This window comes from Saccopteryx leptura, chromosome 3, assembly GCF_036850995.1.
Source record: "Saccopteryx leptura isolate mSacLep1 chromosome 3, mSacLep1_pri_phased_curated, whole genome shotgun sequence".
NCBI lineage: Eukaryota > Metazoa > Chordata > Mammalia > Chiroptera > Emballonuridae > Saccopteryx > Saccopteryx leptura.
The window spans coordinates 188,070,579-188,214,757 of NC_089505.1; the positions used below are offsets into that span (position 1 = coordinate 188,070,579).

Consider the following 144,179-nt stretch of genomic DNA (forward strand, 5'->3'; position numbering starts at 1 on the left):
TTTTTAAATTACTGAAAATTGGTATAATTCATTTTTAAAGTTTTATTTATTGATTTTAGAGAGAGAGGAGGGAGAGAGGAATATTGATCTATTTCTGTGCCCTGACTGGGGATCGAACTGGCAACCTCTGCACTTCAGTATAATCCTCTAACCAGTGGAGCTATTAGGTCAGAGGTGTATAATTAATTTTATAACCTAGTAGTATTTTGCATGTGATTTTCTTTGTTCAAGACTCTTTGAGATTTTTTGTTTCTTGCATGTAATATGACAATATTAGCTTCTATTTCAACATATTTTCATGATATTTGTAATTGTGTTTCCTGAAACTATAATTTTAACTGCAGGCTATATCTAAATAGGACTTCCAATAGACATCATTTCTGTAGTACCTGCCAAATTAATAATGACTCTTTTTCTATGAAAAATGCCCATTTCACAAGCCCTTATCCAAAATGTAGTTGAACAAGCATGATTCATGGAAGTAATCATGGAACAATTTATTTTTGTCTTCTACTGTTAACTTTACATTTATTTTTGTATGCTTATTTCTTCTCTTGCCCCTGATAAAATTTGGGGCAGGTCACAAAACTGAGCATTTCAAAATTATATTTAATGATTCTGTCACAAGAAGAAAAACAGTCTTCAGGAAGCCAAATTTACAGCAGATAATCTGTTCTACAGCCAAAATTTGTTACCAAAACAAGCTGGGATTCACGTTGTCTGTCACCCTTTTCTGCCAATTTCATGAGAGACAGTGACCAAGTAGGTATAAGAGTGTCTTTAATTCAAATTGCAGCAACTTGAGAAGGCAGGGGTCTCTTGTCCAGAAGAACTGCCTTAACAATCTCAGCTTATTGGCCAGTTTATATATCTTTTGGGAGGTTGGTAACTCATTATAAAGCATGAAGTTAGTCACATAGCAGTGTGTGGAAGGTAGGAGTCCGGTTTGCAGGGATGCCTACCCAGAATGTTCTTCTGACATTGGCCTAGGTCTGTCTGGTGTCCTTGATGTTGCTCTGGAATGGAAAGGGTCTGGTGCCTGTGGGAAGATTCTTCAAGAGAACTCCCTGTATTTCTTGGACAACAAAGTAAATATTAGTAAACTAAGCTTCTAGTTAATTGATAGGCCTTAACTTTTCATTGTATATCTTGTTACTAGGTTTTTACAAATAACTATTGTGATTTAAACTCCCTTAATTGTCAAGTCTCTCCCCAATGTAAGCTCCCTACTTCAACTCCACCATTCTTGCAAAGACAAACTTTTCACTGTATTTCAAAGTAAAGACCAGGGAGCCATTAAGTGAAAATAGCAAGCAGATGAACTATTTCCTAACATTTCATATCTCCTATTCATTACAACTAAAAAGCTACTACTACCGAAGCCAAATTTCTCATTTTGGGGCTCCCTTATTAAATTGATTGTTAAAGTTCTGGCAAGCTGAACTAAATGGGCCAAGTGTGCTCTCACCCAGGAATTTTAAATTCGCTCAGTGGTAGAGCCTGGCATGTCAATGTACTGGGTTCAATTCCCAGTCAAGGCATGCAGGAGAAGTGCCTATCTGTTTCTCTACCCATCCCTTTCTCACATCTCTTTCTCTCTCTCTTTCTCTTCCCCTCTTGCAGCCATGGCTTGATTGAAGCCAGTTGACCCTGGGCTCTGAGGATGGCTCCATGGCCCCTGCCACAGGTGCTAAGAAGACCTTGATTGCTGAACAATGGAGAAATGCCCCAAATGGGCAGATCATCACCCCTTAGTGGGTTTGCCAGGTGGATCCCAGTTGGTCGAGGCTCATGAAGGAGTCTGTCTCTGCCTCCCCTCTACTTAATGAATAAAAGAAAAAAAGAGAGTTAAGTGTGCCTTTTTATGTGACCTGAAATTGTAGCCTAGTTTATAAACTGAAGATCAAAGAAAGTCAATCTTCAGAAAGAAAAAAGCCAGAGGGAAATGAAAAGGGGAGAGGCAGATATGGACCAAGAGAGCTTCTTGTATTCTGTCAGCTGTTTGCTGCTGGTTTCACTTCCTTCCGGGAATACCCATTGGATTCCTGCCTTTGAATTCTGTGAAACCTCTCAGTCATTGTAATGCCCAACTCCTAACTTATTTCTTTGTCAAGTCAAATTTCTGTTAAATGAGCCCAGATAATACAAAAATAAATATGGTTTGTGGAGTGTTTCTCACATAAGCTACCAACCCTATCATAATTAGTGTATTCTTTGGCTTCACTTGAAAAGAGGCCCTTCTTTGGTTTTCTTACTCAATCTAACAGTCCATGTTAGCTGTTAAAGCACAGAACTCTTTGCTCAATCACTAAAGTGTTGGAGGTAGAGTTGCCTGGATCATCTCTGCTCTTTTGAGGTTTTGATGTCAAACTTTTCTGTATATTTTTCTGACTAGAGAGAGTACATTGTCAGAAAATGCATAGGATTTAATATTTTATGACTTCTTTAAATTAGTTTTTAATTCTAACTCCTTTATGTTGTATCTAAAAAAGAAATCAAGTTTTATTTGCCTTATTTTCAATGTAGTCAATAATTTTAATATTGTGAAAATGAAGTACCTGAGGTGTTTGTTTGTTTCTGAATGTCAATAACTTCTGTTTTCAGAAAGTTGCCTTGGGTTAAGCATAAATTTGTATGACATAGTCTTATAAGGCAAAAAAAAAAAATAACATACATTCACATTACTGAAAAAAAAAAACTGTTCAGTATTAGCATTATAACTTGTATTTCTGTAGCTCTAAAGATGTCTGGAAAACAAAAGGTAGAGATTTATCACAACCTTAAACTATCCTCAAAATTGATTTTCCACACATTATTGAGAAAATAAACTTTACAATTCAGATTGCAGACTCTGTTTACCTAAGATAAATATCTTTAGCTTAGAAAACCAACCTGTATAATATATGAGATTTTGGAAATGTAGTTTCTCTACACTTTCATAAGAAACACTCTTAAACTATTGTGAAACTTAATAAATTAAGTGAATCGAGGAAAAATTATTTAATAAATATTAGGTGATATAGGGAAAAATGAGTTGCAGCATCTTTCCTCTTTTTCCTTATAAAATAGTTGGGAATGGATATGAAGCAATTGTAATAAAATAGGACAGTGTAGAGTAATGTGTATGCTGATTTTTAAAAGTTCTGAGATTGATGAGAAAGTAATGGAATAAAGATAAACACAGAAGCTAAGAACAAAGGACACAGAGACAGAGTACATCCTGCATTCCTGACAACTTTTCTCTCCTGCCTTTCTTGGGACTCCACTGAAAAGAAGTGAAGCTGAAATGGTGAGAGAACATTTTTTAGAGAGATGGGATATAATTTACGGCTTTTCAGAAGGGATGGGATTTGAAAGGATAAATAGCAGATGACGTCAGAGTAATGGCAGTGTGAGAGATACTCCTGATTTCTCCCCTTGAAATTTCAACAAACTTAACAACCATAACACAGCAAAGTCATCCCAGCTGGGCTCACAGGTGTGCCTGAAAGATCCACGCACCAAATGGACTAAAGTTAAGACGGGGGTTACCAGGAGGGTGGAAGGTAAAATAAAATTGCAATGGGCTTTGGAGAGGAGAAGAGACAAACCTAAAGTTACTGGATTTATTTTCTCTGCTGGACTAGGGAGGTGAGGGAAGCTCAGGCTTTCTGAATTTTGTCTGAGGGGTATGGAGAGTGAAACCTGGAGTGACTGGATCTCCTTCTGCCGGAAGGAGCAGTAAAACAGAGGGGCAGAGGAGGAGGAGATAAATTGAAGCAGCCAGAGCGCAAGGTCACAGCCAGTGTTCTCACAGTCTGTCTGTAGCATTCACTGAGGCAATGACGGAGAAAGCAGAAGTGTGGCCCCCAGCCTCCCAGGTCCTGCCTTCCTCACCCTGTGGTATAGAGAGTGGCAGCAACTAACCCCACAGCTAGCTCTCTAGAGCTGCTCTTTCCCCCAAAGAGCAGAGGTGCTCCACATCCAGTCCATAGGTCTGTTGAGGTGTGGAAAGGAGGGCCCAGAAGCCTGATATCACCATTGTTAGAGCTGTAAAGCAGAAAAACTGAAGCAGTAAAGCCAAAGCCATAAGAAGCCAGAAAGCCCTCACAACATGCCCCACTCACTAAGGTGACTGCAGCCCTGCCTACATCATTGCAACAGCAACTTCTCAGCAGACAACCCAGGAACTTCACAGAGCTAAAAGTTGTAATACAACAACACTTTCTAGAAGAAAACTCAAACCCAAAGTTGATTTTTCTTTTTTCTCCTTTTTTCCTTTTTTTTCAATTTTGAATTTTATTTTTTTAATTTTTATATTTTTATTCTTATTATTTGTGGGTGTTTTTTAATTTTTATTTGCTTTTGATATTTTTTCCTGTGGTTTTTCTTCTTTACTTGTCCTAATTTTTTTAATTTTTATATTTTTATTGTATTTTCTAATTTTTCAATGTTTTTGTTGTTGTTAGAGTTCTTAACAATACCACTCTCAAATGCCATTAAGGAAGAAGAAATTGAATACTATGGCTACACAAGACAGACATATTTCAGAAAGAAAATTAAAAATCTAGAGAAAAAAATCTTAATCACATGGAAGTCTTGGAGTTAAATAATAGAGAATTCAAATATGAAGGAGAAATAAAATCTTCAACAGACATACAGAAGATGAGGAAATTTATCATCAGAAAACCCCCACTGCAGGAAATACTAAATGGGGTTATCTGACAAAATACAAAGAACAAAACAAATCAAAACTACAAGTAAAAACTCCAACAAGGTCACAATAAAAACAGGGAAATCTGTGATAACAATAACAAAAAAGGGAAAGGATAAAGATCTGCAGTAACAAAGGAGGATAGAGTGCAGTAGTATTCATATGACAGAGGACTTTCGTACATATAAACATTTTTTTCTCAACCTAATGGTAACCACCCATGAAAAAGCTACTACTGAAACAGATTTAAACAAGAAGAAACAGAGGGAAAAAAGTATGGAATACCACCAAACAAAAATATCTGACAGAAACAAAAAAGAGAAGAACCAAACAAGACACAGAGCTACCAGAAAACAAAACATAAAATGGCTATAGGAAATCCTCAAGTATCAATAATTACCTTAAATGTAAAAGGACTGAACTGACCGGTAAAAAGAGACACAGAGTAGCAGATTGAATCAAAAAGCAAAACCCAACCATATGCTCTCTTCAAGCGACACATTTAAGCTGTAAGAACAAAAGTAGATGCAAAGTGAAAGGTTAGAAAATGATTCTCCAATATCCAAAAAAAGCAGGTGTACCCATACTCATATCTGACAATGCTGACTTCAAGACAACAAAGGTAACCAGAGACAAAGATAAACATCTCATAATCTTAAAGGGGACATTATATCAAAAAGACATAACACTTCTTAATATATGTACACTGAACTAGGGACTACCAAAATATTTAAGACAACTACTAACTCATCTAAAAGTGGACGCAGACAAAAAAAGTGATCATACGTGGAGATTTCAACAAACCATTGACGACTTTAGATAGATCATCCAAACAGAAAATCAATTTTAAAAAATATAGGCCTTAAATGACACTCTGGACCAAAAGGACATAATAGGCATTTATAGGACATTTCATCCCAAAATATCAGATTATACATTCTACTCCAGCATGCATGGAACATTCTCAAGTGTAGAACACATGTTGGGCTACAAAACTAACATCAACAAATTCAGAAAGATTGAAATTATACCAAGCATATTTTCTGAGCACAAGTCTTTGAAATTAGAATTCAGCTGTAAAAAGGTAGTAAAGAAACCCACAAAAAGATGGAAATTAAACAACATACTTCTAAAAAATAACTGGGTCAAAGAAGAAATGAAAGCAGAGATCAAAAGATATATACAAACAAATGAAAATGACAACACGACATATCAAAATTTCTAGGATACAGGAAAAGCAGTAATAAGAGGAAAGTTTATATCATTACAGACTTATATCAAGAAAGAAGAAAGATCTCAAGTAAACAATCAAACATCACACATTAAGGAACTAGAAAAAGAAGAACAAAAGCAACCCAAATTCAGAAGAAAGGGAATAGTAAAAATGAGAGCAGAACTAAGTGAAATAGAGAACAAAAAAATATTTAAAAAAATTAATATAACAAAGACCTTTTAAAAAAAAATCAACAAACCAACCAGCTAGACCCACTAAGGAAAAAGAGGAAGGACTCATGTAAACAAAATCCAAAATGAGAGAGGAGAAATAACCACAGACTTAATAAATATATAAAAGATCTTAGTAGGATATTATGAAAAATTATATGCCACCAAATTCAACAACGTAGAGAAAATGGATAAATTCCTAGAATTATACAATCTTCCTAGACTGAGCCATGAAGAAGTGGAAATCCTAAATAGACCTATGATCAGGGAGGAAATAGAAACAACTAGCAAAAACCTTCCCAAAAACAAAAGTCCAGGACCAGATGGTTACACTAGTGAATTCTAACAAACATTCAAAGAAGATTTGGTGCCTATCCTTCTCATAATCTTCCAAAAATTAGAAGAAGCAATACTCTCCAACACATTTTATGAGGCCAACATAACCCTCATACCAAAACCTGGCAATGACAACATGAAAAAAGAAAACTACATACCAATACCTATAATAAATACAAATACAAAAATCCTAAATAAAATACTAGCAAATTCATCATGATCAAATGGGATTTTTTCCAGGAGCACAAAGATGGTTCAACATACAGAAATTAATCAACATAATACACGACATCAACAAAACAAAGAACAGCCTGACCAGGCAGTGACACAGTGGTAGAACATCGGACTGGAATGCAGAGGACCTAGGTTTGAAACCCCAAGGTCACTAACTTGACATGGGCTCATCTGGTTTGAGCACAGCTCACCAGCTTGAACCCAAGGTAGCTGGCTTGAACAAGGGATCAGTTGATCTGCTGTACCCTCCCCCCCCAGTCAAGGCACATACAAAAAGCAATCAATGAACAACTAAGGTACTGCTAAGATGCTTCTCATATCTCTCCCTTCCTGTCTGTCTATCCTTATCTGTCCTTCTCTCTGTCTCTGTCACAAAAAAAGAACAAAAACCATATGAGTCTATCAATAGATGCAGAAAAAGCATTTGATAAGATACAATATCCCTTTATGTTTAAAACACTCAACAAAATAGGAATAGAAGGAAAGTACTTCAACATAATAAAGGCCATATATGACAAACCATCAGCAAACATCATACTAAATGGTGAAAAAAATGAAAGCTTTTCCTCTAAAATCAGGAATGAGAAAGGCTGCCCAATCTCTCCACTCTTATTCAACATAGTTCTGGAAGTTAGCCCAAACAATCAGGCAAGAGAAAGAAATAAAAGATGTTCACATTAAGAAATAAATAAAGGTATTACTTTTTGCAGATGACATGATCCTGTATATAGAAAACCCCAAATACTCCACCAAAATACTACTAGAAACAATAAACCAATAAAGTTGCAGGATACAAAATCAATATACCAAAATCTACTGCTTTTCTATATGCCAACAATGAAACTTTGGATAGTGAACTAAAAAAAAAAACCTTTTATAATTTAAACAACAAAAAAATAAAGTACCTAGGAGTACTTAACAAAGCATGTGAAGGACCTATATACTAAAACAGGGGTTGGCAACCTTTTTGGCTGAGAGAGCCATGAATGTCACATATTTTAAAATGTAATTCCATGAGAGCCATACAACAACCCGTGTACATTATGCATTATCCAATTAAAATTTGGTGTTGTCCTGAAGGACAGCTGTGATTGGCTCCAGCCACCAGCAACCATGCACATGAGTGGTAGGAAATGAATGGATTGTAATACATGAGAATGTTTTATATTTTTAATGTTATTATTTTTTTTATTAAAGATTTGTCTACAAGCCAGATGCAGCCATCAAAAGAGCCACATCTGGCTCACAAACCATAGGTTCCCAACCCCTGTACTAAAAGCTACAGAACCTTATTGAAAGAAATTGAAAAAGACACAATGAAATGGAAAAATATTCCATGTTCATGGATTGGAAGAATCACCATAGTTAAAATGGCCATATTACCAAAGCAATATACAAATTTAATGCAATCTCTATCAAAATCCCAATGTCATTCTTTAAAGAAATAGAACAAAAAGTTACTAAGTTTGTATGGAAACACAAAAAACCCTGAATAGTCAAAGCAAACCTGAGGAAAAAGAATGAAGCCAGAGGTATCACACAACCTGACTTCAAATTATACTATAGAGCCATGATAACCAAAACGGCATGGTATTGGTAAAAAAACAGACATACAGACCAATTGAACAGAATTGAGAGCCTAGAAATAAAACCACATATTTATGGACAAATCATCTTAAACAAAGGTGTCAAAAACACACAATAGAGAAAATAAAGTCTCTTCAATAAATGATGCTAGGAAAATTGGGAAGCCACATAAAAAAGAATGAAACTTGACTACAGTTTGTCCTTCTGCACAAAAATTAATTCAAAATGAATTAAAAACCTAAATATAAGACCTAAAACTATAAATTACATAGAAGAAAACAAAGGTTAGGTACTAAACTCATGGACCTTGGCCATAGAGAACAATTTATAAATTTGATCCCAAAGGCAAGGGAAGTAAAGGCAAAGATAAATGAATGGGATTATATCAAATGAAAAGCTTCTGCACAGCAAAGAAACTGACAACAAAACAAATAGGCAGCCAACTAAATAGGAGATGATATTCGTAAACAACAGCCAATAAGGGGTTAATATCCAAAATATATAAAGAACTTATAAAGCCCAGCAACAAACAAGCAAACAATCCAATTAAAAAGTGGGGAGAGGACATGAACAGACACTTGTCCCAAGAGGACATACAAATGGCCAACAGGTATATGAAAAGATGCTCATCTTCACTGGCTATTCAAGAAATGCCAATCAAAAGTACAATGAGAAACCACCTCACACCAGTTAGATTGACTATTATCAAGAAGACAAATAATAACAAGTGTTGGAGAAACTGTGGAGAAAAAAAAAACCCTCATTAACTGCTGGTGGGAAAGTAAATGAGTACAATCACTATGGAAGAAAGTACAGTGGTTCCTCAAACTCTAAGAACAGAACTACCATATGACCCAGCCATCCTTCTACTCGGTATCCAGCCCTAAAACTAGAAAATATTGGCCTGTAAAGACACAAGCACCCCCATGTTAACCACAGCATTATTTACATTGGCCAAGACATGAAAACAACCAAAGTGGCTCTCGATAGAGGGTTGGATAAAGAAGATGTGGTACCTATATATGATGGAATACTATTCAGCCAGAAGAAGTGATGACATAGTGTCATTTACAGCAACATGGATGGACTTTGAGAATATTATACTGAGTGAAATAAGTAAATCATAAAAAGCTAAGAATTGTATGACTTCACACATAGGTGGGATATAAAACTGAGACTTATGGACATAGATAAAAGTGAAGTGGTTACCAAAGGGAGAGAAATGTAAGGGAGGTGCAGGGGGAAAAGGGTTGGTCAGAGGGAGAGAGGTTGGGGGAAGGGTGTAAAGAAGGACAAATATAAGGTGATAGAAAATGATTTGACTTTGGGTGATGGGTATACAACATAATCAACAATTCAAATGCTATGGAGATGTTCATCTGAAACCTATGTACTCTAATTGATTAATGTCACCCTGTTAAAGTTAATTATCTAAACAAAATTTAAAAAAAAAAGAAAAAGAAAGGATAAATAGCTAAGTGAACAACATAAGCCAAAGTATGGGGATGAAAATACACTCACTTTTGCAGAGAAACAATTAGCCAATTAGAGCAGAAGTGCACATTGGAAGCCATGGAACCAATGCTGCGTGGGTATGACACGTGAAAAGAAATCAGAAGATTTTAAACATGGAAAACATAGGGAATCACTGAGCAATAGAATAACAGAATGAAAATTGGCTTTAGGGAGATTAGTTGGGCAAGGTTATGAAAGAGATGCTGGAAGGGTAGAGACTGCAGCCTGGCAAGCTTTCTAGGGCATTGCTGTAGCAATCCTTTCATGAGGCAATGAGGACTTGGACTGGGGAACTGTCATTATAAATAAGGAGGGTGGAGAGGGGCTTTTCAAGGAAGAAAAATATCTGATCTTGAACAAGCTGAGTTAGAGATAATGATAGAACTTCTTGTCTAAAATGAGTTGGGAGGTATGAGACTGGAGCTTAGGGAAGAGGACAGCATGAATAAGTAGATTGATATGAATGTGGTATTCAGTGGCATAGAAGTTACAACTGAATCCAAGAGAATGAGAGAGGTTTCTATAAAGGAGAATGTAAAGGTAAGAATGGAGGAATGTGAGTTTGGAAGCACCCACATTTAGGGCACAACACAACTCAGAGGAACTGATGCAAGAGGGAACAGGTGGCCTGTAATGTAAGTGAACCTCAGACAGTGTTGCCAGAGAATTAAGAGAGCAGAGTGGGTAAGGAGAAGGATGTCTTTATGAGTAATAGAAGAAGTTAAATGATCAAGAAGATGAGGACCTTTGGACAAAGAGTTTCAGTAGTGATCCAGGGCTGGAAACAAAATTACATAGATAAGGGAGGGCAGGAGCAGTGAGACAATGGGGTGGTGGACATGAGAAAAATAATTAAGTGGTTAGGACAACCTCTGATGAACCTTATACCTGAATCTTGGCTTCACCCAGACTGGGCAACTTAATATGCAGAAGTATACCTCAGTTTCCATGCACTGGGTTGAATTGTGCCCCACTAAATTCATATCCTTCCCAGAACCTCAGAATGTGACTGATTTTGGAAATAAGGTAATTGCAAATGTAACTCATAAAGATTATATTGCAATCGGTGGGATCTTAAACCATTGTGACTGATGTTCTTATGAGAAGAGGAGAGGACACAGAGAGACACACATAAGGAAAATGACCATGTTAATTTGGAATTGAAGACTGGATTTATGCAGCTGCAAGCCAAGAAAAGCCCAGGATTACTGGCAACACCAGAAGTCAACAAAAAAGTACAGTACATAGTCTCCCCTAGAACGCTGAAAGAATATGACACTTCTGACATTTGATTTTGGAGTTCTGTCCACTGTGAGAAAATACATTTCTGTTATGTGAAGCCACCCAGTGGTACTTTGCTATGGCAGTTCTAGCAAACTGATATACTTAGTTACTTCATCCTTAAAGTGAGGATACCAACACTTTCTTCATAGGGAGCATTAGCAATATGACATGAAAAATACTTAGCATAGAGCAGGGGTCCCCAAACTTTTTACACAGGGGGCCAGTTCACTGTCCCTCAGACCATTGGAGGGCCAGACTACAAAAAAAACTATGAACAAATCCCTAAGCACACTGCACATATCTTATTTTAAAGTAAAAAAACAAAACGGGAACAAATACAATATTTAAAATAAAGAACAAGTAAATTTAAATCAACAAACTGACCAGTATTTCAATAGGAACTATGGGCCTGCTTTTGGCTAATGAGATGGTCAATGTCCGGTTCCATATTTGTCACTGCTAACCATAATAAGTGATATGACACGCTTCCGGAGCCGTGACGTGTGCGTCCCGCGTCATCGGAAGTAGTACTGTATGTGAGCAATGCTGCGCTTTTCACTGACCACCAATGAAAGAGATGCCCCTTCTGGAAGTGCAGTGGGGGCTGGATAAATGGCCTCAGGGGGCCACATGCGGCCCGCGGGCTGTAGTTTGGGGACCCCTGGCATAGAGTCTGCTCCATAGGAAAAGCTGAGCTACATGTTGCCATTTATTGTTATTCTTTGAACAGTTTGTGGTGGAAGAAAAGAAAAAGTGACCCCTGATAAAACATGTATATAATGAAGTAAGTGTTGTTATTCTTTTTGCTTCTTTCTAAACAGGAGTTATGTGTGCATGTTTAAACACAGAAAATAAATAAAATCTTCAGAAAGAGTGATATATACAATTTGGAGTTAATATGTGTCTGCATCAAAGACCAAATCCAGTACAAATGAAAGATTTCAAGAGATGTGACTATAAAGTAATAGACTACATACTTTAATGATTTTCTATCATTTATAATTCCAAATCAATATTACTCCATAGGGAACATACTCTAGAGGTTAGATTATTATTCTAATGGCAATGCTATTACTTCAAATTCTTTTTAATTTTCTTCTAAAGCTGGTAATTTCAAACTATGCAGGCAAGGTTTCACCACCTATAACACACCTCATTTTTTATTACAAAAAAATATTTTTGGCCCTGGCCAGTGGCTCAGTGAATAGAGCACTGGCTGGGCATGCAGTTGTCCCAGGTTCAATCCCTGGTCAGAGCACACAAGATAAGTGACCATCTGCTTCTCTTCCCCTCCCTCTTCTCCTTTTCTCTTCTCTCAGCCAGTGGCTCAATTGGTTTAAGCATTGGCCTTGGGCACTGAAGATAGCTCAGCTGATTTAAGGATTAGCCTCAGAAAAGGGTTGCTGGGTGGATCGCAGTCAGGGTACATGCAAAAGTCTGTCTCACTATCTTCCCTCTTCTTTCTTAAAATTTTTTTTTCCTAACCTGGTCACTCAATTGACATGACACCAAGAAACTTATTTCCAAACACTAAATCCACTCTTGAATTACAAACATTAGCACCATTGAGGGCATATTTTTAAAATTTATTTTTACCTGGGCTTGCCCGGTCAAGGCACATATGGGAGTTGATGCTTCCTGCTCCTCCCCCTTCTCTCTCTCTCTCTCTCTTCTCTTCTCTCTCTCTCCCCTCTCTCTCCTTTCTAAAATGAATAAATAAAATAAAATTTAAAAAATTTATCTTTACTTTTGTAGTGAGAGGAGGGGAAGTAGAAAGACAGACTCCCATATGTACCCTGACCAGGATCAACCTGTCAAGCCCACTAGGAGGTGAGCTCTGGGGCTGTTGCTCCATTGCAACTAGAGCCATTTTTTTAGCTCCTGAGTGGAGGCCATGGAGCTATACTCAGTGCCCAAGGCCAACTCTCTTGAGCCAATCAAGCCATCAAGCCATGGCTGTGGAAAGGGAAGAGAGAAAGGGGAATGAAAGGGAGAGAGAAAGAAAGGGGAGGGGCGGAGAAGCAGATGGTCACCTCTCCTGTGTGCCCTGACTGGGAATTGAACCTGGGACTTCCAAATGCTGTGGTAATGCTCTACCACTGAATCAACCAGACAGGGCCCATTGAGGGCATTTTAAAAGTGTACCAAATAGGCGTTGAATAGTTAGCTTAGTTGGCTAGGGAGCCATCTAATGTGTCAAGGTTGCAGGTTCAATTTCTAGTCAGGGCACATACAAAAGTCAACCAATGAATGCATAAATTAGTGGAACCACAAATCAATGTCTCTCTCTCTCTCTCTTCCACTTTCTCTAAAGTCAAGAAAAATAAAAGATATTTTTAAAGTGTATCAGATAGTTATTAAAGTCAGTCTTAAATACCCAAATGTGAAAGAAAACATTCTAAATTCAAGTAGAGTATAAATCTTGTTGACAGAAATGATGGATGACCTCAAACCAGGCAAGTTTTTTAAAATACATTTTTAAAGTACATATTATAAATTGATCTTTTCTAAGATACCTAAAAATTAACCCTAACTGGCTACTCACTGAAGTAATAATGAAATTTTCAGTGGTGTATTTCTAATTGACACTCACTCAGCAATTTCAAAATAAGTAAATTTAAATATACAGATTTATATTTTTCTTCTCATATCTTAGACCTTAATATACATGAAGAGAAAATAGCCTTATTTTTCAAAGATTTACAAAGAATAAAAAGGAATAAACAATTATTTCAAAAGGCTTAACAATCTACATTATGTTTACAATTTTAGGAAGGAAGGAGGACAAAAGCAAAAGTGTTTCATTTTAATATTTTAATTTGTTCCTACTTTAAATAACTTTTCCAGAGATTCCAGACAGATAAAAAAAGGATCATTAACAAAAAGTCACTTTGATTAAAGTGAAATCTTTTAAAATGGGCCTCTTAGTATACATGAACCAAAATTTTTTCACTCCCCAATTTTCACCTAGGAATACTTAAATTTTTTATTCATCCTTCTACTGCATCATATTTCACAGTAAAATACTAAACTGTACTTTATTTGAGCTTGGAAATCCAGGACAAATATAAGGAGGTTGAAGTAAAAGAGGAGCCTCCCTTGAAAACCAGATTCTGAGAAGCAGAGAGGAAGTTGCATTTTGTTGTGCAACTTGTTTACACAGAACTCTTGGCCTAATTCTAAGAGATGACAGCAATTTAACCATTACCCAATTCAGTGCCTTACTCAATCACCCTCTGCTGATTTAATTTTAAATGCTGTCTTCCACTCCTTTGGACATTAGGAAAGATGAAGAAGCTGAGAGAGGGAGCTGAGTGCCTACTTGATGTAACCATTTCTTTAACTTGGAATTGGGTCACATGACCTTGGCTATGAGAAAAGCTCTGATATATCCTATTGTATTTTTATAATTCTCTTAGCATTAATGGAATATCTATAACTGAGAACACACATGTTATATACACATATTTACCAAGTACACACATATATTATGCAATTTATATAAAATATATGATATAGTGTTATACATATCATAATACACACTATAACATTTATTATATATACATATACATTATATAAATTATGTATATATCATATATATATGTACATATAATATATGTTAGTATGTACTCAGTCACAGATTATCTGTTTCCTTTTTTTTTTTAATGTTTGTTTTATTCTCCCTTAAACCCATGCAAAGGTCAGTCTTCTATTTCTTAATACATATAATGAATGTACCAAAAGACAAATAATGAAAATTATAAACGGCTTCAATTTCATACTTTTACAACAGGCCAGATGTTCTTTTTATGTACTCTATGCACTTTAAAAACTTATATTATCTAAGATGGCATCAAAAATGGCCATTGGAAAACTTATGTTCACAATTTTATTTTTTTTAATGCAACAAAATATTTCCAGTTGAATTTCATCTATGACAGATTGGTTATGTAACTTAATTGAAGAGAACTTTAAGACGGATTAGAGTTGTGGAGTAACATTCATCCTGTATGCAACATAAAATATTAGGATGTTAGAAAGAAATGGTCTAGATGAAGTCTCCAGAAAAATGGCCTTTGCTAGTTGCAAGATTTTTGCTTGGGTAGCAAAATTTTATAACTAAACAAGGTCTACTCAGACTGGGCTTAATAGAAAATTTGAATCACCTAGATTTGATTACTAAATTGAATTTGCCAATAGACTTCTAGGAAATAGGATCACTGGAAACATCAAATACAAAATAATGTATTCCTATAGAACAATATTGAAATATTAATAAGGTTAGCCAAACTGCTGAAACCAAAGTTTCAAAATATAATAGCTCAACACTGAGATAGTTCAAAGTGGGTCCAGCCCTTCAGGGTTTGCTTTGTGCTCAGGTTTACACACCTTTTCAGGAACCTGGGCTCATAGCAACTTTAACATCTTTGACATAGGGCTTTCAAGGATACTTGAGTATCACCAATAAATTTCATCAGTAAAATGAAAGAGTATGAAGGAACAGCTGTGAGAGGTTTTTATACATCAGGCTTGGAAGTGGCACACATCACATCTGGGCACAATCCATGACCATAACTACAGTGGAGCATGGGAAGCATGTCTGGTTGGGTGCCCAGGAGAAAGGGAAGAAGAGATGTTGGTGAACAGTTAGTCTCTGTCACAAGAATCATTTAATAAGTAAGTCTTCTTCTATAACCTTTGTAAATTTTGAGCCTCAAAAAGCCATGCTAAAATAAGAGGGCTGTTTGGAGGAGCAGCAATTAGGTTTTGGAGATCAGGAATTAGATGGCATTAGGGTAGGTGACCGTTGCAAGGTTTGTCCCATCCTTTCAAGACCACAGCTCTTTCAACCAGAGAAGAAATTAAGAGTTTTAGCCTTCTGCGGCTCCCTTTGGACTGCCACTGTAGCTGCCTCCCCTCCAGCACATTAGGGACTGGGACTGAGCATGTGCGTGCATGAGCACACACACACACATGCACACGCGCACACACACACTCAGAGTACTGATTTCTCCCCACCCTCTCTGTGTTGGGAGACCTTTTTCCTTCTCTTCAAGCCAAAGCAGGAAGACTTCTCCTGGAGCTCTCTCTGTTGGCACCTATGTCTGTAAGTGGTTCTATGCTGTCGGGAACCCAGATGGCACTTCAAGTTCACATTCTGTTCCCCAATAGGCCTGCTCTTTTTTACTTTCCAAAGTCCTCTCTGCACGCTAAGTTCAGTAGCTATACTTCATAGGAGACACTGGATGAAGAATGTTTACTCTATCTTACCCTGAACTGGGTCTTGATTTGTTGATTTTATACTTGCTTACATTTTTATTCAAGTATAAAACAAGAACAAAACACTTTAAGGAATATACTATAGCTTCTATAAGTATTCTTAATGTTAAGATGAAATAATAGTGTGTAACTGACAGCAGTTGGAAGGGAAAGGGGGAAGAGGAGTGTTGGGTGGATAAAATGTATTATGCTCACTTTGTTAAAGATAACACAAAGAGGCCATTGCCCAGGTGATATTAATGTGTGTTGAGAATCCTTATAGCCTGGGGCTTGGTTTTGGGATTAAGGCTTTCCCACCCACTTTTGATGTGGGGTGGTACAATCCAATCATGCCTCAGAAAGTGACTTTGTATTAGAGACTTCCCTATTTTGTATATTGGATTAAGGGTTTGGATTTCTACACTATAAAATGGGGACAGAGCGGGAGTTTGCTCTCTTGGTTCCTGAGATTATCATGAGAGAGCAGAGAGAGTAGAGCCAGCAGCAGAAGGAGGCCATGTGGTGTAGGCCAGGAAAAGCAGCCAAGATGGCGGAGTGCTGAGTGAGATGCCAGTTTGTGTAGAGTTTGTATCTGGGATAAGGAAGGAGATGGGAACTGAGGAGAATAAGGCTGGTGAGCTAGAAACCTTTGATTCTAGGAAACTCGGATAAGTCAGTGGCTTTGTGAGCACTGAATGTGATTGGGTTTTGGAGCCCAGTGTGTGTTTTTACTTGCCCGCCGGGTGCAAGCTAGGATTAAAGACTATGGCCCACCAGTTTGTGGCTCCGTTGTTTCTTTACCGACTGTCTGAATCCAATGCGAACCTGCATGGGCCGGGCAGCTGTGATAGTGGCCCTGGCCTTGGCTTCTGGCTTTACAAGGAGGATGTTTAAATATGCTGATTTTCTCATTTTTCATAGTTTGAGTTAAAAAGATACTTGAAGTGGCTAAAATTCAGAAAGAATACACAGAAAAGCTAATGTTGGTTGCCGGAGGAGCACTAAGTGGCTGGGGAACAGGATGGAAGGGTCAGTTTTTACTGAGCACACTTCAGTCACGTGAATATATTATGTTAGTACAAAACAGGGAGAAAATGTAGATCTTGCCTATCAAGATAATCCTTCACAAGTCCTTGTTGTTTGTACTTTAGGAGAAATATTCTTTTGAAGTTGGCATTCATATATAGTTTTTAAAATTTATTACTTAAATGAAACAATAATAAAAGCTAGCATTTATTATTTATAACTCCAGACTCTATTCTAAATATACAATATGTAACTGAACACTATATGTGAAATATATATATTTCCCAATTTACAGATAAAGAAACTGAAGGTCAGTGAGGTTATATAACCTGTGTAATGTTCATATCTGGTAAAGCAGCCTGACTAGGACTAGACCCATCTAGTTGAGCAGTAGAGATAAAGGGTAGAAAAATATGTAATCTACTATAATATCATATGATTGGGAAAAGGAGGAAGAACAGTTGGAGAGACAGAGAAGTATATAGATTTGAATTGCTTAGAATGACTCACTAGCTATACTCTGTTTAGAGGAGACTGAAGTGATAGAGATTACCATAAAAAAAAAGCAGAAGCAACCCTTTCAAATTATAATGAACACAAAAACAAAGCAAAGGCAACACAAAGCACACCAAAAATACTGTTTTAAAAAACAGAAAGAATAACACGACTATTATATTAACAAATAAAAATATGTAGTTTAAATTCTTAAATAAAAATAAGAATTTTACATTGTATTCTAAAGTGAAATTCAACAAAAGAATCCCTAAAACATAGTGATTCAGAAAGGCTGACAAAGAATAAACAAAGATATACTTCCAAATGCAAACAAAAAGAAAGTTAAAATTTCTTCTAAAGTCATGACCTTAATGTCAGGCAATATTAAATTAAAATTTAAAAGCACTCACTGTAAAATACAAATTGACAATTTTAATTTAAAAAGTAAAGTCATAATTAAAACCTAACATTTTAATATTTGCCTATCAAAAACTGTAGAATAAAAATTAATAAAGCCCAAATTATAAAAAAAGAGAAAGAAGCAGAAATATGTTGTTTGTAGTAGACTAATCTCACTCAGCTTTTGTGAGACTGCATTGTTTGTTCAAAGTATTTGTTGCTTCCATCCACCCACCTTTGCTATCCTTCCTTTTAGGCAAAATATACTTCTTTATGTTATTCAGTTTGGGCTTGACCATTTCTGCTTGACCAAAGAAATGTGATTGTTTATATATAACATGGACCATATTTGAGCATAAACTTAAAATGTACCTGTATGGTTTGGCCTTGCTCCTTTTATTCCTGCCAGAACTGAGATCAAGGTGAACTGGTAAGACAGTGCCGTGCAAGTACAGGGTCAGATTCTGCTTTTATTTTAAAATTTTGATGCTTTGTTTCTCATAGATTTTGTGTTAATTTTGATTGTTAAAGATACTGCATTAGAATATTACTTATCTCGATCACTGAGGTTTTGGAATCATCTTAAATTTTGCATTCAAGGCAGTTACCCCACTTGTGGCCCTTGTTCTTGACCTATATTATGAGAACAGCATGACCCTAGAGAGTGGCTCCAACTCTGTCAACCCTGCAGCTGAAATAAGAAAATTTATGGAGCTCCACGAAGCTCATTAAGCAAATTCCAGGTGAACAGCAACTGGCCTGCTATTGTTCTCAGGCAACACAAACAGGAAGATTTATTTTTTGAATCAACAAGATTTTTATTGCATTTTTTATGCAGCATGAGCTAGTGAAACCTAATGTACACCCTATGGCAGATCTAGTGGACAAAATAAGTAAGATTATAGAAGATCTTTAGTAACATAATAAATATGGTAAACCTTATAGATATATATTTGACACTATTCTCTAAAAACAGAGAATACACCTTTTTCTATACTCACCAAAATTAAACATATAGCTGATAGATACATGAATTTACCAGGAATTCCAAACTGCTCTCTTGATGTTCTACTTGTCTGTCAAACCTCACCCTTACTTACTGGACTATCGCCCCTAAGGCAGAGGAATTCCAAGAAGCTGGCTAGCCACCCCAAGGAGGAGCATTCCAGACATACCAGGACTTTTGATTCAACACCCACTTGCTCGAGATTCTCCTTTATCCTATAAAATTCATCCCCCTTGCCTGTACTGGTGTCCTTCTTTTGGAGAAGTGCCCCAGTAAGGTCTTTGTCCTCTAATAAAGCCTGCACACCTGGTGTTTGAGTGCTGTCTTACTCTTACATCTGGTGCCAAAACCCAGGATGGGGTACCAGCTGCCTGGACGATACCCTTGCCAGCCGAACTTACAACCAGGGAAGCAGTGGACAGCGGCTGCTCGTCCGGGCTAACTCCCTGATTCTGTTCAGCTGTGTGAGCACGGTTGAGTGACCGGCAGTCCTCCCTGGTCCCAAACCCCTGCTGGATCAGGAGGTAAGGAGTTTCTCCCTCCCCTTCCCCAGTTGGCCTCCAAATTTCTCTCTAAAAACACCCCTTCCTGGTTGGACGGTTTTGACTTTGGACCCCATATCTACAAGTGGTCTGCCTCTACTTCTTTACTGGATTTCTAAGAAATTCTAGGCACGCCGAGCCAGGCTCCTCTCCTACGTCTGGGGATCTCAGCCTTGGGGTGACAACCTCCTGTCTGAGACTCTCTTTCTATGAAAATTTTCTCCTCAGAACTGTGACTGAAGGTGGGATGCCCCCTTCTCTCACCACTCTCCTCTACTGTGGGCTCCTTTCAGTCCAAACCGTCTAGCCAGACTCCCCTCGGAACATAGGCTTCTCCCAATCTCAGACCTCAAAAACTACTCTTCTACTCCTTCATGATTACTCCTTCGAGAGTGCTCTACTCTTTCAGGACTACTCCTTTGGGACTCCTTTACTCCTTTGGGACTACTCCTTCAAGATACTCACTCTACTCTCTGGGATTCACAGTTTGGGAGGTTTCTACTCTGAGAGGCCTGCTTCTATGGACTTCCTCAAAAGTCTAGGCACCTAGTAGGTTGCTTTCTACTACCATTACAATATCATAAGAGATCTTGACAATTTCTGCCACTAGATGGGGAGGGCATCAGAAATTCCTTACGTGCAGGCTTTCTTCTCCCTTCACTCCTGTCCTTAACCTCTGTGACACTTATTCTACACACAGGCCGTTTTTTGGCCAAAGAAACCTCACCTAAAGCCTCCACTTCTAATCTTTCCTTCTCCGTGGACTCTCTCCCCCTCCTGCCTGACCCCCAGGGGAACCCCTCTCTCGGGACCCCTCTCTGGTCCCTCTGCAAATCTCTTTCACTTGTTTATCTTCCCTGCAGAAAGCACCCTCCCTTCACAAAATCCTGTTTTCATTCACTTGCAAATACCAGTCTTTCTTGCTCCTCCCCTGCTGGCCAGGGGCCCCTTCCTTCTCCACTGTGTTCTTAAACCCCTCATCTCTCCTTGCAGATGGGTGGCTCTGTCTCTTTTTCTTCTTTGACCCATCCCATCCTCCTCAGAGACTGACTATACCTTCCACTACCCCTTGTCCTTTCCCTTCTCCTCAGAGCTCTAAATCTTTTGACTCCTCTGACCACGTGGCGCCACCACCAGCACTTTTAATCTCCTCCCCCTCCTCCTGCAAATTCTGACCCTCCTTCTTTCCATCCAGCTGTTCATGCTGTCCATCCATCACCTTTCATCTTTATCCCCTCTATACTGACAACTCCCTGCCATCTCTAAAAGCTTAAAAAAACCCAAACAACAAAGTTGTCTATTAAGCTGTGTGAATAAGTAATCTGTTTTGTCTCTTTGTCTGTGTTTGTTTCTAAGGCCTTAAACCAATAATTATCCACCTCTTAAATCAAGGCTTACTCATCTCCACAAATTCTCCCTGCAATACCCCCATCCTTCCTGTTCGAAAACCTTCAGGGGTTTATCGCCTTGTATAAGCCTCATACACCTAATCAATGAGGCAGTAATTCCCCTCTATCCAGTAGTCCCTAATCTCTACAAGTTACTGTCACACATTCCCTCAAACACCACTCACTTCATGGTCCTAGACCTCAAGAATGCCTTCTTTACTATTCCTCTATACCCTGATTCTTACTTTCTATTTGCATTCACCTGGACTGACCCAGACACTAATGCAGCCCAGCAGCTTATGTGGACTGTCTTACCCCAGGGGTTCAGGAAGAGCCCACACCTGTTTGCACAGCCACTAGCTCAGGATTTAGCAGCATGCTATCTCAAAATTAGTGCTCTCTTACAATATGTAAATACCTACTCCTCTGCAGCCCCTCCCTGCCTGCCTCAAGGAGACACACTGTCACCCTTCTTAACTTCCTCACCAGGAAGGGATATCATGTCTTCTCTGCTAAGGCTCAACTTCACTTCTAGTCCGTAGTTTATCTGGGCATCGCCTCAACCCCCACCACCTGAGGTCTCACCCTAGATCGAACTCAGACCCTTCGCTGTCTCCAAGCGAAGTGGTGTCACCTACCACCACAAATCAAATCCTTTCTTTCTTTGGTCTAATAGGCTTCTTTAGACACTGGATTTCCAATTTTTCTCTCTTAGTCAAGCCCCTCAGTGATATCTTCTGAGCATGGCTTGTAAGGTCTATAACGGCCAAGGAAGTAACAGAAAAGGCAAATAAGGCCCAAAAGAAGTCAGAAAATACCAGCTTTTGGCATATGCTCTTAAAGGATCCAGTGCCCTAAAGGGCTTCATAGGATTTCATCAGGGCCCTGCTCCAGAATGGAAAGAAAAGTCATTGAACTGAAGCCTTCCAGGCTTCCTGGCCCCACTGGTTGACACGACTGTGCTGTGGAGAAGAGACACGAGAAGGTAAGCTGCCCCATTCCTCCATGGAGGGAGGGTTCAGTCTCTTCTAGCCCTGCTCCAGCTACCTGTGACCTGTCCTTGCCCAGCATGCTGGGAATTGCCACTGAAGGCCCAAGGTCATTGTTCATGAGCCTATGGTATTTCTTCCAAGTAGCAGATAAACTGATCTCATTTCTTGGAAACACAAGGGCCATCTACTATGCCTTGCCTAAATATTTGAGTTTTATTTATCCCTCGAAGATCTCTACTGTGGGTAATGACAGTCTGATTTTGTTGCTTTATTTAATGTATAGCATCTCCTTTATTCCTCTTGTCTCAAATCTCCATGCCTATTGTAGGATGGGACCTGCTGCTAATTCCAGCTAGAAGCAGTGGTCACTAGGACTTGAACTCTAGCTACAAAGTATAGAAATGTAATCACCCTTTCCTTAAGTACTTACAGGATTTACAGGTTACTCAGCAAACTGTTCAGAGACTGTCCAAAGGTGCTTCCAGCATTACATCACCCAAGGACTGACTTTTACATGAACAGGTCCACACACTGTGATCCTGACAACTCCCACTGCTGCTAAAGTAGAAAAACAGAATAACACCTATATGTGTCTCCCTACTAATTAGACAGAAACCTGTACCCTCATCTATCTCACCCCAAATATCAACCTAATTCCACCCTATGAGCCTCTTTCAATTCCTAGTACACTACCCGTCAATCTAAGGACCAAATGAGCTGTACAGGTAATCTCTCTTCTTGTTGCTTTAGGAATCTCTACAGAAGTAGGTCTAGGGGCAGGGGGACTGGACACTTCCCTGTCTTATTCCTACTCTCTCTCTCTCTCTGAAGCCCAGTGAATTTGTAAACATGGAGTCAGTGGTTTCACACAAACTGGGTGTCTTGACTATTGCCTTTCATTGGTCCACTCACTCTCCTATTTATTTTTCTAACTTTTGGACCCTGCCTCTTACGTTTGTTCACTAGTTTCTCACAGAACTGCATGCAGACCTTCGCCAATCAGAAAACTGGAAAAATCTACCTAACTCTACACACCAATCCTGAAACTTTCCCTTGCAAAACAGAAAAATCTAGAACCCTATAAACACCCCTACTCTGAACAATAGTGGAAAAAACCCTTGTTCTTGATGCTAGCACCAATTATAGGACCAATCCTAATTTTGTGCCTAATTTTAATGCTTGCCTTTTTATCAAGTTCCTGCAGGCTCAAATGAGAGAAATTTCCAGGATTACCTACAATCAAATGCTTTTACAACCACTACTCCAACTACCCCGGGGGGGGGGGGCGGTTCACAAAGGAGGCCCCCAATAGGGATAACAGCAGGAAGTAGTTCCAGATGATGGCCGGTCCAAGACAAACCTCTTTCCTGAACCCCATACCCTTTCCTTCCCCCCACCTCTTTTCCTTTTTATCATACCACAGAGTTGAGAAATGATAGATACATGAATTTACCAGGAATTCCAAACTGCCCTCTTGATGTTCCACTTATCTGTCAGACCTCACCCTTACTTACTGGACTATCGCCCTGATGCAGAGAAATTCCAAGAAGCTGGCAAGCTGCCCCAAGGAGGAGCATTCTGGACATACCAGGACTTTTGATTCAATATCCACTTGCTCGAGATTCTCCTTTACCCTATAAAATTTGTCCCCCTAGCTTGTACTGGTGCCCTTCTTTGGGAGAAGTGCCCCAGCAGGTCATTCTCCTCTAGTAAAGCCTGAACACCTGGTGTTCAAGTGCTGTCTCATTCTTTCAATAACAAGCCACAAAGAAAACATCAATAAATTTTAAAAAGTAGAAATAATATAGACAGTATATTAAATTATGGACTGCTAACAAATATAGAACCTCCTCCCCCAAAAGTGAAAATTAAGAAAGAGTCTATCTTTCAAATAACTTCAAAGTAGAAATAATAACTAAAATGGCAACATTTCTAGATAATAGCAATAGAAAATGTTAATAGAATACTATATATTAAAAGCTACAGTGTACAACTAAAACAGTGCTCACTGCAAATTCAAACTTAAATAGTTAAGCAGATGGCCCCCAACTTATGATGGTTTGACTTATGATATTTCTACTTTATCATGGTGTGAAAGCATTCAGTAGAAGCCATATTTTAAATTTTAAATTCTGATCTTTTCTTGGGTTAATGAAATGCTTGAGATGCAATACTCTCTTGTGATGCTGGCAGCAGTAGCCAGCTGCATGCAGCGCCTAGTAAGCCATGTGACCATGAGGATCAAGTACTGATACCCTCCCTATACAGCGTATTCTGCATGTTAGATGATTTTGTCCAGCTGTAAGCTAATGCAAGTGCTCTGAGCACATTTAGAGTAAGCTACACTAAGCTGTGATGTTCAGTAGGTTAGGTGTGCTAAATACATTTTCAACTTATGATATTTTCAACTAATGATAGCTTTATTAGAAGGTTACCCCATTGTAAGTTGAGGAGCACTGCATTAAGGAACAGGAAAAAATAAAAATAAATGAATTAAGCAACTAACATAAAATTTACAGAAAGTAAATTTTTATTTATTATAATGCTTGAGATGCTATACTTTCTTGTGATGCTAGGCAGCAGTAGACAGCTGCATGCAGTGCCTAAAATAATAATAAAATTATTTTATTACTATAAAATAATCCAAAGGAAATAGAAGAAACTGATAATAATTGAAGGAACAAAGAGTGAATTAATATACAGAAACATGGAGAAGTGATTAATATATCTATGACCTAGTTAACTGGGAAAATATAAAATGATTAGCAAACATAAGCTAAAATTATAAAAAGTATAAATTGACAAAATAAGTAATGTGTTGGAGAAGTTAACATAATTACAAGATGTATTTATTAGTACTATAAATTATTTTTAAACTGTATTAGATATATAAAAATAGGCTAAAATAAAAAATTATAAAAAAGGAACCAAGGAGAGAAAAAATATATCTAAATGGATCAATTGCTGTAGGAACAAAATACTAACTAGAAAACATTGAGAAAAAGCTTTATTTGTTGTTCCCCAAAATGTCAATAAAAGTTTACATTTTACAAAACATTTAAGGAAAAGATAAATTCAAATAAGGAGAGCTTCTATTCTATATAAAGCAAGCACAACATTAATTAGAAAAAAAATGCCTAAATTAAACAATGACTCTAAAGAGAAAACTACTGATCAGTTTCACAACTATGATGGCACAATTCTAATAAATGATTAAGATGTGTATTAAGTAGCATATTAAAAAATGGGAGATCATTACCAAGTGGATTTAATTCCAGAAATTCAAAGAAAACAAATCAGGAAATATATTAATATAATTTCCATGTATGTAGAACTAAAGGAATAATGACATAGCCATATTCATAGTTTCTAAAAAGGCTTATCTTCAACATTTCAAAATCAAAATTTTTAATAAAATAAGATTTTTTCCATTTTGATATATATATTTATAAATTTAACATGATTCTAATAAAAATACTTCAGTAATATTTTTAAAATTAAAAAGCTGATTTTAGAGTTCCTCTAGAATAATACACATTGAAGATTAGTGAGAAAAGAAATGAAAATGAAAAATATAAAACGGAGAACTATTTTAGTAGATACTGAAGCATATTTTATAGCTAAAGAAAAAAAAATAGTATAGTGCTGACACATAAATAGACAAATAGATTGAATAAACATAAAAGACCAGAAATAAATTTAAGGATATAAAGGAAGTTCGTATGTAATAAAGATGGAATTTTAGGTCAGTGGGAAAATGATGGATTGTTTAATAAATATTCTTGGACAACTTGAATAGTCTTCTGGAAAAAAATTGAATGCGTCGAAACTCCTTATATTGAGAAAATTTCAAGTGGACCAAAGTTACAAACCAAAACCCATGTAATTTTTAGGAAAGGTATGAGACTTAAAAATCACAACTGAGGAGATAGGGTGAGTTAAGAACCGTATGATTTCACTCATATGTGGGATATAAAACTGAAAGCAACAAATGACTAAACAAGAAAAACAAACAAAAATTCATAGACAACAGTATGGTTGTTACCAGAAGGAAGAGGGGTTGGGGAAAATAGAGGGCAAAGGGGTCAAATATATGATGATGGAAGATCATTTGCTTTTGGGTGGTGGACACACAATGCAATATGCAGATCATATATCATAGAATGTATACTTGAAACCTACACATTTTTATTAACCAATGTCACCCTAATAAATTTATTTTAAAAATAAATTAATTAAAAAAATCAAATCTGAGAATGAGGAAGACTTTTAAGCATGGTAGAAGACAGATACCATAAAAGGAAAGACTGACAACATAAATATCAGACATTTCTACATGACAAAGAATTTTTTCATTAAAGTTAAAAAAACAATTGACAAACTGAAAAATATTAGGGGATATTTTATTGCTTCATATTTATTTTGAAATATCCCTAATTTTTGTGAGCAGTATATATATGCAACACATATCACCAGCAGCTAATTTATTAAATATATGAAAGCCCCTACATACGGTTTTTTAAAATATAAACTACCCAGAAGAAAAAAAAAGTACAATAATCTCTAGAAAAGGTAATGCAAATGTTCATGTACACATAAAAAAAATGTGTAACCTGAGTTAAAGTCAGGAAAATGCTAATTAAAATATGAAATACTGTTTTCACCATTTGGTTCTTGGCATGCTATGTTTTCTTATGTTTTGTTCAACAATGAAATAATTAAAAAATTGAATCTAGTGTGGATAGTGTATCGTATTGTAAATTTACAGGAGGAATTTAATCATTATACTGTTCTGTGCTTTATATTTGGCCTTCTATCCATAATATCACTGGATTAGATATAAGGTAAATTTTAAACACTGGTTTTTAGGAGCAAAACTGAATCTCATATATTGCCAAATGCAGAATTATGTATGTGGGTGTGATTTTAGTAGTCTTTTTCTTTTTATGCCAACATTCAGGTTTCAAGGCATATTAGAGTTCAAATGTCATTGTGTATTCTCTTTTTAAGACTTGGGATAACAAACGACCTAATTGTAGGGGGCAGTAGCAGGAAGAATCTGAAAGATAGGTAGCCTTAATGCATTGGTGGAGGGAGCACGCAAGAATGAAGTGGAAAATGCAGCTAGAGGCACTAGTGGTTATCTGCCTATTCTTCCTTCTCAAACATGCCTCTGATTCTCAATAACTGTGGGTGGAGGTCATATCCCCCTGCCATTGCAAAACAGCTCTCCTCTCCTCGGCAGCCCCATAAAAGTAGTCTGGTACCTTAGGTATACCATATGTTACCAGAGAGACAAAGCAGGAAATATCTTTGTATTTCCTAGTTCCAGAAATTTCAGCTTTTAAATTGTCACGGTGGGCAATTCAGAATGCTTCTAACTTTCTTAGGTAAACTAACTACATTTAGAATGTGAGTTTCCAATGTCATTTTGCAACATCATTTTTGGAATTAGAGCGTTCACAGAAGGAAAATCCTCTTTATCTTGTTTCTCTGATATACTGTGATGGAAATGTCTCTTGGCACTAATAGATGTTCTGAGAAACATTTCAACATGTAAATTTCAGTGCAGTACATATTTTGGAATGATATGCATGGCTCTTTCTTCCTCTTCTGTCATTTCTCCCAACTGAATTTTATTTTCTTCTTAAGAAAACAATCAACAGTGCCATCATTTCTTCTCTCTCTCTCTCTCTCTCTCTGTGTGTGTGTGTGTACAGAGCAGAATTCAGGCAGAAGTGTGGTTGCATAAATAACATTAAAAAAATAGTTGAAAAGTGTTGTAAAATTCCAACCTAGCCTTGTGAAAATTAAATGAGCTAATATATAGTACTTGATACAAAGCCTAGTGCGAAGAAGAATTTCTGTGCTGAATATAACTATCTGGAGAGATATGATTATTTTTCCAATTTTAGAGCTAGAAAGTGTTGGAGCCAGTAAACCATATTGTCAATATAATAAATCTACTGAATGTACCCCACCACCGAGGGTTTAGGACTGCTAAAATGTGCAACAGGATGAAATTAAGTTGTGCCATGTGATTCTATTATATTGCACTATACAGCAAGAAAGGAAGATAATAGAAAGTGTCCTTGATAATATTTTTCTCAAAGGATCAATATCATTGCATAATTTAACTGATTTTAAAAGGTTTATCCTGGGACCTATCTGGACATTTAATTGTATGGCTAAGACTTATGGGTGTTCTCTCACTTGTGTGTAAGAAATAAATCAGGAACTGTTGGTGAATTGTTTTATTTTATACTCAAGGACAGGCATAGGATTGAAAGAGACCTCTAGGATTCTTTTGGGGTATTCACTGATTTCCATCAGGAACGTGACTAAACTATTCCTTGATTAGTGTATTAACTCAGTATCTAAAATTGCAAGGAAAGAGATAGCACAACATTCATTTGCATTAACTCACTTTTGTGTTTCACAGCTCTGGCTGTTGGAAAATGTTCAGTTCCCTTGAGAGTATAGGCTTCCAATAGAGCGGATATCGTTAGCCTTATCAAGGCAAATAAATGTTAAATGCAATCAATTAGCCTAGCCCTAGAGAGTAGAGAACTTATTAATTTTCAAATCCTATAATGTCTAGCATAGAACATAACAAATAGTAGATGCCAAATAAATATTAAATTGAATGGAACTGAAAAGCAGGGGAAAGGCTGTTGGGTCATCAAAGAGCATTATGGACTAGAGCAGCGATTTTCAACTGGTGTGCTTCAAGAATTTTTTTTTTTTTTTTTTTTTTTTTTTTACAGAGACAGAGAGAGAGTCAGAGAGAGATAGACAGGGACAGACAGACAGGACGGAGAGATGAGAAGCATCAATCATTAGTTTTTCGTTGCGCATTGCAACACCTCAATTGTTCATTGATTGCCTTCTCATACGTGCCTTGACCGTGGGCCTTCAGCAGACCGAGTAACCCCTTGCTTGAGCCAGCGACCTTGGGCTCAAGCTGGTGAGCTTTTGCTCAAACCAGATGAGTCCTCGCTCAAGCTGGCGACCTCGGGGTCTCAAACTGGGATAGAGCATCCCAGTCCGACGCTCTATCCACTGCGCCACTGCCCGGTCAGGCCGCTTCAAGAACTTTTAAAACAGGCAATGACTTGCTTAGAGCACTGTCCTGAAGCACAGAGGTTGTGAGTTTGATCAGGGCACATGGAGAAACAGCTCGATGTCACTCTCTCTCTCCTTTCTTCTCTCTCTAAAATAAATAAAAATTAAAAAAAACAAAAACAAAGAAAATGCAATACCCGACAATTTAGTCAGGGGCACTGACCTCTTTTCCTTTCGATTGTTGAATAAAAAAATGATAATAATCAACACAATAATGGCCATCTGGTGTGAATGAATCAAAATTATACCTATTTTTTTGTCAGATTGGCAAAAAATATATTTTTTGGTGTGTCACAGAATTTTAGTAATTAGTTTGTGTGCCGCAAGATGAAAAAGGAATAGAGGTTTCATTGCTGTGTCTTACTTTCTCATTTCCTAAAGTTAACATTTAGATTAAAAAAAAAATTATGTGAAATAAGACAAATTCTGACTTTCTATTAAGTTCATTCAATTATTCATTCAGCAAATATTTAATTGAACACCACGTGCTAGGCACTGTCCTAGGTTCTGAATATTTTAAATGAATGCTATATTTTAAATAGTGTGTAATACTAAGACCCCCAATTGATTCCAAACTAACTAAAAGTTCCTGATGTGAAAGTTTAATGAGCTGTTGCTCAGAGTTTGTTATGAACAGTTCACTGAATGTAGTTCCTGTTTTTGTTTTTGTTTTTTAATACCAATAATCATGTAATGTCAACTCTCTTAACACCACTATTAAACAACCTGCACTTCTGCATCCAGAACCTTAAGGTTATGGAGTAATAGTGAGTTAAGAAACACAATGTGGTCGCTGGAAAAAATTAACAGACTAGGGATTTAGAAACTAGCCTCTGAAATGGTATCACCTCAAGTCACTGAATTCTGCAGAATCAGTTTTCCTATCCATAAATAAAATAAATTAGAAAAATGCTTAAGCATTTTTAAGTGTTATATTTTATAATCTTTAGTTAATTAAGATCTAATTAATTGTAGGAGGAAGATAAACTATCAGTTTGGGCTCAATTCCTACTAGTGATGCAAAAATTTCCTTTCCTGTGTTATGAAATTGCCTACATACATATATATCAATAGATATCTACATACAATTATTTTAAAAGTGGACACCAAAGATACTATCTTACAGGTGATTCACACCTTCTTGTTTTGCTAAGTATACTTGATTTAGCTATACCGTGAACTTCACTTCCCTTGTACATTGTCTTTACAGATGGCAGAGCCATGGAAAAGGGATGGAGTCAGGGGTGGTAGTGCCTCGTGCATATTCACGCTATGCCCAAAATTTAATTTTTACGTTTCAAGTTAAAAGGTTCCAAACTTCAAGAAGGAGTTTCCTGCTAACATGGGACATGAAAAAAGGCAGAAAACTATGGGAAGAAAGTTTACGTCCTAGAGGAGAAAGTAACGCAGACTTTTTTTTTTTAAAAAAAAACAATTCAAATAAAAAGAATAGTGCAATGACAAAAAAGCCAGATCAGGGAATGGCTCTGAATAGGACACCGGTGAGCCCTATTTCAATAAGTATTTCGGAACCTGGAACCACAGGAGGCACAAGTTCTTGTTGCGGGAAGGGCTGACAATGAGAAAGGGGGTCTGTTTCTGTTTTATAGCTTTAAATATATGTTCTGCAGGTAGTGACCTATCTAAGTCACCTGACTCAGAAAAAAAAACACTCAAATTAATAAATCCAAACTGTTCAGATATTTACGCCTTTCATAAAAAGATGCAAACATCTGTCTCAAAAGTATTTCATTCGAAGCCAAAGATCTGAACTACCACAGAATCCATCTCATGATGGACTCAATACCCCTTACTCTCCCCACGGTAGGTCAGGTTTGCCTCTAAGGCTTCCGCTTCAACACCATCGCGTACCTAGCGCGGCCCGGGTCAAAGGATCCAACTCTCCCAGGCCGCGCGCCCGGGTCGGGGGCGGGGAGGCAGTGGGGTTCCCTGGAGTACCCAATCATCAGCGAGGCCTGGCGGTGGCGCTAGTGACGTAGGCTGCGCTTCCCTCCGCCCCACTGCGGCCCGACTCTGTGCACTGGCGGCTTCGCGAGTTCTGCGCGCGGGGAGGGGAGAAGGACTTCGGGGCCTGCTGGGTGTCGGAGGGCGGCGGGTCGCGGGAAGGGGGAAAGTGAGCATGCGCAGCGGCTCTGGTGAGGGAGGGAAGGGGGGACCTGTGCGCGCGCGCACGAGCGTCACGTTGGCGGCCGCCGGTGGAGGGGGCGGTTCCTCGAGTGGCGGCGGCCGCAGGGTGGGCAGGCTGGCGGCAGGTGCCGCCGAGGCCACCCTCTCAGCCTTCTCCGAGACCCGAGTCTCCTAGTTCTCCCGCGTGATGAGCTGGACTCCGTCGGAGGCTGCACCTGTCGGCTGCCCATCACTCCGAGCTTCCCTCGTGACATCGGCCTTCTAGCGTGCCTGTTCCCCGCGCCGCGGTGCTGCCCCTGAGAGGGAGCGACCGCGGCCTCCTCCGCCTCAGTCCTCGCCTGGGGGCCGCGCGGGGAGAGCGCCTGGCCCCCTCCCCTCCCCCATCCGCTGTCCTCAATGTCTCCCCGGCGGGGAGGGGGCTGCCTGGTAGACGCGCTGAGCGGCCCCTCCCGGAGGCCCGGAGGCCGCAGCAGCAGCGCCCAGCTCGGCGCCCCGCAGCCTTGTCCGGCGGCGGCGGCGGCGGCCTGGAGGAGCCGCACAGCCGCCGCCGCCCGCCCCGGAGCCTCGCTGCCGCCACCGTCGCCGCCACCCGGCGCCAGAGGAGAGGGCAGCGGGCGCCCTCCGGGGAAGATGAAGGCGGAGGGGGGTGACCACTCCATGATCAACCTGTCGGTGCAGCAGGTCCTGAGCCTCTGGGCCCACGGGACGGTGTTGAGGAACCTCACCGGTAATTGATGCGCCCGGGGCGGGGACCGGGATGCAGTGCCACCCCTAGCTTCCTTTCTCCGTTAGGAGCCGAGGGAGCGCTCCTGGCCGCCCCACCCCCGTGTGCGCCCCTTTGGGAGTTCGCAGTCCCAGATCCTGGCAAGGACAGTGTTAATTGGATCCACTCCGCGCGGGTTCTAGAGGCGCCGACCCCCGCCAGCCGTTCCCCCAGCACTCAGAAGCTTCCGAATCGAGCGGGGTTTGGGGGACAACCCACGACCTACGCCTCTCGGGGGAGGAGCCCACGACCCTGCCTTCTGTAGTACGCATGGATAGCATTGGTTCTGAGACTTGGACACAGTTAGCTTTTTTTATCCTCCTCTCTCCCACGCGCACACAGTCTTACACGCACACCCTGCTTTTTGCTGTTTAGATTTTTTTTCTGTTTAGCTCTTTTTCTTTCGGGGCAAATCTCAAACTGAATGCAGGACTTAAATTTCATGCTCAAGATCAATTTGTTTCAACTGTTATTATTATTTTTTTTAATAATAGAAGACAATTTAAGTATATTATAGTGGGTTAGGGACTGGGCCGAGATCTAGGAAGGTCTGAGCATTTTAGTTTTAACCATATATCTCCTCCCTCTCCTATTTCCTTTTGTCTGTCTGTCCTCTCTCCCTTTGGCCTCAGGCAGCTGCTTTTGTGATATTTGATAATTTAGCGTTATTTCCCTTCGTTCCTCAAGGCGATGAGTGAATTGGTCTTAACTACATTATAATAGTTAACATCAATTTCTAGTTTTTGTAAAAGCGAGCAAAAATACTCATGTTTCTTTTATCAGAGTTTTAGGTTTGCTTTGTGAGAAACTTCTGGTTTTGTTCATGTGGAAGAACTTACATTATTATACTATGAGTTCTGAATTTTAAAAATATCCTCAGATTAGTGTTTGCAAGAAAGATAATTGTTTGCAATTTGGTGACTTCTCAGTGCCTGATCTTCAGAGAAAAAAAAAAAAAAAAAAGAAAGGAAACACGCCCAGGATTTGATTCTTTAAAATGTTGATAGAACATTGTGTTTCAAAATGCGTCATGTCAAACTGGTTACGAGTAGGAAGAGTATATTACAAATATAACCTGTCTTGACAGGAAACTATGTGTATATATAATGTATTTTAAAATCTGGTATGATTTGGAATTTAGATATGTATAGAAACATTTTTTGGGGAATTACATATCACAAGGATGAATTAGAGACACTGGTTTCCGTGAATATGGGAACTAAAATTAACGTAGATTTTGGATTTATATATGGTGTCCTCACTTTTAATACATGGCTATTTAACTTGGAGCAAACCTACCTAGTGATGGTTTAAGGTCAGCAATGTATTTTTAGTTTTGAACAACTACATTGACATAAAAACCATTTCATTATTCAATTTAATTTAGGGATAGACTGCTTTATCTTACTTATGGCTTTGTTTGTATTTGTTCATTGTTAATATTTCAAATGTATAAATTGTGTTTATTTGAAATGAAAATAAGTACTAAATATATATTTATATATGCTAATGACTGGTTTAGCTCATCAGTGAGTATTTAGAAAAATTATTTTTCAGAGACAGAACATGTAAATGTAACTTATCTCTTGGCTAGATTTCACAGTATTTTTAAATATTTACTTTAAGATGCTAATCATTATGCACTGACTTCCCATTCCGCAAGTCAACCAATAGGTTAGTAATAGTAGTTTCAGCCCAAGGTTAGCTGTAATTATCTCCTAATACAATCTCATTAACCATCAGTTGCTCATTTGACTTTGCCATTTTATAGAGGATATGCAGAACATCCCAAATTAGGACTGAAGTATGACTGAGGAACCAATGGAATCTCTTCTAGGAAATAGAGTGTGAGGATGCAAAATTCTGTTTGTCAGGGTAAAAATGGAGAGGGAAATAGGTGAGTTTGCCAGCAGGTGAATGTACTACGTGTTAGGAACTACATGGCTTCTAAAAAATGGACTCTGAAAGTGGTAACTTTCTGATGTGGTTCATTGTAGCCTTCTCCATACTGGTGACATACCGGGTATGTAGTTTAATCATTAGTCAAGAGGTGCTACCTACCTAGCTTGCCATTTAGAACTTGGTCTAAAAACAAACACGTCCTACATATAATTTCTGCTATATATCAGGTACTTCACATATATTTCTAATCTTCAGAATAACTCTCTAAAGTAGATTTACAAAGCTCAGAGAGGTAAATTAAGTTGCCTCAAATCATACCTCTAGTACAATAAATGGCTGAGCTAGGTGTTAAAAACCCAGTCTGCCTGCAGAACTGCCCTTTCCCCTTTTCTAGGATGCTTTAGCTCAGCGGTTCTGAACCTGTGGGTCGCCTAAAGCCATCAGAAAATACATAATGCATATCAGGTATTTACATTCCAAATCATAACTGTAGCAAAATTACAGTTATGAAGTAGCCACCAAAATTATTTTTTGGTTTGGGGTCACCGCAACATGAGGAACTGTATTGCGGGGTCACGACATTAGAAAGGTTGAGACATTAGAAAGATTGAGAACCACTGCTTTAGCTACTTCCTCTTTACCCTCTTCAGACAATGAATTACTTGCTACATCCTGCTACTTCAGTTCCTTTTATATGTTTTTTAATTATATTTCAATTACATTATAACTTTTGTCTCTTTTAGGCTGAGCTTTTTGGGATGGAGTCAGTCTTAAGCACTGAATTCTGGAACCCCTAGCATTATGGTACCTGGCACACAGTACAATGTTCAACACATATTTATGGAATTTTAAAAATAATACTTAACAGTTGCATGATTTAAACATTCGAGTTAGTTTCCTGCTACATTTTTTGAAGTGAATATGCTGTTAACTAGGAAATGCTGTTAACAAGGAAAGGAGGTGTTTCAGTAACTTTTGTAGACAATTGTCCTACCTTTAAAACACACAAATGCGGCCCTGGCCGGTTGGCTCTGTGGTAGAGCGTCGGCCTGGCGTGCAAGGAGTCCCGGGTTCGATTCCCGGCCAGGGCACACAGGAGAGGCGCCCATCTGCCTCTCCACGCCTCCCCCTCTCCTTCCTCTCTGTCTCTCTCTTCCCTTCCCGCAGCGAGGCTCCATTGGAGCAAAGATGGCCCGGGCGCTGGGGATGGCTCCTTGGCCTCTGCCCCAGGCGCTAGAGTGGCTCTGGTCGCAACAGAGCGACGCACCACAGAGGCAGAACATCGCCCCCTGGTGGGCAGAGCGTCGCCCCCTGGTGGGCGTCCCGGGTGGATCCGGGTTGGGCGCATGCGGGAGTCTGACTGTCTCTCCCCGTTTCCAGCTTCGGAACCCCCCCCCCCAAAAAAAAAACCAACCAAACAAACAACACACACAAATGCTTATTGCATTTTGTGGTAGTTAACTATGTTTCCATGTACTTTAATCTTTTCAATCTTGAGAGAGATTGTTTATCCTTATTTTACACATTTGGATATTGAAGAGAAGAATAACTTGCTTACATCTGATAGCTAATGTTAAAAGCTATTGTCTTTTTCAAATTATGATAACATATTAAGTCAAAAGGCATTTTTGTCATAATAAACTTGGAAGAGAAACGGGTAGTAGAATGGAGCAGACTAATTTGGATTTAAGAATGACTGTGTGAAGGATTTATGGAAATCTGGTTAATTGGAATTTTGGTTAATTAAAAGCCAGTTAAAGTGGGAACATAATCTCATCTCTGTTTTTTTTCTTTATACAAACTAATGGCTATACCAGGGGTCCCCAAACTATGGCCTGCGGGTCACATGCGGCCCCCTGAGGCCATTTATCCGGCCCTCGCAGCACTTCCGGAAGGGGCACCTCTTTCATTGGTGGTCAGTGAGAGGAGCATAGTTCCCATTGAAATACTGGTCAGTTTGTTGATTTAAATTTACTTGTTCTTTATTTTAAATATTGTATTTGTTCCCGTTTTGGTTTTTTACTTTAAAATAAGGTATGTGCAGTGTGCATGGGGATTTGTTCATAGTTTTTTTTTATAGTCTGGCCCTCCAACGGTCTGAGGGACAGTGAACTGGCCCCCTGTGTAAAAAGTTTGGGGACCGCTGGGCTATACAGTAGTTTTTTTCTTTTCTTTGCATCTTATCCCGTAGGTGAAATGGGAAAATTTTTATATTAACTTTTTAATCTTAGAGGCCGACCTTTAGAAAGCAATTTTTTAGCATGTATTACTTTGATAAAAATAAATGTTTAGAAGGTGATAGTGAGAACTAGCTTAACATTTTAGAGCTAGAAGTTATGCGGTTTAGCTACTTCGTTTTAGAACTATTGTATGTCACATTATCGAAGTGAAGTAATATGACATGGATCAAACAGTTACTTAATGATAGAGGCAGGATTGGAACCTACCTTCCTTGACCCTTAGGTCTATGCCTTTTCCTTTTATTCCACCTAGCTTTATTTCAGGCAGGTCTTTTGGATGACTATTCTTAATGTACTTAAGAATAGCCTGATAAGTATTTGTCTCAGTGAGCCCAAGAATGTGTGGCTGGAGCTAATTTCTGTCCAGCTAGTAAAAGATATTAGAAAATGCAAGAATTATTGAATAATAATGCTTTCTAAAATTATTGAATAATAATACTTTCTAAGTTGCTTTTTCCTGTGTAAAAGTTAATGATCCATATTTATTATATATCTAGTTATAGAAATCCTACAAAGTTTGGGCTGGTATGTACTTTTTTCCCCTCATGGAACACACTAGAATGGGGACTCCATATAGAGGAAATTAATATCTGGAGACACCCATCTCTGTCATTTAATAACTGTTGTTAAAATTCTCTTCTGTATCCATCATGTCCCAAAGTGTATAATTCATAAGGTTCCTAAATTTTTAACTGTGTATCTGTTAGATGTGTCTTTAACTTAAGTAGAGAGATGAGTGGCTTTCCCTTTCAAATAGTTTTTTACTTTTTCTGAGTTGTACTAAATACCCTGATCCCCAAGATAAAATTAGAGCCAATATGTATAGTATACTCTTTTAGTTTTATAGATCACTTGTCCTTTTTAAAAATGATTTACAGTAAACTGTATTCTTTTGCTTTACCTTTATTTTCCTTTGCTGTTATTTTCCCAATTTGTGTTCTGACCCAAATTTGGTTTAGAGAAGAATTCTTTTACTTAGAAATAGGCAGGATCCCTAAACCCCTGGATAAACACAAATCCAGGCTGCTATTGAGAAAGGGATAATTGGTCCCTGGGAAAAAAGGCAAAGGCTGGTGTTAGGCTCCTCTCCTCTTTCAGTGACAGCAGCAAATGCCGAGGCAGGTGCTCTCTTTCTATTGGTAATAAGCAGTGGGAGGCTGAGAATTCACACTGGAAGGAAGGTCAGCAGTCTCTCTGTGTGTGCAAATGCCTGTGTGTGTGTGTGTGTATTAAATGTATATGTTTTTATTTTTCCAGTATGCATACAGACACTACTGTTAAACCCTTTTATACTTCACAACTACTAAGCCACTTTAGTGTTAGTATTGTCAGCAAAAAAAAAAGAGAAAGGGGAGAAATAGTTGGTATCTACAATATGTATTTGGAATTTTTTCCACCTTATGCTAGTAAAGCTGGCCTCTTCCTTTGTAGTGCTTCCTAGCAGATTTGCTTCTTTCAGAGTGACTTTGTATTTTAGTTTACAGTTAAGTTAAATTCTTTTTCCTAAATTTTCTATTATTAGAGTTGAATTTATCCAGGTACAGTTATTTCAAATGTCACTTATAAGTATGTATGGTTTGTAAATGCAGCCTTAAAAACAAATACTACTTTTCAGTATTGTACTGGACCTCAAAACTTACTCTTTCTGGAAAATTAGAAAATTAGAATTTTTGTCTTGATCCTGGCCAGTGGCTCAGTGGATAGAGCATTGGTCTGGTGGATGGATGTCCAGGGTTTGATTCCCAGTTAGAGCATAAAAGAGAAGCAACCATCTCTTCTTCCCTCTTTCTCCTCCTCCTTCTCTTCCTCTTTTCCTCCTGCAGCTAGTGGCTTGATTGGGTCAAGTGTGGCCCTGGTCCCTGAGGATAGCTCAGTTGGTCCCAGTGTCAGCTTCAGGTGCTAAAAATAGCTCAGTATTTGAACATCACCCCTGATGGGGTGGGCAGGTAGAGCCTGATTGAGGTGCATGTGGGAGTCTGTCTCACTATTCTTCCCTCCTCTCACCTTAAAAAAAAATTATCTTCAGGTTTTTAAAATTCCCATTTCATTATCTTTGAATCTTACATCCCTATCCTCTGGCAATACCAAATCTAAGGGCCAGACATGTTTTAATTCTAAAGCAATTTCTGGGTAAATCTTGGGACTGCATAAGCTATGATTCTGACCTTTTAATAGTTAACTATCAGAATGTAAATTTATCTTTGCTTTGTTCAGGTGTAATAGGTGAATTATATATTTTTAATGACTATACATATTAATAAAAATTAATCATAGAGTGAGCAGTGGGAGTAGCAACACATTTGAGAGTTCTTATTAGACTATCAAATTCCATTGACCTTAGCTAAGTAGATGAAACTTGGAAATAGAAAAAGATTTTTCACCAAACTTCATGCAAGTAGGAAAACCTAGACTTTTACCTGGATCCAATTGTTTGTGTTTTTATAATATAAATCTTGGAATACAGTCTAGGACCGTGATGGCAAACCTTTTTATAAAAACTGCCCACTTTTGTAGTGCTGGTCAACCTGGTCCCTCCCGCCCACTAGTGAGCATTCTAGCTTTCATGGTGGGCCAATTGCAGTACGCCGTTTGGTTGCTTCGCCACACCCACCATGAAAGCTGGACCGTCCATTAGTGGGCAGGAGGGACCAGGTTGACCAACACTGCAAAAGTGAGCGGTTTTTATAAAAAGGTTTGCCATCATGGGTCTAGGAGCCTGTTATGTGCTTATTGTCATAAGACTGGGAAAAATGAAAATAGTTTTGAGAAATAGAGATTGCTAGGTCAATTAACATTATCTTTTCATTTGATATGCTATTTTAATGTTTGAAGGTAAATCAGTTTTCTAAATGTATTTCATAATTCTGACATGGCTTGTAAATAATCCTTACATTAAAAATTTTTTATTTTCAGGATTTAAATGCTAAGGAGAGAGAATGATAACATTTACTTTTTTTAGAAATTTTACTTTTAGTAGTTAACAACATTTAACACCTTTTAGTGTGGTGGGCATTGTTCTGAGACTGTTACACATATTATTTTCTTTGATTCTCATAATCCCAAGAGGTAAGGGACAATTATTGACTTTACCTTTAAAAGTAAAGAAACTGGTCTGACCAGGTGGTGGCACAGTGGATAGAGCAGTGGGCTGGGATGCGGAGGACCCAGGTCCGAGACCCTGAGGTCGCCAGCTTGAACGCAGGCTCATCTGCCTTGAGCAAAAAGCTTACCAGCTTGGACCCAAGGTTGCTGGCTCGAGCAAGGGGTTACTCAGTCTGCTGAAGGCCCACGGTCAAGGCACGTATGAAAAAGCAATCAATGAACAACTAAGGTGTCACAACGAAAAATTGATGATTTATGCTTTTCATCTCTCTCCGTACCTGACTGTCTGTCCCTGTCTATCCCTCTCTCTGACTCTCTCTCTGTCCCTGAAAAAAAAAAGTAAAGAAACTGTCAGACAATATCTTGCCCCTGCAATATAGAGCATGTAATCCAGGACTTGAAAATTATCAGTCAATCCAATTCAGCAAACATTAACTGCAGTGGACATAGTGCTGTCCGAAATATGATAAATAACCAATTATGGCTGTTTTCAAGAAGCTTATGTTCTAATGAGTATGAAGTTACAAATTTTTGTATTATTTTCTGCTAAGTAACAAATTACCCCAGAATTTAGCAGTTTAATACAAGACACATTCATTTTCTCACACAGTTTTTGATGCTCTGGAATCTGGGAATAGTTTTTACTGGTTCTTGCTCAGCATCTTACAGGGTTAACCATCAAGCCGTGAGCCAGACTGCAGTCTGCAGATTTGACTGGTGCTGGAAGGTCAGCTGGCTTCCAGGCATATGTATGTGACTGTTAGTCGGAGGGTTGAGTCCTCCACACGTGGTCCTCTCCATGGGGCTGCTCACAACATGGCTCTTGCCATAGCGAGTTGTCAGAGAGAGAGGAACCTAAACAGAAGTCATGTGGTCTCTCATAATCTAATCTAGGAAGTGATATACCATCACTTCTGCTGTACTCTATTCATCACACAGGCAACTCTGGTATGTTGTCCAGGGGACTGTACCAGGGTGTAAATAACAGGATTACTGGGAGCCTCCTAGAGCCTGGCTACCACAGTCTTAAAGGCAGGTATGGGGAGAAGGGAATGAGGCCCTGAAAGGGAGACTAGGGGTAACAGTGAGTGAAGGGATGAAGCATCTGTAAGAGAAACAGGTGCCTAGAAAAAACAAAAACTACCTTGATGCATTGAAGAATTATTCTAAAAAGCAGTGTCTATTATTTTCAAGTGTTAATCTTGTTGGGTATTTCTTCCTGGGTTTTTTTTTTTTTTTTTTTTTTTTTTTGTATTTTTCTGAAGCTGGAAACGGGGAGAGACAGACAGACTCCCGCATGCACCCGACCGGGATCCACCCGGCACGCCCACCAGGGGCGACGCTCTGCCCACCAGGGGGCGATGCTCTGCCCCTCCGGGGCGTCGCTCTGTTGCGACCAGAGGCACTCCAGCACCTGGGGCAGAGGCCAAGGAGCCATCCCCAGTGCCCGGGCCATCTTTGCTCCAATGGAGCCTTGGCTGCGGGAGGGGAAGAGAGAGACAGAGAGGAAGGAGGGGGGCGTGGAGAAGCAAATGGGCGCTTCTCCTATGTGCCCTGGCCGGGAATTGAACCCGGGTCCCCCGCACGCCAGGCCGACGCTCTACCGCTGAGCCAACCGGCCAGGGCCTTGTTGGGTATTTCTTGATCATGAGTCATATGTCAGTGTCTGGTAAATACTGATAAACAGAGATGAAAATATCAGTCATTGTCCATAAGGAGCTCATGGTCTAGAGCAGTGTTTTTCAACCAGTGTGCCATGAGACATGGTCAGGTGTGCCGTGGGGAAATTAAACATGGGTCCCCAAACTATGGCCAGCAGGCCATATGGCCCGTGGAGGCTATTTATCTGGCCTGCCACCAGCCACCTCCATCCGAACATAAACATTCCCCCGACAGGAAGAGTGGAGGCACAGGGAACGCTCACTGACCAATCACCTTCTAGGATTCATCCCGACCAGTAGCGATGGACCAATAGTAGACCGCCTCTCATCCACACCCAGGAAGGTCCCCACTCGGGCTGCCGTGCACTTGTCATTGTGTGGCCGAGGCGAGTCATGGTCCCGATTTCTAATCCTGGTCAGGACTGGAGGTAAATGTTGCCACCACTAGATGAAGCCTCAGCCTCAGCTGGTTATGTCTATCCTGATGGTGTATATAGATATTTGACCTTTTTCTTTTTAAAAGACGCCCCCACAGAGGGTGATATACAATGCATCACAATGTTGTCTATATTGTATATGGCCTCCTGAAGGGTCATATTCTTAAAGAGCTCAAATCTCTATATACACCATCAAAACAGAACCAAGGCCCCTGTACCCAGCTGACCATGGGATTTGAACCCACAACCTCAGGGAGAACTCTAGTACTTATCAGAATCCTTACCTAGAAAGCAAACTTCTCAATCTGATAGTAGAGATGCTCTGAGGACTTATGATGTTACACAAGTACCCAACATTTTCTAAAATTGAGTTTGTCCAGTCTCTATATAGAGAGTATTTGCCAAATTGATTTGAACCCACAACCTTGATGAAAGCTCCAGTATCTATTAGCGGGACTGTATATATGAGGGGTTACATGGGACTGTATATATGAGGTTACATGGGACTGTATATGAGGGGATGTTACGTGGGACTGTATTTATAAGGGGATGTTACGTGGGACTGTATATATGAGGGATGTTACGTGGGACTGTATATTGTTGAATCCACCAGGTACGAGAACAAACGTCGGAGACTTTCAGGAGTTTAGATGTTACTTTATTGGCCAGTTTAACCTGCGCAGGGGCGAACTCCCAAGATGTCCGGAGACATCGTGCTCACAAGAAGCTGCAAACGGAAGCCGTGCCTGGCGCTTACAGCCAGGTCCTTATATATCCTAAGTGAGCAAGCATTATACAGAAGCAGATGTGGCAGTTTAGCTATTGGCTAGGGAGGTCGCACGCAGCATAGCAACAGGGGCCGGTTTTAGCTTAGTGGCAAATTTCAAACATAAACTTCTGATAAGAGTCTCTGACCTTCTTTGTTCTCAGCCTCACAGGGGCCCTATCAGCACTCCCTGTTCCTTCAATAGTTACACTCTTGGCAGCCCCAGCATATCAGCACTCCCTGAATCTAACATATATATGAGGGATGTTACATGGGACTGTATATGAGGGGGTTATCCTTTTTTATTTAACTTTCTTTTTAATAAATGTAATTTATTTAAACTTTAAATAAATTCTAACAGAGTGTCATTTTGTGTCATTTTGGTAGGTGGTGTGCCTCAGGATTTTGTAAATGTAAAAAATGTGTCGCGGCTCAAAAAAGGTTGAAAATCACTGGTCTAGAGACACTGAGGAAACCATCAGGTTAAGTAATACTTTTGTGGCTTGGTGAGTTCAGGGAGAACCAGTAGTGGGATTTTGAAGGCAACGGAAGAGGTAGAGAGTGGAGGAAGAACCTATTTATGGGATGATGGAGAGAATGGACTTGATTAAGTTTAAAAGTATTACTTGATCGTTTCTCCCACTAAAAGGTTTTCATCAGTAATGTGAAACTGGATTTTTATTATAAAATTTCCCCCTCTCCCATTCCCTACCATGAATCACTTTAATCTGACATGATTTCTAAATCTTGCTACATATTGTGATCATGTGGGGCTAAGGGTATACAGATCCAGGGCCTCAGCCCATATCTGTGGAGTTAGGAACTCTGAGAACAGAAGCTAGGAAACTACTTTTTAAACGCTCTTTAGGTGATTTTGTTATTGAGGTTCAAGGATTGGAAACATCTGAGGTTAATATCCAATCTTTAGTATGGCTAAAAACTCATTGAAATTTTTTTTTTTTTTTACAGAGAGAGAGACAGACAGAGAGAGAGACAGAGAGAGGGATAGATAGGGACAGACAGACAGGAACGGAGAGAGATGAGAAGCATCAATTACCAGTTTTTCGTTGCAACACCTTAGTTGTTCATTGATTGCTTTCTCATATGTGCCTTGACTGTGGGCCTTCAGCAGACCGAGTAACCCCTTGCTCGAGCCAGCGACCTTGGGTCCAAACCAGTGATCTTTGCTCAAACCAGATGAGTCTGCACTCAAGCTGGCTACCTTAAGGTCTTGAACCTGGGTCCTCCGCATCCCAGTCCGATGCTCCATCCACTGCGCCACCACCTGGTCAGGCTCATTAAAATTTCAATATAAATGATTCATTTATTTCTAAGAGGATGCTATAACCAACCAGTTTTTTTAAGTGACTGTCTTTTAACATTAAGATCATATCTTTTTTTTTTTTTTGCATTTTTCTGAAGCTGGAAACAGGGAGAGACAGTCAGACAGACTCCCGCATGCTCCTGACCGGGATCCACCCGGCACGCCCACCAGGGGCGATGCTCTGCCCACCAGGGGGCGATGCTCTGCCCATCCTGGGTGTCGCCATGTTGCGACCAGAGCCACTCTAGCGCCTGAGGCAGAGGCCACAGAGCCATCCCCAGCGCCCGGGCCATCTTTGCTCTAATGGAGCCTTGGCTGCGGGAGGGGAAGAGAGAGACAGAGAGGAAGGCGCGCGGAGGGGTGGAGAAGCAAATGGGCGCTTCTCCTGTGTGCCCTGGCCGGGAATCGAACCCGGGTCCTCCGCACGCTAGGCCGACGCTCTACCGCTGAGCCAACCGGCCAGGGCTAAGATCATATCTTTTAAAAAGAATATTTTATTTATATGAACTATTAGCTATAGAGAATAATTCTTATTAAATAGTATTTGTAAAATTCGAGACAATTTCTGTTAAATCTGAAGTATATGGGAGATTTAAACATTTATACTATTTATAAAAATACATAATCAGTTATTGGAATTTTCTGCTCAGTATAATTTTGATTCTGCTAGATTTCTATAGGCAAACAAAGAGTCTAAATAAGCACTGGGATCCTTGAGTTTAAAAGTCAAGAACCTGAGTTTTATCCTTGAATGCTGCTAATTAGCTTTTGTGCTTCAGACAAGCCACCTGTTTCCAAAGTCTGAGTTTTCTCATCTGTAATACAATCTAATGTCAATAATTTTTCATAGTGAAAGCTGATTTAGACATTTTAATGAGTTGAGAAAAAGTTTAGAGACTTTAGTATAAGTAAGAAAAACATGTATATGCATATAAACTTGTTTCTTTAATCTTTAAAATTAAAAAAAATTTTAAATGGGGACTTCTTCAGATGTTTAATATGTTAAGTCATAGGTTGAGGTTTAGTACCTAGAAAATCGTTTTTCTCTGAGTACTATTAAGTAGCTCTTAGAACGAGGCCTTCTTAAATCTACTTTAGGAAACTGGAGTCAATATCTGAAGATCCCTTCCAGTTCTGAAATATATATGTGTGTGTGTGTGTGTGTGTGTGTGTGTGTGTGTGTTTAAATCCCAATGTGGTATAAACTCCCTCAGGATTGCAGTCAGTAATACCTAAGGTGTGACTGTCTTAATGGTGCTTGTGTATTGCTTGTTTAGTTTTTATGGCTTTGCTTTTATTTTCTGACCTGCCATTCATTGGTTTCTTATGTAGATTTAATTTTAGGATTTTGTTATATTGGGAGTTTCATGATAAGTTCTGTTCATTGATATAAAAAGTTCATTTTTCAGTATTCAGCATAAAATCTTTTAGAAATATTGTATCATGAGATTGTAAAAGATGATCATTCACAGATTTTTTAGGTCAGTGCCTGAATCAAACAAATGTGTTGTTACTGGTATAATTTAAGATGCTTGAGGTCATACAAGTAATAACAGTTGAAATTATTGTATAATGTCTCTTATAGTTTTATAATAATTTAGATTTTGATTTATAAACCCTATACTTTTATAACTGAGTAATCAATTATAAGGAAGAACAAACTGAGTAGTACCTTTTAGAACGATAGTGCTATGGCTTAAATATAGAACAATCTTTGAACTACTTTATATATATTTTTTTATTTTATTTATTCATTTTTAGAGAGGAGAGAGAGAGAGACAGACAGACAGAGAGGGGGAGAGAGACAGAGAGAGAGAAGGGGGGAGGAGCTGGAAGCATCAACTCCCATATGTGCCTTGACCAGGCAAGCCCAGGGTTTTGAACTGGCAACCTCAGCATTTCCAGGTTGATGCTTTATCCACTGCACCACCACAGGTCAGGCCCTTTGAACTACTCTAAATAGCTCAACCTGATTTCTTTAAAGCAATTGATTATTTTAAATTAAAAACCTGGTTTTCTAAGAATTTTACTATTTGGTGATGAGTACTGTAACTTACAGTTTGAAATTACATAAGTAGCAAGTAAAAGGGTTTATGGGTAATAAACAGTATTAAAAGTTTTAAGAGAGTACATTAAAGAAGCTTTTGAATGTGTCACGGTTAAATTTAAAATATAGTGTTTCTGCTGTTTTTTAAGAAGCGGAAGCAGACTACTATTAAATATCTAAAACAGTTTTAACTTCTGTGTTAATGAGGTTTCAAGTACAAAGACAGCAACTTACTTTAAATCTGATTAAAATGTTATAGTGATTAAAAATAAAACATGTCTTTTATGTTTACCTTCATTTTTACCTTATTTGTTACTCATTCTTTGTGTAGAGTTAGGATTCCATGTAGTATTATCCTTCTGTCTGAAGAACTTCCTTAAATATGTGTTGTAGCATAGGCCTGTTGGCAGTTAATGCTTCCATCTTTTTTCTTTCTGAAAAAAAAAAGTCTTCATTTTACCTTCGTTGTTTTTCTTGAATATGGATTTCTGGCTTTATAGTTTTTTTTTTTTTTTCTTTCAGTCTTTTTTTCAAAATGTTATTCTATTGTCTTATGGGTTGATATTTTCTGACAAGAAGTTTGCTGTACTTTTTATCTTTGCTCCTCTGTGTGTTTAATACGTCTTTTCTCCTCTAGCTACCTTCAATACTTGATCTTTGGTTTTCAGTCATTTCACTATGATAGGCCTAGGTGTGTGTGTGATTTATTGTTTTTGGTTCTTTTGGAAGGTCTTAATCTTGGTTGGGATGTTTGGAAGTTTTTGATTTGTGATTCAATTTTTTTTTTCATAGCTACCATTCACTGTTTTTGTTAAATCATTTTTTTTATTTTTCAAGTATAGGTAACATACAATATTCTATTAGTTTCAGGTATATAGCCCAGTGGTTAAACATTATATAACTTACTATCATCCTGATAAGTCTCATAACTGTCTGACATCATGCATCATTATTAGAGAATTACTATTTTCCCTCTGTGTACTTTACATCCCCACAAATGTTCTATAACAACCACATTGTACTTAATTCCTTCACCTCTCATCTGGCAACCATCAATATAGTCTCTGTATCTACGAATTTGTTTCTATTTTGCTTGTATGTTTGTTTTTTAGATTCAACTGTTGTTAGATACGTATTTATTCCCATTTTATTGTTCATATTTTTTTTTTCTTTATTTTTCTTCTTCTTAAGGAAGACCCTTTAACATTTCATATTATACTGATTTGGTGGTGATGCACTCTTTTAGCTTTTTTGTGTATGGGAATCTCTTTTATATATGTCCTCAATTCTAAATGACAGCTTTACTGAGTAGAGTGATCTTGGTTGTAGGTCCTTGCTTTTCATCACTTTGAATATGTCTTTCCACCCCCTTCTGGCCTGCAAAGTTTTTGTTGAGAAATCAGCCGACTGTCTCTTATGGGAGCTCCCTTTTAGGTAACTGCTTTTCTTTTGCTGCTTTTAAGATTCTCTCTTTGTGTTTAACCTTTGATATTTTAATTATGCTGTGTCTTGGTGTGGGCCTTTTTAGGTTCTTCTTGTTTGGGACTCTCCATGCTTCCTGGACTTGTATGTCTGTTTCCTTCACTGGGTAGGGAAGTTTCCTGTCATTATTTTCAAATAGGTTTTCCATTTCTTGCTCTGTCTCTTCTCCTTGGTATGCCTGAAGTTGTCCCAGTAGCTCCTTACACTAACTTCATTTATTTTGACTCATTTTTCTTCTTGTGCCGGGGTCCAGCCCCGGGGGGGATCCAGGGGTCCCACAGGAGGAGACGGCGTCGGCGAAAATGGAGTGAGAGAGCCGAATTCTTTTCTTTCTCTTTATTCTCCGGTTAGCATTTACTGCCAGGCATCTCTACCAAATGCTAGTATAGCTCCCTTTTTATACACGCACACCGAGTTACAATCACATGGTGTTAATTATTACTTTTGTTTCACTATGTTTTCATGTTTCCGGATAACAGTTAATTTACATCTATGAGTCACAAGTCAGGTAGCAAATCATTCAAAATACAAAATAACTTGAATAGCGATAACAACATCAGTAAAAGCTTTTAGAGTATTAGTTCTAAAAGGCTTGCCTCTAAAGAAATTAACATAACATCAATAGCTTTCACCCAAAGATATGCAGAGTGCACTTGCAAGATAGCCCAGCAGCAACACAAGACATTCCATGGATTTCCCTACATTTTTAAATCTCATGAGAACATCTCATTGAGAAAGCCTAGCAATTGCCTTTAGTCAAAAGACAATTCTCTTAGTAAAACATTCTTTTCTTGCTGACTACGCTCTCATCCTAGGCCACACAATGGGCCATCCTACTATACCTTATCTAAGATACTATTGTCTAATCAAATATTACTTATTTATTATATTTAAACACTAGTTAAGTTCTGACTCTATTCTTCTCAGAATATACCACTATTTGCAGATCAAAGAAGAAAGGAATGTTTCTCTACTTATCACATGAAAAGGCTAGGGAAGAAAAATGTTAAGTGAAGGCCTAAGGGTGCTCTGTGCACAGCCACTGCTTCCTACCCATTCACAAGTCACAATCTATTCTTTTTAACATGATTAAGAAGGAATTCTCCTACAAACTTTAACCCCTTACGAGGGATATCATAGCCAGCCTCTTATGTCTATGAGCCCAGTTCAAGGGGCTTACAGGTTTTTCTGTGGAACTCACACCCTCTGTCTCATTTCCAAAGAAATCACTACGAATCTACAGGGAAAGCACGGTACTATTATCCCTGTGCCACAAATAATAGCACACACCCAGAAAAAGGTGGGATATAAGGCCAGATTAATTCAAAAAGTCAAAGGGGGGAGTATCGTTGTGCCTATCCTTTGTGGTGACTTTGTCACCCCGCAGCCATTGGTCTTCACTGCAGTGACTTTGTCACCCCGCAGCCATTGGTCTTCTCTGCTGTGACTTTGTCACCCCGCAGCCATTGGTCTTCTCTGCTGTGACTTTGTCAATCAGCAGTTTTTGGTCTTCTTCTGCTGTGACCTTGTCAGCCAGCAGTTGTGGGTCTTCTTCTGCTGTGACCTTGTCAGCCAGCAGTTGTGGATCGGCTCCCGACATTCTTGCTATTCTGATTGAATATTTTTTGCTTCCATATATTCTAAATTGCTGATTTGATTCTGGGAGGAATTGACTTGTAGGCTGATCAGCTTTTAGGACTGGCTGGGACTATAGTGGAGGAGCTGCTGTGAAGGAGTCAACACTTCAGAGAGGACTTCAGTGGGGCTTTGGTGCCCACAGGGTCTGCCCCTTAAATGTGTCACTCATCGAGCTGGTAGGCCTCGATCCAGTAGGTTCAAAGCTGTCTTCTGTGTGCACTGGCTCTGGGACTTCCCAGTAGGTTCAAGGTCAGCCACTGCCTGTGTCCTGCATGGGGCTACCTGGCATGAGCTACAGAGCGAAGTGCAGATGGCTGCAATGTTCCTGAGCTTAGAGGTGCCCAGGAAAGGCCAAGATGTGAACCAAGGCCAGCTGCCACTAGTGCCAGGCCGGGGGCCATTTAGCAAGAGGTATGGGGTATGCAGAGGCCTGATGCTGCTTTAAGAGGTTTTAGAAAAGTCCAAAGCATGAGCCAAGACATGCCTTTAAAGGGAAAAGCCACTGGAAGTGGCTTGAGTGGGTCTGAAAGTTAGGTGGGGTGGGGTCTCAGAATGACCCGGGCCTGGTAAACAGTGTGAGCCAGATTAGAAACGCATGTTTGGCATCTACCTGCCAGCTCTGTGTTGGGGACAGAGGGTGTCTCAGAAAAGGACAAATGGCTTCTGCCAGCACTTTTGTCTGGCAGAAAACTGCCCTTCTAGCTCTAGTTCTGATGCTCAACAACCCAGTTCTTCTCTGTATGTCTCTGGTTCCTTTAAGCTGCTGCCTCAGCACTGGACCTCAGAGGGAATGAGTCTGAATAAGTCATGTGTGGCCCCTTTAAGAGGAACTGCCTCGGACTCCTGCAGCTCTCCAACTCACTCAGCCACAATCCTGGTTGGTTTTTACAGCCAGAAGTTATGGGGACTTCTCTTCCTTGCTCTGGAATCCTGGGCTGGGATGTCTGGTGTGGGTGTGAGACCCCTTGCTCCTCAGGGACTACCTCTGCAGTTGAGACATCCCTCTCAGTTTTAAAATGCCACATGTGGATGTTGGACCAGCCCTTTCAGTCTCTCTGCCCCTCTTACCCATCTCGATGTGGCTTCTTTAAATCCCTAGTTGTAGGACTTGCACTCAGCTAGATTTCAGGTGATTCTGAATGATGGTTGTAATTATGATGGTTTAGTTATAATTTTAATGTGGTTCTGGGAGGATTCAAGTACTGCATTTACCTATGCCATCATCTTGACCTGAAGTCTCTTTATATATTTTAGACACTTTTCGGCCAGTCTCTTTAAATATTTTTCTTCTCCAGTCTCTCTTCTTCTGGAACTCCAGTTACAGGTATATGTTAAATCATTTGAAATTATTCTGTAGCTCTTGGATGGTTTCTCTTTTTTCTTCTGTTATATTTTAGTTTGAATAATTTCTGTTGGTTCATCTTTAAGTTCACTAATTCTTTGCTTAGCTGTGTCAAGTCTACTGGTGAGCCCATTAAAGGAATTTTTTTCTTTGATATCATATTTTGGTTGTGTGTGTGTGTGTGTGTGTGTGTGTGTATGTGTGTTTTAATTTCTAGTATTTATTTCCATTTTACTTTTTCTCAGTTTCCATGTCTATGCTGAAATTTCTCATCTGTTCATGAAAGTTGTTCACCTTTTTCATGAGACCCTTTAGCATGTTAATTATAGTTTTTTTAAAGTCCTGTCTGGTTGTTCTAAAACTGGGTCATTTCTGGGTCTGATTTTGTTGAACACTTTATTTCTTTACAGTGGATGTCATTTTTTTTAGTGTGTTTCATAATTGTTTTTTATTAAATGCATGACTTTATTGTATAACAGTAGAGACTGAGGTACATAGTATTTATGCCAGCAAATGGGCTGCTGCTTCTGTTAGACCAATAGTGTGTAGGATTGATTTAATCTACTCAGGAGTAAGCTGAGTTTGTGTTTTGCTATTATTATGGTTACCTTCAGGCTCCAGGTTGTCCAGAAATTGCTGTTGCTGCCTTCTCCTTAGGGTAGGGGCTGGGTGTTGCAGGGTTATTCTCAGTGTCAGAGCTTTTTGTCAGATTTGAGCCATTTCTTCATGCCTACACCACAAAAGGGCTGTCTGTGCACACATTCCCTGCCCTCAGTGGCAGACTGCTATTGCTTGTTACTTAGCATTAGGCTCATTGAAGGAGCAGAAGGATTTCTCTGCTGTCTGCTCCAGTTTTAGTCTTTGGCAAATTCTGTGTATTAGGGTCTCAAGAATTGGACTGTCAGTATTTTTCATTTCAGAACCATGGTAGCCACACTGTTTCTTGTTATCTGATCACTTTGCCTGCTTCTTGGCACCTTCTCTTATTCAAAGCAAAATACTTCAGCCACTGAGGGAGGGCAATCTCAGGATGACCAGAGTTTTGCTCTTTCACATTTACCATTGCATATAATTCCAAGATTTGATCATTATGTCTTAGAGCAGTTGTTTCTCATTCTTGGCTGTGCTTGAGAGTCACTGGGGAACTTTAAAAATGTCTGATGCCCAATTAAATCAATTCCTAGGGGTGGTATTTCTTTTAGCTTCTCCCGAGTCACTCCAACATACAGCCAAGCTGAGAACCAGTGACTTAAGAGTGCCCCAGTCCCAGTTCCTCACCCTCATTCCATCTCCAATGTTTACTACTTGGTTAATTCTGTTTATTTTTTAAAATTCAAGTGTAGCAGTGTGTTTTCTTCCTTGACATTCCTCCCTCTCACTCAGGACTATGTATATCATAGTATTGTACTATCTGTATACTGTGCTCTGAAGAACTGGAGGTATTAGAATATATGTCATTGAGGTATCATTAGTTCAACACCTGAAGTGTCAGCTCTTAATAGTATATGAAAGTACTGTGACAGTAATTTTCAATGAGGGTGTGACAACCCAGCTCCCTGGGACATATGTCAAAATCATCTAGACTAGGAATCAGCAACTTTTTCTGTAAAGGGCTAGTTCTCAACATACAGTAACTGCAATAAATATTTTTGGCTTTGCTGGCCATATGATCTCTGTCACAACTACTCAACTCTGCCATTGTAGCACATTGACAACATGAGTGAGCATGTCTATATTCTAATAAAACTTTGAAAATTAAATTTGAATTTTGTGTAGTTTTTATGCACCTTGAAATACTATTTTTTAAAATTTTGCAACCATTTCATAATGTAAATACCATTTTTTAGTTCACAGAGTGTACAGAAACAGGTGGTGGTTTAGATATGGCTCAAGGGCCATATCTGAGGCTGACCCCTGAGCTGGTGACTTTTTCAAATAGTATAAATGTATCATCTTTGCTGAGGATCTAATGATTCTCCTCTGTGGGATATATCTTCAAAATTGAGAAGACACTGCTCTTTGAAATGAAGGAAAGCAAGTGCTACCTACAAACCTGAGATTTGCTAGAATGAAAATGTTTGAGATACTGAGATAACTTAATTTAAACACAGATTATTTAAACATATAATGTGCATCATTTCTATAAAGAAGGTAGAAAATAATGAACAGCCCTCAAATACAGTCTTACTGGTTGGTATATTTTCAGCATGAGGCTTAGAGTATGTTGAATACATAGTAAGTTTTTATTGTCTACTTGCTAATGATATTAAAGGGTTAGATACTCTGTAGAGGATTAAAAATATACTTACTGTTTGTTTAATGAGATAGGTTTCCTTGTTTTTTATGACTCTTGGTTTTTTTGTTTGTTTTTTAAATTTTTCCATTGATCTGAAAGAGAAAGAGGAAGGGAGAGAGAGAGAGAAGCATCAACTCTTTTTTCCACTTAGTTGTTCCATTTAGTTGTGCACTCATTGGTGGCTTCTTGTGTGCGCCCTGACCCAGGATCGAACCCGCAATCTCACCGCAACAGGACAATGCTCTCTACTGAGCCACCTAATCAGGGCTGCCTCTTGGATTTTTTAATAAATCCCTGAATGAACCTTTAGCCTAGAGTAGTGATTTCTATCTCTATTGCATATTATGATTATTTGGTAGCGTTGATAAAAATATAGCAGTATATCCTACCTCCAGAAAGTTTTAATTGCTCTATGGGTATTTCTCATGAGCTGCCTGGGTTGAGAACCTTTGACTTTGATGAATTATAGAATGGAAAACTATTTTTTAAAGATAGTATATTTGCAGTAAAATATTTTTTTAAGTATTTCAGGCAGGTTGTTAAAAGATAAGCAAATAGCCCTGGCCGGTTGGCTCAGCGGTAGAGCGTCGGCCTAGCGTGCGGAGGACCCGGGTTCGATTCCCGGCCAGGGCACACAGGAGAAGCGCCCATTTGCTTCTCCACCCCTCCGCCGCGCTTTCCCTCTCTGTCTCTCTCTTCCCCTCCCACAGCCAAGGCTCCATTGGAGCAAAGATGGCCCGGGCGCTGGGGATGGCTCTGTGGCCTCTGCCCCAGGCGCTAGAGTGGCTCTGGTCGCAACATGGCGACGCCCAGGATGGGCAGAGCATCGCCCCCTGGAGGGCAGAGCGTCGCCCCTGGTGGGCGTGCCGGGTGGATCCCGGTCGGGCGCATGCGGGAGTCTGTCTGACTGTCTCTCCCTGTTTCCAGCTTCAGAAAAATGAAAAAGAAAAAAAAAAAAAAAAGATAAGCAAATAGTAAAGAATATACACAATATCACTCATCTCCTTTATTTATTTATTTTTTTTTCTTTTTCATTTTCATTTTTCTGAAGCTGGAAACAGGGAGAGACAGTCAGACAGACTCCCGCATGCGCCCGACCGGGATCCACCCGGCACGCCCACCAGGGGCGACGCTCTGCCCTCCAGGGGGCGATGCTCTGCCCATCCTGGGCGTCGCCATGTTGCGACCAGAGCCACTCTAGCGCCTGGGGCAGAGGCCACAGAGCCATCCCCAGCGCCCGGGCCATCTTTGCTCCAATGGAGCCTTGGCTGCGGGAGGGGAAGAGAGAGACAGAGAGGGAAAGCGCGGCGGAGGGGTGGAGAAGCAAATGGGCGCTTCTCCTGTGTGCCCTGGCCGGGAATCGAACCCGGGTCCTCCGCACGCTAGGCCGACACTCTACCGCTGAGCCAACCGGCCAGGGCTTCATCTCCTTTAAAAAATAGCCATTGCCGCCTGACCTATGGTGGCACAGTGGATAAAGCGTCGACCTGGAAATGCTGAGGTCGCCGGTTCAAAACCCTGGTCTTGCCTGGTCAAGGCACATATGGGAGTTGATGCTTCCAGCTCCTCTCTCCCTTCTGTCTCTCCTCTCTCTCTCTGTCTCTCCCTCTCCTCTCTAAAATGAATAAATAAATAATTAAAAAAAGATAGCCATTGTCAAGTCTTTTGTTTGTTTATACATTTTATTTACATTTATAAACATAATTTTTTAAATAGGATCAAACAATATATACCATTCTTTGACTTGTTTTTACTTAGTTAATGTATTCTAGACATTTAGAGAAGTTCATTTCTCATAAATAATTTTTCTAAGGATTAAAGTCAGAAGCATAGAATGTAAATTTCTGAGTGACTTGGCAACCAGGGCTGATGACACATGAAGATTGTGAGCAGGGCTGTTTCTAGTATTGTTTGGAGGCTAGAACAAAGCACAGCTCTCCTGCTGCTTATGCCACTAAAAAGTAAACACACTATAGAAATCCCAGCACAGCTAGTTTAAGGTGAAGATTATGGACAGTCTTGAGTAGGGAAAAGTAACAAGAGAGAATTATAGGATGTGCCTAGGAAGAAGGGAGATTTCCATTGAATTAAAGTGATTGTACGAATGCTTCAAAGTTTCTGTTTTGTGCATTGTGTTTTCAAAGTTTTGTACTTGTTTAGCACCAGCAAAGGCTCCCTCTGGCTTCCTCCTTTTATTGTTGCTGAATAGCTAGAAGCTTGGGTTAGGTGAGTTATAGATGCAAAGAAAAAACTATGGTCCTCTAAGTGTTCATGTTAGCTGTAGAACCTAGAAAATTAAGAAAAGATTGTGATATTCTGCTTTTGTTCTCTTTGTACTTGTTCTCCCTCTAGGGCTTTTGGGCATCTGTTCTTGCTCTATTCTTAGGATCCCACAGTTTTCTTCATCTGAACAAACCCATAGGTTTGCCAGGTTTGCTAATAGTGAGTAGAACCTTAGAAAGACTTGTTTATCCTGAGTAGATCAAGATTTTCAGAGGCCTTGTTCATTGACAGGGTTGTGTTAATCTATCATGTAATTCAAAATAATAATAATAACATGAACTTAAATTAGTTGTAGATATATTCAGTGGAATTTAATTTTTTCCATGATAAATAGCATTATTTTTTTAAAAAAAGAGAAAGAAACATAAAAGTAAATTTGAGTTTAGGTGCTTTGTATTTGGTCTGCTTAAAAGGTAATCCTGGACTGGTCATTAGAGGACCATTTGAAATTCCATGTTAGTTGTATAATTCTTTGATATCTTGGTGTTTTAAAAAGATTAATTTTAAATTTTACTTTTCCTAATTATTAGGTATATTTATCATTGAGATCAATAATATCTATATAGTTGGTAGGCAAACAATATTACTTATAGTGTCAAATAATCCTGCATTCATAAATGTTGAATATAGTCAAGAAATTTTTTATTCAACTTGTATTACAAGGACAATAAAGAAAAGTGCTTTCGGGCTGAGGAGATCTGATGCACTCAGAAGTGGTCTGAGGAGACAAGGCTAAGTGTTGACCTACTAGGCTTATGTTTTCTGTTGCAGAGCCTTTCCTTGTCTTAGAGCAACCTCCCCACTGCCTGTTATGACTCCCTTACATTCTTACTTTAGGCTCACTTTGGAAAATTATATCTTTTTAAATATAAATTTTATCCTCTGAGCAAGTTAAGCCTTTTTATCTTTCATGCATTTATTATAAGTTGAAGCCATTTGTTTGGGAATGATGGAAGGAAAGCACTATTTCCCTGAAAACTGGAAGAGAAAAAACCTTTAAAAAGGCAAAGTTTGTCTATTTTTCTATTATCACCAGCATCTATTTCTTAGGCCATTGAGTAGTGTGCATGGTATTTTAACATACACTAGAAAATATGCCAGATGTCTCCCATGAAACAATTTTGAACTATTGAAGTCCATTTTAAGGATCCATTAAGAATTTGGTATCTTCCTTTTTAAAAAAAAAAAAAACTTTTTATTTTGAAATAATTGTAGATTTACATGCAGTTGTGAAAATAGTACAGAGAGAGCCTATGTACTCTTTACTGGACCCAATAGGAACACCTTGGAAAAGCACAGTATAATTTCAAAAGCAGGATGTTAACATTTATGCAATCCACCAGCTGTTTTCAGATTTCACCAATATTGTATACTTGTACTCATTTGTATGTGTGTTTAGTTGTATACAATTTTGTCACCTGTATGTGTATCTGTCAACAGTCAAAATACAGAACAGTTTTATTGCCAAAAAAACCCCTAGGGTTACCCTTTTATTTTTATTTTTTAATTTTTTTTTTTTTTGTATTCTTCTGAAATGAGAAGCAGAGAGGCAGAGAGACAGACTCCTGCATGCACCCGACTAGGATCCACCCAGCAAGCCTGCTAGAGGGTGATGCTCTGCCCATCTGGGGTGTTGCTCTGTTGCAGCCAGAGCCATTCTAATGCCTGAGGCGGAGGCCACTGAGCCATTCTCAGTGCCCAGGCCAACTTTGCTCCAGTGGAGCCTTGACTGCAGGAGGGGAAGAGAGAGATAGAGAGAAAGGAGAGGGGGAAGGGTGGAGAAGCAGACGGACGTTTCTTCTGTGTGCCCTGGACGGGAATTGAACCCGGGACTTCCACACGCTGGGTGGATGCTCTACCACTGAGCAAACCAGCCAGGGCCTACGGTTACCCTTTTATAACCGCACCTTCTTCCTTTCTTTTGGATTTTTTTTTTTTTTTTTTGTATTTTTCTGAAGTTGGAAACGGGGAGGCAGTCAGACAGACTCCTGCATGCGCCTGACCAGGATCCACCGGCAAGCCCATCAAGGGGCGATGCTCTGCCCATCTGGGGCATTGCTCTGTTGCAACCAGAGCCATTCTAGCGCCTGATGCAGAGGCCATAGAGCCATCCCCAGCGCCGGGGCCAACTTTTGCTCCAATGGAGCCTTGGCTGCGGGAGGGGAAGAGAGAGACGGAGAGGAAGGAGAGGAGGAGGGGTGGAGAAGCAGATGGATGCTTCTCCTGTGTGCCTGGCCGGGAATCGACCCCGGGACTCCTGCATGCCAGGCTGACGCTCTACCACTGAGCCAACCGGCCAGGGCCTCTTTTGGATTTTTTTAAAAATAACTAATCATTTATGGTCTTGACTTAAAACAATTATTTTTACAATTTCTATCCGTGCATTAACTTCTTTTTACCTATTTAATTTTTAAGTGTGATTAAAAAATATATAACAAAATATATCATATCCTTTTTTAAGAGTGCAGTTCAGTAGTGTTAAGTACATTCATACTGTTGTACAATCATCTTGCAAAACTGAAGCTCTGTACCCATTAAATTACAACTCCCCTTTTTCCTCTTTCCCAACCCCCTGGCAACCACCATTCTATTTTCGGTTTCTGTGAATTTGACTACTTTAGATATTTCATGTAAGTGGAATCAAACAGTATTTGTCCTTGTGACTGGCTTATTTTATTTAGCATAAAGTCCTCAAGGTTCATCCATGTTGTAGCATGTGACAGGATTACTTCCTTTTTAAAGCTTAATAGTACCCATTGTATGTGTATGCCACATTTTGTTTATTGATTTATCTGTTTGTGGGCATTTGGGTTACTTGTACCTCTTGGCAATTGGGAATAATGCTGCTGTGAGCATGGATGTACAGATTATCTCTTCACAATCCTGCTATCAATTCTATGGCATATATACCTGGAAGTGGAATTGCTGGATCATATGGTAGTTCTATACTTATTTTTTTGAGGAAACACGGTTTTCCATAGTGGCTGTATCATTTTACATTCTCATCAACAGTATATAACTGTACTCTAATATGTTTGAATGTTTTAATTCATCCATTTTTGTTTTCTTTCCTGACTTTTATTGACTTTCCTATTACACTCCATAGAGTGAATACTAGCACAAAAAACAGATGAGATATTTTGCATTATAGAATATTTATATACGAAGTATGAGTCTCAAGGTGACATCTAGACATTTTAGAGTCAGCTACTTTAATTATAGTTAACAGAAACCTTATCTAAACTAGTTTAAATAAAAAGAGAGATTTTATTACAAGGAAACTGGGATTGGATCTGAAGATGGTAATGTGGCCTTAGGTAATAATGGCAGGGCCTTTATAAGGGCAAGTCCCTAATAATGGGACTTGGTTGTCTCTTGTCTTTGATGGATCTATTTTTCTTTCATTGTGTCCTGTGATTTTCATCACATGATGGTGAAATGACTGTTTATAAATCCTGAACCCTTTGGCTTCAGCTACCCAGAAACTCAGGTGCTCAGTTGGTTCCAATACAGAATTCCCACGGGAGGGGATGACTGATGTGGCTGGGATCAAATGACTGCCCTGGTTTACCTGATTGCAAGCATGGTCAGGAGAACGGTGCTAGTGCAAGGACCCAGCGGTATCTATGGGCACTACATGGAGTGACTAGGGGGCTGCCTGTGTCGGAAAGAAAGGGAAGGAATGCTAGAGCAATGGAATGAAAGGTGTGCTCAATAATTCTTTATTCACTAATTTCAGTGAATAGTAAGGAGGATATATTGAAGAATAATTGAGCTTGAAGTTTTGTGTAAGGATTATTAAAATGAACTTAGATAAAGAATTCTTAATAGCGTTTTAAAAATCTGTTGTGTATAAAGTTGAAAGTCAAGAGAGGAATTGCTGGAAATTCTTAAAATTATAAACATAAAAATTATTGACTAATTTCTGGAATGATTCAAATTAAGAGATAGATTTTTAAGTGTCTTAGCACTGCCAATTAGTGTAGAAAGAAAGCTACATATCTAACAGCACTAAATTAACTTATGTAATTTACTTCAGAAGATTTGAAAACATGTTAGGGGTATCTTAGACAAGTTGATATATTATGGCTGTTATGTGCTGGAGACATTTAGAGGAAATGTGTGTGTATCCTTGACCTTCTGAAGTCATGGAGGGAATAACTATCGCATCAAGTGTTAGCAGTGATGATAATTGTTAAAATTTATTTAGTATTACTATATGTCAGGTACACTGCTAGGCATTTCTATACTTATTATCTCATTTAACCTTCCCCAGACCATGGGTACTCACAATTTGTTAAATTGAATGTTCTGTGGTGTTTATTGGCAGTTATTAACGCTTTGCGTTTTCTTTCAGAGATGTGGTATTGGATCTTCCTCTGGGCGCTCTTCTCCTCTCTGTTTGTCCATGGTGCTGCAGGCGTGTTGATGTTCGTGATGCTGCAGAGGCACAGGCAGGGGAGAGTCATCTCTGTCATCGCAGTCAGCATTGGATTTCTGGCTTCTGTGACTGGAGCGATGATTACTAGTAAGTTGACTTTGATTTGATCAAATACAGAATTTTATGTGCGCTTACTGTTTTGGTAACTTCATTCTTTTTGTAACCGTAACGTAATCTTTCATGTATAATGTTCTTTACACTTCACCAAAGATCAGTTCATTTATTCATTGTAATAGTTTTTATACTTCTACTGTGGTAAGACTCATCATGTTTTGTGGGAAGTGCAAAAATGTATAAAGATTGACAAGGGGAAAAGCAATTCATGGGAAAACTTACCCATGGTTGTAGTGGTTGTAGTTTCTGCTTTAAAGAAACTCACTGTCTCATAAGGGAGAAAAGTAGATACACAAGTAGGATAATGATAATTGTCCTTTGAGTGGATGTATAATTTTTAGGTCCTTCATGTCATCTACCTGTAACTACAAAATAAAACTGTGCTTCCTTCGTATTCACAAGTTATGACAAAAATCTTTCCTGGCCTACTAGAAATTAGCCATATTAGAGTGTCCTATAACTATTTGAAAGTTTTCTACTGTGTTGCCTTATATGTATTTCATATAAGTCCTCAGTTTCATGCCCTCTGGCCCTCTACTCCTAACACTGTGCTTAGCTCCAACTCCAGCCCTAGGTTCAAAGAGTTCTGTTTTCTGCTGTGCCAGTTGAGCCAGAACAATGATGCATTTCATTGAGACCAGAGGGTCCCCAACTGCTTCCTTAACGCAGTCCTGCCAGAAGCAGGTTGCTCCTCTGTGTTGAATCTGTCAGGGTCACTGACTAACAGAGGCTTATGTTGCCTTTTGCTTCTGGTCTCCTTCCAGATACCTGGGACTGTTCCCTGCTATCACTGGATCTGTTTCGAGACTCTCCAAAAAAAAAGACGTCTTCCTTTCTAGCAGGTTCTTAGCCCCAGAGAGAAGGGGGTCTTCTATAGCTCTCAGACCTCCCCTTGTGCCGCAGTCACCTTTTCCCAGAGTGATTGGCATACCTTCCCTTGAGAGATGAGCCCTGTTCCTATGTCTGTGGGTATGTCTTGTGGCACTAATAAGGCAATCATAAAATAGTTGTGGAAAGTCATGAGAAGCGTATTTTTTCCTTTATTTACTCTTTGTTTTTTTTTTTTTAGTGTTACCTTGTGTTAGGTTTTTGTTGTTGCTGCATTCCACCTGTGACTTGATCATATGGTACCTCATTCCTTTTGCCGTAGATAAGGTTCAAAACAAGTATTCAGGTTTAGCAAAAGCATAGGATATGCATGGTGAAATAGCAGGACGTTTAGCTGGGAGACAGAACAGAGCCAGATCTTGGAAGGCCAGCTGGAAAGTGCTGCAGGGGGGGAACACATAGATGCTTTCGACTGGAGTTGGCAAGGGGCAAAGCAGCTCAGTGAGAAAATGTGTTTTGTAGCTGAAAATAGAATATGTGTGAGGAACTGAGAGAAAGCTCTGTAAGAGCAGAGATCTTGTCTGTCTTTATCACTTCTGTGTCCCCAAAATAAAACACTACCTGGAACATAAAGTTACTCTAAAAATACAGGGTGGATGGATGAATGTAGTGAGGGAGGAAGAATGGAGGAAAGGAAGAAAGAAAGGATAGGTAAGAAAGGAGAAAAAAAGGAAGGAAGGATTAAAAGGCAATACAGTCATCCCTTGCCATATCGCTGTTCACTTTTCACAGTCTCACTGTATCATGGATTTTTAAATTGTGTATATCTGATTTTATATTGCAGATTTTTTGCTTTATCGTGGGATTTTGCAGTATATAGGTATTTTTATGTATTTATTATTTTAATTATTTTTTGCAGTAAAATAAGCATAGGGAGTGTTTATAAGAGTGTGGGAAAGGTTTATAAGAGTGTGGGGAGGGTTTATAAAGCCTTAAAAATATATAAATAATAAAATAAATATAAGGCTGCTACTTTGCGGATTTTTGCCTATCTCAGGGGCTTCTGGAACCTGACCCCCGCAATAGACGTGGGGCCACTGTAACTGTAATTTGAATTTGAGGTCAGGATCTAAACTAGAGTAGTGGGAGTGGGTTGGAAATGAAGGAGTTAATATTAGGACTGTGACATGGGAAAAAAACCAAATTACTTATTGCTTACTTTGGTGGCACACAAAGAGACATGAAAGGGACTACCAGTGTTTTTGAAGTGGGCATGGAGGGGTCACGGAATAGTGAATAGAAGAGGAAAGAAGAAGGAACAGCGTGTTCAGAAGTCATAAGCAGTGTATGAGTTTTTATTGGCATAAATTTTATAAAACTTTAAAGAAATGTCCTTCAACTTCCATTTATTTTAGTGATAATATATACACACATGTATATCCTAACTACTTTTGAGTCAAAACTAAAATCAGCTAATGATTTTAGAAACTGCATGGTTATATTTTAAAATCCTTGAAAAGATAAGTCTGACACAATTTGAAGTAAAAGTCTGTATCTAGGTTTGTAATAGAACATTTAAATTTATCCTGGCTAATTTTCTAACCTGCAAACACTTGAATTAAGCAGAATGGATTAGAGTGAGTATTTCAGTGGGTTTTCTGAATGTGATTTGTGAGCACCCACAGCTTTCTGTTTAGTGCAGCAAGCTCCACCTGGGTGTCTATGTTGTGAGTAAGATACTGACAGAATTTTGATACATATCTATTATATTTTACTACTTCTTAGATTTTATTTCCAGGATACAGTGATTTTTTTCATGCTGGTTAGTGTAGATGGTTAATACTAGTGAATTGGGAGAAACTGGGTTTCTGTGTAATGCCATCACTTGCATTATACAGGATGGGGCAAAAGTAGGTTTACGGTTGTTTGTATGGAAAATAATAATAATATAAAGATAAACTATGTTTTCCATACTCACAACTCTAAACCTAGTTTTGCCTGACCCTGTATTATCTAATTTTAGCAAGGTATAATGTGACATCTCATTCTTGATTTACTTTGTATTCCTCTGATTACTGAATGAATTAGAATATCTCTTTCTATGCTTATTATATATTTTGATTTTTCTGTAAGTTGCTTCTTTAAATTCTGTGCTTTTCTTTTGGGGCTCTTGTTTCCTTTTTAAATTTCAGGTGTTTTTTATATGTTAGAGATATTGGTCTCTTTTTTTGTGTGGCGGAGACAGAGAGAGTCAGAGAGAGGGACAGATAGGGACAGACAGGAAGGGAGAGAGATGAGAAAAATCAATTCTTTGTTGCTGTTCCTTAGTTGTTCATTGATTGATTTCTCATATGTGCCTTGACCAGGGGGGCTACAGCAGACCGAGTGACCCCTTGCTCGAGTCAGCAACCTTGAGCTCAAGCTGGTGAGCCTTGTTCAAACCAGATGAGCCTGTGCTCAAGCTGGAGACCTCTGGGTCTCAAACCTGGGTCCTCGGCATCCCAGTCTGATGCTCTATCCGTTGTGCCACCACCTGGTCAGGCTCTTTTTGGTTTTGAACTCTGCAAATAGCTTGTCAGTTTTTTACCAGTTACCCTCATCCATGATGCTGTTTATTGGGCTGAAATCCTTAATTTCTTCATGATCAGCCTAAATATCTTTTGCCATATGGTTTATAATTTAGATTTTTATTTAATAATTTCCCCCCACACCAAAGTCAGAATAGTTTCTGATATATTGTCTTCTGTTAATTTTATAGTTTTACCTTCAGCAAACATTTTCTTAAAGGACCAGGTAGTAATTTTTTTTTTTCAGAGACAGAGAGTCAGAAAGAGGGATAGACAGGGATAGACAGACAGGAATGGAAAGATGAGAAGCATCAATCATTAGTTTTTCATTGCATGTTGCAACACCTTAGTTGTTCATTGATTGCTTTCTCATATGTGCCTTGACCATGGGCCTTCAGCAGACCAAGTAACCCCTTGCTTGAGCCAGAGACCTTGGGTCCAAGCTGGTGAGCTTTTGCTCAAACCAGATGAGCCCACGCTCAAGCTGGCAACCTTGGGGTCTCGAACCTGGGTCCTCTGCGTCCCAGTCTGACACTCTATCCACTGTGCCACTGCCTGGTCAGGCAGGTAGTAAATATTTTAAACATTGCAGACCAGATGGTCTCTGTCACAGCTATTCAGTTTTGCTATTATAGCATATGTACATATGTAATATGCTATAATATAGCACAGACATATGTAAAGGAGTAGGCATGGCTTTTTAAAATAAAACTTTATATATAAAAACAGATGCCTGGCATTCAGGTCATAATTTGTCCCCTGGTCTAGAATCTGCCTTTGTATTTGGTATTAGATAGGATTCTAGGTGCCATTTTTCTTCCCAGGGAGGAAGTCAGTTTTTACCATAGCAACCACTAAAATACACATTTCCTCATTGATTTCCGCATCACCTTTTCTGTGTATTATGTTCTCAAGGTACGTAGACACGTTTCTGAACTCTGCTCTGATCTGTCAGTCCTTTTAGCTGTTCCTGCAGCCAGTCTGCGTGTTTTTATCCCCATGGCTTTGTAGGAGGCAGCCCTTATTTTACTGTGCTTCGCCGATGTTGGATTATTTTACAAATTGGAGGCAAAGCCTCCATGAGCCAAAGAGAGTATGACTTGTTTGATTGCAATACTCATGGCTTTGCTGTGGTCTAGAACCAATCCACAATGTTTCTGAGGCATATCTGTGATAAAACTGACAGAGCTAGGTCTCTCTCGTTTCTGTTCTTTCTTGCTGTTAACATAGCTGTTCATGTCATGTTAATTCTTTCATTTAAATTTTAAAGTGTGTATACTCAGTCCCTCAAAAAGTATAATTATGATTATATTGGGATTTAATTGAATCTAGAGGTTAATATGAGGAGAATTGGCATATTAAATTAGTCCACCTAAGAACATGTAGTATATCTCTCTCCATTTATTCAGATCAATTTGTGTCTTTATTTATTTAGTGACAGAGACAGAGAGACAGAGAGAGGGACAGATAGGGACAGACAGAAAAGGAGGGAGATGAGAAGCATCAATTCTTTGTTGTGGCTCTTTAGTTGTTCATTGATTGCTTTCTGTTGTGTGCCTTGACTGAGGGGCTGCAGCAGAGCAAGTGACCCCTTGCTTAAGCCAGTGACCTTGGGCTAAATCCAGCTACCTTGGGCTTCAAACCAGCAACCTTTGGGCTCAAGCCAACAACCATAGGGTCATGTCTATGATCCCACGCTCAAGCCAGTGACCCCATGTTCAAGCCGGATGAGCCTGTGCTCAAGTTGGATGAGCCTACTCTCAAGCCTGCGACCTCAGGGTTTTGAACCTGGGTCCTCCGCCTCTCAGTTCGATGATCTATCCACTGCGCTGCCACCTGGTCAGGCTATTTTTCTGTGTCTTTTAGAGTTTAAAAATGTTTTTCTCCATAGGAGGGTTGCATAGTTTGATTATTTACTAAATGCATTATACTGTGGTTGTTGTGCATGGTACCTCTTTTGATGACACTGTTTAGTTTTGTCGGTGTGCAAAAATGCCGGTAAGTTTTGTATGTTCAGTTTATGTAGGATTACAAAGCAAAAATACTAGATCATTGCAAAGATAATAAGATATATAGATTACTGCAATCTAATTAAAAATAATTAAGCAGAAAAGTAAAATACACAACAAAATAGAAGAAATAACTACAGTTCCAATAATAAAGATATGATAAAGAATTATTAAAATAGTTTTGTAATGGCTATATATTCCTAAATATAAAATTAGCATGAGACGATAGAAAATACAGAATGGGACAATAAGTATTTTTAAACAACTGAAATGTTTAAGACTTCTTCCAAAAGAACTTCAGGCCCAAATGGGTTTAAAGATGATATCTACCAAATTTCCAAGAAACAGTTCCTATTTTATCCAAATTATTGCATAAAATGGAAGGAGTAGAAGCTAGGGGCACAGCTTGTTTGCCAAGGCCAAAGTAATCTTGCTGCTAAACATGATGGAGACTACACAAGGCCAGAACAGTGCAGGCTCAGCTACCTTATGCATGTTATGTTTGGTATGCCACAGTAGTATCAGAAATGACTATGACTGTGCCAATGAAACATTTATGGATGCTAACATTTGAATTTTATACAGTTTTCATTTATCATGAAATAGTATTCTTCTTTTGATTTTTTTCAATTGTTTAAAAATGTACAGCTTTCATGCTGCACAGAAACAGATGGTAGGCCAGATGTGACCTGTGCATTATAGTTTGCTGAACTCCTGCCCCAACTACACAAACTGAGAATCAGCATGCTATTAAAACTAAACCTGCCTTTGCCTTTCTGTATTTGTGTTTTCTCTCAGGAACTGTGAAGGGCAGGTCAAATCTCTGTCATTGATGTACCCCTTCAGGCCTTTAGGTTGCTGTACCATCACACCTTTTGTCCACTGGCGACGTTTCTCCTCATCTTTCTTGTCCTTCCAGGTTTCCCTTGCACTGACCCTTTCAGATCACCTCAGCAGTGTAGCTTCTCCCCACACCTCACTGAACCAGTCTTCTCTGGGAATCGCTCCTTATTCCTGATTCATCCTTTCTGTCACTGTGCACATTAGAAGCTCCTAACATGTATCATTTATTTCAAGCACCTTATTCCACTTTTATTTTCTTCTTCATCTTTTTTTTTAAGTGAGAAGTGGGGAAGCAGAGAGACAGATTCTCACATGTGCCCTGACCAGGAACCACCTGGCAAGCCCACTAGGGGGTGATGCTCTGCCCATCCGGGGCTGTTGCTCTGTTGTTTGGCAACCAAACTATTTTAGCGGCTAAGGAAAAGCAATGGTGCCATCCTCAGCACCCGGGGCCAGCTTGCTTGAAAGAGCCATGGCTGCAGGAAGTGGGGAGAGAGAGAGAAAGAGAGAAAAAGAGGAGGGGGGGCGGGGGAGGGGTGGAGAAGCAAATGATTGCTTCTCCTGTGTACTCTGACCAGGAATCAAACCCATGACTTCCACATGCCAGGTCAACAGTTTACCAATGAGCCAAATGGCCAGAGCGCCTTCTGTTTTCTTCATTCTCACATAGCTTAGCCTTGTATTTCACCAAGAAAATAATGACCATAGTGTTTGTCATTTTTAGCTGACTGTTCAACGAAATATACCTTAAAGTGACTGAAAGTAAAGCACAAATTGAGGAAGAATATTTTTTAACATGTATAAATGTAAAAGGTTAATATGCAAATTATTTATTTTTAAAAACCCTATAGAGTGAAATAAGAAGAAGACAGTCTGGGTGAAAAACGAACAAAAGATTTGGCAAGCATTTCATAGATGTAGAAACCTTAATGGCCATTAATGTGAAAAAAGCTCAGTAGTGTTATCAGAGAAACCCAAATTAGTCACAGAGGTATCACCCCTCACTCACCACATTGAGAAAAGTTTTAAAAAACAAAAGATAAGGCTATGGATTAGTAACTGGAATAGAAATTGGTACAACTACTTTGGAAAACAATTTGGCATTTTCTAGTAAGGTTCAAAATGCCCCTAACGTAAGACTGGGCAATTTTGCTTTACCCACATGTTCGAGAAACTGTTGACTGCATATGTATGCCAGGTGTCACACAAGGGTGTTCACAGAGCAGTGTTTGTCATCACTAAGGATTGGAAACAAGGGTTGTCACCAGTAGAATGGATAAATAAGTTGTGGTATATTCATACTTGGAATTCCATACGACAGTGAAAATGCAGAAATTATAGCTACATACAACAACATGGATAACTTCAGACAACAATATTGAGCCCAAAATTCTAGAATAGAGTACAGTGGTACCTTGAGTTACGAGTTTAATTCGTTCTGTAACTGAGCTCGTAAGTCAGTCAACTCGTATATCAAATTTCTCCCATTTAAAATAACTGAAATAGATTTAATCCAGTCCAGCCCCGTGAAACATCCCCAAACCATCCTAAATTATGAAAAAAGACATGTTTTTAATTAAGAAACGTACATGTATACTTTACCAATGCATAACAAAATGTATGAAATAAAAGAAAAAAGTGTTATTTAGTACTGTATTCTTACCTTGGAGACAGATGAGTGCAGCTGACGGAGGTGAATGGTGGATGAGGAGGGAGTGATGGAGGGAGGGATGCAGGCACTGTAGACAAGTAAACTAAAACTGCACTTTCTTAACATTAAATGTAAATTAAAACTGCATTTTCTTTACTTTAAACAAAACTAAAACTGCACTTTCATTACTTAAAATGAAAGCACAAAAACTTAATTGTAAAAAAATGCACTTTCTTAACTTTAAACCTAACCTAAGCTTAACATTACGTATTTTTCATTTAATCATCACCTGTTTTTGCCTTTTTGGCTGCACTTTCGGCACCTTCACTTGCAGGACTTTTGAATAAAAATCTATCCAAAGAGGTTTGCTTTTGCCTGCCTTTTAAAATGTTACAGAAATGTGACAAACAAATGTCATTAAAAAGTGATGAAGCATTACCAGTTGAAACTTTTTCTGGGTGTTTCTTTTCAATGAAACTTGAAAGCTTTTTCCACATTGCCAGCATATCTTTAATTTCACTTGCAAAAATTACTTCCAATGACTCTACCTCTTCCTCACTACTAATCTCTTGCAGAAGCTTCGTATGTTGCATCATCTGTAGCTCCTTCAACCCCTCAGTTGAGAGTTCCTCCTCATGTTCCTTGACGAGCTTGTTTATGTCACCCTCATCTACCTCCAGACCCATCAACTTTCTGAGGGACACAATCTCCTCCAATGCTTCTACCTTGGTCTTGGTCTCTGGTTCGAATCCTTCGAAGTCCCTGTCTGCAAACAACATCAGGCCATAATTTTTTCCATGCCAAGTTCAAGGTTCTTGTAACCTCTTGCCATGCCAAGTCAATAATGTGTAAACATATCAAGATGTTGTAGTGATCTTTCCAAAATTCTTGAAGGGTTAGAATTGTATTCTCAGTCACCTCAAAGCAGCGGCAGAACAAGTGCTTTGTGTAAAGCTTTTTAAAGTTGGAAATGACCTGCTGATCCATAGGTTGCAAGATTGAAGTCATGTTGGGTGGGAGGTAGAGGACTTTCACGAATTTGAACTCATCGAGAATGTCATCTTCAAGACCAGGTGGGTGGGCTAGAGCATTATTAAGGATTAGTAATGCTTTCATTGGGAGTTTATTTTCTTGAAGATATTTCTTCACTGCAGGACCAAAGATGAGATTTACCCATTCAATAAATAACTGCCGTGCCACATAACCTGCAGTTTTTCTTTAAGAATCTTGTGAGTCTTAAAGGCTCTAGGACAGTGGTCCCCAACCTTTTTTGGGCCACGGACCAGTTTAATGTCAGAAAATATTTTCATGGACCTGCCTTTAGGGTGGGACGAATAAATGTATCATGTGACCGAGACAAGCATCAAGAGTGAGTCTTAGATGGATGTAACAGAGGGAATCTGGTCATTTTTTAAAAATAAAACATCGTTCAGACTTAAATATAAATAAAACGGAAATAATGTAAGTTACTTATTCTTTCTCTGCAGACCGGTACCAAATGGCCCATAGACTGGTACCGGTCCGTGGCCCAGGGGTTGGGGACCATTGCTCTAGGATATTTGGAATGATACACTAGCAGTAGCTTTACTTGACAGTCACCGCTAGCATTTGCACACAATGCAAGGGTCAGACAGTCCTTCATGGGTTTATGGCCTGGCAGCTTCTTCTCTTCTGCGGTGACAAAAGTCCCCTGGGGCATTTTTTTCCAAAACAATCCTGTTTCATCATAGTTGAACACTTGTTGGGGGGATGTAGCCTTCCTTTGTGATAAGCACAGCAAAACGTACGATGTACTTCTCAGCTGCCTTAACGTCAGCACTTGCAGCCTCACCATGCCTCACCACCAAGTGGATGCCAGATCTCTTCTTGAAATTTTCAAACCAGCGTGACTGACCTTAAACGTATCTTCTGCCTCTTTTGAGATTGATGGTTCTTTCATCTTCAAGTCGCTGTAAATAATACGTGCCTTTTTGCGTATTACAGTCTCCATCACTGTATCTCCTGCCAGCTCTTTCTCTTTCACCCACACCAACAGAAGCTTCTCCATTTCTTCATATATATTTGTCATTAATTGGGACAGAATTGTAGTTCCTTTCTCTGGAATTGCACTTTTGATGGCATCCTTTTGTTTAAGGATGGTACAAATTGTAGATGTATTGCGGTTGTACAGCCTTGCCAGTTCAATCACTTGTACACCATGCTCATGTTTTTCTATTATTTCTTCCTTTACTTCTATTGACATCATCCTCTTCTTCTCACCACTGTCCTTTACACTCACTTTCTTTGGCCCCATGATAGCACACAAAAAAAGTTAGTGAAAAATGCAAAAATGATGCAAGAACGAGTTCAGCGCATGAGATTCGACTTGATTCTGCGGGTAACACGTGAGAAAGAACGAGATGCTAGTGTTGTGCTGCCAATACTGGACCCATGCGCCAATGCACCTGCTAGCGGCAGCTTCCCAAATCATGGCTCATATCTCGGAATTTTGCTTGAATCTTGAACAAAAATACACCAAGTCGCAGCTTGTATCTTAAAAATAGTATGTTGGTCTGCTCGTATCTCAAGGTACCACTGTATCACTGTATATAAACTCATTTATTTAGAAAACTAAATAATGTATATTCTTATTAATATAAGCAGGTGTAAAGCTAAAGCAAAGGAAAGGAATGCTCAAAATAAATGCAGGGAGGGAATGGGATGCGATTGAGGAGCTTCAGAAGGAAATAGTCATGCTCTTCAGTTGGATGATGGATACTTGGAAGTTTTTTTATAATCTATATTATTATAAATACTCTTCATATCTGCTCGATCTTTAATAGCATGGTGCCCAGACTTATTTAATAGGCACACAAAATTATTTTCCTTTAATTCTTTTAGATTAAAATGTTCTCTGGAACTGTTTTCTGACTAATGCTTCTGGGTGGTGAAATGACACAATGCAATGGGAACTTTTATAAATCTGTATCTTTTGCAGGGAAGTTGTAACTTAAAATTTGGTTGGTTTCTGATTATCCACTGGGGGAAGGAGGCCATTGGTTTTATTTTCTGTATAACCCTATGTAATGTCTTCCTTGACTGTGGAAACTGGAGTTTTATATTGATTTTTCTTCTTTTTTTAAAATTATTTTTTTCTCCCCTCATCATTATCAGCTTTATGTTCTTGTCCTCTGTTCCTTGAAAGATTGCACAGAAAAGTGGGATATTTAGTAGTTTTGCCTATTTTCCTTCAAACAGCAAGGCCTCCCAAAGTGAAATCCTTTTTATCCTCACCAGCACAGCTATTAAACAAAGGAGTCAGCTTATTTGGAAGAGAATATGACAGTGAGGTAGAGATGTTTTCACTACTCACTCTTCTATTACTTGAAACTCTTCTCCTGTTTCCTTCTTACATTGCACAGGGTGCTTTTACATGGCTCCTGACCTCCAGTTAAATTCCAAACCCCTGTGGAAGATGTCCCCAAACTGATGTTGTGGGTCCTCCATCTTGAGCCAAAAAGTATTTAAACCCCAATTCTGAAACTTCAAAGGAATAAAAATAATTGGTCAACAAGAGTACATAGATTTTGAGCAAACATCTCCACATCATTTGGACAGTTCATTGTGTTGTATGTCTATCACCCAAAGTCAAATCATCTTCTGTCACCTTATATTTGCCCCTCTTTATACCTTTCCCCCCAACCCCCTTCCCCATTTCCCTACCCTGGTAACCACTGCACTCTTATCTATAATATGTCCATGAGTCCCAATTTTGTATCTCATCTATGTGTTGAATCATACAGTTTTTGGCTTTTTCTGATTTATTTCACTCACTATAATGTTATCAAGGTCCATCCCTGTTGTCATAAATGATACCATGTCATCGTTTCTTATGGCTGAGTATTATTCAGTGTATATATGTACCACATCTTCTGTATCCAGTCCTCTATTAAAGAGCACTTTGGTTGTTTCCATGTCTTGGCCACTGTGAACAATGCTGCAGTGAACATGGGGACATGGGGGTGCATATGTCTATGTATCAGTGTTTTTGAGTTTTGGGGGTATATATCCAGTGGAGGGATTGCTGGGTCATATGGTATTTCTGTTCTTAATTTCTGGAGGAACCACCATACTTTCTTCCATTAGTGGTTGTAATCATTTACATTGCCACCAACAGTGAATGAAGGTTCCTTTTTCTCCATTTGTTATTACCTGTCTTGTTGATAATAGCTAGTCTAACAGGTATGAGGTGATATCTCATTGTAGTTTTGATTTGCATTTCTCTAATAGCTAGTGAAGATGAGCATTTTTTTTATATCTGTTGGCCATTTCTACTTGGGAGAAGTGTCTGTTCATATCCTCTCCCCATTTTTTTATTGGATTGTTTGCTTGTTTGTTGCTGAGTTTTGTGAGTTCTTTGTATATTTTGGATATTTACCCCTTATGTGAGCTGTTGTTTGCAAATATCATCCCCATTTAGTTGGCTCTCTGTTTGTTTTCATCAATTTCTTTTGCTATGTGGAATCTTTTTAGTTTGATGTAGTCCCATTCATTTATTTTTGCCTTTACTTCCCTGGCTTTTGGGGTCAAGTTCATAAAATGTTCTCTACAGCCAAGGTCCATGAACTTAGTACCTATGTTTTCTTCTATGTAATTTAATGTTTCAGATCTTAATTTAGATCTTTGATTCATTTCAAATTAATTTTTGTGCAAGTGGACAAACTGTAGTCAAGTTTCATTCTTTTGCATGTGGCTTTCCAATTTTCCCAGCACCATTTATTAAAGAGGCTTTCTTTTCTCCATTGTGTGTTTCAGGCTTCTTTGTCAAAGATGATTTGCCCATATATATGTGGTTTTATTTCTGGGCTCTCAATTCTGTTCCATTGGTCTATGTGTCTATTTTTCTGCCAATACCATGCTGTTTTGATTAACATGGCTCTGTATTATAATTTAAAGTCAGGTATTGTAATGCCTCTGGCTTCCTTCCCCCCCTCTCAGGATTACTTTGGCTATTCTGGCTTTTTTATGGTTCCATACAAACCTGGTGATTTTTTGGTTTCATTTCTTTAAAAAATGACATTGGAATTTTGATGGGAATTGCATTAAATTTGTATATTGCTTTGGATAATATGTTCATTTTACCTATATTTATTCTTCCTATCCAAGAACATGGGATATTTTCCCACTTCATTGTCTTTTTCTATTTCCTTTAATAATGCTTTATAGTTTACAATGTCCTTGACATTCTTTGTTATGTTTATTCCTAGGTATTTTTTGTTTGTTTCAACTGTAAAAGGAATTATTGTTTTTAGTTTATTTTCTGAAGTTTCATTGTTGGCATATATGAAATTAGTAGACTTCTGTATATTAATTTTTTATTCTGTGACCTTACTGTATTGGTTTATTGTTTCTAATAGTTTTTCTGTGGAGTCTTTGGAGTTTTCTATATTCAGGATCAGGTCATCTGCAAAGAGTGAAACCTTTACTTCTTTCCCATTATGAATGCCTTTATTTCTTTCTCTTTACCATTTAGTATGATGTTAGCTGATGGCTTGTCATATATGGCCTTTATTATGTTGAGGTATTTTTCTTCTATATCCATTTTATTGAGTGTTTTAAACACAAATGGATGTTGTATCTTATCAAATGCCTTCTCTGCATCTATTGATAGGATCGGATGATTTTTGTTCTTTGTTTTGTTGATATGGTGTATCATGTAATCATTTTAAGTATGTTAAGCCATCCTTGTGCTCCTGGGATGAATCCCACTTGATCATGGTGTATTATTTTTTTTAATGGATTGTTGTATTCAATTTGGTAGTATGTATTTTTTCTAGGACCTGGGTCGGCAAACTGTGGCTCACAAGCCACATGTGGCTCTTTGGCTCTTCCACAAAATAACACATGTGGGCACTACCTTGATAAGGAATGTACCTATCTATATAGTTTAAGTTTAAAAAATTTGGCTCTCAAAAGAAATTTCAATCATTGTACTGTTGATATTTGGCTCTGTTGACTAATGAGTTTGCCAACAACTGGTCTAGGATTTTTGCATCTGTATTCATTAGAAATACTAGTCTGTAGTTTTCTTTTTATGCATTGTCCTTGCCAGGTTTTGGTGTGAGGATTATGTTGGCCTCATAAAATGTGTTTGGAAGTATTGTTTCTCTTCTATTTTTTGGAAAACTGAGAAGGATAGGAACCAAATCTTCTATGAATGTTAGGTAGAATTCACTAGTATAGCCATCTGGTCCTGGACTTTTATTTTGAGGGAAGTTTTTAATAGTTGTTTCTATTTCCTCCCTGCTTATGGGTCTATTTAGGGTTTCTACTTCTTTATGACTCAGTCTAGGAAGATTGTATAGTTCTAGGAATTTTTCCATTTCTTCTATGTAGATTCTTGAATTTGGTGGCGTATAGTTTATCAGATAGTATTCTGCAATGATCATTTGCATATCTGTAATATCTGTGGTAATTTCTTCTTTCATTTCAGATTTTGTTCATATGAGTGAGGAGTTGGGAACCTATGGCTCGTGAGCCAGATGTGGCTCTTTTGATGGCTGCATCTGGCTCACAGACAAATCTTTAATAAAAAAAATGTTAAAAATATAAAACATTCTCATGTATTACAATCCATTCATTTCCTACCGCTCATGTGCATGGTTGCCGGTGGTGGAGCCAATCACAGCTGTCCTCCGGGACAACACCAAATTTTTATTGGATAATGCTTAACATACATGGGTTGTTGTATGGTTCTCATGGAATTACATTTGAAAATATGTTCATGGCGTTCATGGCTCTTTCAGCCAAAATGGTTCCTGACCCCTGATGAGTTCTTTCTCTTTTTTCCTTAGTGAGTCTTGCCAGGGGTTAATCTATTTTATTGATTTTTTCAAAGAAACAGCTCTCTGTTGTATTAATTTTTTCTGTAGTTTTTCTGTTCTTTATTTCATTTATTTCTGCTCTGATTTTTACTATTTCCTTTCTTCTGCTGGTTTTGGGTTGCCTTTATTCTTTTTTTTTTTAGTCCTCTGGGAATGTGTCCAATCTTCTTCCACCTCCCTTCACAACTGATCCACCTTCAGTCCATTTGGTGCATGGTTCTTTCAGGAGTACCTGTGAGCCCAGCTGAGGTTCCTTTTTTGTGTTATAGTTGTTCAATTTGTTGAAATTTCAAAGGGAAAGATCAGAAATGTCTCTCACACCGCCATTTCTTTGACTTCACTCTCCCTGCTATTTTAAATCCAGAGTTGAGTGAACTTTGTCAATGGATACAAGTATTTTTGTTTGAAAAATAGGTTTGAAAGATATTCTGGCCTTTAAAATAGTAGTTTCTTATATTTGTAGGGAAGTTTAGGCAATTTGGTGTGGAAATTAGAGTTATAAAAAATTAACTTTATTTACATAAGTGCTGAATCAGTTCATCCCTTATCCATGGGGGATATGTTCCAAGACCCCCAGTGGATTTCTGAAACAGAGGGTAATACCAAACCCTAAATATACTGGTTTTTTCCTATACATGCAAACCTTTCACTTAGGAAGCACTTTACCTCTCCTCTTCAGCATATCTGAATTGCCAGCATCACTACTTTTATGCTTTGGGGCATTGTTAAGTAAAATAAGGGCTACTTGGACACAGCTGCACCATACGGTGACAGTGGGTCTGATAACCAAGAAGGCTACTAAAGTGAGTAATGTGCAGGGAGCAGATGTACAGTATAGAGATGCTGGACAGAGGGATGATTCGTGTCCTGGGAGGGATGGCATGAGATCTCATCATGCTACTCAGAATGACATACAATTTAAAACCTGTGGAAAGCTTATTTCTGGAATTTTCCATTTACTATTTTCCGACCACAGTAGACTGTAGGTAACAAAACCAGTTTTTGAAATCACAGTAAGACTCTAGATATGGGGTACTTACTATATTCTATATATAGCTTTTCATGTTTGAAGACAGGGGTTGGTCTGTTATGAATAGCATTCCTAAACCAGTGCCCCTCCCAAGTGTAATCTTACTTTCAGTTTGGTGTGCCCCGCCCCAGAGTTTTGTTTTCTCAATTCATTTATATGCTTACGTACATATATATGAGTGTGTGTGTGTGTGTGTATGATATAGAGAATATACACTGTTTTATGTTTTAGCTTTTTTCTTTGTTGTCTAAATGTGTTTAAAGTGTTATTTTTTTGTCAATTCATATAGATTTATATTTTTCTTTTGAAATTGTATGGGTTTCATGTATGGTCTTAGTAGAATTTAGCCATTACTAATTGGTGAACATTGGATTTTTTGTGTTTTGGTTTCTATTGCTATTACAAAAAATGCTATATTGATTATTATACGTGTATACGTGCATCTATATTCTGGATATGAATCATCAGTTTGTTTTACATATATCAGGTCTTTTTCTAGTCTCTCTTATATTCAAACCATTAAGGTTTTTGCTGGTTTTGGGGGGGATGTGTGTGGTTTTAAGCTGACCTCCTAGGATAAACAGAGTCTGTTATATTCTAAAGTTTACATTCACAGTTTTGTTTTTAACATTAGTTCTTTAATCCCTGTGAAATTTATTCTGGGGAATAGTATGAAGTAGGGACCTAAATTTACTTATTCCAAATGACTACCAGTTGTTCTAAAATCATTTATTGAATGGTGGATCACTGATTGGAAATACCTTTACCTCTTACTACCACAATGACTATTAATCAAAATTTGTAGTGCATACTAGGACCAGACACTATTTAAGTACTTTTCAAGTATTATCTCTTCATCTTCACACTCAGCCATTTGACAGTTGGGGAAATGGTGCACAGAGAGATGAAGTGACTAGCATAACACAGCTGCTAAGTGACAGCACTGGGTTTTAATCATGAGTCTGGCTCCAGAACCCTTCTCTGAACTTTACATGAGCAGAAAATGTTTGAACTGACAGATTTATTTGCCATTTCCCAGGTCACCTTAGCTAGTGATTGCTTAGATTTCTACTTCATGGATTGTTTCTGAAAACCTAGGGCTGGACATGTAGAGACCAAATTGTGGTTAGTTGTGGAAATCTTGGGTAAAGCCAAATAAAAACCAGAGTATTTCCTTGGGTTTATTTTAGCATAAGATAGGATAACAGAGAAGGCACGGATCTTTAAAATTTTTTAGGAATGTCATCCAATTCCAGTATCTATTCATATTCTAGGATATGACTATTTTACAAGTGAAGCTTATTACTTGAGTAAGTAAATGTTGGTGCCAGTAGTTTTATTTAATATTGAGATGTTTATCAGTTACTTTATTATTTTCTGAATTCCTTGTACTCTTTTTTATTTAGTGTAAATATGAAATGATAGAATAATTGAAGGATATATGGCCAGACTTGGGGTAGCAGTTGAACCTCTTTCAACTTCCTTTTTATCATCTTTAAATTAGGTAATAATACTCAGTGGTGGTATGCTATTTAAATAAGATAATAATTATTTGTAAAGTTCCTATCAAGCTACATAGTGTTCAGTAAGTACACTGCACATTTAATTTCCTTCTTAAAAATATGTATATGAAAGCCCTTGGCTTAGATTAATAATTTGCTTTACCCATATATATCTGTCATAGAGGTAATACAGTAATTTTTATTTGGGAGATTTTAAGTGAACTACAGAATTAATTCTTAACTAAATGTTATGAATAGATTTTTTTTTGTCAAATGTAAATCCACTCTTCATATATTTATCTCTCTTCTTATTTCCATGTGTTTGACTATTCTAGGATATGTAGACAGCTTTTTCTAGAAAAATAGTTTTAAAGTCATCTCAATCTGTGAAATGGCATACTATAATTTAGATGTTTTTTCCTTAATGATTTCTAAGTGTGCTTTTAAAGTCAGCCACTTAGATACCACATCATCATATATGCTGCATTTAATAAGGTGAAGTGTTGAATCAAATGGACTCCAAGGCCCCTGGTAACTGTGATTCTCTCCTTCTCAGAATGCACGTTGTCTAAAACATTTTTCCTAGAATGGATGACAAGTTCATTTTCCATTTTTAAAATTAGATGTCACATAGTAGTCTTCAAATAACCTTATAGTTGTATGCTTTATTAAAAAGATTAACAGTATTTTATATAATAGATTGTGAAATCAATTTATCAAATATTCTGATATTTTATGACATTTGCAAATTCATTTACTGAAAAATAAATAATTAGTATTAAAATTTTCTTGAATCATTTAGAAGTTACATTAAATTGTGATTTTTTTGTATTATCATTTATAATTATCAGTGTACTGTGTTGCATGTTTATAAAATGCTGATGAATTATGGTGAGAGGTTATGATTTTTTATTAACATATTTGGTATCAAGCAAGCAGTATGTAGCATAACTATGTATTTTGTGGTTGAATAGAAAGCCTGTTTTTCAATTATGTGGGGAAGTGTGGTGTGGTAAATATAACTTTTACCAATCACATGGAAACTTTTTCATAGAAAATGTATAAAATGAGAATGATCAATGACTATCTCTGTTTTGAGAAAATGAAAAGAGATAACAAGTTAAAGCATACAGTGCGCTATAAAATAAATGGGTATTGTTTTGTCTCTCACCCAGGTGCAGCGGTAGCGGGTATTTACAGAGTAGCCGGGAAGAACATGGCCCCTTTGGAAGCGCTGGTATGGGGCGTTGGCCAGACTGTACTGACATTGATCATCTCCTTTTCAAGGATCCTCGCCACACTTTGAAGTTTCTGTGGAAGTGTCTTACTTCACATCAGGAAGCAGATGTACAGATTCTCTGGAAATGACATTGTTAACAACTGGGAATGAAATTATACTAGAATGTGGAAGGAGCAGGTCAGAACCTAAAACCTTGAGCTGTGTGGAAAGATTGCCCTCTGGTGTTAAAGTGATTGCACTACCGCACTGCACCTTACGTGCCTCCATCCCAGGCAAGGCGAAGTACATGGAGAAGCTACAAGAAAAAGCACCTTGTTTAGCTGCCAATCAGGTTAACATTGGTGTTGAATCATCGTTTTTAACAGTGTTGTGTTTAAGTTACAGGGACATTTTGAAGAACTGATATATGTGCCAAACTTTCTTCTTTTTTTATAAATTGATCATGTGACAATTTGCAAGTGTAGATATAGATGAGTGCTGTGAATATGTTTGACATGAATTTGGTCTGTAATGAGATTTTTGTTTTGTGATGCTAAATCTTGTATGAGTGCTGAATACTGAATCTTTGACTCTGAGGTAAATTATCTGATTTTAATGTTGAACCTTTCCGGGATTTAGGGCTTTAATATGTTTAGGCATTATTGTTATTTAATTTATGTGGAAAATAATACTTAATGGAAAACTAGCTGAGCTCTTTTAAGGACTCAGAGTAGATCTAGAGGGTGCATCCTTTTCACTCACTTAAATTACATTCTTTTAATAGTTTCCCTCATACATAAATGCTCTATTGATATAAATTCAAAAATTTCATGGGTAACACACAATAACTATAGTTTATATGTCATAAAAATATAATTTGAAACTTTTCTTATAAATTTTGTTAGAAAAGAAGTCTGAAATGCATGTTGCATTCTCTGAGCCTTCTAAAGAAAGTTTTTGCCATGCATCTCATGGAGAAAACATTTTTGTAATTAGTATCTTGGTGGGATTATATTACTTGTTGCATATGTTCTGGTTTTTGACAAAATGTAAACAGTCTTTCATTCTGGAGTATTAACTATTTAAAGAATGGCCTAAATTAGGCTGTGAGAACTAAAATTCGCATTTGTAGATAAGTAACAGTAAGTTATGTAGGAAGATTAATAAACTGTCTTACTTTGGATATGTGGTAACATCATTTTGCTAAGTAAGAATTGGAGAGCTTAGTAAATTTTAAAATTTGGCAGTTCATCTCAGTGTATCAAAATAGTACTGAAATATATTTGAGTGATTCATTTTAGTTTAGTTCTTGATATATGATGTTATTTAAGTTTATTAGAATGTGATGACATATTAGAAATGAGAAAGTCCTTAGTGTGAAAGTTTTTAAAGGTTTTGGCAATATACACTTGTTCAAAGAGTACAGGAAGTAAGGGAAACAGAACCTGGCTAATTTATCTCCTACTGACATCTTTTTAGTACCGAGTACAATTATAAATGTGCTAACTCGAAGGAAGAATCACTGCAGAGAATATGAAGTTCAGGACAATCCAAAAACGTAATCTGCACACAATAGCCTTGCTTTGTATAACCTGATATGGTAAAAAGTAGGTTTCTATTAGGTCCCATTCCAATGTACGACCTTTTGTTACTCAAACCACTTTTCCTTCACACACACACACACACACACACACACACACATCAACAACTTAACTGTGAAGAGTTGGTGGGTTGGTGGGGGTGGGGTAGGTACCAGTAGGGAAGCCAATTTGGGGGATTTGCTAATGCTGTAGTTTTGAAATTTGATTTAGAAAAAAACAGCAGGTATACATTCTTAGAAATCTTTGAAGTAACATTAATCTTAAAATTAATTTTAAATTATGTACAACCCTGAAACTGTTCTCATGTGTTCTTTATATTTTTTGTTTTCCAAATTAAATTTAGGCATAAATTTCTAAATCAATTTGATTTCTCCTTTTCTGTTAGACTTAAGCTATTCTGTCAATAATTTAAAGTGTTTCTATTCTTTGAGAGAAATTACTAAAAACATGTTGAAGATGTACAAAGTGAATATTTTAATGTAGGGTTATGTTACAATTTAAGGAAGTTATTGTGGTAAGGTAATATGGAGCATATGGTTCTGAATCGAAAATTAACCAGAAAATAACTTGGATACATAAATGTATGAACGTGTGGACCAAAGAAATTTAAATGCTTGTTTTTATTCTAGAATGGAAGCATAATTGGATAGTCAGTAATTAGTTTGTAGAGTGTCCTAATCTCATTATCAACTAGCTTTATATTATGAATTGTGTGTGTGTGTGTGTGTGTGTGTACACATATGTACTTTTAACTTTTGGGAGAATTTTTGGTTTCTTTGCTGTTTACAGCTATTTCCATTGGGATTTTGTGCAACCGTCACTCTTGATGTTTTCAAATGCAGTTGAATAGCATGAATTGATGAAGTGGTCTTAATAGTTATTTCTGTGCTGAGATTTTTTTAGAGTTAGTGATTTTTCTAGAGACAAACATTTAATGATATGTATGAACACACACACATATATCATTACATACATATATATAAAGCTGCTACATATGAATACAGCCTAATTGGAAAGATCTTGTTCAATGAACATGTTCATGTTATTGTGGAGAATTTGTTCAGTTGAATGAATGATCTTTTAAATAGGTTTGAGAATGTTTGAGATTTTTTAATTTGGGAAGATTTTTCTTGGTTTAATAGTGCTGGTGACCCTTGTTTTTGGTAATACGAAAGCTCTTAATGTATTTATGTTATACCTTCTTAAAAACGTGTGTGTGATTAGCAGTCAGGTTTCTTTGAGATAAATGCAGAAGGATAAGGGGACTCCTCTGCAGTTTACATTTGTTTTATTTTTTAAAAACATTTAGTAAAATATTGCTGACAGTGAAATCAATTCCCCAAAATAGAGACCCCTATATTTTCAAACGAATTACTCTTTAACATACTGGTTAGAAATGTTTATAGACCACAGTTTAGCCAGGGGGGCCTTATCTAAACTACAAACAATGCTTACCACCTTTAAATGAAGGAGGTGCAAGTCCTCAGCCCCTGAGAGGATGGCTCGGTTAGCTGTCCAGAGTGAGGAAGATCCTAAAAGATGGCTGTATGTGGTGCCTGCAGCTTAATTATTCTCACTTTAGGTCTTAATGTTATCAAACAGTGTTATAATTTGTTACACAATGTACTGTCTTAGTGTTTGCAGCAGTCAGTATTTACACTGCCCTAAAAAGTGTAAGGGTATTATTTGTACATTTAATTGAAAAATAAAGAAATGAGCTGCTTCATATAGCAGGTATTTGTGATATAAGGAACAGGTGCAACTTAAAATCAAAGAACATTGTTGGGAAAGGTCTTTAGAGAACTTTAATTAGTATGGGGAGAGTGGAGCTCAAGCCAACACTTACACACCAACTAATTCAATATTTAAAACATTTTTGGTGGATTTATTATACCAAGTGCTGTACCAAGTATTTTCTATAGGAAGTACAAGGATGACTAGGATAGGATTCCTGCCCCTGAGTCCACCAAGATGGTTTTAAATTCTAAAAAAATCGGGACATTTTGCTTCCTGATTCTAGTTGAGAGTTCAAGTCTTGTCCCCCCCCCCCCAAATTCTGATTTTCCCAGTGTATCCATCAAATAGGGTTTTAGTAACTGAGTTAACTATGCTGTGACATAGTGATAAGAATACTGGAATCTAAGCCAGAGACATAAATTTGAATCCAGTCCCTGTTACTTTTTGGCTTCTTGTTTATGAATGGCAAAGAAGTAAATGTTTGACACTAAGTAGAATTTTTAAAATTACATTTGCGATACTAATTGAATATATTGTTTTATAAAACTCATCTTTTTTCTTTCATTTCCACATTTTTCTTACGTATATTTTAAGAAGGAAAAATTAAGATCTTTTTCTTAAAATATTGAGTCCTTTACCTCCTTTCTGTCTCTATTTGTAAAATCAGCAAATACTTATCTAGCAGCATTTTTAGGACTTGGTGGTGGAAACAAGCCAGAGCAAGCAGGGTTAACTTACAGGTTGCAATAGGAAAAGGTAGTGATAGCCGTCCGTATTTACTCCTTTACCTTATCCTGCTACTTCCCTTGTATTTGTTCAACCAACAGTCATTGAATCTCTACGACATGCAACTTACTATCTTGTTTAAGGAATGGAGAAGTATCTCCTCCCTATGTCCACCTCTCTTCGGGACCCTGGGTATAGGCTTCACAGTGGAGTGCAAATTCCATAGGGAAATCAAGCTGGGCTTCAGTGTCTGCCAAGCCCTTCATTCCATGGGACAAGGTGCTTAAAGCTCTAGTTGTTGTTTGACTTCAAATGAAATACTGTTATTTTTAATTTATGTTCATTTTATAATTCAAGAAATAACAAGTTGCTAAGAGTACTTTCTCAACCACTTCACTTTTGCTGTTGCAATTTTTTCTTAGAAAACCTTAATCTAAATCTCTTTAGAGAATTGTTATACTTGTTTTTAAGATGTGAAGACTGTGGAAAGTTACTGAGGAAGTTATAGTAGGCCTAAAGTGCAGAGAATTTGGCAACACTTGGGTAACTGGGTAAATTGCTGCTGCTTTTAATAATCAGGGTGAGAATCTCAGTGGTTAAAATTGACTACTAAGCAAAAGGCCTCATAATTTCCCTTAACTGTCAGTTCTTTTTATAACATTTTTAGCTGGGGAGACTTCCAGAATAGAAAGGACATTATTTTATTAAAAACAATAAAAATTTTCAAGCATTTTGTAGCAGAGGGAAGTTTAAAGATAGGAAGACACATTGGAGGAGTAATGCACAAAACAAAGGCATATCTGATAAATATTATGTGAACAATATAAGAATATAAACTACACTGTATGAGTATATGTACAGCGTATTTCCAGAATGCTGTTTCTTTACATGTGAGACAACTTACCATAAAGCATTTTGAAATCATTATTACAGTTTTTGTGTGTGTGGTGGTGGTAGGTTTGCTCTTCTAACTTGAACATCTCTGTTCAGTGTAGGCAATAGATGTTTTGGAGGCTGTTGCTGAATAAATGATCAAAAAATGTATCTGTGAATTTGTTTGGAGGAAGCAGTGCTTTAATGTATGAAGTATTTTAAGTAAATGTGGAGATACAGCGGTTAATACTTTATTAGTGGAAACACCCAGATTTTTGAGTGAACCATCTCTTCCCTTGAGTGTAGAGGACTCATTTTCACAATCTTCACATTCATTGCACATATGTTGAATTTACTTATAATAACCCTTTCTTGATTTTGAGAACTAATTTAGCAGTTTCTTAAAAATCTCCCTATTCTTTCCATTAGGTTTCATATGTTATGGTTTAAACATGTGTAGTTTGTTGATAGAATCAGAGGTGCTGGTTTCAAAGAATGTGCTTAATACCTATGGTTATACAACTATGATCTTATTGAAAAATACTGTAGGCAGGTCAAGAGAGCATGAACCTCCTCCATATTTTTTTAGCTCCTAGACCATATCCATATGTATCTGCCCTCAGTGGTAACATGGCTGCCCCCTTTTTAGGAGTACATTTAGGTATGTAACTAAAACTGGAAAGCAGTGTACTATAAATATATAGAAAGAGGAACTATAATGCATAATTACCATAACAGTAACACCTTTTCTCCCAAGTATAGTATATATTTTTTTCTAAAAAGCATCTTTTTTTTTAGAGCCTTGTGTAAATGAATGTGAACTTGATAGTATTACTGGTCATGGAGAGCTCCCTTTGTAAATTAATGTACTCGCCCATCATCACTGAGTGTCTTTGGGAAGGAACATTTTAAAGTTTTATCCATAGAAAGCAAAATGAGCCACTTGCTCGAAGTAAAAAAATGTTTTGCTTTCAGTAACAGATGAATTTATAGTCCAGTTGTTGACACTTTCTTAGTATTTGTGATATTGGTGTATTTACATGGAGGAATTCTTTTTTTAATTCTGGCACTATACCCCCTTCCCCCACCCACACAAGCTCTATACATTTAAATAAACAATATGAAATTTCACAATATTTTTCATTTTAGTCCTATAACTTGGTAAAATTCATATAATTCTACCATAAAGTATTAACTTCTGACTCTAGTCATTCTAGAATGAGGGAATCAATTTTATCTTGAAGTTAACCAACTAAAATGTATTTAAATAGCAAAAATATAATTTACCTGATAGGTATTAAAAGACTCACTTTCAAACTTCGTTAACTTCCAGACCACTGATGAATCATTTAGTAAACAACCATACAGTTTTTAAAAGCTAAATGATGTCTCAGTGCCTTCTTGGAAGTTAAGATACTTTTTGAAGTGACTCTGGTGAGACTGAGGATTGGCACACCTGATGATGGGGACTCAGAGTTAAGGAACAGTGTAATTAAATGAACTCCTATGGTTTAATAAAAACCAGGTTTTTTGCTATTGATGATGACAGATCACATCAAGTTTCATTACATTTTCATGATGTGATATTTGTTTCTCTTTTCTCCTTTTTTTTAAGTAAGTTTGAAATGGGGGAAATGTGGTCAAGACAATTAAAAATGGGACTTAAGATTTAATTTTGTTGTAAACTAGAGACTCTAATATAAACGGTGTTCGTTTTATATTGTAGTGCAAGGGGCAGACACTTTATGTAACTTTTAGAAATATATTTACCATCAGGGATTTATTTTTTGCTATCAAAATACTTAATGTACTGTGAAGCTTAAAGACAGGAAGAATAACTGTTGAAGGAATAACGCACAAAAACAAAGGCGTATCCGATGTACCCTACATTATGTGAACACAGACTCCCCCTTCTGTTAAGACTATAAAATACACTGTATGCATATGTGTACTGCATGTTTACATAATACAGTTTACTTTTGAAGGATTATTTTAAAAAACTATGTGTATAATACCTAACAAGCTGTAAATATTGTATACTATTGATTTTTAATTTTATATAAGCAATTTTTTAATTTCCCAATTCATGTACAAATCTCATTGTGTATATAGCATAATTTCCTGGAGAACACAGATTTTGCAGTAATTTTAATTATTTTAATTGTGGTAAGATTCAGGTTAACCTTCGACATGTTGATCTTTGTTTTAAATTATTTTTACCACTCATTTTCTTCAAAGGTCAACAATAAACATATGCAAGTTATTTTTGATTATAGAAAGTTGGTCTGCAAAGATAAGATCTAGGTTCCAATTCATGGCTTAAAACAAACAAAAAAAGATGCACAATTAATATCATCCACTGTCTAATCACAGGACCATTTCTGAGGTCCACATGTATTTCTCCTCTTTGTAACATACAGGGTGATTTACCAACACACACAAAACAACTGTTAAAAGTGAATCCAGCACTCCCAAATGTCATAACAGAATTTATTGGATTAAAAATTTGTAATATACAGTATTTTAATAAAGTTTCTGTATTCAATTTCATGCACTTATATATAAATAAACCTGTCTTTAAAAGCTTTATGGGGTATTTGATTCTTGATGACATGTCTTTTCAATTAATTCACAACTCAATATATTTTTTCACCATGTTGAGAAAATTTTTGTGGGGCAGTTTTACATATGGATTTTGGAGGTAGTGCTGAAAGGTAAGTATGAAATCTGAAAGACACACTTAGCTTAGTTCATCATTTTACCGAGGACCAACCTTAGGCTACTTTTAAGACAGGGGTCGGGAATCTTTTTGGCTGAGAGAGCCATGAACGCCACATATTTTAAAATGTAATTCCGTGAGAGCCATACAACGACCCGTGTATGTTACGCACTATCCAATAAAAATTTGGTGTTGTCCCAGAGGACAGTTGTGATTGGCTCCAGCCACCCACAACCATGAACATGAGTGGTAGGAAATGAATGGATTGTAATACATGAGGATGTTTTATATTTTTGTTATTATTTTTTATTAAAGATTTGTCTGTGAGCCAGATGCAGCAATCAAAAGAGCCACATCTGGCTCATGAGACATAAGTTCCCGACCCCTGTTCTAAGAGGTATTGTTTTAAAAAGCATACCATCACTTAATAATAAATGATTACCATTTACTGAGTGCTTATTATGTTAGACACTTCATATATATTCTTTTCTTAATTTACTGATTTGAGAGAGAGAGAGAGAGGAACATCGATATGTTGCTGAATATGCTCTCACCAGGGTTGAACCAGCAATCCCTGCTCTTTGGGAAGATGCTGTAACCAACCAAGCTGCCTGGCCAGGGCCATATGTATTCTTTAACATTTGCAGTAGTCCTTCAGGTTAAGTGTTTTATCCTTACTTTACGGATGAAGAATTTGAGTTTCAGAGAAGGTGAAAAACTTCTCAAAGTTACATAGTTAATGCTTAATTGGGGTTTCCTTACTTTTCCTGTCCCTCCCACACTATGGTATGTTGGTTTCTACAGAGTATTCTGGGAGCTTTTACCTGTAATGAGATAAGATCTTATTTAAGATCAGATGGAATTATAGAGATTTGAAAAATGATCAATTTTTCAAAATGACTTTAAAAACTATCAAATTTATGCATATTTTAAAATTTTGTTAGAGATTTCTAAGGGATGATACTAGGCACCCAACTAGGCTTAACTATTCTGTCTGAGAAAAGATTGGGGCTGACAGAACGAGCCACTGGTAGTGTTACAGCCCTGCTGGAATAGAGACTAGTTTAACTTTAAAAACTGTACATATACATGACATTTTGTATAATTACTAAATTGAAATGGCTGTCCATATGTTTTGTATTTTTTTTTTTTTTTTAGGGAGAGAGAAGAGAGATGAGAAGCCTCAACTTGTAGTTGCATCCCTTTAGTTGTTCATTGATTGCTTCTCATACCTGCCCTGATTGGGGCAGGGAGGGGGACTCCAGGTGTGCCAGTGGCCCCTTGCTTAGGCCAGCAACCTTGGGCTCAAGCCAGTGACCTTGGGATTATGTCAATGATCCCATGCTCAAGCTAGTGAGCCCATGCTCAAGCTGAATGATTCCATGCTCAAGCTGATGACCTTGGGGTTTCAAACCTGGGACCTCAGCATCCCAAGTCAGAGCTCTATCCACCGTGTCACCACTGGTCAGGCCAATGTATTTCCTTTCTTTTCTGGGTAACAGTTACAACCATAGTATTATAAAATTATTAAACATACTTCCTTTCTGACCAAGTCTGTAAAAGTTCTTGAACAAAATATAAATCTTAAAATTAAAAATAAATTTTCTATTTTGATTCTGTTACCTTTGGCTCTTGAAGTAATAGTTTTGTAATGTTTTTATAATAGGCCATCTAGCTGGGTATTTTGATACTTGCTGAGCATTGAATTCTCTGTTTATTGCCACCTGTGTAAAAGAAGAATAGAGGGAAAGGTGATCTAGTAGAAAGATAATCAGATTTTTCACTGGGCTTTATGATGGTGTACCTATTCAGTAAGTCCCAGTCAGACTTACTGAATAGGTACTTGTGACTCTCTGTTTTGAAGTTCAACCATTAATTCATAAAGTGGTACCTAGAGTTTTAGGATATACTGTAAAGAAAAGTAAACAGGACTTATGGCAGAGTTTTGAGGAGTAGAATTTGGGTTCACAATGGAATCTTAAGAATCTGTCCTGTTCCACTGTTCATGTTTATATGCCCTTAATTTTCCATTGTTCATTATCAGCCGTTTTTCTTTTGGCTGATTTTATAAATATTCTTCAGGCATGGACTGATTTGCAAAAAGAAATGTATCCTGTGGTTTTCTTGCAAAGTAAGAGTTTCATCACTAGATGGTGTAGTGGTTCTGTTACTCTTCCTCTTATTTTTTTGTCTTGCGCATTCTTACCTAAGAGCCCTAATTAACTTAGTCTGTATTTCTGCCCATTCTTACCTAAGAACTCTAATTAACTCAGTATGTACTTCATTTCCATAGGATACATCTAATGTTATCTTTCTCTGGTAAAAATATACATAAGGAAATTAAATAAGAAAAGTCAAGGGTTTCTACATGTTATGAACAAATTTAACTTCCAAAGAATGTTAAAATACAGTGTTCGAGGTTTGTTACTAATCAGAAAACTCCATTAAGTGTATGATTTTGATAAGTCATTCATTAATCTGGACCTTAATTTATGTGTTTTTCTTAACTTTTAATACATAAACTAATGCATTTTATCTAACTTAATAGTTTACACTTTGGTGACAGTTAATAGTTGGTCAATTTGTTGGGATAAAAGCAATACACCAACATAACACAATCATCTTTGTATTGTGAAACTTGGTTTTAAATTATTGCTCTACCATTTAGTATTTGAACGTGGCCAGGTTATTTTACTCCCATGATTGTCAGTTTCCCTCATCACTAAATAGGGATAATAAATATCTCATGTTGCTTGGAGTGGTGTCAGTAAGCCCTCCACCTTGTCCCATTGGCCTCTTCTCATGCATTGTACACACAAAGAAGGATGAGTAGTTCTAGATCTTACCATAAGTTGAGATAGTAAGTTTTGATACCTCTATTTCAAAGTCAGCCAGATTCTGTTTCCATACAGTGCACAGTGCATTTTTAGAGAGGATTTGTTTCGGGTTTAATTGAACTGTGTGTTGCGTTGGCAGCAAAGTCTACTGAGGGATATTTGTCTCCAAACATAACTTAGTGGAAAAGAGCTCGGTTAGAAAACAGAATGGGTAAACTTGCTCAGCCAGCAAACTCCTTGCATTCTCTGGGCCTAATATGTACAAAATGAGGAAGCCAAAGCAGCCAACATAAATTAAGTCCTCCAAAAGATGGTCGTGACTCACGTGTCAGCTGGGCACAGTCATTAACCAGTGCAGATCCTGTTGTAAATGGGCTTCTCGACTTTGTTTGTTGTTCTGCAGAGACAACCTGGAGTTTAAATTCAGTGTTGCTCTTTTCAGCTCCAGAGTTTCTGACCTTAAAAGCACAAGTCTCATTACATGGCATGGTCTGTCGCAGTCATGGAAACAAACATGCTCATGAACTCAAGGTCTTAAGGAAATCAGAACTGAACTTAATGTATCAGACAGAAGGACCAAATTTTCATAAAACACCACTTTTCCAGTTCCTTTTGCTTGTTTTATTTTTTTATTGGCATAGGTGTTGACGGGTGACCCTAAGATGTGATACAAGAAGACACATGTGTTATCTTTGATGTGAAAAATTAAAGAAGGTACAGAGATAGGAGGTGCTCTAAGACTGAGGGAACAACAATTATCAGAGACTTAAGACTTTTGAAAGCCCTGTGCTTGTTCACAGAGCGGGGAAGGGATCTCCTCAGTTCTGATCCCTCCTGCACATGAGACCACATATGTCATTTTCTTCTGTAATGAACATTGTAAGGTCGGAGGATAGAGGGATAGTCATGTGGGAAACCCAGGCCCGTGAACTTTGGCTAGGACCGCCCACAGCCAAGAGCGCCAAAAGAAACTTCCTAGGACTCCTTGGAAAAAAAGCGACTGACTTGTCAGCCAGTAAGATTTCTCTACATCATATTAGCCCGACTTCCCTAGAGGGACCCCTTTTTTTAAATATACCCACGCGTTCTCTCCTTGGGCGATTTTTCCTGACCTCCATCATACAGGCCAGTGAGTCTCGTCCGGGAAATGCTTTGTACTGAATAAAGCCTTTTGAACTTACCACACTTGGTGGCTCCAAGACCTGTTCCTTCCTTCTCGGCGGGGAAAAATACCTTACAAACATAAAAATGGATCAGCTCTTTTTGTCTTCTCTTAAATGTAGGTTGAAACTTTTAATGGGACAACATCAATATAGGTCTGTTATTCTTAGATTTTCCTAAACCTGGCATCATGAACTTGACATTTGCTATATCAATTGTAGTTCTCAGTTTTAGTCCATATTCAGATTTCTTACTTGAAGCTCACTTAGCTTGAGAACATTTTGCAAGATGAATTAAAAGAGATGAAGAATTCAAATCTAAACCATAACTTCTGGGTTTTTAAAATGTGAATCTTCAGGAAATATAGAAAGCCTATATTATTGATAAGATATTCCTTGAAATAATGTTGATATTCAACTTTTACTCTCAAACCATTTTCACATGTATAGTCTCGTTTTATCCTCACAATTTCTACTTAGTTGGTGAAAAGGAAAAATACCTTTTTAAAATTTTTCTTTAAAATCAAAGCCACTTACCTGGCTAAACACAGATCTTTTATGAGATCTGACAGCTGTTTGGACAAAGGCTAATAATTAAAAACAGACCTAAGATAGCCACAGCAGCCTAGTTGCCTGAATTCAATCTCCAGAAGCCTTAAAGAGGTCATTTTGAAAGCTGATCACTTTCTGGGTAACTAATGACTAGCTGATTTTCTATGATAATGCTTTGACTTAAGACTTTTTATGAAAGAATACTGAAAAACCCAAATGTGTTCACAGGAGATCTTATTGGAGGGTTACTCAGTTTTCTTCGATCAGGAATATTTTTCTTTTGACAGACATCTCCAGTCATAAGAGTTACATGCCATTATTGACACAATGGTCATATCAACATAGTACCACCATATTTAATTAAGGCAGTGGTTCTCAAAGTGTGCGCCAGGGTGGACTGGTGTGCCCTAGAAGATTTCCAGGTGTGCCCTATGGTATTTCAGAGAAATATGTGCCTGTTGGGGACCAAAAAACCAACAGGGTTTTTGGAATTTAGATTTTTGGGGGACAGAGGTGTTGGGAATGGCTGTAAACTGACAGTCTGCCCAACTCTCCGTCTCACTTGCCTGATTATATTGCAAAAGGCTGTTAAGCTGTGGTGCTGTATTGTTTATACTACCCCCCATGTTCCCCAGAAAGACTGGAGGCAAGTTTCTTCTATCTTTTGTTTGGTGTAAAGTTAAGATGATATGTTGATTTGCTAATGGCCTCACTTTGCCCTATAAATAAAGCAAGATGCAGTTTTTGGGCACGCTTTGTTTTTGCCAGCAGCAATTACAGGGCCCACAGATCCAGTATTTTCTTAATTCCGCACCATTCCCACTAAAGACCTGGAATTACTAGCTGTGCTGGTTTGCAGCATGTGCCCAGATATAAAAATAAATATAGTTACTCTATTATACCATTTCATTACGGAAATACTGCTCTCTTTGTTAACACGTTATTATTATATTTATTATTAACACATCATTATACTATTTTTAGATAAATACACCCAAATAAAATGGATAGATTTTTCAAAAAGAAGCATGATATTGAAGAATCTGATTCTGGAAGTGAGCAAAAGTTAAGTGTAAATAAAATAGGACTTTGAAGGCTGACAGGCAGCATTTAATTTATAGGATTTTCCATCACTTAACACTGAACAATACGATTGGATTAGAAACCCATTCATTGAAGCTTCAAGTGATTTTGGTTTAACATTAACAGAAGAAGAAGAACTGGCAGCTATACCTACTGATCGTGGATTGATAATTAAACATAAGAAATTGTCTCTTGAAGCCTTTTGGATTTCTATAAAAGAAGAATATGTGGCAATATCTAAAAAAGCTTTGAACATTTTAGTAATTGTTCAACATCAAATTTACTACATCTTTGAAATTGTAGTAAATTTTCAACATCCTATTTATGTGAATTAGGATTTTCTACCCTCAACACAATTAAGAGTAAAAAGAGAGGAATTCTTCAACGTATTGACGAGGAAATGAGAGTTTACCTTTGAAATATATGCCCAAATATTGAAGAAATCGCTAGGACACATCAGGCTCATGTTTCTCATAAACACAAGAATGAAAAAATTTAACACATTCACTCCGGGACCTGCCAAATTTACTAAATCTTACTAAGAATGTATCTATATATATATAAAAAGATAACTTTTTTATTGTTTCTTTATTTTTTAACCCCTCTTTTTTACAAATTCTAAAAAGCATAACTTAAAAAATGTAAAAATGTTTTTTAATGTCAGAATAAATTTAATTTTGTCATATTTATTTAATTTAATTACCATAAAAGCACGCTTGGACTTTATTTTTTTTTAATATTTGACTTAATTATTATAACATATGTCTCAGAAATCTGTATATAGTGTGCCTACAATTATTTTGTAGGATTTTAAATGTACCCCAACCTCAAAAAGTTTGAGAACCACTGAATTAAAGTTTCCACCTAACCAAGTGGTGGCACAGTGGATAGAGTGTTGACCTGGGACACTGAGTACCCAGGTTCCAAACCCCAAGGTGGCTGGCCTGAGCAAAGGGTTGTGGGCTTGATCAAAGGGTCACTGGCTCAACTGGAGCCCCTGGTCAAAGCACCTATGAGAAGGAAGCAATCGATGAACAACTAACAGTGCCACAACTACAAGTTGATGCTTCTTGTCTTTCTCCTGTTGACTGAGGACGCACCAACAGAATTCTAGACTCAGAGTAAAACAAAGAAAAGTTTATTACACTCGCGAGCGGGCCCAAGGCAAGGAAATGGCCAAGAGCCCCGAGCCACTTCAGCAGGCAAGTTTTATACCTATTTTCAGGGAGAGGAATTGTTAACAGTTCTCAGGGTGATTGATGTGATATAATCTATTCCCGGTCCTTGAGGTAAGGAAGGTGTTAATTATTACTTTTGTTTCACTATGTTTTCATGTTTCGGGATAACAGTTAATTTACATCTATGAGTCACAAGTCAGGTAGCAAATTATTCAAAATACAAAATAACTTGAATAGTGATAACATCAGTAAAAGCTTTTAGAGTATTAGTTCTAAAAGGCTTGTCTCTATAGAAATTAACATAACATTAAGAATAGCTTTCACCCAAAGATATGCAGAGTGCACTTGCAAGATAGCCCAGCAGCAACACAAGACATTCCATGGATTTCCCTACATTTTTAAATCTCATGAGAACATCTCATTGAGAAAGCCTAGCAATTGCCTTTAGTCAAAATACAATTCTTTAGTAAAACATTCTTTTCTTGCTGACTACGCTATAAAAACCCCTAAATTGTAGGTGCTCGGTGTGACTGGTGACCGTCACCTGAGCTCACTTTTCTATAAAACTTTGTTTAAACTCTCTAAACGTCTCCAGTGTCTATTTTACCCGGCGAATGCAACAATTGATTGCCTCAGATGCTTGCGGCCTTGCCTTTCCGATAAGCCCTTAATCAAACACCGGATGCCTGCGGCTTCTTCAAGGAGCCTGGGCAAACATCTAGGGGCCGGGTGGGCCAGTTATTGTTTTACAAGCCAAGATGAGTTAAGCAAAAATCAGACGAAAAAGATCAGACGGAATCCACTGTTACATTCCCCCCTTTCTTTGTTGCATATCTCTAATCCTAGAGATCTGAGTTCTGTTCTCATTTCTCATAATGTTGTCTCATAATCATGAGTTTTACTGCTCCTATTTGCCCCTGCAGGAAGGTGGTGAGTCTATTCAGGACACACGGTCCAATGGTGATAACTAGCAATAGCACTATAAGGGGTCCTGCTAAGGTGGAGATGAGGGTAGTCAACCAGGGTGCTTTGGCATACCACCCTTCAAACCATCCCTGCTGATCTTGTAGTCTCTTTTCCCTAGCCTTTAGTCTTTCTTTCAGCTTATTCATGGAGTCCCTAACTACTCCAGTGTGGTCGGCATAGAAACAGCATTCTTCTTTTAAAGCAGCACATAAACCACCTTCTTTTAAAAATAACAAGTCTAAGCCTCGTCGGTTTTGCAACACGACCTCAGAGAGGGAGGTCAGTGACTTTTCTAAAGCTTCTATTGACTGCTCTACAGCCCTTAAATCCTGGGTAATAGCAGACTCTAGCGAGGCCATTTGTTTGGGCCCTTCAACTAGGGCAGCAGCTCCTGTTCCCACTCCTGCCAATACCCCGGCTCCCAGCAGTACTGCTAGGGTGAGTGTGACAGGCTCTCTTCTATACCTGGTCCGCCCTTCAACCGCCTCTTCAAAGTCCTCATTTCCATGATATATAAGGCGGGGGAAAACCCTAACCATTACACAAAAATCTTGAGAGTTGTTAAAGGCCTGAGTGGACACACAGGGAGTCAGGCCCGTTCTGCATGCCCACCGAGTTCCTTTCTCAGGGATCAAATAGGAACTGTTAGGAGAAATTGAAATAGTCTGCAGGCATCGGGCCTTGTCTGAAGCAGACGGGGTCCCCAGGCATATCCCCTGTCCATTCACTTCTGGGAGGGTAAGCATGTGACGCCTGCCCCAATTACACTGGGAAGGGCTTTTGTTCTCATAGTAGCTCCCATTGACTGCGACCCCTTCATAATAGGGAGGCCCTGCCTGCAAGCATATCCAGCAGGAGTCAGTAAGGTTGGGGTGGGTGCTATTTAAAGCTTCAAAACCACCTTTTATTAGATCTAATAATCGCTGCCCCGTGGTTGAACCTGACGTGGTTTGTGACAGGGGTGTACTACTGACACTGGCTGGGCTGCTGACTGTATCTCTCGGGGATGGAGTAGCTTGCACCGGGACTGAAAGGGGCTTGCTAGGCCTTGGGGCCCTTTGGTCAGCCAGTACTTTGTTAGGTCCTAATGGGCTGCCTCCAGCGGTGCCTATCTGGAGTTTAATTTTGAACGTCAATCCAGCATCAGATCCTGACACATACATTCTTAAGCCCCACTGCCTGCCTTTTAGCCATGCATTATCCTGCCTTCTTCCATGGTGGGTAAAGGTAATATTCAGTGGGTTACAGGTGAAATTTGTACATGGCCCACTACCAGTCCAGGTCCCTGGCCTCCGTGCAGAGAAGCCAGAGGCCTCATTCCCAGAGCAGCGGGAGTCCCGAATTCCTGCCCCCTCCCGGGCTACTCGCGTTACCCTGATCCAATCCCAGGAGGATGTGGGCCTCCAGTAAGTTGTCCCGGTAGTCTCACAACCCCAAGCCTTACAGTAGAAGACTTCCAGTCCCCCGCATCTCCAAGCCGTGTCCCTATCACGACTGTCCCGGGGGCAGACATAAAAGTCAGATGCTTTGAGTTCTGCGCGGAGCTGTGGGTGGGAGCACCCATAGCCCCAGCCCCCTATCCCACCAGTCGGGCAGGCGCATGTCCCAGAATTACAAAGAAGGGGTCTAGCAGGGTCCGTGGTCGGGATGTCCCAAGTTTCCAGCCCTGCCGCAAGCTGACAGAGGTCTGGATACAGGGATGGCCACCAAGTCCAGGGGGGATGGTCATTGGAAGTCACTTCCCATACCATGTCACTGGTCCCCGATATCACCTGCCATGTCTGCCGGGTCGGTTGGTGGGGATTTGTTGGGGCGGCGGACACGCAGCTTGAGGGGATTATCTGTTTTCTCCACTGTCCACTGGTCATCAGGAGCAGGAGCAGGCTTGAGGTGTGAAGTATGGATCCAAGCAGCGATGCCATCGACCTTTACAGCAGTGGGTGTGATGAGGAGGACTTGGTAGGGTCCTTTCCAGCGGGGTTCGAGGGTCCGGTGTTGGTGTCTCCGGACGTAGACGAAGTCCCCGACTTGGTAGTGATGTGGGGCCCCGTCTCCTGCCGGCTGGTAAAGGTCAGACAACTGCTTCCATAGGCAATGTTGTACTCTGGTCAGGGCCTGTAACCTAATGGACAAAGGGGTATTTGGGATATTTAAGTCAGAGGGGGATAAATCTCGAATAGGCGGAGGGGTTCCAAAAAGTATTTCAAAGGGGGTTAGGTTAGTTTTAGCAGAAGGGGTATTCCGAGCCCGGAAAAGAGCATATGGTAGGAGCATTACCCAATCTCTATGGCCAGTCTCTATGACTAATTTAGTTAAGGTCTCTTTAATTGTTCTATTCATTCTCTCTACCTGTCCTGAACTTTGGGGTCTATAAGCACAATGTAGTTTCCAATCAATCCCCAATATTTTGGCTACCCCCTGGCTTACCTGGGCCACAAACGCCGGTCCGTTATCAGACCCTATTACCTTTGGAAGGCCAAATCTAGGAAAGATTTCTTCCATAATCTTCTTAATTACCACCGCCGCCGTCTCATGCTTGGTAGGGAAGGCTTCTACCCATCCTGAAAAGGTGTCTACAAAAACTAAGAGATACCTTAGTCCATATTTGGCAGGTTTTACCTCAGTGAAGTCTACTTCCCAATATTGGCCTGGTCTGGTGCCTCGGAGACGGGTTCCACTGGTTCCTTTTGTTGGGTAGGCATTCACCATTTGGCAGGCCTTACAAGCTTTGACTATTTCCTTTGCTATTTGCCTCTTCTCGGGGGTAGTCAATGTTTTATCATCTTGAAGCAGTTGTACCAGTTTGTCAGTCCCAAGGTGGGTAAGATGGTGGGCCATCTGGAGGAACTTCCGAACATCCTCAGGTTCCTCTAAGTGGGTCAGGGTGGGGGATGGCTCTGCTTCTATAGTGAGGATGTTGGAGGCAGTCCTCATGGCTACCGCTCGAGCCTCTTCATCCGCCCTCCTGTTGCCTTTTGCTACTGGGTCTTGCCCTTTCTGGTGCCCAGGGCAATGGACAATGGCTAGCTCCCGTGGGAGCATGATAGCATCTAAGAGGGCTAGGATTTCTTGTTTGTGTTTAATGTCTTTGCCTGCTGATGTAAGCAGGCCCCTTTCTTTGTAAATTGCCCCATGCACATGTGCAGTAGCAAATGCGTACCTGCTGTCCGTGTAGACGGTGGCCCGTTTACCACTAGCTAGTTCCAAAGCCTTTGTTAGAGCTATTAGTTCTGCCTTTTGAGCTGAGGTTCCTGGGGCAAGTCTCTCTGACCAGATTACTTTTTCCTTGTCTACCACTGCAGCCCCAGCTCGGCGTTCTCCTTCATACAGAAAACTGCTCCCATCAGTATACCAAATTAAGTCAGATTGTGGCAATGGTGTGTCCCGCAAGTCTTTCCGGATCCCAGCTTCCTCGGCTAGGATATCCCTGCACTGATGATGGACAGTTCCCCCCTCCTCCCTGGGTAGCAGGGTGGCTGGGTTCAAAACAGTTGGAGAGCCAAAGGTGATCCTGTCTTTATCTAACAGGAGGCTTTGGTAATGAGTAATGCGGACATTAGTTAACCAGCGGTCTGGAGGTTGTCTTATTATGCTTTCCAGGGCCTGGGGGGCGACAACAGTCAATTTCTGGCCCAGAGTCAGTTTGTCAGCGTCTTTGACTAGGAGGGCCACAGCGGCAATCACCCGTAGGCACCCTGGCCACCCTTTTGCGACTGCATCTAACCTCTTAGAAAGATAGGCTACTGGCCGTTTCCAGGGTCCCAGAGACTGAGTCAATACTCCTTTAGCTATCCCTTCCTTCTCGTCTACATAGAGAGTGAAAGGCTTCTCTATGTTGGGGAGTGCCAAGGCCGGGGCTGACAACAGTGCCCTCTTGATTTGGTCAAAGGCCTTTTGCTGTTCATCTCCCCAGGTATATTCAGTTCCATCCTTTAACAAGGGGTATAGAGGGGCAGCTTGTGCGGCAAAGCCAGGTATCCATAGTCTGCAAAAACCTGCTGTGCCTAAGAATTCCCTGAGGCCCTTCCGATTTTTTGGAGGCGGGATTTGAGTAACAGTCTTTTTCCTCGCCTCAGTTAGCCATCTCTTACCGTCTCGGAGAGAGTAGCCCAGGAAGGTGACTTCGGGTTGGCAGATCTGGGCCTTTTTGGCGGATGCCCGGTATCCCAGTTTGGCCAGTTCGGCAAGCAGTTTTTCAGTTCCTTGTTTGCACTGCTCTCTGGTGGCGGCTGCAAGTAATAGATCATCAACATACTGCAACAGAGTTACCTCAGGGGTGGAGGCTCGGTAAGCACTCAAATCCTGGTGCAGCGCTTCGTCAAAGATGGTGGGAGAGTTCTTGAAGCCCTGGGGTAGCCGAGTCCAGGTGAGCTGTCCACTGAGTCCATTCTCAGGGTCCGTCCATTCGAAAGCAAACAGGGGTTGGCAGTCCTCATGCAGGCGCAAGCAGAAGAAGGCATCTTTCAGGTCCAGTACTGTATACCACTTCCTGTCAGGACTGAGGGTACTGAGGAGGTTGTAAGGGTTTGGGACCGTTGGATGTATGTCCATTACTCGACTGTTAACCTCTCTCAAATCCTGGACTGGTCTATAGTCCCCTGTCCCTGGTTTCTTCACTGGTAGCAGGGGGGTGTTCCATTCTGATTGACAAGGCCTCAGGATCCCCTGTCCTAGTAGCCTCTTGAGGTGAGGCCTAATGCCTTCTCGGGCCTCTTTACTCATGTAGTATTGTTTGACCCTTACGGGGGTAGCGGAGGGCTTTAGGTATACTACCACCGGAGGCCTTTGTACTGCTAATCCTGGCCCTGCCGTTTCTGCCCAGGCCTCTGGGAAGCTCTGAAGCCACCTGTCCTCTGTTGAATGGGGTCCGGGGGCAGGGGTCTCATACAGTTTATACTCATCTTCAGCAGACAAGGTCAGCATGGTCACAACAGGCTGACTGACAAGAGGGTTACTGAATCTTACTTCTGGTCCCTGGGGCTTGAAGTCAATACTTGCCCCTAACTTGGTAAGCAAATCCCTCCCCAGCAGCGGGGCAGGGCATTCTGGTATGACCAGAAAGGAGTGCTGTACTTTTCCCCTCCCCAGGTCCATTGTCCTTTTAGTTGTCCATGATCTATGCTGGCATCCATTTGCCCCCTGAACCAGGGATTTTTTGTTTGAGAGGGGGCCCAGCGGGTTCTGCAAGGCGGAGTAAACCGCTCCTGTATCCACCTCAAAGTCGATTGGTGTCCCCTCCACATTGAATGTTACCCTGAGTTCGGGGAGGGGGTCCGAACTCCGACGCCCCTAATCTCCTAGGGCAAGGATTTCCTCAGTCTTCTTTTTGTTCTTCTTAGGGCAATCCCTGACCCAGTGTCCTTCTTCTTTACAGTAGGCACACTGGTTAGGTCCTAATTTTGGTTTTTGGTTTGGGCCCGAGGTACTATGCTTTCCTTTTCTATCTTGTTTCCCTACTACGGTAGCCAAAATCTTTGTTAACTCTTTATTTCTCCGTTTATCTAGCTTATTTTCCTGCTCCTCACGTTCTTTTTCTAATCTTTGCTCCTTTTCCTCTGCTGTCTCTCTTTTATAGAACACTTTCTCAGCTTCCTTGACTAAATCTCTCAGAGCCATGTCCTGTAACCCATCCATCCTCTGGAGTTTCCTCTGAATATCAGTAGCTGACTGTCCTATAAAAGCCATAGCCAGTGCCCCTTTCTGATCTTCAGACTCAGGGTCGAAAGGGGTGTACCTCCTATAGGCTTCCATTAGTCTCTCTAGGAATCTGGATGGGGATTCCTCTGACCCTTGAATTATTTCTCTTACCTTAGCCAAATTAGTGGGGCGTCTCGCCGCCGCTCGGAGACCCATCATCAGAGTCTGGCGATAGAGTAAGAGTTGCCGCCTACCTTCAGGCGTATTAGGGTCCCAGTTAGGCCGCCTTAGGGGAAAATTCTCATTTATAAGGTTGGGGAGTTGAGTAGGACGACCATCAGGTCCAGGAACCAATTTCCTGGCCTCGAGGAGAATTCGTTCTCTTTCTTCGGAGGTGAAGAGGATACCTAAGAGCTGCTGGCAGTCATCCCAAGTGGGCTGATGGGAAAACATAAGAGACTCGAGAAGGTCAGTAAGTTTGACAGGGTCCTCTGAAAAAGGTGGATTATTGTTTTTCCAATTATATAGGTCTGAGGAGGAGAAGGGCCAATACTGAAGTACCAGCATGTCTCCCCCTTGACCGCCAGGGACAGGAGGTCCGAAAGGCCGAAGGGGCAGGGTGACGGCCACGTCATCCGAGGTTTGTGCTCTCCGGCTCCGGGTACCTTGGGCTGGACCCTCTCCTGATGGTCCCCGTTCGTTCTGATGTGGGGCCTCAGGCTGGGAACCAGCAGCACCGGCAGGGACATCCCTGGGATAGGGAGGCGGGAGTCCCGAATCAAGAAGAATAAGGTCAGTTTGAGATTCAGGGAGAACAGAGGAGGGAAGGGGAGGATACAGGGATGAAGTAGGCGCCGTTGGCTCCGAAGGTTTGAGTGGAAGCATAGAGGAGAGGTCTGGATGAGTTGGAGCAGGTCTGGGAGTGCCCGGAGTGGTGGAGAGGGTTGTTGGGAGGGAGGGTGCAGGGGGAGGAAGGAAAGGCTGGATCCAAGGAGGAGGGTTGTCGGTCAGGTCTTCCCAAACCCAAATATAAGGCTGCTGATCCAGACGGCCATGAGGTCCTGGACTGAAGACGACTGCTTTAACCGCCTTTATGGTGTCTTTGTGGAAGGTTCCAGTGGTCGGCCAACCTACTCCTAAGGTGGGCCACTCGGAGGTACAGAAAGTTTGCCACTTGCGCTTCTTAACAAGAAGAGACAGATTATGAGCTCGGGCATTAACCTCAGACCAATGAGACAGAGTCAGGGACAGTGGGGTGGAAGCTCCTTGTCCCATTTTAATTTCAAAGAGATAAAAAGACAGAAAGAAGGCAACAAATAAGACACTGACAAAAACAAACAGAAACAAACAGACAAAGCCGGCTGCGCCGCGAACGGCAAAATAAAACTAAAAATAAATCTAACGGTCCGGACCTACGAGCTCGGTTGGAAACTGGCAACAAATCTACAGATTCTGTCTGAGACAGCAGATGGACTTCCAAGCGTCCTTGGTCGTCCTCACACTCCAGGGCGTCCCCCGGAGTCGTGGCCTGCGACCCCCTGACACGTCTGTCGGTCGCAGCCAGGAGGGACTCACGTCCCTGCCTGACAGCCACCGCCAGTTTCACTTACCAAGCATCAGGCGTGCGTCTCGTGCGGGATCTCGGTGGAACCTCCAAATGTTGACTGAGGACGCACCAACAGAATTCTAGACTCAGAGTAAAACAAAGAAAAGTTTATTACACTCGCGAGCGGGCCCAAGGCAAGGAAATGGCCAAGAGCCCCGAGCCACTTCAGCAGGCAAGTTTTATACCTATTTTCAGGGAGAGGAATTGTAACAGTTCTCAGGGTGATTGATGTGATATAATCTATTCCCGGTCCTTGAGGTAAGGAAGGTGTTAATTATTACTTTTGTTTCACTATGTTTTCATGTTTCGGGATAACAGTTAATTTACATCTATGAGTCACAAGTCAGGTAGCAAATTATTCAAAATACAAAATAACTTGAATAGTGATAACATCAGTAAAAGCTTTTAGAGTATTAGTTCTAAAAGGCTTGTCTCTATAGAAATTAACATAACATTAAGAATAGCTTTCACCCAAAGATATGCAGAGTGCACTTGCAAGATAGCCCAGCAGCAACACAAGACATTCCATGGATTTCCCTACATTTTTAAATCTCATGAGAACATCTCATTGAGAAAGCCTAGCAATTGCCTTTAGTCAAAATACAATTCTCTTAGTAAAACATTCTTTTCTTGCTGACTACGCTATAAAAACCCCTAAATTGTAGGTGCTCGGTGTGACTGGTGACCGTCACCTGAGCTCACTTTTCTATAAAACTTTGTTTAAACTCTCTAAACGTCTCCAGTGTCTATTTTACCCGGCGAATGCAACAATTGATTGCCTCAGATGCTTGCGGCCTTGCCTTTCCGATAAGCCCTTAATCAAACACCGGATGCCTGCGGCTTCTTCAAGGAGCCTGGGCAAACATCTAGGGGCCGGGTGGGCCAGTTATTGTTTTACAAGCCAAGATGAGTTAAGCAAAAATCAGACGAAAAAGATCAGACGGAATCCACTGTTACACTCCCTTCCTGTCTCTCTCTCTCTCTCTCTCTCTCTCTCTCTCTCTCTTTCTGCCTCTCTTTTCCAAAAATAAATAAATAAATTTATTAATAAAATTAAGGTTTTCCAGGATTTAGCTTAACTAAACAGATTGTTTCATAAATAAAACAGCATGATATTTTTCAGAGACTCTTGTCTTGCCTTAACTGGTTAAACACATACCTCTAATGATCTGGACAGGAAAAGTTGCCAAATCAAAGAAAGCAAGTGTTCCTGGACATTTTGAGTCCAAAGTAGATGAAAGGAAACAAGTGTAACTTTAGTATTATAGAACTGGGAAGCCGTGTTTTTAGAAGACCTCTGTAGAATCGGGCCTGCAGTATGTCAGCAGCATTTGCGACAGTCACAGTGGAAAAAATGAAAAGCATGCTGATTAACCTCAGAGTCCAGATCAAGTAGAAACACACCCACCCATGACATCAGAAATCTATTTATGGCATTTGCAACTGTATTGGGGAAATGATTATAAGCTTGAACCAAATTGTAGAAAACAATAGTGCCCATAAATAAAGACCAGGTCAACATTATGTCAAACCCTCCACAATGGAAGGGACTAAAGGCAGAGATAATAAATTGATGAATAACCTCCCAAAGAATTTTGTCTGACATTGAAATTTGTACCATCATATAAATTCACTTTATATTTTAAAACATTTCCTTCTGAAATATATACAAGCTTTGTCTCCCCTCACGGTATCTTGAAGAGGGCAGAGGTGGTCATGTATCAAATGATTTCTTTGCATGCAGAGTAGATAGAGAATTAAGATGGATGAAGCACTAAAGATTTTCTTTTTAAAAGAGTAGTCCTAAAGTTAACAAAATAAGCCTTTGAAATAGACTTTTTCATGAAAGCAGGACTTTTCCCATATGCTAAAATGAAGACAATCAAGCTCAAAATAACTAAAAATTATTTTTTTCTTAAACATCTATGCATTGTCTTTAATATTGGAAAATATCAGCTGTCAACTTGAGAAATGTATCAAGTCACTTGGTAGTGTTCCAGTTTTATGATGTACACCTCAAAGAATTCTGTGATTATCTTGGCTGTTACTAATCCAGACTGGACTTATTTTTCGGTCCAAAGCTACCGATAACTCTGGCTTTAAATACAGTGATAAATTTTCTAAAAGTAAGGCCAAATTGCTGTAAAATTTTTCAATTGTAGCAGTTTTAAGCCACAACAAAGCAGAGGTCAAACGAAATGTAAATAGCATTGATTAAGTGTGTTCTGAAGATCACTAAGTGGGAGAAAAACTCTGAGAAGAAGAAATTCCTTGGACTAATAAGTTTGAAACAACTTGCCTTTTATATTTTTGTCTTAGAGAGTCACAATTCACAGAAGATTTTGAAAAGCTTTGAGTTAAGAACCCTAACTGGCTTTATTGAATAGCCATGAATTTTCAGAAAATATGTCTATAGTAATATGAGAAATCCTGCTAGCAGATTCTGTGGTCTCCGGAAAACATCTCCAAGCATCTTTTTCAAGTTCTACCTGGTATCCCCAGGTAGAACTCAAAGATTTCTGGTCTAGCACACTAAACCTGAACCAAAGTTTTAATATCTAAGTTTTAAATAAGCTTTTAATTCCTCTGTCACCTCCATTGTATGCTGACCTTCTCCCACCCTATGATGGCAGATCCATCCTCGGTGCCTCCTAACATGCATGTCCCTCTGGAGCTTTCCTGGCCCAATTCCCCTGGCTGGCATCCATTGTCATGGCTCAGGCCCACGTTAGTCACATTCAGTGGGACCCTTGTGTACACTCTGAGGTTGCCTCTGGCAAATGTCAGATGAGAGTTGCAGACTAAATGCCACAGCATTTTAGCAAAGAGAGAGGCCCCGCGGTCTGGAAATGTCAGTGACAGATGACTTGGCAGTAGGAAAGGCCTTGAAGGCTATTCCCAAGGCAGAAGGGGTGTCCTGTATTGAAGAGGAAAGGGATAGACTTGGATGCTCCAGGATAGGGAACAACAGAAACCCAGGTCTGGGTGGGGATGTGCCACATGGGTCACAGAGAGGCAAGGATGGAGTGGGAACCAGTGACAGGTGGGGCTAAATGGCCAATGGACACCAAGGTGAGAGACCTGAACTGGGCAAACTTGAACTTTATTCCCAAGGCTGAGAAATCCCATTAAAAGTGAAAGAGAAGTCCACCTCCATCTGAAATTAGAGGAGAAGCAAATGATGGGGATACCCTCACCTGCCCTCAGATCCTGTCAGTATTTGCTTCCTGCTGTCCATGGGAGAGGACAAGGGCTCCCGAGTCAGAATCCTCGAGAAAACCCACCTTTGCTACTTATGATTGCCACTGACTTTATGATCTTTAAAAGGTTTCTTAATCATGTGGGACCTCAGTTTCCCCGTGTCTGACATGATTTCCAAAGTTGTTGTGAAGCTTCAGCATGTCAGGGGCCGGCGCTGTGGGGCAGATGCACCGTGGAGAGCCATTCTGACCTGCCATACAAGCAGCACCATGTTCCAGGGGCACTGATGGGCATGCTACCTGGCCACCTGCTGCCCTTCTCAGGATCCTTGAGCCCTAATTGCCCACAACAGAGAGAATCATGCTGCTAATGTAGTTTTCCTTAACTTGAGTTGCTGCTTTGGGTTGTTACTGCGGGCTTCTCTGTGTTTTCTTAGCTGTCAGCTGGCAGGAGCAGCACCTGAGCTGGCTCTGGGCAAACTTGAAACCCAATCTGCTCAGTTACTGCCCAGGCATAGAAGCAGGTTATTGCCAGGCATAGAAGCAGGTGAAATCAAATGACCCCAACCTGGCAGTTTTTGCCTAGAGCTGGAAAACAAAAATTCCCTTTGTAGTGTCTTCTTTTCTTCCTTTTAAAGTTAGTTAATTGGGGGAGGAAATGCCTGATAGGAATTCACTGCAATATCTCTTATCTGGTCATGACTTGGGGCCCAAGGCATAGCAAAATAACTAAAAGTCAATTCTTATATGTGAGCGTTTAGTTTCAACTATAAGATGCTTAGCAAATACTTATTCCTAGCCAAAAGTTTACTTATGTATTTTGATTTTCTGTTTCTTCTCTTCCCCATTGCTACCTGTTGGGATCTTTCATTGTAACCTCCTCCCCTCAACCCAGACTCTGCACTGAAGGCATCATCTCACTTCCTCCTCAGGGGCAGCTCCTGCATTGTGTGTCCACTCGGTTCCTTGTCTCCAGCCCAGCCACCGCACGTCCCGCCTCCTCGCAGGCACAGCACCCGCCACACCATGGCCGGATCCAGTGGGGGCTGCGCTGCTTTGGTTCCTGGGGAAAGACTTGAGTAGGCTCCCAGTCATAGGGAAGGAGCCACTAGAGAGAGAGGCAAAGGGGAGGGACAGAGAAGGAGGAGGGTGTGATAAAGAGAGAGAAGGGGTGGGAGAGAGAGAGAGAGAGAGACTGATTGTTGTGGCAAAAGTCCCAAAGGAGAGAAGAGAAAATAGCCTCAAGAAGGTCATGCATGGTGCAGGACAGGGAATGACCTGACAGAACGTCTCTTCTAATGACATGGTGGTGGAGAGTAAGATTAAGAAGAAGACTGTGTGGCTGAAGAGATGGTATTGACACATCTAGATTATTATGAAATTACCTCTCTCTCCCTCCCCTCCCCCTTCCCTTTAAGAAGTAAAAGCATGAACCCAGGATAGTTCTGCACTTGGTTTAGTGACTCTTGCTTTTTGTTCCTGGTATGACTACTGATTATGTATGTTCTGGTCTTTGGAGACTGGAGTAATTTTCACAGACAACATTTCTTATCCACATTTAAATTACTGTATGTCTGGGAAGCCCAAGTCCTGCTAAATTTTAAAGGCTGTATTTTACCTCTTAAACTTTTCTGCTGATTAATTGCTTTTATAATGGAATATCAGATCTTTCAGATCAACTTGATACTAGCAGGATTGCCAGAATATCAGCCTGATTTACAAATAGGTCTTCAGAGGTGTTCAGTACTAGGGAATAAGCAAACTAAAAATAGCTAGATCAATAAATAATTTGTGGAGCAAATAATATAAGTTGGTGGGAAAGTTCTCATGAATTATCTCCGCAGCCTGACCTGTGGTGGCACAGTGGATAAAGCGTCAACCTGGAATGCTGAGGTTGCCAGTTCAAAACCCTAGGCTTGCCCAGTCATGGCACATATGGGAGTTGATGCTTCCTGCTCCTCCCCTCTCCTTCTCTTTCTTTCTCTCCTCTTTAAAATAAGTAAATAAAATATAAAAATAAAATTATCTCTGCAGTGAGTAAAACATTTTTCTTTGTTTTATTAAAAAGTATTAAATAGCTTAAAAATTCACTAAAGCTTTGGGGATACATTCTAGCCATATTTAAAGAGCTGTTGATTAGATAATAGTATCATATCATTGTTAAATTTCTTAAATTTTATATCCTTACTGTGGTTAGGTAAGAGAGTATCTTTGGTCTCAAGCCAGCACTGGTGTAGTCAGGGGTAAAGGAGAATAATTGTATATAAGCTACTCTCAAATAATTTAGGGGCAAATATATAGATGGAAAGCAACACAGAGGAAGAGAGAGAAATGATAAAATATATGTGGACCAGTGGTGGGATTCAGCTGGTTCGCACTGGTTCAGCAGAGCCGATACCTAATATTTTGTTGAGTTCAGTGAACCGGTTGCTAAAATGATACTTGTAATCAGGGTTCTCTCTAAGGTGAGCACCTGGGCAGCCACCCAAGGTGGATATCACAAATTTACATTCCTTACTCTTTTTAATGTTCATCTGTGCAACAGCGTATTCTAAGTGCCCATAGTAAAGTTCATTCCATCCATAGGTGAAAAAAATTGCAAGTGAGGACGCCAATTAAGAAGCAATATGGAAATATCTTAAAAACAGTTTCACTGTTTTTTGTCAGGTATTATTTAATATTTTTTCATTAATATTTTAAAACTTTCTTATAACATAATCTAGTTTTGTGTACCTCTTTCATTGTTCTTATTTAAGTATTAAGTGCATGAAATAATAAACTACCTTTCGGTAGATCAGATTTTTATACTTAAAATGGTCATCAGAGCAGCGAACCGGTTGTTAAATTATTTGAATCCCACCACTGATGTAGACCAACATTAAAATCAGGTTTTTGGCCTGATTAGGTGGTGGTGCAGTGGATAGAGCATCAGACTGGGACATGGAGGACCCAGGTTCAAAACCCTGAGGTTGCCAGCTTGAGAGTGGGCTCACCAGCTTGAGCGTGGAGCCACTGGCTTAAGCAAGGGGACAGTCTCTCTGCTGTAGCCCCCCTCCCCCCGTCGAAGCACATATTAGAAAGCAATAAATAAATAACTAAGGTGCCGTAACAAAGAATTGATGCTTCTCATCTTTCTCCCTTCCTGTTTATCTGTCTCTCTCTCTGTCTCTCTGTCTCTGTCACACACAAAAAAAATCATTTTCCTGGGTAAAGCATATATGAGTTATTTGTATTATTTCAGCAATTTTTCTGAAACTGAAATTATGTCAAATAAAAAGTTTAGTATAATACATATATCTATAGTATGGTCACATAGCACATAAACAATACACATATATAATACACATACTCTATCCATGTTTGCTTTTAACCTTTAGGTTGAGATAGCACCAGCTGGTACTTCCATGACTTCCATGAAAAGAGCTGAATGGGATGAGTCTAGTCTCAGGACAAGTGCAGTTTGCAGTCTGTGCCGGGATGGCGGCTTCCCCACCGGCTACCAGTCAGTGCTGTGGCCTTGAGAATGACGACAGCCTAAGCTTCTCCCTGGGACCTGAAACTTGGTTTCCTGTTTACTGAGATCCCTGTTTATCAGTGGGAGAGAACGTCAAGGGCTCCTGCTTCCCACACTGCAAAATGGCAAAATGCAAGCTGAGGAGCTTATTGAAAAATTACCAAGGACAACTATAGGTTATTTCTATGCAGAAAGCTCTTGTGTAAACTAGTCTTCGGAACCTTCCAGCTCCAAATTAATGAGCAGATGTTAAAGTCCTTGGACAAGTGAACAGGTCATGTTTAGAAGCCTCTGCTCCAAGGGGCCAGGGTGGCTGGGGGTGCAGGGGTGAGAGTAGGGTGTGGAGGTGCCTGTCCTGACCTTGTTTCTTCAAAAGACTGAGACCCTCAGCAAAACCTCCACCTCTATCTCAGCCTCTGGGCCCTTTCCTTTTGTACAGTGCTGCCATGTCAGGAATAGATGACTGATTTTTACCCGGTTCAAACAGCTCTGAGAGTGTTGTGCTAACAGGAAGCTCCTTGTGGGAGAAGATGACCCTGAGGGAATCAGGCTGAAAACAAACAGAACTAGTCTTTGACTTTTGCAGTCCCCTGGGCACCTCTACATTCTACCATTTGCTCCTGGTCTCTCAAGTTTCCTAGTCTTAAAAGAATTCCCATGGGAGCTGCTTTGGGACTGAAAAATATTCTCAAAACACCAAAGACCTAGAAACAAAAAGGTCAGGCTACTTTTCACATTTTAATTTAAAAAATTATAGCAAAAAAGAAAAATATCCTTCTTGACTAGGAGATGGTATCAGGTGGAAAGTCTGTAATTGGTTTGAGGAGAATTTGACACCTTGAGGTCCAGGGTTAGCTGCAGACACAACTGTGAAATAGGGGAGACTGTTCTTTAGGGACCCCCACCTCCTCCCAGAGCCACGGCCCTCAGGGGCCCATGGATCTCAGGCTGTCTGGCCAGAGCACCCCCATCCAGGTCCCCCTCAGTCCCCTGTAAGTGGCCTGGGTACAGCCTGCTCTCTAGCCAGGTTTGGTAAAAGAATGTGGTAATAAAAACAATTTTCATGACACTGGTACTATAGAACCAGAAGGCTGACCAGGGGAATGACCAGGGGAATGACCACAATGTGTACAGGGACTACTGTGATGGGGCTTTGCAGTGGGAGCAGAGGTTGGGCTCAACTCTGAAACAACAAGGAGAAATGGGAATTTATAGTCAAGGAACAGGGCACAGGCATCAGAGGATGAAAAATTACTGAGTGAAAACATCAAGGAAAAGGGAACACTGGCTAACCCAACCCAGCAGGTTTCTTGCTGAAGTCAGGTTAGGATGGTCAGATGTTGCCTAGAGGATGGTGGAGGATGAGGAGCCCAATCAGATATTGAGAGTGATCAGATATAGATGGTGGGGCAGGCTGGCTAAACTAACGTAACAGGATCTTGCTAAAGTTGGACAGTGCAGAGACAGACCCAGAGCCCAACAGTCAGAGCCTAGGTGAGAAGAGAGTTCAGAGGAGCCTGACTAGACTTTGGTCAAACAGAGAAGCTTTGTCAAAGGCTAGTGATTGTTTTCAGAGGGAATAACATAAACAGGGTTGAATCACAAGAATAAGTTACTTCTTAATTCCTTTCATTCTATACATTCTTTGGTAATGACGAAGACGATCTCCTTGACCAAACTTTAGTCTGGTTCCTTGGAGCCCGCTTTTGAAAAGTCCTTCCAGTTGGCCCCCCTTGCTGTCTTTGGCTTGTCCAACTCAGTCTTAGCAAAGAATCCTGCTAAGACAACTTAGCAAAAATTCCTCTATTTTTGATGTCCCCTCTCAGTAATAGTGCATTTCCTATACCCCACCTCATCCTGCTTCTTGGTTATAAATTCCTACTTGCCCTGCTGTATTCAGACTTGAACCCAATCTCTCACTCCTACTGTAGCAGTCTTGAATAAAATCATCATTACCAAGGGTCAGAACAATTCTTTCCTTAACAGTACCCATTAGGTCCCAGGCCTTATATTTATAGCATTAATAAGACTGGTCCTGGCCTGGTGGAAGAGCTTACAGATCTAACAGGGAGAAAGAGTGTACCATGGAAAGGAAGCATGCAGACAAATAAATAACAAAGTAAGAACCATAGTAATAGTAGGACTCAGTTGCTGTGAGAAACTGGAAGACAGAACAACCAACCCTAAGTACATAAACTTTGAGCTGTGTGTTGAAGAATGAGTAGAATTTTCCCAGGTAGTGATTCTGCTGGTTGGAACTGGGGTACCCACCCCTCAAGCCTCTCTATATGGTGCCTGGTGGCTGTGCCTACTAATAGATCAGATGGCTTTGGGGCACCTGGGGTCCCTGACCCAAGGAAAACTCTCTTTTCAATAACTCACAGGAAGCAGCTCCCTGCCTTTGCTATTGTAAAAGGATTTTCTAGAGCTAAATACTGGCCTTTTGGCTTTAAATGTCAAAAGAATGTTTCCCTCTATTTTTACAAATCAAATCTTTCTTTTGGTTCTTCTGAAAGTTACTGATAAGACCGAAGAGGGTGAGACAGGGAAGGAAGAAAGAGAAAAGAAACCTTGGCACAGGTGCCTGGAAACAGACTCCCTATGGGTGGGAAGTGTTGCAGTCCTTTCTCCTGGGCAAGGCTTGCAGCAAAGAAGTCATGCAGAAGGAGCATGGAAAATCCCGGCTAAATATTTTTAGTTGGTTGACCTTTTAGTAAGAGGAGTATCTCCTTTAAAAGGAAACATCAAAAGAATGTTATGGTACTAATACTTGGGAGGGAGGCAGGAGGGGAGATAAGCCAGAGTAAAAATACCCGAGTTTGAGGGATACACTATACTTCTGGGACCTGTGTGCCCCTAGCAGCTCATCTTTCTGTATTGGGTGATGTTGACTGAGGACGCACCAACAGAATTCTAGACTCAGAGTAAAACAAAGAAAAGTTTATTACACTCGCGAGCGGGCCCAAGGCAAGGAAATGGCCAAGAGCCCCGAGCCACTTCAGCAGGCAAGTTTTATACCTATTTTCAGGGAGAGGAGTTGTAACAGTTCTCAGGGTAATTGATGGGCAAACATCTGCTTAATTTCAAGGAGGGGAGTTGTAACAGTTCTCAGGGTGATTGATGTGATATAATCTATTCCCGGTCCTTGAGGTAAGGAAGGTGTTAGACTCCCAGGATGGCTAGGAATAGATGAGTCCTTGAGATAGAAAAGTCGAAAAACTCCCAGGATAATTAGTGCAACCCAATCCTGGAGGATAGATAGGGACTTTTCCAGCTGGGGGCTTTTAACTGTATGACTGGTTACTAAGGCACATCTGACTAAAATTTAATTTGGGGGAGCCAAGTACTAAACGCAAAATTCACTTCTGTACGAACCGCTTGCTTGCTACGCTATAAAAACCCCTAAATTGTAGGTGCTCGGTGTGACTGGTGACCGTCACCTGAGCTCACTTTTCTATAAAACTTTGTTTAAACTCTCTAAACGTCTCCAGTGTCTATTTTACCCGGCGAATGCAACAATTGATTGCCTCAGATGCTTGCGGCCTTGCCTTTCCGATAAGCCCTTAATCAAACACCGGATGCCTGCGGCTTCTTCAAGGAGCCTGGGCAAACATCTAGGGGCCGGGTGGGCCAGTTATTGTTTTACAAGCCAAGATGAGTTAAGCAAAAATCAGACGAAAAAGATCAGACGGAATCCACTGTTACAGGTGATACCTGAACTTTGCCCCTGAGTCTGCTGTAGCTACATCTTTTATCTGTTGGAATGTATCTATGCATCCATTTCTTGATTCTCAAAATGTTCCCATATAGCTCCCTCCCCCTTTCCTTCCCTCCCTCCCTCACTCCTTCCTCCCCTCCTACTCATTTTTCTTCCTGTATTCAGGAACAACCAGCCCCTGTGAGGTGATATAGCTTCCTGTGAAGAGCACGGGCTTATTTTCATGTTGGCCTGAATCTGAGTCTGGACTCCTCTACTTACTCTGCAAATGACCTTGGACAAGTCAGTTAATTTCTCTGGGGCTTCAGTTTCCTAATCTGTAAGATGGGAAAAACAATGGCACCCACCTGACAGGCGGTTGGGAGGATTAAAGGAGTGCATATATAACATGCTCAATGAAACTGAATTTTCAGGACAAAGAGAGGAGCTTGGTGGGAACCTGCTGTACCTGAGGGGAGGTGACTGTAGGATAAACCGGCTAAGGACACTCACTTCAGATGCCATCTCATTTTCATCTTTCTGGTTCTTCAGGACCCCCTGACTTTATGCTGTAGGACTTAGGTGGATGCTTTGCCAGAATACTCTGAGTTAATCCCACTCTGTGTTCTGTAAAATCCTCTGATAATTGCCCCTTTCCCCAAATCCTCCACTGCCCGCTAAGTCATCTCCAAGTTAAATGATGGAGCAGCAGGTTTTGTTTTTGTATGGTTATGGTGTTGTTTTTTGTTTGTTTGTAACTGTTCTTTCCATAGACTCCTCATCTCAATTTCTCCCCACCCAGCCTCCTACCCTAAAATTCCAAGTGCTCTTGGGTCTTGTCTAAAAGTATTTACGCAGCGGTCTGTCAAGTTCTGCTCTCTTCCTTATTTTCCAAAATGGCCTGTCCTATGACCTTCCATCACTCTCATTTCCTGGGGTAGCTGAGATCAGCTAATTTTTAGGAATAAACATAGGGTGAAGCCAATCCACAGGTGACCACAGTGAATGGCCTCCTCCATTACTATGCTTCTCTTCTCATTTTTATTTCAAAGGCACAGCTCTAATAGTGAAGTTGGCAGCAGTTTCAAAGCAGTAACAGACATCCCATGCACACTTAATTGTACCTGTCATGTAGGAAGTTTCCTGCTCTTCCTTGCAGTTGGGTGGGCTCCAGTCATAACTGAGGTCATGATTCCCAAGAGACTCACAGTTGCGTGGAGGAACAGGCGACAGGGCTGTAAGCCAGAAAAGTCACAAAGGAAAAGTGAGGGAGTGGCAAGCCATCCCTGCAGGCAGCAATCTGGTTGTCCAAGATCTTCTATTAACCTGACTTTGCTGCTTGGAACAATGGTTGGAATGGATACAGTCTTTTCCTCTTCTCGGAAAGTCTTGTTGAACTCACTGTCCCCTGAACACTAAAGGTTGGGCTATTGGAAAGGAGTGTGCCTCCAGGGCCTGTAAGCTGTTATTTTAAGGGCACTGTGAGTTCAGACCTCCTGTAAATATTAACATTCTTTTCTATTTAACCAGTGAGGGATTTCCAAAACTTTTCACTCATGTTAAGACCCAGTCCCACCTTTACAGCTCCTCCTACCTGGCCCCCTCACTCAGCAAATGACCAGTCATCCAAGGGGAAGTCGGCTCAACTTCTCTCACCTGTTTGTATCTTTATCTGTCCTTTCCTCCTTCCTCCTCCTCTTTGAAGGGTATTCTGCTGCCTCAAAGGCTAATGCCCTTTGTCTCTGACCTTGACTTCGAGTCTACCTACAAATTCTATTGACCTGTGCCATTGCTTGTGTCTTTTCTTGCACTGTGACTCTCTCCCTGTGGGTTATGAATAGTCTTATGGCACGCTAGTCTCCCTGAATAGAAAAATATATCTGAGTCTCATTCTTCATTTGAGCTGCCAGCAACATCTTTCTCTTCCCTTCTGGGGCCAGTGGTATCTCTGCTCACAGATCCCTCTCGGCAGGTCCCATTCTCATCCTTTCACTCTGACTTCTTGCAGCACAGGCTGCTGGGTGCTGAGTCCAAAGCACTGCTTCTCAGTCACTGTTTCCATCCTCCCTGCTCCACTGTAGCATCCCGTCCCCCTCATGAAACTTCCTGTTGCCCCATTGTGGTAGCACATGTCTGTTTTGATTTTTCTTCAACCATTGACATCATTCTGTTTCCTTTACTACGTTTTCTTCTCCCTTCTTACCCTGTCCCCTCCACTCCAAACATGCAGGCTCTGTCCTATATTCCATATTCTGTCTGTCTAGCTATCCTTCTGTCTTATTTTATTCTTCTGACTGCACCTCTGGTTGACATCTAAATTGGCACTTTTAGGCAGAGGCAGATTAAGGTCAGTTGAGGCCCCCGGTGCAGAAGAAAATATTGGGTCCCTAACATTAGAAAAAAGTGTAAAGTTGGGGTTTTGCGGGGCCCTTCAGAAGTCTGGGCCCAGGGCGCACACCCGGTGCACCCACTGTTAAATCCGCCTCTGCTCTTAGGCCTTTCTGCTTTTCTCAACTCCAGATTTTCCCCCTCTCCCTTCCCTTCTTCTTTTTTTCTTTCCTTCCTTATATTTTGCTTCTCTCCTCTCCAAACCACATTCCTGTCATCTATTCTATGGACATTTATTGAGTTATCTTCTGTGGGCCAGCTACTGTACCATAAAGTTACAATAGCAATTAATATAAAAGGTGATAAGTGCCGTGATAAGGGATGCACAGGACATTATGGGAGCACCTAGAAGGAACATCTAAATCAGAATAGGGTGAGGAGCAGATCTGAGGAGGAGGAGAGGGGGAGGAATTGAGGCAGGACGAGAAAAATGTTGTTATTAGAGAACTTCAGGGTGGGAAGAAGGTTCTCAGTGATCAAGGGGACCAAGGCTATGGAGTCTGGGGCATTTCTACCACCTCGGCACCTCTCATTCATTCCTGTATTCAGATCTCCACCTTATTAGGTGACAGACACTTGGACAGGTTTCAAAATGCAATTATTATCTCTTCTAACTCATTTCATGCTGCCATCTCAGGAAGTCACATTAGCGTCTTTTTTCTGCATTTATACAGCGTTGTATCTGATTCCTCTAGTTTGCTCACCCTTCACACTGTTTTTGCCTCTGCAATGTCTTTCCCCTCCTTCTCCAACTGCCATTCCCATTAAAAACCCCTTGTTTTTCTAGCCCTTATTTCTCAGCTAAGGTCTCCATCCCTTCTTTATTCAATTAACTCACATGATTCAATTAACCTTCATTCAATTAACTCAATAACTTTCAGATATTTTCCTGAAATACATTTTGAATCATATCACTCTCTTCCTTAAAAACTGTCAACTCACTATAAAGTGACATGCCCAACTCTGATGTCATGCACTTATACCACTGAACTCAACCCAAATTTTTCAACTTTTTCTCTCACCGTTCATTTCCAGTGTGCGGTACAAGCAACATCATGTGGCTGCCCTGATGGGATCAGGCACACACTCTGCTTTTGTGTCTTCAGGATTCATGCAAACAATCCCCCCTCCTAAGTTAGCCTTCTTTTCCATAGCTTTTTAAAAAACTGTTTCAATAAAATACATGTAACATAAAATTTACCATTTTAATCATTTTTAAATGTCCAGTTCAATGGCATTAAGTACATTCACATTGTTGTACAGTCGTCACTACCTTCTATCCACAGAGCTCTTTTTACCTTCTGGCAGCTGAAAATATATACTCATTAAGCACTAACTTCCCATTCTTCCCACCCCCATAATCTGGAAACCACCATTCTAGATGAATTTGTATTCTTTAGATGCCTCATCTAAGTGGAATCATTCAGTATTTGTCCTTTTGTGACTGGCTTATTGTCACTTAGCATAATGTCCTCAAGGTTCATCCATGTTGTAACACGTGTCAGAACTTCCTTTCTTGTTTAGGTTGAATAATAGTCCATTGTACACATCTACCACATTTTGCTCATCCATTTATTTATTTATTTATTTATTTTTAATTTTTTTTTTACAGAGACAGAGAGAGAGTCAGAGAGAGGAACAGACAGGAACAGAGAGAGATGAGAAGCATCAATCATCAGTTCTTTGTTGTGACATCTTAGCTGTTCATTGACTGCTCTCTCATATATGCCCTGACAGTGGGCTTTCAGCAGACTGAGTAACCCCTTGCTCAAGCCAATGACCTTGGGTTCAAGCTGGTGAGCTCTACTCAAACCAGATGAGCTCACACTCAAGCTGGTGACCTTAGGGTCTCAAACCTGGGTCCTCTGCATCCCAGTCCAATGCTCTATCCACTGCACCACCACCTGGTCATCCTCATCCATTCATTCTTGATGGATGGTTGAGTTGGTCCTACCTTTTGGCTATTGTATACAGTGCTGTTGTGAACATGGGGGTACAAATATCCATTACAATTTCTGCATTCAATTTTTTTTTGGTTTTTGCCCAGAAGTAGAATTGCTAGATCACACAGTAAGTCAATTTTTAATTTTTTTTAAAGAGCCATTCTAAAGAGTCTTGGTTTCCACTGTAACCAACCATTTTACATTCCCAACAACAGGGCACAAGGTTTCTAATTTCTCCACAAATTCATTAACCCTATTTTCTCTTTTCTTTCTTTCTTATAGTAGTCATCCTAATGGGTGTAAGGTGGTTCCACAGTCTCCTTTTTAAAAAAAATTTTTTTTATTGATTTTAGAGAGAGGAAAGGAGAAAGAGAGAGAGAAACATCGATTTCTTGTCCACTTATTTATACATTCATTGGTTGATTCCTGTATGTGCCCTGACCAGAGATCGAACCTGTACCCTTGGTGTAGTGGGACAATGCTTTAACCAAGTGAGCTACCTGACCAGGGCTTCCACAATCACCTTTTGAAACTATTATATTCTTTGAAAATTAATAGATGGTTTTGGCTCTTTGTTACCTAATATTAAAAACAAGGCATACTCATTAGAACTAATTTAAAGTTTACCTTTAAAAAGAAAAAGAAAGGAAAGCAACCAGGCACAAGAGTGTTGTAACATTACCATGGCACCCACCCCAAACCTCTCCCTTCCTGCAAACTCCTCTGATGTCTTGTTCTCATCTTCCCCACCGGCCGCACTCCTGGAAGTGGGGATGATGTTAATGGGTGTGCACTATTAGTGTGCTTAGTGTGTCCATTCCCACTGGTTATTGCTTCTACCTTACTGTATTTTTAATATTTAGAATCAGTCCTGCCTGGAAGTACTTCCTCTTGGAAACCTCACAACAGTGTAAGAGAAGAAAAGTGGAGCAGAAACCACATAAGCCAGGGGAAGACCACCCCATGGACTGTTCACTTGGCTTACTCAGAACGAATCCCTTCAAGACCTCGCCCTAAGGCCCAGATGAAAGAAGCCCCGCCTTGCTTGCTACTCCACCGCCCAACGGAAGTCATTTCTCTCTTTGTGTGCCCATGACTTTTATTTAACTGTGCAGTTATACATTATTATTATTGTTAGACACTCTGACATTTATTATAATTACGTGCACATATTTGTCCCCATCCATGGAACTGTGGTTTTTCACTGCCTTTGGAGATGGCCTTTGGAAAGCCAGTAGCTTCAGCCACCATCACAGCCGCCTGACCCATGCAGGTTCGCATTGGATTCGGACAGTCGATAATGAAACAACAGAGCCAAAACCTGGTGGGCCATCATCTTTAATCCTAGCTTGCATCTGGCAGGCAAGTAACACACACAGTGGGAAAACACTTCCCTTTCCATTCAGGGCTCTCAAAGCCACTGACTTACCTGAGTTTCTTAGAATCAAAGGTTTCTAGCTCACCAGACTTATTCACCTCTGTTCCCCATCTCCTTCTCTCTGCACAAACTAGCTTCTCCCTCAGCACTCCACCATCTGCTGCTTCTCTTGGCCTCCTCCATGTGGCCTTTCTCTGCTCTCCTCTCTAATGCTAATCTCAGGAAGCAAGAGAGAGCAAGCTCCCAGTCTGCCTCACTTTATAGTGTAGAAACCACAACCTTTAAGCCAATATACAAACAAGGAAGTCTCTGATACAAAGTCACTTATCTGAGGCATAATGGGATTCCTCATGAGAGTGCACCATCCCACATCATGCAATCAGTCAAGGGCATGGGGAAAAGCTTAGTCTTAAAACTAAGCCTTAGGCTATAATGACCTGGCCCACTTACAGCCTGTCCCCCCCCCCCCCACCCAATACAAACTATAAGTGAGCAAACATATACAGTGTGTCCATGAAGTCATGGTGCACTTTTGACTGGTCACAGGAAAACAACAAAAGACGATAGAAATGTGAAATCTGCACCAAATAAAAGGAAAACTCTCCCAGTTTCATACCTATTCAGTGCAGTTTGATGTGGGCTCATGCACAGATTTTTTAGGGCTCCTTAGGTAGCTATCCCATATAGCCTCTACAGACTCGTCACTGACTGATGGCCTACCAGAACAGAGTTTCTCCACCAAACTGCCAGTTTCCCTCAACTGCTTATCCCACCGAGTAATGTTATTCCTATGTGGTGGAGCTTTGTTACAAATATGCCGATATTCACGTTGCACTTTGGTCACAGATTCAAATTTAGTGAGCCACAGAACACACTGAACTTTCCTCTGTACCATCCACATTTGGTCTGGCATGGCCGTGGGCTGCTCTGCTGTATACACTGTAGTGGAATAACCCATTGCATGGCCTTGGATGGGAGCACAGCCAATAAGAAAAGAATGTTTTGCCAAGAAAATTGTTTTGTGACTTGAAGGCGGGTCACTGAAACAGGTCTATGTGACTGAAAGCAGTTGCTGGGCTTTTCTCAGTAAAACATTCTTATAAGATTTCTGTACTTTCCAAGGTTATCCCTTAAGATAAGAAGAGGAATGTTATGGGATCCATAGAAGCAATAGCAATTAATGCCTTCTGATATTATGTTGTTACTAAGCTATCTTGCAGGTGCACTCCATGTATCTTTAAGTAAAAGTTACACTTGATGTTATGCCAATTTCTCAGTAAACAAGCTTTTTGAAGTCTTGTGAATAAAATTAGGACACAGTGCGAACTCTGGGCCATTTGCCTGAGCGACCGGTGGTCCTTTGCTAGTCCTTGATGATTTCATCTGATGATCTCTCTCTCTGCGCCCCCCCCCCCCCACTCACAACAACATTTGGCGCCTACTGTGGGGCCTTAAGAAGAGGTTGGGAACAGATGGAACTCCAAAAGGGTAAGTTGGACGCCCTGTGTACGCGATACTTTCGGGTAACTAGCAAAGTCATGGGAAATTCCCATTCATTACGTGACAATTATGTACAGGTTTTGAAATCCCTTTTAAAAGGGTCTGGGATTCAGATAAAAGACAAGGTTTTGTTATGTCTTTTAAATGCTATTCAGAAACACTGTTATTGGTATACTCCTGAACATTGTAATCAATTAAATTTGAATGTTTGGCAACAAGTAGGAAAATCTTTATGCTGTGTTCATCAGCACGGAGATCCACTTGATGCTGAAATTTGGGCTGTTTATAATCTTATTGCTACAGCCCTTGGACCTTTGCAGTCAGATGGAGATTCTGTTAAAGACTTGAGTGAGCTTATTTTTAATGATCCTGAAGAATTTGATTTCAGCACAGAATGAACAGAATAATGACTTGGACAATACTGTCTCTGATTCTGAAGTTACTGATAATGTTAATGAAATTCAGCCATCCACAGGCTTTCATCCCTCTTTGTTAAAAAATGAGGAAGCCCCTATGGATGATGTTGCCTGTCTAAAACATTTATTAAGTAAACTACGATTTACACTGGAACAACAGGAGAATGGTAATCTGTATACTGCTTATCCTGTTCAAAAGCAAGATATATGTGAGCCTAAGGCTCCTCCAATTCAAGGTCAAAAATTAATTAGTACTGGCAGGGGAAGGATTTTTCAATTCCCTGAAATCTCTGAAATGCAACAGGTGCTTATGTATCATGATGATTTAGAATCTAATTCTAGTAATTTTTCTGCATCTATATTTCCAATTATTCAACAGCCTTTTCCTCTTAATGCTCCAGATCCTGGGGGAGGGCATAATATCCAATTTGACCAATTTGAATTTACTTTCTTAAAGCTATTCAAAAAATCTGTTGCTACGTATGGACCTCAGTCCTCATATGTTCAAGGTCTGATCTCTTCCTATTGTAATAATCATTTAATCATTCCTTTGGATTGGGATTTACTTGCTAGTATGGTTTTGGAACCAAGACAATATTTACAATTAAAATCTTGGTGGAGAGAGAAGGCTTTTCGAATATCTCACATGAACGCCAGAAATAATCCCCCGGGAGCTACTTTTGAAATGCTCATCGACGTTGGCACTTATGCAGCTGTGGGACAACAAACTGATTATACCAATGCTGTTATGGCTCAGATTAGATTGCTTGTCTTAAAGCCTGGATGCAAATTCATGGAGTTGGAGACAAGGAAGAAAAGCTTAAAGCTTTACATCAGTTGGTACAAATTCAATTAGAATTAGGACATATAGAAGAATCATGAAGTCCTTAGAATTCTCTAGTCTTTGTAATAATAAAATAAATAAATACTAATTTTCTTTGGTGTTTTAGCTACAATCCTCTGAGCTATCATTTTGTTTCTTTCTTATTCTTTGCCTGGAAACTGAGGCAGGGGACATGTATTGGATCTGACTATAGAAAGTATCCCAGCAGCTGCCAAAAGAATTTTCTTGGGGAAATTTTGTTTAGTCTCATTCATCGTCAGTCCCTCTGTCAGAAAATGCCCTGATTAAAATCAGGCAGGCATCTTTCTAGTCTGACTGTGCTCTGAAATCCCGGGTTTCTCTTTGGTTTGTCTGGTCTGGTTTGTCTGATTCTAATTTCTGTTTAGTTTTTGTTTGATGTTGTCTAAAATGTGATTTTTAAGGCCTGAATTGTGTTTATATACAAAAATTTAAAATGCCAGCTTTTATATTGAAAAAATAGTTTCATTCATATATTTTTTTGCTTTAAAATGAGAAATTATAAGGAGCACTCATTTAAATTTAAATTGAATAGAATATGAATCCTTAAGACTTGCTAATTTAGTTAATACATTGTAAGGTATATTCAAAGTTTGAAATCAAATAAGAATTCAAGTATTAGGATTAAAGTTATATGTTATACTTGTGTTTCTGTGTTGAAAAGTATCTTGTTTGTGTGTAAAATATGCTCAAATTTGTAAAACTAAGGAATTAAACAAAATTAAGTCATTTTAAGAATTTATCTCAAGCTGCTTCAGACAGTTGGCTGCTTGTAAGGCAACATCCTGAAAAGGGAGGCACTGAGGAAAGCGGGAATTTAGTTCCTCTGATGCCCTATAATAGACTTAATAATACAAAAGACTTTTAGATATAGAAGCTAATACATCTCTTATTACTAAGCAACATTAGTTTTCTTTTTAGCCCACTTAGGCAGTAGTCACTAAGCTGCATGGCTTAGGAAAAGTCCCTAACAAAGCTCTAAAATTTCTTTTACAATAGGAAAATAACAAGAGTCATTTGGCCTCTGATAAAGAAAAACATTTAACTTATAAATAATTAAAAGAGCAACTTTTTAAATTACAGAAAGTTTAGACTGTAATTTAAAAAGTTGTTCTTTTAATTATTTATAAGATAAATGTTTTTCTTTATCAGAGACCAAATTTCTGTCAAAGCTCTTAAAGAGTTAAAATCGGCTTGCTCCCGGTATAAAACTAACTGTCTTTATATGCAGGAACTGCTATCCTCCTTCATAGACTCTGAATGTTTTATTTCAAAAAAATTTAGAAATGTTAGCTTGGACTGATCTTTCAAAAGCGAGAGTTACAATTTATAACTTAGGAAAATCAAGCTTGTATTCAAGCTAATCAAAATGCTAATGCTAACCCTCTTATTAATATTACACAAGATGAACTTTTTAAATAGAGAGTTTTCTAATTTACAACAGCAATGTAGACAAAATGTAGGGGTGAGGATTTGCTCTTATTTCCACAGATACGGGACTAGTAGATACCTTCCAGAAAATTGAAGCCTTGGCATAAGCTGGAAATAGAAAAAAGGGAAATTTGACAACTAAATAAACTTACCTAGGAGACAAAAAAATTTTTAATTAAGACTAAGACTTCAAAAAACATCATTGACTCTGTTTCTAGCAATGCTAGCTGTTGTGTCTATAACAATAAGCATAACTATTCTTACTAAGTTTATATTACTTAAATAAGCAATGTTGAATAGTCAGACACTGTATCAACATTATGTAAATCAACCTTTAAAAAATTTGTTAAAAATATCCTCAATCTTTAATAATCCATTATATAAATGACATATTAATAGCTTATAAAAATAATGCTGAACTTTCACAGTATCCTTAAAAATGCTTCTGAAACCTTAAATCAGTGTAGTTTGATTGTAGTTAAAGACAAATTCAAACATCCTGTCCTATTAACATTGTTACTAATTCACAATATGTAGAACATACAATTAAACTTATAAAAACTGTTTATATATCAAATAATAGTTCTAGATTGCACATATTGTTTCAAAAGTTACAACTTTTATTATAGGAATAAAATTTGCCTATCTATATAACTCACCTTTGTCTCATACAGCTTTACCAGGACCTATGTCTACTACAAATAATGAAGTTAATCAATTACTCATTAGATCAATAAAAGTAGCTACTAAGTTTTATACAAAAACTCATACAAATAAAAAAAAAATTTTTTATAAATAAATTTTTATTTTAATGGGGTGACATCAATAAATCAGGGTACATATATTCAAAGAAAACATTTCCAGGTTATCTTGTCATTTAGTTCTGTTGCATACCCATCACCCAAAGAGAGATCATCCTCCGTCACTCTCTATCCAGTTTTCTTTGTACCCCTCCCCCTCCCCCTCTCCCTCCCCTGCCCCATAACCACCACACTCCTGTCCATGTCTCCTAGTCTTGTTTTTATGTCCCACCAATGTATGGAATCCTGCAGTTCTTGTTTTTTTCTGATTCACTTATTTCACTCCACATAATGTTATCAAGATTCCACCATTCTGCTGTAAGTGATCCGATGTCATCATTTCTTCTAGCTGAATAGTATACCATGGTGTATATGTGCCCCATCTTCTTTATCCAGTCTTCTACTTTTTTTACAGTGATTAAAAGCCTTTAAGCAAACTCTTGGCCAATACAGCAAGAATCCATAAAAGAGTAGTGTCCTTAACATGTTCACCAAGTCCAAGTTGGCCCCATCACCATGCCAAATCCCTGAAAAATGCAACCCAAACACAGTTCAGTCTGTTAGGAGCTGTCACAGGGAGCAGGAGTCCAGGAAAAGTCCACATCTAGGAAAAGTCCGCATGGCACTGGAGTTGTCACCATTCTATACTTTGCAGCTCATGTCCAAGTCCCAATGACCGCTGCTTCTAGCTGGTAATGATTCAGGTAGACTGGAAAAGCCATTTGCAGCATGCGTGGATATGGAGCTTCTGTTCTCCTCTGCCTGGAGAGATGAGACCAGGTTGCTTTTCCCTGGAGCTCTGCGACTGTGGCATGGTAAAGAGAACCTTGGGATACACTAAGCTGGGTGACAAAGGTAGATTCATAATAGAAGTTGGCAAAAGGGGGAAAGAGAGCTCTAAATTAGGAGTACGTCCCAGCCTTAAATATGAGTGGGGCATTGAGGTAGGAGGGATAAAGGAAACACTATATATTAAGCAAAGCAGCAGAAAATAGAACTATCAACACCCACAACAGAGATCTTTGAGGGAAGAATAAAAAACCTGACTATTCAGGCAAAATATAGTTAAGTGGCCCTTGTGCAAATGAGATCTGTTTACCTGCTTCTTGGAAGAAATACCCTAGGCTCGTCCACAATGTTGTAGATGGGGCCGATGGCCCTGGGCACCTTAAGCCTTCAGTGGCAAACCCCAGCTTTCTGGGCAAGGTTAGGTCATAGGTGGCTGGAGCAGGGCTGGAAGAGACTGAACCCTCCCTTAGAGGAGCGAGGGGGAAGCCTACCTTCCAGTGTCCCTGTTTCCTCAGAGCAGAGGCATGTAAGCCTGGCAGGCTTTAGCTCAATGACCTTCCTTTCCACTATTGAAGCAGGATCCAGATGGCATCCTATGAGACCCCTTTGGGGCGTTGGAGCCTTTAAGGGTGTATTCTAAAAGCTGGTAGTTCCCCTGATCTCTATTGGGCTTTTTCTGCCTCTAGGTATCTTAAAAGCCATGCTCAGAAGATCTCACTGAGGGGTTTGAGGATCCCCATCCGCCTATGTAAATCTTTTCCACATATCTGGAGCTATTTGGAAAAAGACAAAACAGTGTTATTAGCTGGATCTAATAAAGAAGGTAGCAGTTTGCAGGCAAAAAAGATTTGGTGTCTCCTGTTCATCAGCATTCAAAAGAAATGTAATTTTCTTTTTAAGTAAAAAGTATGATATGGGCCCTGGCCAGTTGGCTCAGTGGTAGAGCGTCGGCCTGGCATGCAGGGGACCCGGGTTCAATTCCCGGCCAGGGCACATAGGAGAAGTGCCCATTTGCTTCTCCACCCCCCCCTTCCTCTCTGTCTCTCTCTTCCCCTCCTGCAGCCAAGGCTCCATTGGAGCAAAGATGGCTCGGGCGCTGGGGATGGCTTCTTGGCCTCTGCCCCAGGCGCTAGAGTGGCTCTGGTTGTGGCAGAGCGACACCCCGGAGGGGCAGAGCATCGCCCCCTGGTGGGCAGAGCTTTGCCCCTGGTGGGCGTGACAGGTGGATCCCGGTCGGGCGCATGCAGGAGTCTGTCTGACTGTCTCTCCCCATTTCCAGCTTCAGAAAAATACAAAAAAAAAAAAAAAGTATGATATGGTAGACCCATAGGAGTTCCAGGATATGACTACCCCCTTTAAAAAAATTTTTTTTAATTGACCTTAAAATGTTTGCTGAGTATACTTTAATAATACCTTAACTTTAAAGATTGTAGGCATGACAAAATACAGTGAATGCTTTTGCTCCATATGCAGGAACATTTTCAGTTTAGCCAGTTTAGGAAATCCAATAATAGAACAATGCATACAGACAATGAGCTATAACATGCTTAGCAGCCTCTCCTGTTCTGACAGAGGTTACTATAGATCTGGAATATGTATCCACTGTAGTGTGGACATACAACTGTTTGCCAAATGAAGGTATATGGGTAACATCCATCTGCCAAAGTTGTCCTGGTAGGGGTACTTGAGGGTTAACTCTAAATTAAGGGGCAGTATAGGACCCCTTGGACAGGATTTCCCAATCTGCTGTGCTACTTTCTGAGAAAGTTGAAACTGTTTACATCGGGCTGCAGCGTTCTGGTGATGATACTGACTTGCTTGGTCTGTTATGGTTGCTCTATATAATTTTCTTTTGGGTAGCTTGATCAACAAGGGCATTCCTAGGCCCTGGCAGGTTGGCTCAGTGGTAGAGCCTTGGCCTGGTGTGCAGGATTCCTGGGTTCGATTCCCAATCCGAGCACACAGAAGAAGAGCCCATCTATTTCTCCACCCCTCCCCCTCTCCTTCCTCTCTGTCTCTCTCTTCCCCTCCCGCAGCGAAGGCTCCACCTGAGCAAAGCCACCCCGGGCACTAAGGATGGCCCCATGGCCTCTGCCTCAGTTGCTAGAATGGCTCTGGTTGCAACAGAGCAACACCCCAGATGGGCAGAGCATTTCCCCCTGGTAAGCATGCCAGGTGGTTCCCGGTCAGGCGCATGTGGGAGTCTGTCTGACTGCCTCCCCATATCCATCTTCAGAAAAATACAAAAAATAAATAAATAAGAGAAAAAATACAACAATAAAAAAAATAAAGAAAAGAAAAGAGAGAGAGAGAGAGAAAAAAAAGGACATTCCCTTGTGCTTAAAGCTCCAGGGAGCATGAAGTGAGCTTGAGTATGTCCTATGAAACATGGAGCTCTATGTTGACATATAAGTCTTTGAAGAAGGAGGAACGGCTGAAATAGTTCATCAGCATTTGTCCCTAAGACAGCAGTCTTTATAGTGGAAACACCATAAGTAAATATTTGCTGTCTGTCTATACATTAAAGGGGGAATATGGCAAATGCTGAAAAGCTATTATCTTTGTGCCCCTCCCCTCCCCCAACCCCCTCCCTCTCCTCTCCCCACCCTGTAACCCCAACACTGTTGTCCATGTCTCTGAGTCTCATCTTTATGTCCCATCTATGTATGGAATCCTATAGTTCTTAGTTTTTTTCTGATTTACTTCTTTCGCTCAGTATAATGTAATCAAGGCCCATCCATGTTGTTGTAAATGATCCTTTGTCATCATTTCTTATGGCTGAGTAGTATTCCATAGTATATATATATACCAAAGCTTTTTAATCCACTCGTCCTCTGATGGACACTTGGGCTGTTTCTAGATCTTTGCTATTGTGAACAATGCTGCCATAAACATGGGGGTGCATTTCTTCTTTTCAAACAGTGCTATGGTGTTCTTGGGGTATATTCCTAACAATGGTATAGCTGGGTCAAAAGGCAGTTCGATTTTTATTTTCTTGAGGAATCTCCATACTGTTTTCCACAGTGGCTGCACCAGTCTGCATTCCCACCAGCAGTGCAGGAGGGTTCCCTTTTCTCCACATCCTCGCCAGCACTTATTCTGTGTTGTTTTATTGATGAACGCCATTCTGAACTGTGTGAGGTGATATCTCATTGTGGTTTTAATTTGCATTTCTCTAATCATTAGTGAAGTTGAACATGTTTTCATATGCCTATTGGCTATCTGTGTGTCCTCTTTGCAGAAGTGTCTATTCATTTCTTTTGCCCATTTTTGGATTGAATTGTTTGTCTTTCTGGTATTAAGTTTTACAAGTTCTTTATAAATTTTGGTTATTAACCCCTTATCAGATGCAATGTCAAATATATTCTCCTATTGTGTAGTTTGTCTTTTTATTCTGTTCTTATTGTCTTTAGCTGTGCAAAAGCTTTTTATTTTGATAAAGTTCCATTTGTTTATCCTGTCTTTTATTTCACTTACCTGTGGAGACAAATCAGCAAATATATCGCTGTGAGAGATGTCCGAGAGCTTACTGCCTATGTTTTCTTCTAAGATGCTTATGGTTTCACGCCTTACATTTAAGTCTTTTATCCATTTTGAGTTTATTTTTGTGAGTGGTGTAAGTTAGTGGTCTCGTTTCACTTTTTGCAGGTTGCTGTCCAATTTTCCCAACACTATTTGTTGAAGAGGCTGCCTTTACTCCATTGTATTTCCTTACCTCCTTTGTCAAATATCAGTTGTCCATAGAGCTGTGGGTTTATTTCTGGGTTCTCTGTTCTGTTCCATTCTGGGCTTTTGGCTCCACCCCCGTGGGAGGAGCCGGCTACCAAGTCAGACTGTAAGCCTGGGTTGCACGGGTGGGGCAAGGCTGTGCTCCTGCACCCTTGCTCAGGGGCTGGTCTTCACCCTTCCGGGGTTCCCGCCCTTCTCCCGCAGGCTGGATTACAGGCTGCCGGCAGCTGAGCTTGATCGCTTTTGCATGCCCCCTTCTCCCCCGCCAGGCAAGATTGAGCTCACACCTGAGCCCAGTGGTGGCCAGCTGGCTTCCGCCCCTGCCAGCAGAACCACGCTTTTGTCTCCCGCTGCCGCCCGCCCTCCGGCGAGCCCTCAGCCAAGTGGGTGGGGGCGTTGCAGCTCGGACCCTAAGACTCACTACTGTAGACCCAAAAGCTCCCTCCTTCTATGCGACTCTGCTCTGAGTGCCGTGGGGAAACTTGTTTGGCTGTTCTCCTGCTTCCCTTTGCTGGTATTGCTGTTTCCGGGGGAAATATTCACTTCAGCTTTGGGGAGTGACTCGTCCCAGGGGTTAGGGTGACTATCTCCCAAAATGTTTCTCCCTGTGCCTCCTAGATTACACTCTCTTCTTGTTACTCTGATCCTCTCCTCTCTCCCCGTCCCCAGGAGCCCCGGGTGAGTGGTTGTGAGAGTGTTGTGTGCGGTCCCTTTAAGAAGGATCCTGGGGCTGAGAAATCAGACTCTTTCTCACAAACAGTATCCTGACTTGTTTCCAGCTAAATACTGTCCTTATGCCTCTTCTGGGCTCTGGGGCTGCAGGCTGGGGCTTTGTTCCTGGGGCTCAGGACCCTTCCCCTTCTGCTAAACTCACTTCCCGCCACGCGAGTCTCTCCCTGCTACTGTTCGCTCCGGGGAGCTGGGCAGCCCTCTCCGCGTTTCCGCTTTTCCTACCAGTCTCGGTGTGGCTTCTTCAGTGTTCCTTGGTTGAAGAGTCCTCTTAGTTTAATTCAAAGTTGGTTTTTCCAGATGCTAGTTCTTAAAATTAGTTTGTAATCCACTTTGGTTCTGGGAGGTAGATGTTGGTATGTCTGCCTACTCCAGCGCCATCTTGTGTAATCTCCACTATCTTTAGAAAGTGAGATTCCCAGTGATGATCAGCCTTCTCGTTTTTCATGTTCAGTATAAAGAATCTAAAAAAAAAAAATTTAATGCAATAATTTAAAACAACCAGGTTAGAAGCTCGGAATATTGTTAGAAACTGTCCTCAATATAGTATTATAAATGCTCCTCCATTACCGAGAGGAATGAATCCTAGAGGGCAACATAGTAATACTCTGCAGCAAATAGATATTGCTCGTATTTCTTTTTTTAAAAAAGCTATCTTATGTACAGTTTTATTAATATTTATTATTCCTTTTGATAGGCCACACCTTTGCCTAAGAAAAAGGCTGATTATGTCATTCAACATCTTATTAAAGCTTTTAATGTTATAGGCATTCCTAAAGCAATTAAAACTGACAATAGTCCTGTCTATACATCTACTAAATTTCAACAATTCTTAGCATTCTAAAATATTAAACATACTACTAGAATTCCATATAATCCACAATAACAAGCAATTATTGAATGCAGTAATTGCACTCTGAAAAATATGTTACTTAAACAAAAGGGGGGAGAAGGAGATTATTCCTTCGAATATGTTACACAAAGTTTTATTTACTTTAAATTTCTTAAATACAGGAGAAGATAATTTGACTGCTGCAGACATTAGATGAAAAGTAACAGTTCTAAGATTAATCAACCTATACATTATAAAAGTGAGTTGAATCAATAGGTACCTAGTGTAGTGCAACATTGGGGAAGAGGGTTTGCTTGTGTCATTGCAGAATCCAGTGAAGTCCTTTGGTGTACTGGTCGCAGAATTAAACTAACAACATAAATAAGAACAATAGATTCTTTCCATATCCACCCATTGCTGAGATGGAAGAAATGAATTTCAAAAGAAGAATCTTAAAGGTGCTGCTGCTTGGTATTGAAAAGGCTAAAATACGAAGTTGGGGTTAACTTAAAAAGCTGATCTTTAATGGTAAAAATATGCTACAAACTACTAGAAAAAAATGCTACTAACCTGTTTTTAGCAATGATTGCTTTGGTAACAATTCTGGTAAGTAGAGCTGAAAATTTTAGTTATTAGGCATATGTTCCTAATCCTCCATTAAGTAGAGTTATTCATTAGGAAAATAGTACCTTTCCTATTTTTTGTTAATGACTCTAATTGGCTTCTAGGACCTTTGAATGATAGAGGTCCCTTAGCACCTTCTAAAGAAGGTGTAAAATTAGAAAATCATACAACAGGAGTTGAGGAATTACCTATATGTATAGGACATGAGCCACATTGTTTAAACATAGAAGCTCAAGCTGGGCTCTCTATTGTCAAAGATAATAGTAAAGGAGATGAAAAAAATGTTTGTTACAAGGATATAGATTTAAAAGTAATACATCTGTACATAAAACGTTACAGATTAAAGCCCTCATAGCTCTGCCCAAGTTAAAGGGCAGGGTGCTTATATAAGGTGGCATAATAACAATGGTTTAATTACAGCTGGTGATCAAAGTAATCATACTATCATATAGCATAGAGGAGGGATGTCACCTCAAGCTCCTCATATAAAATTTGGTCCTATAAAATATCATTTGTGGAAAGTAGCCATGGCACTTAAACATATGTCAGTGTAGAAAGGAAAAATCTGGAGAAATTATCCTTCTAATCATATTATGTTAATCTTTAAGAAGAATGAAACACATTTCATATCAGCTTGTGTTAGATTGCTTTATATATTTGTTATAGGTGAAACCAAATAGACAGCTGAAAATTATTCAATAACTTGCAATAAGTGTGCTTTTTATACATGTATTAACTCTTCTATTCTTTTTAATAAAATAGTCAAAGTCTTTACATTTTAAGAACCTGAACAGGAGTCTAGATTCCAGTACAGATGCATTGGATGTTGCAGGGTTCCCCTTTCATGATGCTGTTACATCATCTTATTAAGTCCTTGAAGCGAACCAAGAGACTAGTTGGACTAAACATCACCATTATTATGGAACTAATAGCTGTAACCACCGCAGCTGCTGTATCTGGAGTTACATTACATCAAAGTATACAGACTGTGCACTTTGTGCAAAAATGGCATGAAGATTCTGAACAACTGTGTACTTCTCAATAATGTATAAATAGTAACATTAATACTAAAGTTAATGATTTAGAACAGACTATGACTGTGTTAAGAGATCAAATTGTTAGCCTGCAAAGACAAATTAAGCTAAGATGTGATTAGAATGTAACTACTTTTTGTGTTACCCCTATTTCTTAAAATCATACTTATTTCCATTAGGAAAATGTTAAAAAACATTTGTTAAATCATGATAATGTAACTAAAGAAATAATTAAATTACAAAGACATATTCATGAAGCTTTTCAAAGAAAATTAGAAATTCTGACAGGTCAACCTATATTGAAGGGATTAATGGATAATTTATTGCAATTAAATCCTATTGAATATATTAAAGAATTTTGGGGATCCACTGTAGGACTTTTTATAATAATATTAATTCTATGCTTTCTTTTATATGTACTCTGTCAACAAATCAAAGCAAGAGAAATAAGGGATGAATGACAGAAGGCTGTGTTTTCTGTGGTGCTTCATAACATTCAGCATAAACAAAAAGGGGGAAATGTAGTGGAATAACCCATTGCATGGCCTAGGATGGGAACACAGTCAACAAGAAAAGAATGTTTTGCCAAGAAAATTGTTTTGTGACTTGAAGGCGGGTCACTGAAACAGGTCTATGTGACTGAAAGCAGTTGCTGGGCTTTTCTCAGTAGAACATTCTCACAAAATTTCTGTACTTTCCGATCACAGAAGCACCTGAAGATAGCAGTGGAGTAGGCAGACCACAGACTCCCAGCTCACACCACCGAACTGGATTATAAACTAATTTATGAACAATTAGCATGAAAAACCAAATCTGGACTACAAGAACAGCTTTCAAAAAACAAGGACCAAAGAAGAAGCCACAACAAACCGGGTAGGGAGCACCTGAATCTCCCCTGTTTACAGGAATGGGGGGGTGAGGCTGGGCTCTCAATTCCAAGGAGGAGAGCAGTAAATACTGCTCACAGCCACTTACCCAGCGAGCAGGGAACGAGATGTGTTGAAAGGGCCCACTTGTCTTCCAAAAAGAGGAGAAAGAGAGAGACAGATGATGAGGGAGAGAGGAATATAGGTGATGACATAAAAAGCTGACTCATTCAGTACTGGAGGCGGCCATAACAGGGGGAGGGGCTGATCCTTCCACAAAGCAAGATACAAAAGTACTTCCAGGTCACAAAGATACAAACATCTCTCCAGCTCCAATCAGCACAACAAGACACAGCTGAAAACAAGAAGTGGGGAGAAGGGGCAGTGACTCAGGTCTCCTTGGAGATCTGACATACACCTCCCCCTACTGAAGCTGAGAAAGCAACCTGCCCCCAGAGAGATTAACTGGCAGAAGAGGACTTCAGAGCCTCAGGTCACACCCACCGCATTCCTGGATACAGTTTCAAATAAGCCCCCTGCTGAGATCAGCAAACAAGACAATCACCTGTTAAGAAAACAAACAAATCAAGACTTCAAAGCGGGCCAAATCCTAAAGTGGATTACAAATAATAGCTGATGCCAACCCAAGAAGACTTAGAAACAACACAAGTAAAAACTAGAGGCAGACAACACCAAGCCTAGACTCAACCAGCTTTACAAAGAAAACACCCTGGGTAGGTACAAAGAGAAGACAAAGAAGTGCAATCCAAATGAAACCACAAGAGAGACCTTCAGGAGATGAACTGAGTGATATGGAAATAATCAAACTTCCGGATGCAGAGTTTAAAATAATGATTGTAAGGATGCTTAGGGATCTTAGAACAACAATGGATGGTCATCACGAACACCTAAATAAAGAAATGGCAAGTATAAAAAGGATATTGAAATATTAAAAAAGAATCAGTCGGAGGTGACAAATACAATATCAGAAATGAAAACCACAATGGAAGGAATTAAAAACAGGATGGATACAGCTGAGGATCGAATCAGCAAGTTGGAGGACAACTGGAATGAAGGCATGAAAGCAGAGAAGAAAAAAGAAAAGAGACTCAAAAATTCTGAGGAAACTCTTAGAGAGCTCTGTGACAACATAAAGAGAAATAACATCCGCATCATAGCAGTTCCTGAGAAGAAGAGAAAGAACAAGGGATAGAGGCTTTGTTCAAACATATCATAGCTGAAAACTTCCCTAAATTAATGCAGGAGAAACTCTCACAAATTCAAGAAGCACAGAGAACTCCACTAAAAAGAAACCCAAAGAAACCTACACCAAGACACATCATAATTAAAATACCAAAGCTAAGTGATAAAGAGAAAATATTAAAAGCTGTGAGAGAAAAAAAGGAGCCCCCATAAGGATGACATCAGACTTCTCAACAGAAACACTTGAGGCCAGAAGGGAATGGCAAGAAGTATTCAAAGTAATGCAGAATAAGAACCTACAACCAAGGCCACTTTATCCAGCAAGGCTATCATTTAAAAGTGAAGGGGAAATAAAAAATTTCCAAGACAAAAAAAAACCTCAAGGAATTCATTACAACTAAACCAATGGTGCAGGAAATGTTAAGGGGCATGGTGTAAACAGATCAAAGTAGAAAAAGAATATAGCAAAAAAGGAATACATCTTTAAATAATAAAATGGCAATAAACAACTACATGTCAATAATAACCCTAAATGTAAATGGATTAAATGATTCAATAAAAAAAAACATAGGGTAGCTGCATGGATAAGAAAACAGGACCCATATGTATGCTGTCTACAAGAGACACACCTTAAAACAAAAGATGCATAGAGGGTGAAGGTAAAAGGATGGAAAAAAACATTTCATGCAAATGGAAATGAAAAAAAAAAGCTGGGGTAGCAATACTTATATCAGACAAAATGGACTTTAAAACAAAGAATATAGTAAGAGATAAAGAAGGCCACTACATAATGATAAAGGGAGCAATCCAACAGAAAGATATAACTATTATAAATATCTACACACCTAATATAGGAGCACCTAAATATATAAAGCAGACTTTGATGGATATAAAGAGCGAGATGAACAGCAACACTATAATAGTAGAGGATTTTAATACCCCACTAACATCATTAGATAGATAGATCCTCAAGAATGAAAATTAACAAAGAAACAGCAGAATTAAAGGACACACTAGATCAACTCGGTTTAATAGATATATACAGAACCTTTCACCCTAAAGCAGAAGAATATACATTTTTTTCAAGTGGTCATGGTACATTCTCTAGGAGAGACCACAAGTTAGGGCACAAAATGCTCTCAACAAATTTAAGAAGATTGAAATAATATCAAACACTTTCTCTGATCACAATGGCATGAAACTAGAAATCAACCACAAGAGAAGAGCTCAAAAATTCTCAAACACATGGAAACTAAATAGCAGGTTGTTAAATAATGAATGGATTAAGAATGAGATCAAAGAAGAAATAAAATAATTCCTAGAAATGAATTATAACGAGCATACAACAACTCAAAATTTATGGGACACAGCAAAAGTAGTACTGAGAGAGAAGTTCATAGCACTACAGGCACACTTTAAGAAGCTAGAAAAAGCTCAAATAAACAACTTAACACTGCACCTAAAAGAACTAGAAAAAGAACAGCAAGTAAAGCCTAAATGTAGTAGAAGGAAGGAAATAATAAAGATCAGAGCAGAAATAAATGACATAGAGACTAAAGAAACAATACAGAGAATCAATGAAACTAGGATCTGGTTTTTTGAAAAGGTAAACAAGATTGATGAACCTTTAACTGGACTCACCAAGAAAAAGAGAGAGAGGACTCAAATAATTAAAATTAGAAATGAGAGGGGAGAAATAACAACTGACAAAACAGAAATACAAAGGATTGTAAGGAAATACTATGAAGCACTGTATGCCAAAAAACTAGAAAACCTAGATGAAATGGACAAATTCCTTAAAACATACAATCTTCCAAAAATCAGTCTGGAAGAATCAGAAAACCTAAACAGACCAATTACACCAAATGAGATCAAAACAGTTATCAAAAAACTCCCAACAAAGAAAAGTCCTGGGCCAGATGGCTTCACAAGTGAATTCTACCAACTATTCAAGGAAGAAAGAACTAACTCCTATCCTTCTCAAGCTATTTCAAAAAATTCAAGAGGAAGGAAGACTTCCAAGCTCCTTTTATGAGGCGAGCTTAATTCTGATTCCAAAACCAGGCAAAGACAACACAAAAAAAGAAAATTATAGGCCAATATCCCTGATGAATACAGATGCTAAAATCCTCAACAAAATATTAGCAAACCGGATCCAACAATATATGGAAAAAATCATACAACATGATCAATGGGATTTATTCTGGGGAGGCAAGGCTGGTACAATATTCTCAAATCTATCAATGTTATTCATCACATAAATGAAAGGAAGGAGAAACACCACATGATAATTTCAATAGATGCAGAAAAAGCATTTGATAAATTCTAGCACCCATTCATGATCAAAACTCTCAGCAAAGTGGGAATACAGGAAACATACCTCAACATGATAACAGCCATCTATGACAAACCCACAGCCAACATCATACTCAATGGGCAAAAATTAAAAGCAATCCCCTTAAGATCAGGAACAAGGCAGGGGTGCCCCCTTTCACCACTCTTATTCAACATAGTCCTGGAAGTCCTAGCCACAGCAATCAGACAAGAAGAAGAAATAAAAGGCATTCAAGTTGGAAAAGAATAAGTAAAGCTATCATTATTTGCAGATGATATGATATTGTATACAGAAAATCCTAAAGTCTCAGTCAAAAAACTACTGGACCTGATAAATGAATTCAGCAAGGTGGAAGGATATAAAATTAATACTCAGAAATCAGAGGCATTTTTATACTCCAACAATGAACAGTCAGAAAGAGAAATTAAGGAAACAATTCCCTTCACTATTACAACCAAAAAAATAAAGTACCTAGGAGTACATTTAACCAAGGAGACTAAAGACTTGTACTCGGAAAATTATAAAACATTGATAAAAGAAATCAAGGAAGATACAAACAAGTGGAAGCATATACCATGCTCATGGTTAGGAAGAACAAACATCATTAAAATGTCTGTATTACCCAAAGTAATTTATAAATTCAATGCAATACCAATTAAAATACCAGTGACATACTTTAAAGATATAGATCACATATTCCAAAAATTTATATGGAACCAAAAGAGAACACGAATAGCCTCAGCAATCTTAAAAAAGATGAATAAAGGGGGAGGTATCACACTTCCTGATATCAAGCTATACTACAAGGCCATTGTACAAAACAGTCTGGTACTGGCATAAGAACAGGCACATAGATCAATGGAACAGAACAGAGAACCCAGAAAAACCCACACAGCTCTATGGACAGCTGATATTTGACAAAGGAGGTAAGGAAATACAATGGAGTAAAGATAGCCTCTTCAACAAATGGTGTTGGGAAAATTGGACAGCAACCTGCAAAAAAATGAAACTAGACCACCAACTTACACCATTCACAAAAATACACTCAAAATGGATAAAAGACTTAAATGTAAGGCGTGAAACCATAAGCATCTTGGAAGAAAACATAGGCAGTAAGCTCTCTGACATCTCTCGCAGCGATATATTTGCTGATTTATCTCCACGGGCAAGGAAAATAAAAGACAGGATAAACACATGGGACTATATCAAACTAAAAAGCTTTTGCATGGCCAAAGACAATAAGAATAGAATAAAAGGACAAACTACACAATGGGAGAACATATTTGACAGTATGACTACACAATGGGAGAACATATTTGACAGTATGTCTGATAAGGGGTTAATAACCAAAATTTATAAAGAACTTGTAAATCTCAACACCAGAAAGACAAACAATCTAATCAAAAAATGGGCAAAAGAAATGAATAGACACTTCTCCAAAGAGGATATACAGATGGCCAATAGGCATATGAAAAAATGCTCAACATCATTAATCATTAGAGAAATGCAAATTAAAACCACAATGAGATACCACAGTTAGATTGGCGCTCATCAACAAAACAACACAGAATAAGTGTTGGTGAGGATGTGGAGGAAAGGGAACCCTCCTGCATTGCTGGTGGGAATGCAGACTGGTGCAGCCTCTGTGGAAAACAGTATGGAGATTCCTCAAAAAATTGAAAATTGAACTGCCTTTTGACCCAGCCATCCCACTTTTAGGAATATACCCCAAGGACACCATAGAACGGTTCCAGAAGACAGAAATGCACCCCCATGTTTATAGCAGCATTGTTCACAATAGTGAAGATCTGGAAACAGCCCAAGTGTCCGTCAGAGGACAAGTGGATTAAAAAGCTTTGGTACATATATACAATGGAATACTACTCAGCCATAAGAAATGATGACATCGGATCATTTACAATAACATGGATGGACCTTGATAACATTATACGGAGTGAAATATGTAAATTAGAAAAAAACTAAGAACTATACGAACCAATGCATAGATGGGACATAAAAATGAGACTCAGAGAGATGGACAAAAATGTGATGGTAACAGGGAGTGGGGTGGAGGGGTGGGGAAGGGGCAAGGAAGGAGAGGGAGGGAGTGGGGGGAGGGTAGGGGCACAAGGAAAACCAGATAGAAGGTGACGGAGGACGATTTGACTTTGAGTGAAGGTTATGCAGCATAATCAAAGGTCAAAATAATCTGGAGATGTTTTCTTGGAACATATGTACCCTGATCTATCAATGTCACTGCATTAAAGTTAATAAAAATAAGATTAAAAAAAAAGATTTCTTTACTTTCCAAGGTTATCCTTTAAGATAAGAAGAGGAATGTTATGGGATCCATAGAAGCAATAGCAATTAATGCCTTCTGATATTATGTTGTTACTAAGCTATCTTGCAGGTGCACTCCATGTACCTTTAAGGAAAAGTTACACTAGATGTTATGCTTATTTCTCAGTAAACAAGCTTTTTAAAGTCTTGTGAGCCCTGGCCGGTTGGCTCAGCGGTAGAGCGTCGGCCTAGCGTGCGGAGGACCCGGGTTCGATTCCCGGCCAGGGCACATAGGAGAAGCGCCCATTTGCTTCTCCACCCCTCCGCCGCGCTTTCCTCTCTGTCTCTCTCTTCCCCTCCCGCAGCCAAGGCTCCATTGGAGCAAAGATGGCCCGGGCGCTGGGGATGGCTCTGTGGCCTCTGCCTCAGGCGCTAGAGTGGCTCTGGTCGCAATATGGCGACGCCCAGGATGGGCAGAGCATCGCCCCCTGGGGGGCAGAGCACCGCCCCTGGTGGGCGTGCCAGGTGGATCCCGGTCGGGCGCATGCAGGAGTCTGTCTGACTGTCTCTTCCTGTTTCCAGCTTCAGAAAAATGATGGGAGTTGATGCTTCCAGCTCCTCCCCTTTTCTCTCTCTCTGTCTCTCCTCTCTCTCTCTCTCTCTGTCTCTCCTTCTCCTCGCTAAAATGAATAAATAAAAAAAAAACATTTAAAAAAAAAAAAAAGTCTTGTGAATAAAATTAGGACACAGCGCAAACTCAGGGCCATTTGCCTGAGCGAGCGGTGGTCCATTGCTAGTCCTTGCTGATTTTGTCTGCTAATCTCTCTCTCTGCACCCCCAACTCACAACAACAATACACGATGTTATGTCATCATCTGAGCATGTGCACATGCTTTCACATCATCCTACAGAAACTGGGAGGGTTTTCCTTTTATTTAGTGCAGATTTCACATTTCTATCATCTTTTGTTGCTTTCCTGTGACCGGTCAAAAGTGCACTATGACTTTACAGACACATTGTATATCATATTTACAAACCTATTTGACCAACAGCCTTGCATGTAACAGGCTTAAGTATTAACAATCCAACTGCATCGAGACTACTGCGGCAGAGGCACTAGGGAGTTTGCCGCTGCCCTCCCTTTCACACATGTGCAGCAGTGAGCTCTTCTAAGGATGCATGTGTGAGTTCCAGCACTTTTTCAATGCCAGAGAGGCTGACTGGGACCCTGAATCTGGACTTGCAGTCCAGAAATGACACAGAGACTGCTTCTTGGGGTCTCTCTGCCACCAAAGTTACTTCCCTGGACTAGGCCTTTCTGCAGAGAGAGCCCAGGAGGAAGAGAAAGTGGTGGTGAGGGAATCTGGTTTCCTTCTGAGATTATTCCCATCAAGCTCCATCCTCCAGGCCACCCTGAGGTTGAGGCTGGCAATCTTGGTTAGGATTCAGAACCCCGCAATTCCAGTTTGTGATCGCAGATCCACAGTAGCACATGGGTTATGAGTGTTCTGGCCCTGAATTTCTCAAATCTTGAGCTCTTCATCCAGGCAGAAAGTTGTCTGAGAGACATATAGATAAGGGACACTCCAGAATCCTACTCTGGAAAGCTGGGCCAGAGCACATATCACATTTAAGATTGCAGAGCACTGAGTGACAGAGAAAAGTAACAGAGTGATCCAGAATTCCAATGCCCTGTCATGTACTGTGCATCTAATACTCTGTCTAGGGTTGGACAGACTGTCTGCATAAATGTGGAAAGCTGTCTACATAAGGTAGTGGGTGGCTCAGCTTCAGGACATCACCTGATTTGTAGGGGACTGACCATACAGCTGAGAGCAGTGCTTTCCCACAGGGTAGCCATGAGAGAGAAAGCTTTTATTGTCAGGGAGAAATGTAGCCCCTAAAAAAAGCAGCAAGAGTAGGATGACTTAAGTTAGCTGGGGAAGTGGGAAAAGGGAAAGGAGACGTGGAGAGGGAGTGGACAGATGACTCTGAATCTGTGTGTTAGAGCTTCATTTGACTTCTACTGTGGTTAGAGATGAGAGCCCCCCCCCCAGACCCCCCCACCCTCTTTCACTGTTACACTTTCTCCCACCCTGAATCTCTCACTGTTACACTCCCTCGACCTTGCCTTGCCTTTAAAAATTTCATTAAGTTTCTTTAGAAGTCTGTGGAAGAATATAAAAGTGTAAAAACTCATGCTGCCTCTGAGCTGTAAGCAATTTTTATCAGCTTCTAGAAGCTTCCTTTTGAATAATCTGGTAATCATCTTTCTTTCAGGAACTTGGAATAAATACTATAACTACAAAGGACTCATCAGATAGGAATTCTAGATCAGTGGGGAAGATAGGAACTCCACTACATCCAAGGCACCCGGGGCCAACGCACAGGGGTCTCATTTAGAGCCTTCCAGTAACGGGTCCCCTCCTTTCCTTGCCTGGCTGCTTGGAGGGTGGGGTGTCGAGCCTGGGAAAAGAAGAAAACAGGATTGCAACATTGCTTGTTTCTTCTGACACCCTCCTCTTTTCCCACTAGAGGTCAGGTGTTCAAGGGCACCATTTGTTCTCATACAAAGGAAAAAACAGCTCTATTTTGAGTTTCCCCTGTGTCTAACTTGATTACCTGATGTTGGGAAGGTTTGTTTTCTGGGATGCCTAGAGCAGTACACGTTCTTTTCTGGGGTAAATGCTTTCCACAGACATAAACGGCTGCAGGGAAGAAACCTGTAGCTGCCTTTCCTTTTCTTGGAGCTACATTCCAGCATAGATAAATATACAGAAAGATAGACAGGTTATAAAGGAGGCAGGACAACCTGTCAGCATGAGGGCTCCGAAGAGAACAAAAGGGTTATCACAGCAGATGGTGGAAATAGAATGGAAAGACTTTGGGACTGGAGAAATAGGGAAACTAATGGAGGCCTCCAGGGGAATAATCTGAAAAAAAATCCTGACACCCCCTTCACCACCCCCCCTTAGGAACACAAACCCTGAGTAGAGTGGGGGTGAAACTGACACTTGAAATTCCATGTTGAGTCATGTCCCTGCACAGCTGTGGAAAAGCCCCGCCCTCAAGGTTTTGCTCTGAGCAAGGCATCCTGGCCTTGAGCAAAGGGATTAATTAGAAGCTGCTCCACCCCCCAACCCCCTTTAATGTAGTGTAGCTGGGGCAGGTGGGAGAGTGGTGTGGGTCTTTTAAATGAGTCATGCCAATGGGTCAAATAGAAAGATGTCAGGAGACCTCTGGTGGAGTGTGTTTCTAAAACAAGGTATGGTACTTCATTTGACATTTAAGACTTTTTAAAAAGCAGATGATCACTCCTACCCCCTCACTAAAAGCCAGTAATCTGAGTCAAGGTTGTCTAGCTCCTATCTTGTGCACGATCTCTGTTCCTTTGCAGATCAAGCCACTAATGTAAACAGGGCTAAGGAAAGGTCTCATTTTAGACTTTGTTTCTGTTTCAATGGGTAGTTAAATCTTTGATTCAACTAACTTTGTACCCATGTTCGGCTTCCTCTGCCCCCACAGGCACTCTTGCAACCCCGCTGTCACAGGCCGCAAACTGGTTTAAGATCCAACTGGCTACTTGCCCTCTCATGACAGAGACAGACTACTGAACTGTACTGGAACAGTCATTGTGAGGGTGGAGTTGGAAGAAGAAAATTAAGGAAAGGAAGCTGTTCTTTAAGAAACCTCAACCCAGTAGTAATTAAAGCATTAAAAAGCCATTATGCCTAGTAGGAGGGTCTTTAGGCTTGCTCTTAACTCACCCAAACAGAAGCCCTCTGCTCGATTCAAGTCCAGGACCTCTTCATCGTATACCAGGGCTGAATGCCAGGATTAATTTCCCCGCTGGGACAAAATGGTTTACATTTTGAACACCTGTTATCTACCTGCCACTACTTAATGTTTATTTTCAAGGTAAAGTGCCCCCAACAGAAAGTAGGGCTGCCTCATTCTGAGTTTGCCTTCGAAAGCCAAAATGACCTTCCTTCTCAAATATGATCCCAAATTTAATTCCACACTATCTCTGACTATAAATAAATTTGTTTTGACTTCGGTTGTTGCTGTTGGTGAGGATGGTGATTTATGATTTAATTTAATTAAGACCACTGTCTTAGAGACATAAAATATATAGCATGTTCTGCTTCACTCACCATGTCAAAAGAGGCCCTGCCATGCATCTTTGTGACAAAAACACATCCGTGTCCACAGTCCCATGAAGGCATATCTCTTTTAGAGAACCCTAAAGAGTTTTGAGGATCTCACTAGCCTTATTAGAACAGACAATGTGTGGAGTGAAGAAAGGTGAGACTGGTTTGCATCAGCCAGGCAGGTGGGCAAGTGGGATGGGGATTTAGTAACCCAGACGGATTTAAGGTCTCAGCCTCAGAGACATCCTGTCTTGTTCCTCATGGACCCAATCTCATTGCCAATCTCCCACTCTTGAGTCCTGAGGATCCCCCAAGGTCTTCATCCCTACTTCACAGTCTACAGAGGGCGTTAGATGATGAATTGTGCTGATTTTAGAAATAATCTGCATGTTGTCAGAAAAAAGTTTGCTAAAGCGCTGCAAGAATTAAAAGTGCATCTGGTAGAAACCAGTATAAGTGAGCAGAGCAAAGCTAGTCCCCAATCCCAACCTCTTCTGCTAGGCTGTGCAGCTTGGTTTTTTACTTCCACCTTACCCTTGCCATCTCTCCTTGGTCCAAAGAGTCCCTTTCAGGCCAGCCGTTGTCCCCAGCATTGTCAGGAGGTTTGATGTGGTATGAATTCCTGCCCGTGGGAAATGGATTGAGAAATGCACAGAATCTCAGGAACAGAGAGCCCAGGAAGCTTAGAAAGAGTCTTTCTGTATAGACTGTGTCTTACAAGCAGGCAAAATGAGAACAGTTTCCTTTAGATAACTGGTTTTAAAGATGTCTGAGAGTGGAAACCCACAGGCATCCCAGGGGCTTGTCTGATTCTTGTTCCAGGTAAACCCGGTTCTTCCATTGGTCATATTAAAATCTGTCCTCTTTGTTCTACATCCATCACTGATACCTTTTTTGTCAAATCTTAACTGTGGGTCTTTGAATTTGAGCCATTCGTCACCCAGAATGCCCCCCTCCCTTACCAACCAGCCTTCCATTTAGATACACACAGACCAGATGTGCATTGCTGGTCTGGCCATGTAAATAGCTGGTCCTTTTGAATTTTGAAAGTGAGGCATATGCCTTTGTTCACTCATTAAAAACTTAATTTTGAGTGCAGAGTATATGTCAGTCACTGTCCTATGTACTTAGACTGTATAAAGGAACAACAAGAATATTTTTTTGCCTTGAAAACTCATTATAGGGGAGTGAGAGGGGTGTGGGAGATGATAAACAAAAAATATTCAATAAACTGCATGGCACATGAGACATTAAAATTGCTATAGAAAAAATAGAGCAGGTAAAGAAGGATTTTGGTGTGCAGGTAGTGGGGAAGGTAAGATCATAATAAAATTTTCAAGGGCAGCTTTACAGAACAAGTGAGAAAAACAACAAATGAAAATATGTACTCCTTTTTATGAAGAATTGATCTTGATAATAAATAAGTGTTGGGATACTGAGATACATCTCACTATCTGAAAAATTAAAATTTATATTCTGTAGACATTTATATTTATTTATAAAATAATATTCAGAATAGTATGTTATAACTATACAGATAATATATATGCATGCACACATATACATAAAAATATATAATATAATTTAAGAAAAAATATGCACCCTAAAGGAACTTTGACATCTCTTTTAAGTGAGGTAGACATATAGATAATTTCTAAGTTTCCCAAATAATCTTTTTGTTTACTCAGAAGAACATTCTCAATACCTGACTTCAAACTCTATTATAGGGCCACGACAATCAAAACAGCATGGTATTGGCAGAAAAATAGACACTCAGACCAATGGAACAGAATAGAAAGTCCAGAAATAAAACCACATATATATAGTCAAATAATTTTTGATAAAGGGGCCAAGAACACACAATGGAGAAAAGAAAGCCTCTTCAATAAATGGTGCTGGGAAAACTGGAAAGCCACATGCAAAAGAATGAAACTGGACTACAGTCTCTCCCCCTGTACAAAAATTAACTCAAAATGGATCAAAGATCTAAACATAAGACCTGAAACAATTAAGTACATAGAAGAAGACATAGGTACTCAACTCAGGGACCTGGGTTTTAAAGAGCATTTTATGAATTTGACTCCAATGGCAAGAGAAGTGAAGGCAAAAATTAATGAATGGGACTACATCAGACTAAGAAGTTTTTGCTCAGCAAGAGAAACTGATAACAAAATAAACAGAAAGCCAACTAAATGGGAAATGATTTTTTCAAACGACAGCTCAGATAAGGGCCTAATATCCAAAATATACAAAGAACTCATAAAACTCAACAACAAACAAACAAACAATCCAATAAAAAAATGGGAAGAGGATATGAATAGACACTTCTCCCAGGAAGAAATACAAATGGCCAACAGATATATGAAAAGATGCTCATCTTCTTTAGCTATTAGAGAAATGCAAATCAAAACGGCAATGAGATACCACCTCACACCTGTTCGATTAGCTGTTATTAGCAAGTCAGGTAACAGCAAATGTTGGAGAGGCTGTGGAGAAAAAGGAACCCTCATACACTGTTGGTGGGAATGTAAAGTAGTACAACCATTATGTAAGAAAGTATGGTGGTTCCTCAAAAAACTGAAAATAGAACTACCTTATGACCCAGCAATCCCTCTACTGGGTATATATCCCAAAAACTCAGAAACATTGATACGTAAAGACACATGCAGCCCCATGTTTATTGCAGCATTGTTCACAGTGGCCAGGACATGGAAACAACCAAAAAGCCCATCAATAGATGACTGGATAAAGAAGATGTGGCACATATACACTATGGAATACTACTCAGCCATAAGAAATGATGACATCGGAACATTTACAGCAAAATGGTGGGATCTTGATAATATGATACGAAGCGAAATAAGTAAATCAGAAAAAAACAGGAACTGTATTATTCCATACGTAGGTGGGACATAATAGTGAAACTAAGAGACATTTATAAGAGTGTGGTGGTTACGGGGGGGAGGTGGGAATGGGAGAGGGATAGGGGGTGGGGAGGGGCACAAAGAAAACAAGATAGAAGGTGACAGAGGACAATCTGACTTTGGGTGGTGGGTATGCAACATAATTGAATGACAAGATAACCTGGACTTGTTATCTTTGAATATATGTATCCTGATTTATTGATGTCACCCCATTAAAAAAATAAAATTATATAAAAAAAAAAAAAAAAAAAAAAGGGGAACATTCTAAGTTGACCAATTTCTATCTCTTGGTAACATGAACCTCAGAAGCATCTCCTCGCCTTGTGACCCTGTTTTGCTGATCAGGCTTAAAGGTGCTTCACGCTGGACTGCAGCCCAGTGTGGCTCTTGGCAGCAGAAGGGGTTCAGGATGACGGGGCTGGGGCAGCAAGAGGAGGCTCCACGCTCCTTACAGGAATAAGGGCACTGGGGAGCACAGCCACCACAACACATCTGTTTGCTCTAGTCCTGCTCAGAAACCCGAGACAGAATTCTAGTTTCTTGTTTCTTTGAAAGTACTTGGTGTACAAAAAAGCAAGTGGAAAACTAGGAATGTCCAGTCATTGTTCGAGGATTTTCTGGAATTTGAACATTGTGATTTTTGTTGTATAGAAAGGACTTTGGTTGCCTGTTTATCATCCAGTGCAGGCTCATGAATAACTTCCTGGAAGGCTGGCCCACATTCTTGGTCCCATTGGTGTCTCTTACCCAGCAAGGCTTATTCAGGGCGTCTTCCTCACGTCCTGTCTGAGAATGACCTTCTTTTCTTCACTCACAAAGCTGTAAGTCCTTATTGAAATGACCCACTGCACAGGAAGGTCTGCTGTTCACTGTGGCACCTGGCAAGAGAAAACAGCCCTAGTTTCTAGGAAGTTAGAAACGCATGCACGCTCGCACACACACTCACTCACTGGAAGTCTTGTTCAAAAACAACGAAATGTTTATGTTCCTCCACAGGCCTGATACGGAAAACCAGCAGACATTCCAGCAACATACAGAACAGAGGTGAAGGCAGGTG

General features: G+C 39.6%; 3 protein-coding genes across 4 annotated transcripts; 1 reads left to right on the forward strand and 2 right to left on the reverse strand.

The window, feature by feature from the left end:
* Positions 1-30,791: 30,791 nt before the first annotated feature.
* TMEM170B (transmembrane protein 170B) lies at positions 30,792-85,346 on the forward strand. Of its 2 annotated transcripts, none has more exons than XM_066377039.1 (3): positions 30,792-32,199; positions 59,113-59,283; positions 60,075-60,166. In XM_066377039.1, exons 1-3 carry the CDS (start codon positions 31,869-31,871, stop codon positions 60,158-60,160), a joined length of 588 nt encoding a protein of 195 aa, XP_066233136.1. In that variant the 5' UTR covers positions 30,792-31,868; the 3' UTR covers positions 60,161-60,166. The 2 variants fall into 2 exon arrangements, with proteins under 2 accessions (XP_066233136.1, XP_066233135.1); XM_066377038.1 differs by lacking the exon at positions 60,075-60,166 and adding an exon at positions 77,779-85,346 and having other exon boundaries at positions 30,985-32,199.
* A 7,805-nt stretch (positions 85,347-93,151) lies between these two features.
* On the reverse strand, positions 93,152-95,176 carry ERVFRD-1 (endogenous retrovirus group FRD member 1, envelope). Its single transcript, XM_066372682.1, has one exon. The coding sequence runs from the start codon at positions 95,174-95,176 to the stop codon at positions 93,152-93,154; it is 2,025 nt and encodes a 674-aa protein (XP_066228779.1).
* On the reverse strand, positions 94,135-99,776 carry LOC136398388 (uncharacterized). Its single transcript, XM_066372683.1, has 3 exons — positions 98,607-99,776; positions 95,874-98,543; positions 94,135-95,376 (listed from the first exon to the last, which is right to left on the reverse strand). The coding sequence occupies exons 1-3, from the start codon at positions 99,774-99,776 to the stop codon at positions 95,326-95,328; spliced, it is 3,891 nt and encodes a 1,296-aa protein (XP_066228780.1). The 3' UTR covers positions 94,135-95,325.
* Between the last annotated feature and the right edge of the window lie 44,403 nt (positions 99,777-144,179).

Bases quoted from the DNA above. Each gene is read 5' to 3' on its own strand.
- ERVFRD-1 (XM_066372682.1), bottom strand. From the start codon at position 95,176: ATGGCATCGCTGCTTGGATCCATACTTCACACCTCAAGCCTGCTCCTG.
- TMEM170B (XM_066377038.1), top strand. From the start codon at position 31,869: ATGTCTCCCCGGCGGGGAGGGGGCTGCCTGGTAGACGCGCTGAGCGGC. The intron at 32,200-59,112 runs GTAATTGATGCG...GTTTTCTTTCAG, and splicing joins GGTGTTGAGGAACCTCACCG to AGATGTGGTATTGGATCTTC. The intron at 59,284-77,778 runs GTAAGTTGACTT...TCTCTCACCCAG, and splicing joins GACTGGAGCGATGATTACTA to GTGCAGCGGTAGCGGGTATT.
- LOC136398388 (XM_066372683.1), bottom strand. From the start codon at position 99,776: ATGCTTCCACTCAAACCTTCGGAGCCAACGGCGCCTACTTCATCCCTG. The intron at 98,544-98,606 runs GTCAGGGATTGC...CTAGGAGATTAG, and splicing joins GTAAAGAAGAAGGACACTGG to GGGCGTCGGAGTTCGGACCC. The intron at 95,377-95,873 runs GTAAAACCTGCC...TTTGTCCATTAG, and splicing joins GGGAAGTAGACTTCACTGAG to GTTACAGGCCCTGACCAGAG.